A 144,179-nucleotide genomic window follows, 5' to 3' on the forward strand; every position below is an offset into this window, starting at 1 on the left:
CCTGTTCATGCCTTCAAAAAGGAACAGATCTTGTGGTCTTGTGGTAATTCTTTAAAATTAGTAAGATGTTCTACTCAAGAATACAAGCTGAGATTTTCCAAGACAGGAGCCAGAGTGGCAAAATGCCTTTACATATATCAACACAAGGAAATGAGCCAATTATAGCAAAACTAACCCAACAGACATTAGGAATTCTAGATGGAAATCCGGAAGATACTGTCCTTTCCTCCACCTGCTTTGGCCAAACTCATGAGGACACAAAGGGCCAACAAAGTCATCATCCCTATGACAAGTGTCAGGGAGACCTGCAGCTACTGCCATGGTCACATTAAGTCTCCATTAATGTCTGTGAGTTTTGCTGTAATTGCTTATTCAATTTAATGAAATCCCCTTGCTGTCTCACTAAAAGTGTCCACCACTTTTTAAAATAGGGGTAGAACTATTGGTGTATCATAAAACTGCATTTTATGCCATTAACTACATTGCTAGTAAAAGAAACATAAACTCAATGAATGTTACAATTTTCTGTTTCTGTCATGTTGTATGCTAACTCCTGTTGTACAGAGCTTAGACTTTCTGTTGAAATGAAGTGCACTTTTGTAGTTGTGTTACACCAACCATCCTATGTCAAGGAAGAGGTAAGAAAGGAACTTCCTATCCTTCTCATTTTGAAGGCATTCCTTATGAGTTAGGTTGGAAAGGCAAAGCAAAAAATAACCCTGCTGTCCTTTCTATTCTCTGGATAAACAGAAAATTCAAAGCTACCTGAAACCTATCTGCAAGTTTTCAGCGTGTACATTCACATGCCAGAGATGCGCATACAGAAGAGGAAGAAGCCTACAATTCTTTTAAAATCAACAGGATCAGAGCATTATCTTCCCAAATTCATCAGATGTAGGTATTTTTAAAACTTCTAGTGCTATGGTGTTACTTGCTACCTTGAATTTCTTATAAAGGAGTTCCTGAGCTTAAATAATTTTTTGTGAGACTGAAACCAACACTGTACATGTTCATCATTCTTGGTTGATGCCTGCAACTGCCTACCAGCGCCTTGCCTTGTAGGACACCAGGGCTTCTGGCAGTGAGAAGGATCAGCTCCTTATTTCTGTTCCTGGTGGCTCATAGTTTCTTGCCAGACTGAATGTTTCTGCCCAGCTTCAAATTTCTAAGGGAAAAAATTTTAAGAAGCTGAAATAAAAGCAAAATAGGATGGGAATATGAAAACAACATTTCTGAACCCTGCTGAGTTCCAACAGCAACACAAAACTATTCAGTTTATATATTTAGCTAAATAAATCCTGCCATCATCACTAGTATGTTTCCTCTCATTGTGGGGGTTTCTTTTGACTTGTGTTGGGACATAAATAAGACAAATGAGAATGAGGGACAGATGTCAATTCTGGAAGTGCTAGTGGGAACTGGGAACTCCCTTCATCAGCTGCTTTCAGAGTGTTCAAGCCTGACCAAGGCTATTCATCTGGACCAGGAGTGCTGACAAAGACCAGCTGATGGACCCCCTCTTCAATGCCTTCAAAAAGGAACAGATCAGAAAGGAACCTTCAGTTCCTCATGCCCATCCCAAAGCTGGAATCTGAAATAGCCAGATTAATCCATCCCAGTGCTTCAGGGAGGCTTGGTTACCAGGGTCCCATGCTGCTTGGCACTTCTCCTCAGCCCTCACCTGAACACCATCACTCTTGCTGCAGCAGCCACTGACCTCAGCAAGGCACTGCTGGCTGATTTTGTGCTGTGGAAAGGAAAACACTCCCCATGCCTGCACCCATCCCTCTGGAGATACAGCTAAGCCCACAAACTCACCATGTACCAGCAGCAGCTATGTAGCTGCCCTTCTCCTCTCAGCCAGGGATTATTTCTGCCCGTTGCTTGTCCTTTCCCCCTTCTCTCTCCCTCCTGGCTTTTACATTTCTTCCATCATGATCCATTAGGTATTTACCGGCAGGATAATGTGACTTTTCACACCGGTTCTCTGTGCATTGCCCTGCAGACTGGGCTGGATAAAGCCTCTCCCCAACCCCAGCTGGCTGGACATCTCCCCCCACCTTCCCCTCCCCTTCACACTAGCCAAGCCAAGGATTCCTCTCTCCCTCCCTCTTTCTTTTTCCACCCCTCCCGCCTTCAGTGCAAACCCAAGACGCAGGATCCTGCCGAGGGAAAGTGCTCCTTGAAATCATCACCGCAGACCCCGCTGTGAAAGTGCAGAGGAGGAGAGAGAAAAAGCCTCGGCAGCCAACCTCCTGCGGCTGAGGGCTTTGCAAGCAGGGCAATGGCTCCAGGCTACCAGAGATTCTCTCTCACCTTTCTCCAGGGCGTGGGGTCTGTCTTCTTCATGCTTCAGATCATCTGTGTTCAGGCTGATGGTGAGTCTCCCATTCAGTTTGGGCTGGGTTGCTATGGCTGGAGTGAGAGCTGCATGTTGAAATGTGTTATTGCAAAAAAAAAAAAAAAAAATCCCAAACCAACTTTTTTTTTTTTTTTTTAATAAGAAGCTTAAATACACGCCCCAGTTTGCGTTAGGAAACTTCTGATTCAGAGGTTTTTGAGACTCTACAAATATTCTGGGGTTAAGCAGAGAAAGGAAATAAGATCCCAGAAGGCTAAGATTATTTTATTACAACAAAATGACGGGATAGTGAACTTTTCCAGAGGAAATAAGTATAATGAAACAAAGCCAGAACACGACTAAGAAGACTCAGCTATATTTTAGGAGACCTCTCCTTATAATTCAGAGTACCTTTTCTCCGAAGAACTTTCCCATCTGCCCACTTCAGATACCTCCCCGTGACACTTTATACAGGCAGGTACTTGAGAAAGGGAATCCAAGAAGTGAAAGACTTTGATAACCTCTTCTGTTCAGTGCCAAACATGCTGAAGATGACTGCTCACCTTTCTGCACATGAGCTTCATCTGCACTTCACTGCTGAAGGATGTGATCAGAACATGGATTTGGCTGAAGCACCAGCTACCAGTTACTCTGAAATGGGACTTTTTACTCGCTGATGGTAATCCTGAACGGCTGCATCCCTTGAAAGGTTCCAGTAGCAAACTGCCCTTTTAATGATTCAGCTTGTGATAATGATGACCAACTTGTCTTAACTGAAACACAACTTACTTTTGTAGCAACTATGTCTTTTCTCGGGAGAGCAATGCTGAATGGTCACATTTTTCCACTTTCACAGCTGCGGTAGATTTATGCCCAATCTCAGAATTTTTTAATTTCAATACCCTAATCCTTTACCATTGATGTTTGCTGCATTATTCCAGAGAACAGATCTTAAATATTATAGGGCAATAAAAATCTCTACTTGTTTGTTCTCAGACTATTTTTCCTGCTTAACTTAGATTTCTTTCAGCTGATGGCAAAGTATGGCAAAGGAAAGGGAGAAAATTAATCTTGCCTATATGTTTCTACAGCTTCGAGTAAAATACCATTTATACAACAGAACCCCTTCTTGTGAATTTTAAAGAGAATTACATCTCGTTAAGCATAAAGGAAAAGAAATGTGTCAGACAACTGCACTGTGTTGCAGTAGGCAAAATTGTGATTCCGTTTTAGGATGTACTCCTTCCCTAGCAAAATGCCTTTGAAATGAGGAGAGGGGAGAAAAGCATATCCATGAAAAAGGATTCTTCACAGGACTTAAGGACACAGGACAGGAATAATAATTTCCCTTGCTAAGAATGCTTCACCTGAAGATCCCCTTGTTTTTTCAGGACCACCTTCCAATTTGTATTATTTCCATAAAATTTACTAAACTAACTTCTTGATTCCTAAACAGGCATCTTCTAAAAGAGAAAGGAAAAAAAAATGTTGGAGATCATTTTAAGGCAGAGTTCATGACAGATTTTAATTGTCATTCAACAGTTTGTCAAATTTACTTCACATGTGGTAAAACATTTATAGAATTAAAAGGTAGAATATCTGAAGTACTTTACAATTGTCAAGCATTATTATAAGAATATGGTTTGCAATTTTGTTTAAATTCTATGTAGTATTGAGATAGATGTGTAAGTCTGCTATTAACTTGATCTTCAATAGGTTCTCCTAATAGTAGTATTCAAGCAAACAACAGCAACACTGTCCTATAAACCATCTGGGTTAAAACAGAAGAAAATACTCTATGTCAGCTTTAAAATTTACCACTATGTATTTAAGAAGATCTGAGAGTATGAAACAGGATGAATACTTTCTTTTTGTAGCAGATTCTGCCCTGATCCAGTCAGAAAGCACCTTCTCATTTTTTAAGTTGTAGGTGAAAATACAATTGTGCTAGTTTCTAATAGATGCAAATGTCACTTGAGTGCCAACGGACCATTCTGAGTGACAGATACGTGTTTGTGTATTTGTTATTTTTAACTGAAAGTATTTGACTGTGTTGCAAACTGCTAAAGGGATTTTGAATTTGCCTTATAAAAAACCTGTGAAATTCAGACTGGCCCCTGTTACAGTCAAACCTCTGAAACTGGCTGCAGTATATTTCCCTAAGGAAGACTTTCACTTTATTATCTCACACAAAAGTAGTGACAGAGAGCAGGCAATAAAACTGGTGGCCATCAAGGTCTGGTGAAGGTGTAAAGCTTCAGAGCTTAATTGATCTCTTTTGACCATTATTTACCATGGTACATATTGCTGTAGCACATATAGGTTCCAGAAATGCAGAAATAAAATATAGCTTTGTTTCACTTTGCAGCTTTTTTCCTGATTGTAATGTGCTTGCTCAAAGCTGTTCTGGTCCAGGTCAGATGGACAGAAGGCTCCTCAAGGGCTTGTTCCTGCTCTGATGTACCGTGGTGTGCTACTGCCAGTGCAGTTACAGGAGAATAATATGGGTTATTGTGGCAGTTCTGAATTGTATCAGTGCAAATTCAGGGGGTTTAATTATTTTCCATTTGCACCGGAATAGGAGAACAAGGATGTGACTTCCTGTATCCTGCACAGGAGTTGCCTCTGCTTTTTTTGCCTCCCTGTTTTGTCTTTTCACAGCTCCTAAAATATCCACAAGTATGAACTATTCTTTTCTGCAGAGTACTTGCTCTGAGACAGAGCACGTCAGGAGAGGGTGATGGCAATTCATCTACCATACTGAGACACTCCTGAATTGAAAGAATGTACTGATTCCCAAACTTTACTAATTGTGTCAAAGTGGAGTTGGTCTGTTGGCTAAATTTGGATTATGTGAAGCCCTGTTGGGGGCTGGACACCAGTCATCAGTAGTGACCATGCATAGTGACTGCAGAGGTTGCAAGTGACAGGATCTAGAGTCCAGGAAGCTGGGCTCAAATAGGTGAGGATCTGAGAGACGTGCCTCTAACTAGAAACTGATGATGTCCAAAGTAGGGAAACCCCCCTGCTAGAGTATTTAATTTGGCTTGTTTTGCATCCTTTTTTTAAAGTAAAGGAAAAAAATGTATGTTTTTTTTCTCTTCTGCTCTTTCTATACGCTCACGTTTCAGTAGCAGCTGTCTACAAATTTCAATCTCCCACTTGCAAAATGACACACATTCTTGCATGAACAATTCCAACTATTTGATCCTAAAGTGTGTAGTAAAATCAAAATTTAGGCCCAAACTGAGTTTAGCTGAGGGGGAACTCAGAGGTGACCTCTTGATTTTGCTATTTTTCTGTTGATGTAATATTTTTTTAAATTGAATAAGACATCATTCACTTTTGTTTCTCACAGAAATAAACACCACATTCGTGAACTCTAGGTAGAACTGGTAATTAGCCAGATCTCTGTCTGCATTTGTAGAGTTACTGGATCCTCCACCATTACACTTACAATCAAGTTACATTGTTATACACAGCCATAGAAATGTACAGAAGTGACCTTCCCTTTCTTCTTCTGAGTGTTCTTTTTCTCTTCTCTCTTTTACATCAATTTTAAATTTTTAACATTCAAGTAAAAATGTATTGAACTCCACATTTGCACATCTTTCACCAAATTTATTTTGTTGAAACAGATTAGTTTTTATCCTTTGAAATAGGAAGCATCATGTCTTGAGCTCAGCACACTGGGAATGCCTTTTAAAGTGCTTTCATTTTATATTATTTTTGAGAGACAGTCTTCAAAATATATTTTACCATGCAGTCTTATATTCCTTCTTCAAGTAAAATGCAAATCCTGCTGAAGACATGGAGAAATTTGAACTCATTTCAGTGGGCTTTGAGCTGTGCCTATGTACCTCAGAAGAACTTCTTGTTGTATCTTTTACTGTAAAAGAATAAATTGGCCAAACTCTCTTCTTGGTAACCAGTGGAATTGGGCTAAACCTAGTGACCTTCCACAAAATATGAAGAAGCAGCTTTTGGACTGGTTTTATTTTTGAAGAACTCCTTTTTTTTGCACTTCCATATATCTGATTGTAGAGGTCTCTTAAGTCTTGAAAGCATTAGGAGGATCAGTTTTTAGAAGCTGAGTTTAGCAAAATTTGGAGCTGGAAATAAGGTGGCGTAAGAGTAATGAACCATAGGAACAGTTTGCTATAAAGTGTGCTGTAAACTCTCCATTACTTGAAGGCATTGAATCATGACTGGATGCATGTTGAAAAGACATGCTCTAGTTCAACCATGAATTTTTGGACTTGATGGTGGAATTGCAGGGGGAAATCTACAGTCTAGTTATGCAGGAATTGAACACGGTGATAAATGATCCCTAGAAGGCCTGAGATCTATGCATCTGTGGGTATGTTTTCAATCAGAGTATACTGGGGTACTCTTAAGTAAAAGCTATATGAATCTATTGCAAAAATGAATTAAACTTTATCAATATATCAAAATATAATCAATATTCTGTAATAAGAGTGATCAGATAATGGTAGAGGCTAGCAATATAATATAGGCTAGTTATTAAAGAAGGAATCTCTTTGGTTTCAAGCATGAATTTTTCATGTGAGCTATGAATCCCACTGACAACAATTGAAAGAATGATGTCTTATTATTTATGCCTCATCATTGAAGTTAAAAGCTTTATCACTTGTTTCAAATGGGAATCTAAAAGAACCTTACTGTTACAAGGGTATTTTTTGTTCTGAACCTGCTAAACTCAACATGTTCAGCAAGTGTCCTGAGATATACTACTTTGCATGGATTTTTAGCTTGATCTTTAAATCAAAGGGACTTGCTTTGTTTAGAAAAGCAACAGAAAAGTGTGCAGAGTTTTGGTAACGAATTTTCACCCCTCTGTGGGATGTGAAAGCTTCATGGGAAACAAATGTTACAGGACAGAAATAAAGTGGCAGAGTCGAGAGAGAGCTCAGACACAGTGGCTGCTCAAAGGTACCACAATCAAAGGCATACTACATTCTTCATGCAGACATGATCCTTCATCCTGTGTCTTATGGAAATACAGAACAGTCTCATATTTAAAACAAAATGACAATACCTCTCTTGATACTGCCTCAGAGATAAGACTGATTTCAACCACCCCAATATAAAAAAATGACTGCTATGTCATCAAGTATGGGAGAAAATCCTTTTTTAAGAAACTTTTTAACTAGCACCAATAAAAATGTTACAAATAATTATCCAGGACCCTTAGATTCCCTTGCACCAAAAATGATACCATTTGAGATAAAAAGTGATAAAAATTCTATGCATCAATATCTTGTATACGTTAGCCATGACACTGTAAGGTGCAGAATTCAGTGTTGCAGTCATTTTTGTTTAAGGGGATTTCCTGTTTTGACGTGCTTTTGTGTTTTTCCTATTACCATGCTAGCATATCTCCTGTATTTTTTTCCTGTCAATGCCCCTCAGTAATGTGACACACCTCAGGATATTGAGGATCCAGCTATTCCATTGGTCAAGCATCTGATAAGTGAACCTTACTCGCTATGATATTTTCTAAGTAAGAAATCAGACAAAACCAGAGGGCACATATTGAAAACTGGGCAGGTAGCCACAGAGCTTCTAAAACTTTGAGGAAGATTTGCAGGTTAGTCTGCTAAACAGGTTGGCCTTCTTTACCCACCTCTGGTTAACCAGAATTTCTTATAAAGCAGTTCACTGTAACTTCCCAACCAGTAAGTCTTTCCTAGCTTACCTTATAATTCACTTGTTTATACAATTTGAACAGCCCAGATACCTTTTCAAAGGACAACGCTCTCTTTTGACAGCATCTTCATGGGTTCTAGTAAAAAGTTAGTGTATCTTAAGTACTAACAAACAGCGTAACAGTAGTCAAGGGAAGCTGTCTTGGTGCCTGTCTTGGATATCTAAACTCCCTTAAAAATGTAACTGTTGCTTACTGGTAAAAAAACTAAATAATTAACCTAATTTTTTATAATTATATCTAAAGGGAACTCAATGCCTGCTGATTTTCCTTTCTTTAAGGCTTCTAACTGAAATACTAATAGCTGGAAAATAAGGGTCAAAATAACGTTTACAGTTTAAGTCAGATGCTATGCAAAGTTGCCCTCTATGTCTTGGATGATGCATCTCAATCCCGATGGCCAAATGTTGAAATGTAGAATGCAGACAGGCTTTTAGTTGGGACAAAGCCTCACTAAAGCATTACATTTAATCTCTGTTTTCCTTTAGGAGAGAAAATTGTTTTTCAACTTGAGAATGGTTGTTCAAAACCATCATCTTTCTGCTTATATGGTCTCTCTCCCTAGGCCACGCACACTTCACTGTGTCTGTCGTGGCTTAGGAAACAGGAGGTACATTAGTGTCATGTGCATTATTTGGGACATGTGATAAAGAATCCTGATGTTTGTGTACTGAGGGATGTAGAGGCTTGCTGCTTTCACTACTTTGTGTAAAACCCCCTGTTCTAATTACAGTTAATGGTACTGATTGCAGTGGAGAATCTAAAGACAATGTAATCTAGTGGCTATCACACTGACCAGTGTTTCTGGCTGTATTCCTTGGTCAGCTACTGTTAACTGCCTTAGGAATATCACTCTGGGTACTCTGAATTTCCGTTCCTTCTCATAGCTGCTTGTCCTGCTTATTTAAATTGCCGTCTGCCCAAATCAGGATGACTTCTTGCTGTGCACAGGTAGAATTCCCACCAAAGCAGGAGTCTTCAGTGGGACTTGTCTGCCCTTGCTAGCTAATGTAAACACAAACAACATATTTACTTGAGGGAAACTTTACATTTTTGATGTAAGGACTGTGATTCTTCAAGTGGGTTTAGTTGTGCACAGGTGAGAACAGAAAGCTGTTGTGGGCAGGCCTACCTTGTATAAGTTCCCCATATTTAGGATTAGAATTAGATTTACCAATTTGTTGAAACAGTATGTGGTGAGGGTGGCACTTGGTAGAGAATCAGGCCGAATCAGTCTGAAGGATTCCCGATACTGGTCAATATCTCCTATGAGTGTGAAGCCGGCTATGTAGTGAACACTCAGTATGTGCTGGAAGTTATGCACTCATATAATCACTACCACTAATCCACTTTGGAAATAAGACATAAATAAGTGTTTCCAGGCATTTACTGAATGAACAGTGCTTAATAATTTTCTTCCTGCACCTGCAAGCAATCTCAGTCCTTACCTTTGAAATCTAGAAGGTATTCTGAGGGATGTTATCATCAGAAAAAAGATAGTTACGGCAACTTAATGTCAGCTGCAAACTGTCTCATTGTTTATTTCTTTTTCTGGAGCAGCCAGCTAATATGTTTATTCCATAACCCAGTAACTTCTCAAGCTTCATTGCCAAAACCCCAACTGACCTCTTCCCAGTTGCCAAAACCTCTAACTTTCACCCTTTCAGCTTTCCCAGTACTAGATAAATTAAAGTAAAATAAACTGAACTGAAAATAAAAATAACATTAAAAAATGTTACACTAAATATGTTCTCATGCTCATTCAAAGAAAATAAAAAGCTTCCATTAATAAAAAATTTTGTCTGTCTTTCCAAAAAGGTATGATAACAAAGTGGTCTGCATTTAGACACAAGATGTCATAGAATGACATAATTTTGATTTTAGAGAATAAGTATAAATCTATTTCTGACATGGAAGATGGGGCTGCAATACTGGCTGTTAGGCATGTGCTTGCTTTATAGATGTAGTTGTTATAGAGTAACTGTAAAATGTTTAGCAATGGATTCTGGTGTTAGTAGCCTACAGGAGGTGTTCTTTCTGACTTTGACTTTTTTTGTGCATATGAAAGAGTATCATGTTTTTTCTCTCCAGATCTTAAATACAGACCTAGAGAGGCGAGACAGGCTTCTTCTCTGAGTTAGGAATGACTTGATTTTCTGTTGGTGCACAAAATTAAAAGAAAAGCTAACATGAGGACACTTAGTCTTGATTAAATTACGTCTTCCAAAAAGTAGGTGGCCCATTAAAATAAACTTAGTAAAAGCATGAAGGCTTTATTTTGTGATAATTTGCAATATTTCTGTTGAATATGTATTGAGTACAATTCCATGATGGATGACATGTCCTTTCTTGGTGTTGCAGGGAAAGTGTTTGCACTTGAGTCCAAGAACAACTCTCAGGGTCTGGATTTAGCCGAAGCTGAGAAAGCTTGTGTTGACCTGAGTGCTCGCTTAGCAACTGCAGAAGAACTGAAAAGGGCTGTTCTGGACTGTTCTTTTGCTGGCTGCACCACAGGATGGCTCGCCAGCGGCTCTGCCGGGTAAGGACAACAGCGTAACACTTTCTGGGAAGTAGGAATGATGGTTGACAAGCAAGTTTTCCACCTTGATGAAAATTTACTGAAAAACACTGGCCACAATTCAAGCACCATGACATATAGCTAAATGTGCCACTCCCCCCCCCAGAACTAATTTTTTGCGGCTAATATTGCAGGTACACAAGTATTCACCAGTGTCATGTTACAATTTCACAGATTCGGCGCAATTATCTCTTCTTCTTCTTTCTGAATTACATCGTTGTGGCTCCTGCCCCCCTGGCCTGTAGTGAGGTGCTGAGCCCTAAAGTGCTTTGCAGGCTGAGAACACAGTGCTGGAGTTAGTGTCCATGCTCCTGCTGACTCTGTTGCTCTCCAGTCTTTAAGAAGATCAGCAAACTAAACTTCTCTTGGGAACCACGTGTCTGTCTAACGCACTGACACGTGGCTGAACAGACAATAGCATGTTCGAAAGGGCATAGATGCACTTGGGTATGATAACCCACATGTGGTAGAGAGTTTGTTGAGAAAGCTCACCAGGGATCTGATATTGTCCCTCAATGTGTTTGAGGTAGCTCAGGTGACTCGATGTGGCACTAGGCTGAGCTTTTCCTTGCACAAAGCATTGTTGCCTCTGTAGAGACCAATTTAAAGCAGGAATGTAAATGGAGGAGTTGAGGGAATGTCTGATGTCACTGAAGCTGGGACCATACAGGAATTGCCCAGGAGTATATCTAATCTATTTTCAATGTTCAGTGGTGATAAAGTTTTGTTTTAGGAAAAAAATGTTTCCAAACTTTAATTTATTATTAGATTTTGTGATAGTTACCAGTTTTTAAAGTAAGCATTGGTGTTTCTGTATTTTTAGTGATAAGTTTTCCAAAGGACACAAAATTATGACTATTAATTAAATTTAAATAATTTCAAGCAAAAGCAACTATTTTCTGTGGTTGTATTTTTTCCCAGGTGAAAAATTGTTTGAAAATTTATTTATAGGTACTTCTGGTCCTTAAAAAAAGAAAATTCAGAAATGTCTCAGGATAAAAGACAGTGATCTAAATCCAAAAAATCTTTTTCCCAAGACAGTTGCTGAGATAGCTTGCAGGCTGACAAGACAGGAAAACCATATAACTGTAAGAAGCGCATGGAAAAGTTGTTTTACAGGGTCTTTATACAACCTCTGTATTCCAGAAGTAAGGAATGATGATGGGCAGGAGAAGAAATCATCCCTTTTTTTATCTAAGCAATACCACTAGTTAGTCCAGTGAGATCCTCAATTAATTGCTGCAGGCATTGGAACTGTGGCTATTAATAGAACAGCTGTGGACTGAATATCTTCAATATCAAAATTGTGTAGAGTCATAAAAACACATCATACTGATGGGAAGGAGGGGAAGATTTTGCATCCCTTCCAACCTTCTGTACTCCATTCCTCCAGTAAACCTGTCCTTAGTATGGAAGTCTCTAAACTATTTATCAGAAAGAACTTTGTGGGGGCACACCAGCATGCCATTGCTGTGCAGCCACCAGATCTGACCTTCAGTGGAGAGCTTCACCACAGAAAAAAGTTCTTCAGAGCTGGAATTTTATACTCTGGGGTTATTTTACCCATGGCTGGGCAAGCACCAGAATGTATGTTACTTGGTTCGTTGAACTGGATGTTTTTGGCCCTGGGGAAAAATAGGAATTGTATACAGACTAAAAAGGCTAATCTGCTTCCACTGTAAGTTAATGCAGCTCTGGAGAAAGAAGTGAGCAGTCAAGTGCAAAATGTGCAAATGGGACAAAGTCGTTTAAGTTGAACAAGTTCAGCTTCAATAGAGATTTACAGAGAGATTTAGATTAAAGGGTAAAATGATGCCACAAGGAGTTCAGTGATAATACATGCAGGAGGAACATGCAATCTACTTGAAAATATCTTTACAGGGTTCTGATTTACCTCTGTCAGTCCAGGAAAGATGTGAGGACATCACTATGCACAGCACAAAGGAAACCTCTGTCAGACTGCAGCTGTAGTAAAAACAGACAAACAAACAAACAAGCAAACAAAGAAGTTTCTAGAGTGTTTATGGAATGGGATGGAGAATATGAAAAAATATATACATGTAGGTCAGTGTAATAGCCTGCTTTGGAATACTATACATATTTTTACTGTATCTTGGGAAAGGTACTGAAAGTGTCTCAAAAAAGGGCTTAAGAATAATTAAAGGAATAAAAAAAATAAGAAGGGGCTCAAATTATTTTACTAAATTAGTTATTTATTTTTAAATATTTACCTATACAATACTTTGGGCATTTAGTTGATAAATGGAAACATGACAGCAGGGGTAAAGGATAGCTGGTATACAGAAAAACCTCTCCACGCCAGCTGATTTTACAAAGAGAAGAGAAGAGAAGAGAAGAGAAGAGAAGAGAAGAGAAGAGAAGAGAAGAGAAGAGAAGAGAAGAGAAGAGAAGAGAAGAGAAGAGAAGAGAAGAGAAGAGAAGAGAAGAGAAGAGAAGAGAAGAGAAGAGAAGAGAAGAGAAGAGAAGAGAAGAGAAGAGAAGAGAAGAGAAGAGAAGAGAAGAGAAGAGAAGAGAAGAGAGAAGAAGAGGAGGCTTCACAGCATGCCCACAGGTTAGAGAAGTTTGAAAAATTATTTCCAAAATAAAGGACTCTTTGGTGGGCACACCTTGTGTATGTATCTTGATGAACCTCCACATCTTTGAATGAGAAATGACCTCCCCACATCTGCCAGGTCCAAAACTGTTCAGGACTTTGTAAGTTGGATCTAAAATCTTGGAATCCTCCCAGCAGCTGACTGGAGTCCAATGCAGATTGCAGAGCTTTAATCTAATACTCTCCCATATCCTCTTGGACTGTGTGCCTCAGAAAGGAGATTAATAGGAGGGAGCATGATAAAAGAAGGTCCTAATTTCTGGAAGAATTAGGTTTGGTTTATTTATTTGGTGCCTGGAAAGTACCCCAATCTTTCCCCTGAGAAAAATAGGATAGACATTGGCAGTAGAAGTAAACACAAACAAATGATGTGATTGAAGTAATTATGGTGTTGAAGGTTTTCTGAAATGCTTCAGCCCTCCTTTCATCACTTGGACTTAAAACTGAACAGGAGCTCTAGCAGACCTGTAAGGACTTTTTCACTGCTACATCCATTGTCCAGGTTTTGCACAAGCCTGTGATTTGTTAGTTTCTGGTGACTATTTATGGTCTCAGTGAATAGTTACAATCCCACTCCTAGTAAACATATCAATCACTGTTGATTATTTTTTCTTATTATTATTTTTACAGCCAAATCAGAGCCTGGAAACCTGTGGGAGTGTGTCCTCTTATGGCTGAGGCACATCACTGAGTCAGTGTGAGCAGGTTTATATTGCCTACTCTCTGGGCTGTGCTTCTTCTATGGGCAAAGAGGAGAATTTGGTCTAAAGAGCCAGCCCAGTTTGTGTGACTGTCAAATTTCTGATGACTCTTGTGTAAATGTAGATCATCCATATTTGAGTATGCCCACTTCAGTCCCTGCAAACTGGGCTAGCCCAAGCAGCAGGTCTTGACAAATAAGATTCATTTCAACTGATGCAGAATGGAAATTGCTTAAACAAATAGATCCCTGCCAGCAAATCCAAAGACACAATAAAGTGGGTGCTTTTGTGATTTGAGCAGCCTGAGACATAATCTCTTTCACAGGAATAAGGGGATGTTCTTGTCCTGCTCTTGCAGTTGTTCAGCCCAACTCAATTCAGGGTTCAGGGCTCTTCACACAGACAAGTCCCTGGCAGTCTAGGGGCTTGGGAACTTTTTGAGAAGAGCCACTGACAAGTAGGTAGGGATAACTTCTCCCAGCAAGCCAAAAGTAAGCCGTGTACAAGTCAGTCCTGACATGTGTAACTTATAAAACATTACACATTGTTGCATTTCAGGAAATGAAATGTTGTTAGGCAAGTCTCATTTGTCAGATGAGCCCTAATAGCTATTTATACTAAAAATGACACTCTTATGACTTACTTGCATGTCAGACAAGTGAGTCAGTAAAACCATCAAGTGATCTGCCAGAATATAAATGAAAAAAAGGTGGCAGAGTTCTCTGAAAGGCTCTCACTGCTATCTTTTGAACTCAGATGTCATGCTGGAAAACTTTGTGTCGAGTCTTCCAGCACTGGGCAGCATGTCTTGTAGGGTCTAAACTTCTTTCCTGGGTTTTTGAAATTTGGGAAGTGACTGTAACACAACTGGTCTTAATATCAACCCTGTGCACAAAATGTTAGAAAGCAGCTATTTATTTTAGAAATGGTTAAACATCCTCAACACCTTGTACTAATATACCCATAGCAAATTACTCATTTCCATTGCTTTTGTAGGACAGAAAAGCTGAAGCTGTCCTATTCCCTATCCTGTTCCTTATTTGCCTACAAAGGAATGGAGCCATGTATCTCTTCTATAACAGCTTTGAAGCTCTGCATAAAATTTCTGTTCTATGATAGACCTCCTGCCCCTGCTCCTTTGTCAACGTGCTCCTTTGCATGAAATTGCCCTGGGCTGGTTGTTTCTACCCAGTCCCTGAAGGATTTATTCCAGAGGGGACAAGTCTGCAGTGAGCAAGCAGAGTCAGCTAGAATAAGCTCTGCTGTGAGAGTCAGAAGACAGGGGTTCTTTTCTTGGCTGACCACAGACCAGATGTTTGCTACTAGGAAAATTACTTCATCTCCATTTTTCCTTCCTTTTGTTAGCTCTTTGGGTTTTGCACTGACTGCTTTTGAATGCTGCTACAGTGTCAAACACAACAGGGCCCTCACTGCAGATGACACCAGTGGGAAATGTAATAATAAGACTCAAATATGACATTTCACAAGACTACCTACTTATTTTTCTGCCTACTGCATGGGACTTGCCCAGCACCTGACATACGGTAATAAAAGCACATTTCCTGGGAAAGAAAAAAGCAATATCCAAGGAATGAAATAAAGGGTCAGTTGCTAACCCTTTCCAGTCTTCTCATCTGTATTTGTAAAGACTTAGGCTTGTGGGTCCCTTGAAATTCATCCAGGTGTGCATGCTAAAACAGGTCCACTTGCTCTTTGCAGAGAAGCAGTCCTGGTGATACGTCACTTTGGCAAGCTCTTGGTTTTATTTCAAGGCTATGATCTGCTGACTGATGATAATGCATATGAATTTGCTCCCAGACAGATATTTGAGGCAGGTCAAGTAATTCACTTCAAGAGAAAAATCCAGACGTAACTAACAGGACATGGTCCAATTCAAAATGCTAAAGTTGCTTATGAAATCGTCCGAGGAGGTCTTGGACTCCGAAATGCCTTCATGTCACAAACTCTAGTCCCACAGCTCACAGCTCATATCATGCTCTCCTAGAAGACGACTTTGTCTTCTTGTTGTTTCTTGTCAATCATCTCAGAAAGTCTCATATAAGGTGAAAGCAAAGTAATTGTGTTTCAGGAATAGGGATTTTTACATAAAGCTCAGTCAAGAGACTTGAATTTAGGAAGTGGTCATGGCCAGTTTACTCCCAGGGATGATATCACTGAGCAATGTGGATGTGACCCACTTTCCATCAGCTTTGGGAGGAAAGAAGTAAATCTTTTCTTAGCCCAACCTGGGATGATAGCATGGACAAAGTATGACAGCTGTGTTTCTTGTAAAAGAGACGGCCCAATAATTGAATAACTTTTGAGAAAATGTACTTTTTGAGGAACCACATTGTAGGAAAGAAAATACATATTTTTTTATGTGTTTTCTAAGACAAGCATCCAAACCACCATCTGCTGAAATGTAGCATCACAGTCATCAGAGTTGCCATTTTCTAAGTGAGATATGACTCTCACTTCTAAGTTGTATTTTTACTGGAAGGTTTTTTTAACTAACTCTGAGAGATTTAGCAAAACTTTAGCAAGCTTTGGCACAAAAGGCAGGGGTTTGATAGTAAAACTAATTAATGCCAGAAGGTTAGAAATCATTCCTAAGACCAAGGAAAATCACAATATTGAACAGGAAGGTAAGCCTGACTTCAGAGATGGAGTAATAGAAACAGGGTGCAAGGCAACAGTATCGTATGAAGGCTAATAGGAATTTCTGCCTTAAACCAGCAGTTCAGCTGGAAAGGCAGAGCAGGAGAAAGCTGGATATAGTCACAGAACACAGGGCGGCAGTGGGCCTGTTTTAAAATGAAATACCTCAGGTAAAATTTGTGAGAAAAATAAATGCTATCCTCCTAAAAGATATCCAGCAGCAATTCCAGAGGAAAGAGGGCAGTACTGAGGGACTTGAATGAGGCACCAGTAAGATGCCACCTGCAAGAGTGCAATGTAATTATTGGCATTCAAGCCCAGAAGGTCTGGGCTCAGACTAGGATTAGTCCAAAAAAGCACCTCTTTTATCAAATGGCAGTTAAAGGTGATAATTTATTTAGCTGAGCAAAATGAAGTCAAAAATGGGATATGCTTACTCTTTGCAAATGCACAAGAGGGGCTAATACCAGGATTTTAACTTGTCAGATATCTAATTAAGTTGATTTTCTACTTTCCAAATGAAGTTCACATATTTTGCCTTTTTTTTTTTTAGACTCTCTGTAATGCTTTGTCGTATCTGAAAGCCTGTCCTCTGAGAATGGAGCTGCTTTGTATATCAATAGCATTCAGAAAATATTTTTGTATTTTTTTAAAACCCTTTGGTAACTAATCAGTAACATCTGTTACCAAAGCCATGGATTAAACTGGAACCTGTAAAGTGAAATTGGGTAAAACCAACTTTCTAGTGATGCTTGACGTGCCATCGAGCATCCAGCTAGTCCAGACCAGGAAGCAACATGATTCTTCTTTGCATGCGTTAAGAATGCTCAAATTATATGTTCCTAGTGATATTAGAGTAAAATGACTATATAAAATCTTTCATACTAGGCTACAGTATGGAAGTCTGCATGAATGGGCCATATTTATCTAATGAACAGAGGCCTTACTATTTCAGTAGTCATATGTACAATTTTAAGCACAAAAGGCTGCATTTTGGTGTATATTTTTAAGAATCTAAAGGATATTGGTTCTGCCTTGGTAAGACCTCCTTTTGACATTTCCAGTGGCAGTATTGCTGTTGGAATGTCTTCATGTCACACTTAGCAGCTGCTTTCTTTGGGTCACATCCAGCCAGAATTAGCCTCTATAGTTCCCAGTCAATGGACTTTCCAAAGCCCACCTGTGCTCCCCTTCATGACTTTTCAGGGAAATTTTCTTCCCTTTGGTAATCATGAACATGTCATTTATATTTTATTCCTCATCAGAGCCAGCTTTGTAATTTGCAGTTTCCCAAAATACAGAAGGGAAAGACTAAGAATAAAAATCCCCTGGTTTGGCTCCCAGACTACTGCTGGTTTTTTCTCTTGCCTAGTTACTGAAACACAAACAGTAAAGCTGACCCATGAAAAAAATCAGCACAAGATGTTAAAGATTTATCTTGACTAAGAAAAGTGATGAAGTTTTTAGCTTTATAATTAGGGGAAGGTTTCTTATAGTATGCTATGAACCAGACTTCCACAGTGCCTCAGCTAACACGTTGTTGCTGATGCTCTTCTGAGCTGAATATATTGCAAGCTCATACTACTATGAATCAATGTCATAAGACCATTCTGACTCAGTTCAGTGAATTTATTGACTAAGACTACAAAACCTAAAATCAACCGGCAGATAAAGTAGCAGCTACAAAAAAACATCCCACCTACTGTTTTCTGTGCTGATGGATCACGCTTTATCCTATGAACTCAGCTGTCAAATCCATTTGTTTTAACTTGGGCTTACTGAAAAACTTTCAAGTATTATAAAATTGCCTTGCAATTATCTTACAAAGCACAAGTATCAGTGGATATTACTATAAACAAAACTTATAATTTATACAAAAATAGCATGTCTTTATTAAAAATGACTTTATTATACATACATACCATATATGAAATGAACTATAATTACTACAGTTTGAGCATATAATTATCATATATTTATTAATACATATTCTATTATGGCATATTATGGCGTATTGTAAAACAAATATTAGTCATGCCAGATTTTCTTCTATTTCCCTCTTTGAACAGAGGAATTAAGAGAAGAGCAAAATACACCAATTATTCCTTCGTTACATAATACATTAGAAAAAAAATTGAAGCAGCACAAGAGTAAGCTGAAGGCTTCTGGAAAGTCTGGTTTGCACCTGATTGTGCTACATACTAGATTTTCTCCTCGTGTGTGCACATGATATCTGCAATATCTGAGTCATGGCACAGGAAAACAGTGATCAGATGGTCCAGTCTCTGATCTTTTTTTCCAGGTGGGTACAGAAGGACTGTTAATTGTTCTTAGTTGGATGAATCGTATTGTACAGCAGGAGTTAAGCTGAGGTTCAACACAGTGCAGAATCCCTGGTCTCCATTTTCTCTCTTGAGAGGAGAAGAGGCATCATGAAGCAGTTTGTCCTTCCGGGCTGGGTAGCACTAGACTGAGAAGATTCTCAGTAGTTTGTCAAGGAAACAGAGGAGACACCTTTAGGCACCTTCCAATTTTCATCAGAGAGAAGGGGCTGTTGTCGACACAACCAACCACATTTTTATCTTACTGGATAACATGTGGTACTTTCATGGTCTATGGAGATAGTGTTTCTGATTGATTTGTATGCTGAGATTGAGAGTTCATGGCCATGTAAGAGTAATTTTGAGGGATGCATGGATGCTTCAGGCAGATACGTATCACAGACAATTACTATGGGTGATATGCTGTCCAAACTCAGGATGCTTCTTCTGAGCATGTCTGCCTTCATCAGAAATCTCCACAGAAGGAAAAAGAAATCAAATCTGTTTCTTAACTAAAAGGCACAAAACGAAGCATTACACTGCTCTGAGCATCAGATGATATTGTATGCTGAGTAATGAGGTTAACTTCAATTAATGCATGAAAGTATCCATAAACAGAACTAAACGTACATGACTACATTCTTCTGAATAGCTGGGTAGGTGGATGTATCCCTTAAAAAAGTGTAAAGTTTGTGACATTCTCTCAGCCATGATGCATGCCACGGTGCAATAATTCAAAACAGTCAAGAAACAAACCAGGCAGCAACACCTCTCAGCAGGGTGCTGGAAAGAGTAGGACAACTGTACAATTTTTTGTCTCTTATTTTACTATGGCTGTGCTGCTGCTATAGAAATTTCAAGATATGATGAATTCTGAATTGGTAGCCATTTTTCAGTCATGAAAATGGTAACATATTTAAAAGCATCTCACTCTACCTTTTAGAACTGTGACAAAAGTGTACCTGTATATTTAAGTTGAAATTATAGATTAAAAGCTAGCATTTTAGTATTTAGGGGAACCCTCAAGAACTCAGAAAATAGGCTATTAATGTGTATTTTTCATCATACCTGAAATCCTACTGGCTGCAAAGAGACTATTTCTATGCCATGGGCATTGCAGGTCTGATCGACCCACTACTGAGAAGTGCTGAGCACTCTTGAAGCTCCATTCAGCAACAGCAATAACAGCTTACTGAAGATGTTTAAAGCTTGCAGGACTGAGCCTGAGGTGGGAAACTACTGTCAAAGAAGAAGGAATGAAAGTGATTAAATAGATTTTTTTTCTTCCTTCAGCTTTTTAGAGTCATATTTCACATTAAGGTGTGAAAAGACATCTGAGATATTCAAGTCCAATCATTGACCCAGCACTGTGTCTTGTGTACAAGACAAGGTTTCTTTCATTTCAGAAGGATTGCATTAGGATGTTTGCAGTTTTAATCAGATCAATTTTGATGTGACAAAAATCCAAATGGAAGTCCTAAGTAGCAGATACATGTAAATACATGTGAAAAATCTTAATATAATTTAAAGCCTTTCTTTATGTATAATGTTGAAACTTCATGGAAGGTAAACCTTTGTCAGTTTGATCACACTGGATAGCAGCTGAGAAGGTTCTTAAAATGAATTAGCTAATCGATAAAATCTATCAACTACAAACCTGTAGTTTATAGTAAAATATGAAAAAAAAGTGAGGAAAAACTAGCACTTTAAATACATGACCTTACACCTGAGCCAGTTATCCTGTTTTGGTGATGACCTCATTATACCAAGGGTGTGTCACCCACAGATAACTTTGTCGCTTGCTGAAGAACTGATAAAGGAGTTACAGTGCTTTGGGCAGAAGCAAAATACATAAATATAGAAATTGGAATTGGAAATCTCAGAAGATTTCTAGTTAGAAATTAGAAACATAAGATTTTCAAAAGTGGCTTCCAAGTCTCAGGAATTTTAGTCTTTGATGGAACATAGAAATGAGTGTGGCCTGATGTTCAGAGACCAGAATTTTATGATGGTAAGAGTCTTCAAAACTAATTTGTTTCCCTTTGTTGCTTTCTTTTCTTTTTTTCTTTTTTTCTTTTTTTTTGAGAGAGAGAGAGAGAGAGAGCAAGCCTCAAGCCTAAAGTACACAATTACAGATGAAAAGCACATTTTTTTGCAGTCATATCATTATCTGTCCACTCAGTGTTGCAAGACATAACTGATCCAGGGATCTAAGCAAGTGAGTATTTATTGGAAAGATTAAGGTTGATGAGTTAATTTTTGAAGGGAGGCATAAGTGTCTCCTTCTTTTAGACCTTTTAACACCTAGTGGAATAATATGGGAATATTATATACATACAGAAACTTTCTAATTGATATCCTGATCCTCCCAGTCATCTGAACTCATTTTGGCAGATCGAGTGGCTTTTGTCTAAGTGCTTAATTACTGACTTAGAGGATTCAGATTTTAAGTCCATTAAACTCTGAGAGAACTGGATTTAAAACTTGTGTGGACAATATTGTCCTTAAAAAAGGACTTTTTTGAAGGGATTTTTGTCCCTCAAAAAATCAAGTGGAGTTTTCTTTATGAAGGAAACATATTTGGTTTGAAATCATAAAGGGGCTTTCAGCAGGGAATGACATCATGTTGTTTTCCAGAGGAGAAGTGTGGCAGGAGCCATTCTGGTGCACATGTGTGACCACCACCACACGGCTTGTTTCATGTTGCTTTTGTTTGTTTATAATAAAAGAACACTAAAGTTGTGTATTTAGCTACCCGAAAGCTAACACATGCCAGAATGAAAATAGTCTGTACAACCATAATTCAGCTTATTTCTACAAAATAATTGATACATAGTATTTTAAGTGCATGATCAAATACTGGGTTTCCACTGGATCTTTTCCACCCTCAATGAACAGGCATTTTATTTATTTAATCTTATTTATTTTATATTATTGTATTTTATTTTATCTTATTTTATTCCTCAAATTTAGGGGAGGGCTGATGGCACATTAGTTCAACCATTGCACAATACAAAATGATAATTTCCTCCACTGGAAGGATTCGCTCTGTGGAAAGCATTTTTATCTTCCTTTCACTAGAATAGCTGACTGTGCAACACTTCTACAAGCTTGCTGTCCACGAAAATATAAACCCACACCATTAATATCCAGCTGCAAAAATTTGGGCTGAAACAACTTTCCCAGCCTTTGTAACCTCCAATGTAACAGTAAACCCAGTGTTTTCTGCAAGAAACTCTCTTCTATTTGCTAGTTTTAAGCAGCCAGTGCAGCTGAGAAGAGAGATAATTGGTAAACTCTTACTTCATCATCAGCACCTACAGGGTTTTAAAAACCCAGTATAGATCTAATACCTTTCTTCAAGCCTATCAGGGGTGACAGGATGGATTAGGTACTGATGAGTACCAAACCAGGAGAAATGGAGTTTACTCAAAAGTGTGAAATTGCTATTAAAAAAAAAAAGCTGTTTTTCTTCCAATAACCCAAGATGAATTTTCTGAGTTTGTCTGTGTTAGCTTTTGAGCAGTTAAATATGCAACCTTACTGGTTCTTTAATGTAAATGCTAAGATTTATAATCTTTCAGATCAAATCTTGAGTTTCCTATTCATTTCCATCCAGGTGCCATCAATGGGAACATGTATTGCTGAAATGTGAGAGCAAAATATGGCCTTAAATATTTTGGGTATAGGCCCGATATTTAGAAGTATTACAGAATATAGTAAGATTAACATCCTTTGTTGCTCTCTATGCCTTGAACTGATTTACAGCAAACATTTTTCTAATTACTTCTATTTCTCCCTTGGCTTTTTCTCATAGATCTTCCCACGCTATTACTTTATGTGCCAACGCTGAAACAGTTGAGGCTAAAGCCTGACTACTCTGATAAATAAATCTCCAAATTTCACCTGCTTGTACAACTCCAGAAGATTTCTGATTATTTTTTTCTTCTTCTTCTCTATTTTAGGACAATTATATGCAGAAAGACGGGCAGCAAACAGCAGAGCGTGAAAGCCATTGATGTTAAAATTGAAACCGATCCCTTTGTGAATGACCAATATGATGCTTTTTGTGTAAAGGATGAAGGTCAGCACTGATATACTTTTGAAATAATGCAGAATCATCACTGTCTTGCAACATTAAAAGTTTTGCCTTCAATTTTTCTATTGCTGAGAGAGAAAGAGGGAATGTTAAGGGATAAATCTTCATAGTAATAGCCCACTACAAGAGCCAACTGCTGCAAAGACATTGGTTGCAGTAAATAAATTGTGTTATCTTTTGTCTTTGCTGCGGTTTAGTGAGTTCAGACAGCACTACTGATCTGGCAGAACCCATTTTGGTGCTCACAGAACATACTTTATGGAAAGGAATATATCTGGCACCAATCTAATGGAAATGCCTGAAGCATGACCCTTACTCAGCACTGTAGCTGAACATAAGCAAGCTGGCTTCCAGCTGCAACGCACCACACTGTTGCATATCTATCCATATGCAACGTTTGTATGCAAATAACTTCAGTACCTCCATTTTAGTTTAGTTTTGCTTTGCTTTGCTTTGGGTGTTTTTTTAACAAGTGTAGACCAGGCTGCTAGGGCCTCTGATATATCCCAGATGATTCTGAAAACCAAACTGTTTCCAGCGTAGGTTGGTGTTTCAATTTTTCCATATTTAAATTCCAGAACGCACAAGCAAAGATGAATTCTGAGGGTAAAAAGTGAATTGTTACTGATAGGCAGGATTGTGTAAAGAAATTTGGGAACCCCCAAAACAGATTGTTGATGTCCACAGTGAGTTTTTGCATCTGATTTCCAAGAAAAGCAAGGGTAAGCAGATGGCATTTCCTGAGAAACAGTATGTTCACAATGCAGGGGAGCATTCTGATAAACACTCAGTGTCAGCAGCGTGGATGAAAATGTGGTTGAAGTGAAATGTGGCAGAGGTGATGCATATTGATGTGTACCAAATCATTCTTTTTAGAAATACTGATTTTAGCAGAGTTTGACCAACCTCTCAAGTAACCCGTGTGATATTAACTCCAGGCTCAGTGCTGCTTCGAGCAATGCCAGCTCTGTCACTCAGTTGCTAATGTGGTGACACACAAGCACCTTTGTGCTTTCTTCCATGCTGCTCCTCACATATAGAAGCGGCTCCCTGTAAACATCTGCAAAACTCTCTCATTGTCTTCCTTCAAATCTCTTTTGTCATCATCCCCCCCTCCTCGAGAAAAACCTTGCAGTGGGTGGGACAGCTGTGGGGTGCTGAAATCATTGCTCTGGCCACTATTGTTCCATTGTGCCCTTGTGCTCCCCTGTCTGTCCCCACCTGCTCCATCCGAGCTTACGCGTGGATGCTGGATCTCGGAGAAGGAGCTGCATTTACCTTTTGCATTTCATTACTGCTCGTGGTAAAGGGGCAGACAAAAACGTAACCAAACAAGATTATGCTGGAAAGGAGTACTACATAGGACTCAGAAACTGCATAGTTAAAACTTCGGGGAATTTCAGATTATTTGCAAAGAAGGAACAATTAATGAAGAATTTATTTTGTAGAAGGCAGGGAATTTTCTGATGACAGAACAGGATGATCATCCCAATGCATTCATCACGTAGTCCTTACACACAGAAACATTTCTGGATGACTCTAAGCTTCCCTCTTCTTTAAATATGCAAAAAAAAAATTGGGATGCAGAGCCAATATTTGAACAGAAAGACTTAAGTGAAGATGCCTGGCAGAGCCTGGTTTGTAGCTGGTACGAAAAGAGCAAAGTCCAGAAAGGAAGCAGCCTTAACATTACAACAGTAACACACAAGCCAGCACAGAGCTGTTGACTGATGAAAGAACATCCTCAGGGATGTCACTTCCAGTTTTAGCAAATATCCAGTAAGAAGCAGCAAGAGCAAACCCTGCACCACAACCTCACACACAGCATATCTGTTCTGATCTTATGTACATGTGGCTAATAACTACATATCTAAGTTTGGATTAATGAGTTGTTTCTTACTTGAAGCCTCATGAATAATTTTTTTAGTCTTAGAAAAGTGGACATCACTTTTAATTTATACATTTGCAATTATAATATAGTAATGCATTAGAGTTAAGTAAAAAAGGCAAGTTGTTTTTGACCTGCTGAAAGTGATAAATCCCAGGTTTCTTACACGGAGACCTATGTCCCCCTATTAATTTCTTCCAGCCCTTTCATTTCTTTTATATCCATGCAACCAATAATGAGCAGAGAGCAGCTTTCCTTATTTGTCAGACGTGGCTGAGATGAGCCAAAGGCTCAGACAGACTAGTAGGTTGAAAACAGACAGAGGGAACAGTCACATCAACCTCTGCTTCAGAAACCAAGCTGACATTAGTAACTCTTTGCAACTCTACTTTCAGTTCTTAGGTCTGTGCAGAATGCATCTTAAAACACCATGAAAGTTCTAGTACAAACCATCACAAATTAACTTCTTAGCCCTTGATTTACAACTAATATTTACTCAGTTAGCATTTACCATGCAAATGAGTTGAGTCAAATTCCTTAAGCACACACCTCATCTTGCCCCTACACCAGGGCAATAGTCAGATGCTAGCAAGAGCTCTGGGTGTGCTTACAGCATCAGGATTTTACAAATGGAAGTCTTGAAGAGAGAGTTTTTGCATTGTTTCTGGAATGGATTTTGTTCTGTACACACAGAAGAATCACAGCAGTCATTGAGACTAAGAGTTATCTTTTATAAGGGAATTGATTCTAAGGCTTCTCTTTAACAAGGAAAGATGTAGCTGTAACGTTTTATGAATGCTCTGAGTATAGCTGCAGTTTTCACAGTACAGAGGAATGTGTCTTCTCAGCTTCTCATAAACACATGTTTTATGCAGCCATTAGAGTCAGCAAGAGAACTCTGTACCAGCTCAGGATCTGCTGAGATCAGAAAGTTTCCCTCTTAGCCCTGAGTGCCAAAAAATACCTAAAATATATATTAGATTCTGCCAATTCTGAAAATGCAGTATCACACATAAGTTAGATCTGGCACACAGAGCTACTATCTCTATCAAAGTTCATAAGAAAATACCTCAAATTGTAAAGTAGATAAAGCAAGAAAACCAGAAAGCTGGAATTTTTCCTGCCTTATATTTTTGTAATGCCACATACCACTCAATTCCATATATATATATATAAAATCCTCTTGATTTTCTTTCTTATTTTTTTATTGCAGCAAAGGAACGATCTCTTTGTTGATTACCCCAAAGTTTTACTGGTTCTTTCTTTCAGTGACCCACTGATATTTACAGGCAACAAATAAGATCTGTTCCATAAGGCTTTGATTTGCTGCCACCACAGGAAAACTAAACAGGCAGCAACTTGTAGTAGAGTACAGCATAAATGCAAATCAAAATTTTTTAAACATGACTGCTGGCTCCAGATATCCATCAAAGCTTGATGGCTTATGTACATACTTCAGTCAGCCTTTTTCAGCAGTAAGAAAAAAAGAAATTAGTGTGTTCTTTACAGCAAATGTATTAAGTGTGCTTTACAGGAGCAATCAATCTGCAGTTTGCTTTGTGTAATATTTGAACTATTTCTTTGTACTTGTCATGCTTTGCTGTAGATATAATTTTTTTTTTTGTTAGTGCTACAGCTTTCTTTTTCAGAGCTTTGCATATAGCTGACAGTCAATTCCCACTTCTCTGGTGATGTCACTTAAACGAATAAAGTCCTACCAAGCCCTATCGGATGTAAGAGGTTTTGGCATCCTAGCATTGGGAGCTTACAAGCAACATTTACGTTGGCTGTGATTGAGTTTTGGTTCTTTGTACTCAGTACCTTTATCCAAACAGAAAAATTCCATGTACTTTAGGGTTTCTGCAATCAAGAAGAAAAATAAACATCCTCACTCATCTCATTCACAGATCTGACCGTTAAGAGCTGCATTTTCTAATTTTTTAATGACAAGACGGCATCCTAAAAATTCCAGTGGCCTCTCTGGAAAAACTCAACTGATTTGGACAGTTGTAACAGGAGATGTTTTATGTCAAAGCGGGTGTGTCATGTCAGCTTTCAGAGCATGGTACACAGTTAAAGCAGCAATTGTAGATAATCAAATTTCCGTAAATTCCTGGTTCTGCCAGGTGATGTGGAAGCTGAAGTCTGCATCTTTTTCATGTTGATTTTTTTTGCATTGATCTTAGGCTATCCTTTCTGTGGACAGAATTTTATCAAGACATCTCAAAAAAAAATCTTTACAGACTAATGGGATGCTCGTAGTTCAAATAAAGAAGATGCTTCTGCTGTAATCTGGACTGGGGAGGAGAGTCGCTGTGTTCTTAAAATCATATGTGCCAACTCTTTGCCAGAAATCACCTGTCACAAACTCCTTTCCACGCATGTTCTGGGGTTGCTATTTGGAGGAGATATTTTTCCTAAAAGCCAATCAGGACTGAATGTGCTAACTCAATTAACAGGAGGCCTCTTTAGTCCCATGTAAAAAATAGTTACTGAGTCTCAAAGAGGTCTGTAACCAGAGCTGTCACTATCCCTAACATATCTATGCTCAACACCCATATTTTTGCTGTGCCACTTATTCTCATTAATTTACCAGATGCTGACTCTGTTCTGATTTCTGCACATGTATGTTGAGGTCTTTCTTGACTGTAGTGGTGACTTTCACTCCAGGAGACAGTCTGTGCCAACTTACTGCTGACATGAGGATCTCCTGTGAGCTTTAACTAATTTCCTTGTATCTGTGCTGTGCTGTCTTGCACAATCCACCCTCACTTACTGGAGGTCAGTTATTGACGTATGGAGCACTGTTATGTGTTTGACCTCAGTGTCGACATGTAGAAAATTCTGGAAGGGTCAGGGTGTCCAGAAGCCAATTCCAATTTTCCAGATTTAGGATGTGATCCTGGACACAAGCAGGCAGAGCATGGGACCTGCTTGATACTCTGCTGGATGGCCCTTGGCTATCAAGCAGACCCACCCAGATTTTTTACTGAGAAGCATGAACTGGGCTAATTTTTAGCAAGTACTAAGCAAATATGCTGGTTTATGGGAGGATAGATGAGGGAAAAATCAGTGCTCCAGATGGATGGAGGAGCCCAGCTCTAATCTACCAACACCACCACTGCAAGCAACCCCTGTGGTCACCTTAACAAAGAGCACTACTGTTCCTCTACATGACAAGCTGCTGCCAACACACCCTCTGTCACGCTTCATGGCCCAGATCTGCCTCCTCTCTTCCAGCAAGAAAATGGCCTGAATGCCAGCACTGAGCACAGACTGTTGTTCCAAATAAGCCCATGCTCTTCCAGGTCCTGGTACAAAGGCTGCAGACAAAAACCTGAAGGCTGTCCCCAGAAGTGGCTCAGTTTGATGGTTGCTGTGCCAGTGTCACTTCTGTATGTGTGCCAGAAAGAACAGGTTTGGCAAAAGATTGAGCAGGAATTGTCATAGCAACCGAGACTGCAGAAGGACGAGCAGCCATAAGATGCTGTAACCTGGAAAATTCCTGTACATTTTATGCAGGAGAGGACAGCAGCAAAATGGATGTAGGAACTTGGGTTTGTCTTTGCAGTATATCAGCTTTCACTTATGCTTGTCCATCAATGTCACTCAATGTGTTCTGCAGCAAAGGCATGACCTTACAAAGTCTCGTGTGAGATAGTCTAAAGTTCCCCATATAGTGTTGGTCCATGAACATCTTTAAAATCTCTGGTTTTCTTTCTATTCATGCATCAGCCAGGTCTCTCTTTTGGGCTCTCATAATTTTGTTACCATGTCTGTTGTCAAATTTTACTGTAAAGAACCCTTCAGCTTTCTTCTTTCCTGGAAGGTTATAATGTGCTTTTTGAATGTTTGCCATAGTTAACTAATGTGTTGCTTTTCTGTGTACTCTGGCAACAGGATTAAGAAGCAAGGCTTTGTAGATAAGAATACTGTCTGATGTATAATTGTTCCATGCAGCCTTGGGATCAATACGTCCCTCAGAACAGATACACAGCTCCCATTTGCATGGAAGGAAGTAGCTACATAAATAAAGCACATGAAATGCACAGCTCTGTAGCCTTCCTATGAGGCGATAAAATAATTTTTTATACCTTTCATCCACATCAATCTCTATTCATCCGACCAGTTCACAGGAAAGGCATTAGCTGCTAAATGTTCTTTACTTCCTCAGATACCAAACCTCCATAAGACTCTATAAACTGAGCTTTGTGTAGCCTCAAAAGCTTGGTTTTTTTCTGTCAGTGCGTGTGTGCATAACTCCCACTAACTTCTGAAGGTGTTAGACAGTATATATATATATGTGTGTGTGTGTGTGTGTGTGTGTGTGTACCATACAGAGAACAGGCTTCAAAGGTTTGACTTCAGTAGCATGTCCCTTATACTAGTGGCAGATATTTTTCAGCACACCCGGTTGAGAAGTGGTAGTCAGGTCTATCAGACAATTTCCAAAAGCCTGATCCAAAGGAACTTTCACAGAATGTGGGTGTTTATCATAGGATTTTAATTTCACTACAAGGTAAACAACTGGCAAAATAAATACATCATATTTCTAAATAAGCATGTATTTACCTATGCCTGGCTCAGAAGTGGGTAGATGATGGGAAAAGCTGCAGCCTGGGACTCACAAGGATTTTGCAGAATGTCCCTGGGGCAAAAGCAGGAAAGCCTGAGCTTTTTCAGAAGGGGAATTGAAAAAGCTTTTCTGTCAAGCCTGTTGCCCATTGAAAACCCCGAACATGAACTGGTGTTGATCAAACTGTTGCTTGCAAGATCTTGTGGTGATGATGCCCTAAAAGTAGACTCTAGTAAAATAGCAAGAGTGTTCTTTGAAAACGTTTTTCCTTCTGCATGTTTAGGAACCTATTCTTGGAGTCTTTTCAGCTTCCAAACAAAAGTCTTTTCAAGGAACACAATCTTTGCTTTTCCAGCTAAGCAATCAGGTTTTTGTACCAAGGCAAACTATTTCAACAAGAGAGATCAGTGCTAGAACACAGACCTAGCCCTGCGTTTCCCTTATCCTGTATAATTACCAGAACTCATGAGCCTTTTCATTTTGGTTGTTCTGTATCTGGACAAAAGCAGGTATTGGATCTTCAACTACTTCTGCAAGAGGAGCACTTGTTTTTTTTCTAACACAGTCAATGAGGGTTCTAGAACCACTGGAAAAAATTCCCAGATTTGAGAATGAATATAGAAGTGATAATTTGTACCGACACTGCTGACTTTGCCCACTGGGTTTCTTGGAAAATCCATGTTCTTGCATTAAAGTTTTTTTTATTTGTTTTGTTTTTCTGTAACCAAGAGTTACCTACTCCAACAAGGACTGTAAAAAAACATGGAGGAAAGAGGGATGTGGCAAAGCCCTTCTGAAGAGCTCTTTTCAGAGAGGAAGGCCTTTGAGAAGAGAGAATCCACAATGCTTGAAAGTTCTCTAGAAGATATTGGTCTGCCTTTTTAACAATGGCCAAGATCATTCAAACCTGAAAAAGAGAGTTAAAATTCAGTTTACACTGGTGGTGGCAGATGTCAACCTGCCTCCCCTCTACACTTCCTTAATGCAACAAAAACCACAAAACATTTTGTTCTTGTTCATAGGAATTTTTCTTCCTGGCTTTTAATGCTGTCAGCAAAAATACTATCAAACATCTTGTGGAGTTTTATACCCTGGTAAATTTAGCTCTTCAGATTCTCACAGACAGCAGAGCTATGTTACCCCTGGGTGTTCTTAAGTTGACGAGCACAAGTCACTATTTATTTTAGGGTGACTCTAGCCTAAAAAGGGAGATTTGAATATCTGGGAAGACACCTGATGTTGAGAAAGAGTAGAATATTAGAGATAGTCTAAGAACTGACTGGTGTTCACCTGGACCTTTTCTTTCTGTGAATGTGGACTGGTCCATTGCTCAGCATCTGCTGGCTTCCTACAGTGTAGAAGAGATCAAAGTGCCAGTCCTAAACAATTTCACAGCCTTTCTGTGGTTAAGAAAAATGACTGTGCCCAAGCTGTTCCTTTCCAGTCCCAACCTGCTCAAGTCGTTGTTAGCTTTTGTAGAATCAGGCAGGGAAGACAGCTGTGATTTGGCATCCTGACTTGTTTGAAACAAAGCCCTTCTAGATGCATGACTGTGAGACATGAATAACATCATGGTTATCGCATCACAGTCATAGCCCAATTTATACCTTCCCAATTACAGCTGGAAATAACTGTGAAGGGACATAAGGGCATGAAACAGATGAGATGTACAATTTCCGTGGACATGTATAAGTTTATCTTCAGGGAAACTCTTACCACTGCTGTTAGCACTGCATTCAAAGACTGTTGTGAAGTCTTTACAATATCATCTCTTTTCTCCTTTCAGACAAGCCCTGTGGGGACCCGCCGTCCTTCCCCCACACCATCCTGCATGGCCACACTGGCTTTGAGATGGGGGACGAGCTGCTGTACGTTTGTGCCCAGGGGTACGTCATGGGCAACAAGGAGACGGCGTTCACGCTGCTCTGCAACAGCTGCGGCGAGTGGTACGGGCAGGTCCAGGCCTGTGTCAAAGGTGAGCTCACCCAGCACATGGAGCATCCCTCTGGGAGGGAGTGTCTCCCAGCAGCCTACTCACATGGTTCCAGGATTGTAAGGGTGTGCCCCAGGCACCTGCAGTCCCAGTAAAGGTCTTGGTGAATGTCTTAGCTGGCCCAACAGGAATTTTACAATCCCATTGGTAGACATCTCCAAGAAACCACAGGAAAAGACAACTTTCTCACACTTATACAAACATAAATTTTCTCTCTAGGTAGAATCCACTCAATATAAAAACTTTGTCCCCCAGCTTTTTGTAAGAAGTCAGTTTGGCTGATCAGAGCTTTGACTAGGCCTTTCCTTTAGCATTAACATTCTTGCACTTCTGCCCTTACACGTATGATAAATGCTGCTTCCTTTTGTCAGGTTGGGAACATTAAAGACCTATGTTAGTTAAGAGAGCTGTCTGTGCCACTCAAATAAACTGTGACCCAAAAAGTGTATGATTTTTTAATTTGTCCCAATAAAAAGGCAAACAGTTTTTAACTTGTACCATGCCTCCAGGACTTTTGTCTACAAACACAAGAGTAGCTGCCCAGATATTTACTCCATTAAAAAAATAAAAGTGGATTTTCTTACCAAATGGCTTGACTCAAGAAAAGATTTTTCTAAAAACCCCCAAAACCACAAAACCCCCAAGCAAATTGTAAAATGACATTTCCTTAATTTAAACCTCAATAAAATCCACCTTTATGTGTTAGTTAAATTCTGCAGCAGTCTTTTAACTTTCCCCTTGTTTAAACACAGGCTAAACTGTTCCATGAGTTCAGGTGTGGATGTAACCTGAATTCTGCTTTCTCATGTTACCCTGCTCCATGCATAAACCCACCATTTTTTCCGGTATTTAAGAATGGTCATCAGAGAATCTTAGTACTTTTGAGAGGGATATCACATCTTTAAGGTAATATTTCTGGCAAAATAGAAACATTTTAAGCAAAGGAATGGGCAGCTGTTGGGTACCTGAGCTATCTATGTGGGCTAGAGTTACTATGTCCATTTCAGAACCTATATATTCCTTAATGTCCAGAGGCTTGCAAGGAGTTTTTTTACTCATGAATATACCATCAGGCAATGGATAATCATGAGAAAAGGTCAAACTTGTTCTTAGTAGAAATAGGTCATGTCTGTGCACCAGGGAACCAGATTCTCAAACCCATCCAACTGGTATAGATACAAAAAACCTAAAAAATGAAAGCACCAGGGTTTTTCTGAACTCTTTCAGCTTCTAAAACTGTTTTTACAAACAGCAGTTCAGATGATTAAGCAAAGCAATGCAGGGCATAAAGGTGGAATGTGGAGGGAAAAAGGAGAAAAAAGAGTATTTACATCTGATCATAGAATAAAGAATCATAGAAAAGTTTAGGTTGGAAAGAACCTTTAAAAGTCATCTAGTCCAACACCCCTACGATAAGCAGGTACATCTTCAGCAAACCCAGTGGGTCTGAATCTTCTATAATCTGCACCAAACTGATAATTCTTTTTCCTTCACTGGGGTTGGTGGAAACGCTAACTTCATCACACGTAGACATAGAGCTGTTTTACACCAAAGTAAGGAAGGGAAAGAATCAGGCCATTTAAGTTGTGTGTGTTTTACTGTTTTCTCTGGATAAATAGTCTATTTCCCCTGTTTTGCCTGAGCCTTTCACACAGCTGCAGGGGAGAGAAAAATATTTTTAAAAGAAATAGGAAAGTGTGGCTGTAAAATCACAAACATCAACACTGAAACTTGGGAGCAGATGTGATATTGTGGATTATGATTTTTTAAATAATTTAAATGCTGGGGGGCTTCCTCTGATTAATATTTTTCAAATGCTTTAAGGAGATGGGATAAAAAATACAATAATTGTTCAAGTAATAATTATATATTTAATCCTCCTGATCATAATTCTTTAAGAAAGAAGACTTTACAGGATGATTAAAACGTGTGATACTAGGTTTCATTATTTTTAAACAAAGTAAGAATCCAATGAAAAAGAACAACAACAAAAAGGAATTTAATTAAAAGGAACCCGGTTTAGAGTTGACTGATATTTTGGGGTCATAGGAGAGAGAATAACAATTATTAAGTACTCCAGAAGTCAGCACACAGACTGATTTTTAAGTGCTTTGAGGCACAAGAGCACCTTCCCTATTATGAAGGCAGATGATGGGACTTCATAGAGAATTTATATTCCTGTTGGCAGACTGGACCACTTCTGTCCTAACAGGCTGACATTAATGGAAATGTTCATGAAGCCACTTCAGAGAATATTTATGTGCTATGTTTAGAACCTGGTAAGATGATACAGTGCCCTTGCTCTGCATCTGTGCTGGGTGAGCAACTGGGAAATGTGAAGTGGTCCCAATGCTCTTACCCCAACACAAGGAGACCACGGGGACAAAACTCCGGTCAGAGCGTTGAGACCTATAAGGTTCCTACATCTTGCACTCTCTGAGACTAGGGAAAAGTCACTATACTGCTCTCTGCTGCTTACTCCACATCATCTGTGGAAGAGTGATAACATTTATCCAATTTCATAAAGCTTGCTGGGATTTGTGGGTGTTACACCTTGAGTACCATTGTTCTACTTGGTAACTACCCCATTATAATACTCAGCTGTCCAGGCAGAATATCAGACTAAACAGCAGTAATTGCATGTTTTTCTTGTTTGTGTAAAAATGTCAGACTGGCTTTACATTCCCAGTTGCTCACACAGAGCAAATATGGAATCACAGAACTATCATCACAGCAGTGTCTAAATATAGCACTTAAACGTTCTTTGAAGTCTCTTTGTGATCATCTTTCCTCACTGTTTTGATCCAGTAAGAAGAGATACAGTCCATTCTGGCACTTGGGATATAAGTGTGCAGCTATACAGTTGGCAGATTAGCAAATTAAAATTTAAAAAATACAGATATAATCAAATAGACATATAATGAAAAATACCTGGCAAAGCTTGGCTCTGGGCATAACTGAACAAAATAATTTTGGCATTATATTAAGTGGGTTCTGGATACCATAAAGTAGGATGGAAATTAGGAAAGCAGTATGTTACAAATGGCTATAATGTACATTGTGCACACCAGGTAATAGACAGTAATTTTTAATTAAGATGCTTTTAAAGAGAAAAAGTAACTCTGTTTCCTGTAATACTTTGCCATGAAAAGACGCTGTGTTCTAGCTGAAAACACAGGGATATTCAGCCCAACAAAGCAACCTTAAGGAGAGAACAGGGAAACACATGGATTTTGCCATTTATTATATTTTCTTTTTCTGTGGAGCGAATGCATTTGCTTCACAAAATATATCCTGAAGAACATTGTAGTAAGGTCTGAAAGCAGATGCATATGTGCCATGCTGTGTCTGTCCTGCAAGCACAGAAACTAAACTGACAATTGCTAAATGCCATTTGTTTATTTCCCAAAATAAACCATGAGTTCAATAGCAGAAGCATTAATACCAGCACTTCAGTGGCGGGGGTCAGGGTTGGTCTGTATTAGGCTACATTCTTTAGGGTTTGCTTCCTCAAAGAGAAGGCAGATGAGATGGCTGGGAAATCATGCTCCATCTCTGCCCTAAAACTGGCTCAGAAGAATGTCATGTATCTATCCTTCTCCCTGGATTGTTTTGGGGTTTTACAGCTATATGCTTGTGGCAGGAGAGTCTGTATCTTCTACACATCTAAGGAATCTCTCCAGTGACAACACTTGGATACTCATCTAGTGTGTTCCAAGGTAGCCTAACTTTTCAAGGATCATCCTTCTGATGTCAGTTTAAGGAGGAATTGGCTGATTTTGACCACTTAATCTGCAGCTACTAGTCTTTTTGCCTGTCTCAACAATTTGCATTACTTCAAACATTGCTTTCTGAGTTTTCAAGAATTATATTGATTCACATTCATGTGGTCCATAAACATGACTAGTTAGCACAATTTCTTTTTGGTTTTTTATTTTTAATGAGGGCGATCAAACAAAATGTCTCTGGCTTTTGATCTTATTTGAGAATGCTTTTTTTTTTTTTTTTCATTCTGAGAGTGCAAAGGAAGAGTTGTGACAGACAAATATAATCAGCTACAAATATGTCCATGGCCTGTCAAAACAATTGTTATGATAAACTTTGGTTCCCTTTTCAGGCCTGTCACTGGGGGGTTGTATTAGATTAATGTAACGTATCGATCTAGCATGAACTGATTCTGCCAAATGGAATAAGCTAAAAAAATTTTGATGGGTTATTTATTTATATTAGCAGGCTTTCTGCTGGAATAAAAATTATCCTCTTTCTTGTAGCTATTGCAAAAGACTGAAGGCAACACGATTTCTATAAAGCATATTGTGGTTGACTAGAGAAAAGTTTGTGTGCCTGATCCAAACCAAATAGATAATTCTTTGAGATACTGTAGTTCACAAATCTGACTGATCTTAGGCAAATTGGTCCACATGCACTTTTCCTTCCCACCCTTAAAGACAGATGCTGTCTTGTTAATGTTTGCTGTAGCTACTTTGAGATTCTTAGAATAAAGATGTTTTTGTGCAGTACAAATGTTTATAATGATGGTCTACAGAGAATCAAGTTTCAATTTCCTGTACTCTAAAAATACACCCATAAAATATGCAGCGCACTTTATGGTTGTTCAAAATAGCAACACTCAAAATAGAGCTTGGATGCCAATATGCTATCTAGAAGAAAAATTAAACTGATCCTAGAGTGTGGAAAACCAGACTCTTTGTTTCTGCCTGTCTCTATGTTTGGTCACTCTTTTCACATTAGGATCAAAAACTGAAGGACATGAAAGCTCTATAGGACTGGACACTTCCTGGAAAGGATTAATTATGAATTAAAAGGATTTTACCTTTAATTGAGCTTCACATCTTTGGTAGTATGTCACTTCAGCATCTCTTGCTGTAAAGTGTTCATTTCAGACTCAGTAATCCCTCAGACAGGGAATTAAAACTCACTGATCCGTGAGTCTGCCAGACGAGGGTATGGTCAAGATGTAGCAATTATCAAATATAGAAAGATTTTGGTCTTGGATAAATGAACTTCTGTTCTGGCTCTTCTTAAAACCAGACCTGCCTAGGTAGAAAGGAAGATGCAATCACTTTTAAATCAAGTTGTTGGGGTTTTTTTGCTAGTGGTTTTAAAAATGTGTATAAATAATGGTTACAACTTTTTGGATAAGAGGTGGAGCTGAGTCTAGTTTGGTTGTTGCTCATCAGTACCAACACTAAAATTCAGGGAACTGGAGAGTTCAGGAAAGTGCTGAGGAGGTGAGCAAAAAGAAGTGCAGAAGTTGTGCAACCTATTCCTGGAAGTTCACGTTGGACTTAAAAGATTGTCATGGTAACACAGAATCACTAAATACTGACTCCAAGTCCCATTTGGAGGTCTGAGGCCCAGAAGAAAGAATAGAGTATTATTACTGTGTAAGTCAATCCAGGATCATATAAATCAAAGCTTCAGAGTAAGGGGGTCTGCATTTCCTTTGATGGTTAGAGAGCTCAATAGTTGCTTTCATTCTGGCATGCAATAAGCTAACGTTAGTCATGTTGATAGTCTTTCCTATAAACTCTACAAATAGAGGAGATTGAATATGAAAATATGTTAGAGCAGCTTTACAGCTTGGACCACAATCTGATTGTGAGAGGGAACAAGACTCCCTTATGTGGTGACGAGCAGTGCATAATGAGCTCCAATCTCAGGATCTCTTTAGACTACAATGGGCTTTTTCTTCCCTCAGCTTTGCATTAAGAAAACACCAATTCGTTTCTCTACAGGCAGGATCAGGCCCAAAGACAGCAAGGATTGATGGAGACTTGACCAATGGTTCAACAATCCTTTAATATGTTCTGATAGAGTGAGGACTTGCATTTTCTTAGAAGCACATGCTTTTTCCTGTTGTGCCTCCACAGGACCTTCTCCTAGAGGGCTGAAACGACATGCCACGGGAAACACTAAAGGGAAAGAGCTTCAAAATCTATAAAAAGTGTGTTACTACAGTTGTTAAGCATTCTCCAATGATCCACTCATACATAAGGTGCTGGTCAATGAGATGAATACTAGCTACCCATTCATACTGCTAACTAAAAAAGAGCTCTGGAGGAAACAACGCAAGCACATGGATGTAAATTTTGTTCGTGGATGTGTGTGCCTGCTCTAGAACGCCATAACATAAAAATTACTGTTTGAGCCTCAGCTGGATTACTGTAGTGTGAAAAGTAAAGGAGTGGCAAAACCAGAGGTTACAAGAGACACAGAGGTGAAGACAGACTGGTGTGATGATTCAACTCAAAAAAGAAAACAATGACCATAACAACTGGTAAATGGTGACTTCTCACACTATGATGTTCCAGTTCATATCCATGCAAAACACCTATAGGCTGTCCTCAGACACACTGGATTTTGGTGAAGCAAACATGCCAGATATCAGCTTCTAGCAGGAGTCTGGATGATAAGAGGATGAAATAGTTTGAGGCACGATTTCTATGCAAAGAGAGCACCAATCAGGTAGAAAAATTCTGAAGTGAAAGCAAGAGAAGGGACAAAGTGAGACTAGTGTTTGATGGTTAGTAGAAGTGCTACATTGTGATGGATAGTACCATACAGAACTTCATGAATTTGTTGCTAAAGTGCCTTGGTATTCAGAGTTATCCTCCATTCATTTGCAGAAGTCTGAAATACTATTGGAAAAGATTTCAGGATTAATGAGAAAAGTGAGAGTCCTACCAGGAAGCTTTCCACTCTAAGAGTTGTATGCCCCTGACTGTTAAATCATCCTTGCACCAGACAGAAGTTTTTTCCTGCTTTGGAGAGGATAGGGAGGATCTAGAGGATTACATAAGCAGATGAGGACACTGGGGCCAGGAGGGAGAGAAGGTCTGTTGTTGGCACTTCCTGTGAGATGAGAGGACCTGCTAAGAACATCCAGCTCTCCAGCATGATAGCTTTCACAGAGGGATTAACTCTCTGCAGGCTATGTCACACTTTTGGGTTTCCTTAGCATAACTGCTTTGGTTTCTGGTAGACCCAGATGCTATTCCAAGGAAAATACCTCTTGCTAATGCTCATTCTGTTTTGGCACCTGGCTTAAGCTGTTCTGGCAAAAAGTGAGATGGTGTGAGCTGTATCACTGCTAAGTGGTTTTGGTCAGACTGGTTTGACAATATTTCTAATCTTTCTTAAGAGCAGACCCAATATAGCTCTGCCAGAAGTCTGGGAACCAGTCTCCAAGGAGAATGTGACTCAGGCGGAAATTGAGGTGGGCCCCAGATGAAAATGTAATTCAAAATTGGTTGAGTGTAAAAAGGCAAAAAAAGATAAGGCTTTATGAATGCATTCATCTGTAATACAGGTTCTCCTATTAATTTCTTGTTTTCCGTGTCATGCCAGGTCTATTGCTTCACTGTCTTCATGAAAGACTAAACACCCTCTTAAAAAGAAAAAATTCTCACCATGATTCAGTTTGTTTTATTTTCCATATCCCAAGGCACTACTTTTTATGACTTCTAATGCCAGTATAAATCTCAGAAATTACATCAACTTTCTATCGAGTAAAACTTGTGTGAGCTGAAAATCAACCACCCTGTCTAGTTTGGAAAATTTTTCATTGAGCTAAGGCTTTAGAATAGTGGAAGAAATATAAATTACAATGCACTATTCCATTCAAATTCAAACATTTAGCTTCATGCTTTGAGTCAAGTCTATTTTGCTATGAGTGGTAGGTCTTTTGAGTATTTCTAAATCAAACTCAAGCTCTGCAATGAATCTGCCTCTCTGTTGCACTCAGCTTTTTTACTAGTTTGATTTTGTGTTGTTTTTTTTTCTCTTTTCTCCGTGGCAACATTTAATTCTTTAAAATTGGAAGCCTGAGAGTTGATTACCGACAGACAGTATTATCACATTAACTAGGTGTTAGACTTTAAGTGTTGCAGACGGAGTTTTCCAGCCTTGCAGGGTGCATCTTGCTTTCTTCAGATGAAAACAAGCAGAACTCAGTGTCAGCCTTGGTGGTGGAGCCTGCCTCAGTAAGCTCTGAAGAGGTCTTATGGAATAAGAAATACTGTTCTGGCCCCAGCTGTTGTATCACTGTAACACCAAGGTGATTGAAGGAAAGCAGTATAATGATAATAACGTACCTTGATATCTTGAGCATAAGGTACTGAATATAATTCTTTAAAATCATCTGGCTCAAAAGGGTTGCAGTTGTTTCTGTAACACTTCTAGTTTTGTCTGGGTTTGGTTTTTTTAATTATCAATTAATAATTGATAAAATTTTTGCTATACGTTTCTCTCCACACACATTTCTTGCTTGAATAAGATGAAGGTTTTTTCCAAAGTCTGGCAAAGAGTCATACTTGGGAGAGAAAAGCTTTGAGAAAACAATAAGCAATTGAAGAAAGTCTCCTAACTGCAGATAGTGAGTTATTTATATGCATTTTTAAATCTGGAAAGGTAAGACATTAGCAGTTAGCATTGACAAGTATTGTGATTTTTTTTAAAAAACTTGAAACTGAGTAACAGTTCAAGGACCATGCACTTTTCAAATAAACAATAACACAGAATGAAAAATACTGACTAAAAGTCACTTCTCATTGTACCTTTCTTCTTGGCTTCTTGTAATAAATGAGCTCAGTGTTTTTCCAGAGAATTAAATGTTGGCTTATGAGGCTTTTTTTTTATGTTTCTAGATGAAACCGAGGCACACATTGACTATGAAGATAACTTTCCCGATGACAGATCAATACCTATTGTCGAGAATGACCACGGCAATGGCAAAGAGGAAATCGAGCAGGAGCAACTACAGCTTTCCTTCAGTAAAAGTTCAGAGGAAGGAAGAACTGGAAGTACCAAAGGGGTTACTCAACACACAGACATTTCTGAAAAAGGAAGCAGGGCACCAACTGAGTCCCCTGTGTCACTCTTAAGCCAAAAAAACTTGTTTTGGTTTCCATCAGAAACTTTCAGTGAGCCTGAATCAGAGAAAGAGACAGATGATTCCATTAAAGCACAGTTTTCTGAAGGTGATAACCACATTGGAGTGAAGACAGCCTATGATGAACGTGGTGCCAAAATGTTTTATGACAGTGAGGATTTCCCCATTGGACCTATTCTCACAACTAATGATACAGAGACAGCGATGGATGCAGTTGCCATCACTGATGAGTCATGGTTAGATGGATATCCAGTAACACAAGAGGTGGTAGAGGATGATGAAGAGGAGGGGGATAAAGTTGATGGTTCAATGGGAACAGAAGACGACATTGTTCTTACAACTGACCAACCAAATCACGTGGAAGTAAGAAAATCAGGAAATGGCAGCCCAGCTCCAGAGGAAGGTCTAACACAGATTGTGGCGGCAACAACAGGGACAGATGATGAAGGGGCTAAAGAGATGCTGGTACCACTTACATCAGTGAGTGGTCTGGAGAGCTTTACTGTGAGCAGGGGTTATGATGATGCCGCATGGGAACATCTGGCTACATCTCTGGAAACCGTGACTCAGGAGCCCAGTACAACAACGCTGTTTGACATAACCAGCTTAAAAACATCCATGTCAGAAACCTCTGTGACAGTCAGCCCCTCTGATCACACTCCATACGTAGAACCAAGAGACACAACCACCTACCCAGAACAAGTAGCAACCACTGCACCAGTTCCAGACGTCATTACTGACACAGTGTCCCAGGAATTAGCTGAGCAAGAAAATCTCACCCAGGGCCTTGAAGAAAAGCCCATCCCCACTTCTGAGCCATGTGAGGGAGATGATTGTCCCAAGTCCAGTAAAGGAGCTATCATAGCAGTAATAGTGATTCTTCTCTGCTTGTTACTGGTTGCAGCTATACTGGCAGTGTGGTTTTTCAAAAAACGGCAGCAGAAAAATTCTGTCTATAAACTAAATGGAAGGTGTCAGCCCAGACATCACTGTTACCACCACTATCACCACCAGCACATCGAAATGCAGAAAGTCTAACCAGGGGCCTTTCAGCAGAGATCAGAAGAAAAAACCTATTGATGCTAGAAGGATCGCATGACTCATGGATGCCAAAATCCAGCAGTGCAGAAAGCAGAAGAAAAAAAAGAATGCTAAAAGAACATAGAAGACAGAAAAGGTTTCATCCTTTTGAAATTGCAGTTTAGCATATTCGACTTTTCAGAGCTAAAGAATCTGTACATTTTTATCACAAGGGTCTTTTGGAGACACCAGCAGGACACAGCGTGCTCAGTAGTACATCTTCAATTTGTTCCGCTTTTACATTTTGCTCCTATTAATAATAAATTAATTGATTAATTTCTGTGTTACCTGGTTATAATGTAATGGTAGGGCTGGTCAGGCCTCTTTGGTCTGTTCTCAGTGGAAAAGAAGGAGGGAGGAATAGAAGAAGGATGTTTTTGGAGCAACCACACATTTGGTGTTTGTTCCTTTTTTAGAACCTGCCCAAGCTGGTCAGGATAAACCCTCATAACAAATTATTACCTGATGTGTCTTAAAAAGAAAAACTATTTGCTACCAGACTTTAATGGATAGTATTGCAATGATTACTAAGGTAATTTTCTTCAACGTTGTGAATTTAACAAGCCACAAATGTTGGATCATTATGCTACTTTTCTGGAAGGTGTTCTTTTAGCCTTAGTGAAGAAATGTCATTCTTATAACTAATCTTCCTGTAGAAATTATGATGTTTCCCTGGACTTCAGAGAATACTGTAAGTGCCATTCTTCCTTGAGTATCAGCAGGAGAGGAGTCAGAGCACCTTTGAATCCAGGTGTTATGATGAATAGCCTCGTATTACAGAGCCAAACACTGATGAAGCACTTTCCAGGGGAACCCTATATAAAGTTGGCTGCTTTCTGAACACAATGTTAACTGACCAAGATACTGAATTTTAGTTCACAGCCAGTAGTACTTCTGGCAACTGAAGCCATGTGTAATACTTTTGCCATGTGAACTCTGTGAAAGGACTGATTTTTCACCATTCTGCTCTTGCATTGGCTGGAGGGGTGGATGTTGGCTGTGGGAGATGGGCAGCCCCTTTGCATGCTGCTTATTGTGGTTTTAAAGATAAAGCAGACCTGGGAAAGAAAGAAATTGCGTCTAGTTGATAAAATGCACTCAACTTCTAGACTGGGTGTTGGTGTAAAAGCACTGAGGCTTTTCTAACAGCATGTTCCATTTCCAACAGTTCTGAAAATACACAGGAAGAGAGGGGAACCTGTTTTCTAGAATCCCTTAGCATAGTTTGTGTGAGTTTAGTATGACGTCTTCCTTACATTTCTGAATGAACAAGAGGAAGTCTGGCAACTGTGAATAATCTGCAGGTCAGAAATAAATTCATCTGACATTCAGCCTTAGTCAAAGAGTAAGAAAAGGTGCCTGGGTGGAGTTCATGTCATGCTCTGGCTTGAGTCGCAGTGGTAATCATCTGTAACTCCATGGAAGTTAGGCTTTATGAAATGGAGTGCAGAATTGGGCCCATCTTATGTGCAGCCGTCAGTCTCAGGGCTGGTAAGCGAAACAAAGCATTTTTAGACAATGGTTATGTGTTATCTTGGAGAGTTTGACCTCAGAGTGGTAAGAGTTGAATCTTGTTGCCTGGCAAGAGCCGCAGTAAATAAAAAAGGACAGAAACTGTACAGATTTGTAAATACAACTCTGACATACGCATGACTTTATGCTTTTAATGCATTCTACACTATGAAATAACCTAGAATTTCTGTTGTAAACTATTTTTTTTTTTATGCAATTAAAAAAGAAAAAACCAACAATGGATTTCACACTAAGCAAGTTTATGGAGACTGTTAACCCAACTTAAACATACCATCTGTAATCCCATGGAAATATGCTGAAAAATAAACATGGGAACGTCCATTAAAAATACTGCTTAACTGAAAGTTGCAAGTAGGTGTTACAGTTCTGTGTAGCATCACTCAAAATGAAAAGTCAAAACTATTTGGCCCAGGAAACCAAATGAGACTCAAAATATAATTACGAACACAAATTGTACAAGGATCTTATTTGAGACTCAGAAACACTTGTTATTCATGAAGCAGAAGAAAGTGTATATTAACATAATGCTTCGGAGGTATTTAAATAAAACTCAAGTTACAAAAACACCAGGAAAGGAAGTGTGTGCGTGTGTTCTTGTGCAAATCATTCAGTTTGCCCACAAGTTTATGGAGAAAAGACAGGTCTGTTACTTTCATAATTCTTGTAGAAGACACTTTGATATTAAAAATATTAGCTAAAAAGTGTTTATCTTAGACTGCCAGCCCAGTTCTGCTTTAGAACATCTACCCTCATTTGGAGCATGATCTGTTTGTATTCACAGTATTCACTTTACCATAATGATTCAAGGAATTTGGGAAAACTATTAAACAGATGGGGACAAACAGCTCTTTAATGATACATTTGAATTAGACTTCCTTCTGTGTGTGAAACTTGGCTGATCACTGATAATGGGAATGGCAAACAATACATACATTACACGATGAATACAAAATGTGAAGACGATAATATCAAAACACAGTAGGAGATGAATTACTTAGGAATCAAAGCTGAAACTAGCATCTGCATGTTGAAATTAGGAGAAGAAAAAGAAAGGGGGAAGCATTAGAAGCGCTTTTGTGATGGTGACATCCAGCCATTAATGTGTCACTCTGTGATAAAAGTCATGTACTGTTCTATTCTAGGGCTGGTCAGAATCTGCCCACTGGGGTCAAGACTGAGATATGATCTCCCTTTCCTCTATTAACCTATTAACTTGGCCCCCATTTCATACAGATCTTGTGCTGCTGTGTCTGGACAGAGACTGTGCAAATTGGCTTCAGCAGGCTGAGAAGTGACACTGTGGGGTGTAACATCAAAGCTACAGCCAATAGTTTGGGGGTTCAAATCCATGCAACCAAAAGGTGTTTGCTCCCCTTTGTACAGAAACACTGGGTTCATGCATTTTAGGTGTTTTCTAAGCTCTCAGGCTGAAATCCCCTCCATTTCTGTGCTTGTCCTAGCAATATATGGTTATTGTGTTGTACTGCCTTATTGCTTACTGTACCTCAAAAGCTATTATGCTGGAGATTTGTTGCCATGGGCATTGGGCCCAGCATAGATTGATATTTTTTTTCAATGATTTACCATTTTTTTATACCAAATAATTTGTGATGCAAAGATACAACATAATACATAGCTGTGGAAGATCAGAATACGTAGCTATCAATGACCATTTAAAAATTACCCTTAATAAGAAATTACTACAACAATTCTAAGACTTGTCAAACTACAGGATTTCTACCAGCTTAGGATAATATTAAAATGTTTAATTCCTTTTAAGATAAGTGATAGTGAGAATGGGGCAAAGGCAGAAAGCCCGTTTTTTCTTTTCCTTTGAAGTTAACAGTCATATAAAATTACTCCTCTGACTCCCATATTTCCACTTCAAAGTAAGCAAGTTCCATTGCTTTGCAAAAGAATTAATCAGCACATTTGTTACTTCAAAAAAAAGCACATTTGTTACTTCATGATGCTGAAAAGACCTACCCATGAGATATATTAATGGGAAGAAAAAGTTAAAAATAATCAAGGAAAACTTAGAAAGTTTTTCTACAGGAAAGGTTAACATTTATAAACTTCAAAGTTTGAACCCTCTACACAATTTCATTTCCATATAACATCAGTACTTTAAGGAGAGAGAAGAGGGGAAGGAGGAGAGATGGATGCCTAAACCACGGAATATTTCCTTGCCAAAAATAAATAAATAAAAAGGTATCTATTTATTTCAGTGTTTTTTCCTAGGCACTGAAGAGGACTTAAGACACAAACCCCTGATTTGCTGGGGCGTGCAACCCAACTTACTTTGGCTATTTCTTACTTAACTCCTTTTTTGTATAGAGCTTAAACTCTCCACACTAGGTCATTCAAGTCTTGAGTCACCAGGAAAAAGAAGTCACTGTTTAAAGTATGGCAGACGACCAAAAGCTCAGACAGCTGCAATGAAGGATTAGTTGTGGGTTTTTCTCACTGCCTTGCTACAAACTGCATCACAACTCTATGTTCAAACATTATTAAATGGGAATGTTTTCTCTGGCACTGACTACTTCTCCCCACAGTTTAAGTATTGAATTTTTTTAACTGAAGTAGCTTTGGTTTACAGCTCACATTAGAACTTAAAAACATATTTCCATAGTAGCTGGCACATGCAGGCAACTGTTTATTCTCAGTACCAGCCATAATAAACATTTGTACATTTATAATCCAACAAATCTTTGTCTAATCACAACTCCGTTTTCAGAGCTGTAAAATTTGCATGCTATTTAAACCATTTTTCATGAAGGCTCTCTTGAAATGGAAAGGTTTTCCAAGTGTGCCTCCGTTATCAATACAGACTGATAATTCACTGTAAAGGATGTGAAAATATACGGTGGGTATTGATGGCAGCGGTCTACTGAGAAAAACTTTGTAAAGCAGGACATGCTATCAGATTTTCAGGGGGATAGTTTGTCTGGAAAGTATGGAGAAATGATACCTCCTTTGTTGGATGGGATCTTCAGACGAATTAAGAACGGCAACTGACTAACTTTTGGGTTTATATTCTAGCATTCCAAAGCAGTAAAACTCTGGAAAATGGAGAAATTTGAATTTGCTTTTGGCTCATGCCTTGTCAACAGAAATAATGAAGGTCTGCTTGCAGAATTGCTACGGCAAACGAAAGGGCCCAGCAGGACATTTGTACTCCCATTTAATTTGCCAGAACCGATCATTCTAAAAGTATTCGTTTTTCACTGTTGATTTTATTGGCAATTGGAATTGCTGAGGCACAGAAGTATGGAGCCTGAAATGCTCTTTTATGGGAGCAAAATTAAGCTTTGAGGAGAAAAATCACTACCACCCTTCCTCCTTTTTTTAATGGATGTTGCTATTTATGAGGATGAATTAGCAAGGAGCCAGCAATAAAAAGAATTGCTATCAGTAAGAGTAGGCATTAATTTGAAAAAGATTATACTCTTAGCAGAGTCTGTGAAATGCACTGATTTTCAACCTGTGCATGTCCTCCCTTATCCAAGCTTTAGTTCTTGCATGAGAGACTGTCCTGACTGCCAGCAGTTGTATTTTTCACCTAAACAAATATCCACCTCAGTGTGACACTGTTTCTGACTCAGTTTAATCTTCAGTTTCCAAGAAGTTCTCCATCATGCAGGACCCCATTCAACAAGAAAACAAGCCCAGGACTCACATGCATGCAGCCCCCTGTGCTACAAATCTGCCAGAAGATGGACTTCACCCACCATTCACCTCTAAGTGGTGACCGAACAACATTCAGATGGAACTATTGCGGATGTGCTTGTAAGCAGTGACAGAGCACCAGAGGCCAACAGCAGCCACCAGAACAGCCAGCTTTGGTACTAAAAATGTGAATAATTATTAAAAAGTGTAACTGTACAGCTCTACAGGCAATACTACCACCAAGGTGGACAGACACAGTACCAATACTGCGTTCCAGCCTGTCACACGAACACGGTGTGTTCAACAAGATGATGCTTCCATGAGCATCAGCATCACACGGTAAACCTGGCCACAAAAAGAAATGGAGACAGACGTAAATATCCCATCGGGTTAGGCAGAAGCTGCTAACATCTGAGGGAGACAACTCACAACTGCAGGAATTTGGGATGGCAGAAGGGAGGCAGGAATATTCATACAGCCTCACAAGAAGAGCTGGCAGGATCAGAGAAGTGGAAGAAGAGACACTAAATTATTACAGTCACATGTAAATGTTGGCATCTAACAATAGCAGCAGGAAAAGAAAAATCAGTTAAAAGAACCTGAGAATGCTGAAAAAAGCCACAATAAATACTGAAGGACTGGAAGAGGAGCTATTTCTCATTAGAAAAGAACAAGGGTTTGAGAACTACTTGTACTTATTAAGATGGAACTGGCTTGGGACTATATGTAGCAGAAATTAAGAATGCCAGAAAAAATCCACAGACATTTGAATAAAATGAAAAAGGGATCATGGTGCCATTTCACGAGGCCACAAGGGTATCAGTTGCCTCCTCAAGTTAAACGGATTGGTAAAGGACATCAGACTTACTTTAAGCAGACCTAAGAAAAATAAATCATTGGCTAATGGACATCTTAGTAAATGATGAAATCCCCACCTGAAAAGGCACAATGGCAGGGGATTTTAGCTGCAAGATCAAGAGCTGAGGAAATGAGTGAACATGAGAAAGTATCAGATAAGGAAGCCTTGAAGACAAAATCACAAGCTTGCCAGAAAATTGATAATACCTGAGAGCCTGGCAATAGCCATTGAAAAACTGTTTGATGAATAGGAAAAATCAGGGTTCATAGGCACCAAATGTATCCCCAGTGTAATCTGTTGAAGTTGAATCACAAAACAGGTAACTCTGGTGCTCATTTTTCATTGGTGGAATGAAAATTTGGCAGTATTTTACCATGTACTTTGCTTTTTGAAAAAGATAATAGGAATTTCAGACAATTAGTGCTGGAAAGGGAAATGCAGTTCTTTAACTGGAGAGAAATAATTCTGGGTGGCAAAAAAAGAGGTCCTGGAATTTACTTTCGGTCATCTCGTACCTACTGCAGTCTATGCTACTTGCCTACCAACAGGCAACATCTGCTTGGAAGCTTTATGCCCATGTTATTTCCACATGGGATGTACAGCCATGGAACACCTCGGGCTCAGGAACCTGGATTACAACCATTGCTCTTGGAGCCTTTGAGGCTTTGCACTGCAGTACCTACAGAGAGCACACAAGAGCTAGGGCACCACAGGGCACCAGAGAAACAAACAGCCAGGCAACAGCCAGAGCTTGGCAGGGCTCTGAAGTCAGCTTGGTAAATGGTGATAGCGAAAAAGTGAACTAAAAATGCTGTTAAACAAAGGCAATGTAGATGGATAGAGCCATCTCCAACCAGCTCCACACCCTTTAATGGTGGAATTTCTGGATTTGAGTGCTACGGTATCAAAGATTTATTGGGTATCACAGAATCATATAATCACAGAACCACAGAATATGCTGAGCTGGAAGGGACCCACAAGGATCATGGAGACTAGCTCCTGACCCTGTGCAGGACACCCCAAGAGTCATACCATGTGCCTGAGAACATTGTCCAAACACATCTTGAACTCTGTCAGGCTGGTGCTGTGACCACTTCCCTGGGGAGCTGTTCCAGCACCCCACCACCACCCTCTGGGGGAAGAATCTCTTCTAATATCCAACCCAAACCTCCCCTGACACAAGTTCAGACTATTTCCTTGGGTCCTGTCACTGGTCACCACAGAGATCAGTGCCTGCCCCTCCTCTTCCCCTCACGAGGAAGTTGTAGACTGCAATGAGGTTTCCCCTCATCACCGGTTGAGTTCCTGAGGACAAAATCTGGAGTTGTCCATGCAGGCTGGAAAGCAGAAAGACAAGAGAGGACTCCAGAGCAGTAACCTCTCCTTTGAGCATACACACACCTCCAACAAGAGAAAACTAAGGATAAATTGGAGAAGCTACCCCAGTAGAATATTACATGTATTTCATGGGCTGAAGTGATGGTTTACAATCAACTGCTTGTAAGCAATGTTTAAAAGCAAATTTCAATTCTTACGTAAAATTAAAATGAACGGAGTGCTAATATCGTGTAGAACAAAACCATGAGGAAATGTGATACACCCTCTGTCAGTTCAAGACACACAGCAAACCAGATTCCGGTCTTCTTACCACAAGCTGAGCTGGGCAAATCTCCTAAAGTTAAAAGGCTCTTGATAGATTTTCATTTTGAGATTAAAACAGTCTGCCCATCAACTTCAGTGGAGTAGTTGTGATTTATATTAAAGCAGTTAAAAAAGCTAATCTGATCTTCCAAACATCTTTTACACACAAATTCAAATGCTTCACTGCTGTCATATGCTGAAGGACACTGAAACCTCATCCTATGGATTCTCCTTATTTCCTACAGACACTCAATAGTGTAGACTACTACAGCTTATATAAACTATAGCAGCAACAACTTGGCAAGCTAGTGGGAATCATGTTTTGCCTTTTAAAAAACTCAAAGCAGGTTATGGGTTTGTAATTCACTTCCATTCAGCTGAATTACAGCTCAGTCATAGGAGGTGAACGCTCATCTGACTGCTCATATGCACTGAATGCTCATCTCCCCTTGATGCAAGCAAGATGAAATCACTTGCAGGACTTGATCCTTGAAAACAAAAGAGAAAAGCACAGGATGAAATCCTGTATCCTTCTCTGAGTTCAAGGGGATTTTTCCTATTCAGTAGACTTAGGCATTAATTCATTACTCTTCTCTATCACACTTTTTTTGGTCTGTACCAAGACTTCTGTATCGGACTCTGCCATACAGTTAATAAAAATGATGTGAATTTACAGGTAAATATTTTTCATTATTCCACTGAAAATCACTTCAGTTCCCACCTTACTTACCTTTGGATGAAAACTGTGCAGATAGTCCCACCAGTCTGAAAAAAACATGCAAACTGATTTTTTACAGAAGAGAATACTAAATCCATCAATCATCAGTATTTCATACGAGATTGGCCCCACCTCAACAAGGACCACAGGTTGTTTCAACAGAAAGAGTAAGAACTGGTAGGAAGAAAAAATTGTTTTTATTCTCAGTTTCCCACAGGAGAATTTAATTTAGTTTTTGGGAAAGATCAACACTGCTTTCAGAATTCTTTAAGCAATGTTTACAAGATCGTTAGTTGTGCTTTGTTAATCCCATTATTTCAGCTATTTAAATGTACCTTAATATCTTTCAGGTGCACTGGGATTTGTTATCACTTTATTCACCATCACATAAAAAGACATATATAAATAATACAATTCATAGCTCAGAAAGAGGAACTGTTATGTCTTCCACAGTTCATAATCTGACAAAAGTTCTTGAGAATTTAGCTGTACTGCTACAACTTAGCAGAACAGCACTGAAACGAGGAAACTTAGTGTTATCCCAGAAAACAGAAATAGTCTGTTTTGTTGTGTTTGTGTAGCAGAAAGAAAGCTCAAGGGGGAAACTCATATGCAGCAGTTCTGCACAGTGAAAAGCCATGCTCACAGAAGAGTCAGTGCAGCATGGAAGTGACCTTTCAGGAGTGGATCTTGGGACAAAAGGTACAGCTTAAAGAAGCACCTTTGAGGTATATCTAACTGGAACTACAGGTGATCAAAAATAATAGTAAGAAGCAACGGTGAGCAACTTTGTGGTGGTTTCACTCATCAGGATTCCTTCTTTTCCTCCACTTCTAACAGCTCATCAAGGAATTCCACAACTTCACCCTGGAAATGATTAAATTCAACAGAAAAAAATTAACCCTGTACTGCAAAAGTGGTTGGGAAATTTTTGCTATTTTAATCAAAAATTAAACTGTACTAATAGGCGTCCAAATATTTTTAACACCCTCCATGTAGACACTAGTGCAACAAGCATATAAAATACAGGTATATGGCCCATACAGGGGTAGCACAAGCACTTGCAGTGACACAGACCTTAAAAGAAGAAAATGTTATACACATCACAGTAAATCTTCTCGTACTTTTACAGGTACTTAAATAGACAATGAAATCCTCAAACTCAGAGAGGAATAAATGTTTAAAGCACCTGTTAAATTAGGAAGTTGTTAGAATACCATAAAACATTAAAAAATTTTAGAAAGCTTCAAAATTCAAAACTAAAGCACTTTGTAGAACCATAATTTTGACTTTGTATGTCTGCTCTGACCATTTACGTCCCCTGTCACACCCTTCAACAGACACCTTCTCCCTTTTCAACCACAGATCTTCACATGCCATGCTTCAATGCAGCAAAAATGTGAAGAACCAGAGATACTAGAATGTTTTCCATACTGGAAACAAATACGTTGGGTTTAGATTCAGATCAGAAACTGTTACATTTATAAGCTCCGCTCCGCTAACACCAGTGTCTTGGGGTGACTCCATGATGTTGTATCCCCTATTGCCTGCTTACTGCCCAGACATGAATCCTGTGCCTTTCTGTGCCTTTAAGCTGGGTCTGAGAGAAAGGGGGGAAGCCAAGCGAGTTCTTCAGCGCGGTTTGTGCTCAAGGATGCGCACACTCCCCTGCGTTCTCACCGCTGCGGAGCCGAGGGAGCACCTTCCTGCTTTTCCCCAGCTCTTGGCTCCTTTGCTCAGGAGAGAGATGGAGAGTTACAATTCTTTGCTTTTAGCTAGCCTGTTAGCTGAGGCAAGAACTTTTTCCAGGACTGTGGCTTCTTCTTTTTCTCCTGGAACTGCTCAGTTTGCTCCGGTCTGGAACACCATCACTGGGAGGCCCCACACCGTGGCCCACAGGGGCCCACGCCACACCCCAGCTTCGGAGAGAGCAGAGCCACACCTACAGAAAGGACTCTGAATCTACCAGGTTTTTCTCCACAACGAGCAGGTTTATTATCGAATATTATTCATTTTGTGTTAGAAGCTCAGTGGGACGAGGAGCCCAGGCCCTGGAGGGGGGAGAGAGAAACAGTCCAAACCAATATGGTTGATAAAGCAAACTCCATAAAACTCCGTTTATTAGCAGTCCAAAGGCACTTATATAGTATACCAGCTTGTTAACTCCTAAGTGGCTTAAAGCTTATCAAAACAGATTTCTATTTCTACATAATTGGACTTACATTGGCAAGTTTCCATAGTCTTGTTATGATCAAAAGAAGTCAGTGCTCATCTCCCTCGTTCACTCCTGGATAGTACAGCTGCAAGTTTTCACTCTCTCTCTGTTTCTCAGGCCTGCTTGTTATCTTTCACACAGGGACTTTCCCATGGAAAGTTTTCTCATACACAAGCTTAAAACTTCCAGGCCTATTGCTTGCACAGTTCTTTTATTGATCCCAATAATTCTATTCCCCAACAATTTTGTGCCTGCATGCACCCTGCTTGTTAAATAAACAGCTTTTTTTTCACTTTCTCCCAAGAAATTTCTTTCCGAACTGGGGTGGGGGAGGGGCTGCCGAAACCTGCCTTCTATTAGAGGACACGTTCATTTCAGACTTTTCCTCCCAATTTGTCTCAAACCGAGACACACCGGGCACCAGCACAACACAACAATCCAACTTTCTTTAAACTACTCCTAATGTAGTTCTATGTCCTATGCCATAGAAAGACAGCATATTCCAGACGCTTACATTTTGAGACTGAAAATTTTACAGTTTTCTGTTCTGGTGAGGAAAGGGTATTAAAACCTCTGTCAATGAAAATAATAAGAGGAAATAGAGAAATTTTGTTTATTTTGAATACAATAATGGTATTATGGATATTGTGAGTAAAAAGTATTAACATCATACTTTTAGGAAGTATGACTAGCCAGGAGAGAAATAATGAAACTAAGCAAGCAAAAATAAAAGCAGGAGGAAAGCTGGCTGAAATAACTGCTGTTCTTGTTCCCTGATTCACAGTTCCATCTCAAAAGAACACTGAGTTTTTGCAACTATGAAGTGCTTTTAGCAAGTCCTGAAGGATGGCAATTTGTTGTGCTTTGAATTTGTTCAAAAGATTTAAGCATCCAAATTCATATTATTGTCACACTCATCAGTAAGATAGAATTTTTCAGAAGACACTCAACTTACAGACAAAATTCCAGTTTTTTATTTCTGGTACGTTTTCAAACCCAGAAACATGTAAGAAATGGCAAAGGATAGTTAAATGCAACAATAAAAAAAACCCAAACAAACCTGAAATCTGAAATCTCTAGTGCCTGAAACTAAGCTCTAAAGGAAAGCATTGCAGAAGCTGTTGTGGTCTAATTAGATGTACCAAGGAGTAAGAGAGGTTGAAATATGGCAAAAATATAAAAAACAGTTGCTGAAACAATATACCTACATAAAATATGCTGCAATACAACTGAATAATTGTTGTAATAATTAATAACTGAATTGCCTGGGTGTTGGTTATTTTGGAAAAGGCAAAACCTCCAGATTAAAGACAAACAAAACCCCAGCTAAAATATTTTTGCCTGTGCCTTCACATTCAAAATGTAAAACATTTGCAAGTTGTCACTAGAGTGGCTGGCAGCCCAATGAAAAGGTGATAATGCTGCCTCAGAGGAGGCGATCACAGTGTCACACTGGCAGCTGTGACCAGGCCAGTCACTGTCCTTGTCCCATTAGCACCCACTTGACACCGTACTGGGTATTTAGCATGGCTGAGGTCAGTACATATTCCACAGGTGGTCATTCCAGGGAAAAAGCCTTCTGTCTGCTGATATTTAGTAGCTTTGTTACCGATCTATGCCTGTAAATCTGGAGTCTGAAATGAGTCTTTTATACAATTTACTGCCTCGGTAATTGTATCAGTAAGACAGAGCCCCTCCTGTTACCTGGAGCGCTCTTTGGCTCCTCCCTACCTTTACAGAAAGAGCATCCAATTTTCCATGCAAAGTCGGCTGCAAACCTGTAATTCTTTCCACTGCCAGCTACCCGAGGGCACAACAGCCACCAGCTCCAACACAGGTGACATAAATGCACCGCTCAAGCCCAGTGCTGATGCGAATCATGGTGAGCAATCCATGGCCCAAAGCGTGATGCAGCTGTCTGGCTGCTAGGTAGGAAATTAGGATGTGAAGTCTGACTGAGCTCGGGAAGAGAAGGGCTGGCTTCCAGGCCAGCACATGAGCGATAGTCAGGCAGCCAACAAGTGGAAAGCACACACACGTGCTGCTTGGTCAGCTGCAGGGAAGCAGCTCTTCCATGCCTGGCCCTCAGTCCACAGTCGTGTCTTCCAGGTTTGCCAGCTACAGGTTCAGCAGATCTGTGGCACCCCACAACCTCCCTCCCTGTGCTACCGTGCTCTTCCCTCTCCCAGTCCAGGGATGGTCAGTGGAAAGTGGGACTGACAGACCAAGGATGTATGGGAATAGATGGAACAGGTATAGCCTGAAATATGGGAGGCGTGGTATCGAACAGAAAAAAGGGAATGTTCCCAGACTGGTGTGAGTGGTAGGAGGAATCAGAGAAGCTGATCTGACCAACTGGAACCTCTAATTATCTGTTAGATATGCAAAGTGAGCACTTTTGGCATAGATTAACAACTGAACAGAGGCACAGACAGAAAGAACAAGTTTTGTGCCACAGTAACTAATTCAAGAAGGTTTTACAGAGGGTATGTGAATAGGTGGATTATAATTAAAAATAATTTTAAAACAGAGTTCTTGGTCAATTTTGAATAAACTAACCGAGGCTAGTGAGATTGGGGCACTATAGCTGCTAGAGCATCGGAAAAAAAAAGACCTAAAAAGGAGAAGAATGCAAAACTCCTCACTTCATACCTCAGTGTACTGAGTGTCCAAGACCACAATATACATTGGGCCAGGCCCTTCCTTATGCAATATTAAATGTCACATTCACACTCACAAAACACAACTTTTTAAAAGAAATATCTGTACTTTGGAGACTCCTAGCCAGCTATTAAAATAAAACAGCAAAGAGGAAGAGCTACCAGTACCTGGCTCAGTTACAGCACACTTCAGGCCAATGGTCCAGCACTAACTTTTCTTTTGACAGCATCATTTAAAACCATCAGCAAGCAGCAGTTGCACTGCTCACTGACAGACCCAGACACTTTGCCACTGCTTGCAATGATTGCCTTCCACAAATGTAAACATTAATCATTCATGGATCCTGGCCTCCACCTGCAATCTCTTCTGTCCTTTCTCAGTGCAGACTGGAAAAGTTATGGGAAACAATTAGCCTTCTTGTAATAACCCATACTTTCCAATCAGATCTGCTGATGGCCTTTCAAATAGGTATTCTGTACATACTGCAGTGGGATAGGCTGTTCTTCAGGGAAGCAACAGAGAATATAAAAAAGATAGTGTTCTAGAATGAATTAAGATCTACAAAAAACTATTAATTCTGGACATGCTTTTATGTGTGATTACCAGTGAATGAATAGGAAACAGCTTTTATTCTAACTCCTCCAACAAACCACCTTAAGAGACAACACACAGAACATGAGGAATTGGCTGGATCTTTGTTTCTGTATAATCTATGACCTAGAAGGAAAATACATATCTCAGAAAATGTCCCCCGGTTGTCCTTCAGAGCAAAAATTCAAATTTTGCTAAAGTTCAAAAACCTCAACTGGCCTCTTGTTCAACAGTGAAAGCAACAGATTTGATTCCCTTATGAACTGGGTGTAGATGACCAGGTTGTGGTAGTGGGAAGGGTTGCACAGGTGCCCTCTGTGAGGAGAGGTCAAGGCTGCCCTATAATTAATGAGTAGCTATCCTGTAACTGCCCGAGTAAGTAATGGGAGTAGTCACAAGGATTAAGTTATGAAAACTAGCAGATTTTGTTCAAGAACAAATAATGACCTTGCAAGAGTGAAGACAAAGGTTTGATAGGAATGACTGTGGAGAACATGTGCTCCATGGACCTGGCAGAGCCTGCACATACACACCACACAGCCCACTGGCCAGCAATGTTTTGGAGGGGGAAAACATTATTTCAGGATAACAGTAAGGCATGTGCCAATGAGTGGCTCAGCCTGAAAGGTTTATTCAGCCTTCAACCAAGAGAAAGTTTCTTGATCTAACCTTCAGTTAAAGCCTCAGAGTTCACTGAAACCACCTCAAAGCCCTGCCAGAACCTCCATGAGCTGTACAGTCTGGGCTGGACATTCCTCACATTCTAGCTGTGGAAAAAATAAGAAAATCCCTCAATTCTTTGTGCAGAAAAATTATTTAGCCATTAACTTATTTATTTTTCAGACAGTCCACAGTGTGACCCAGTTGCACATATTTTTTAAGGCTTTTTTTTTCACTATTAAAAGAGCTTAGTTGTTCGTCACATGAACATTAGCTACTTTCTCAAATATTTTTCCACTTCATTTTAACAATATATTCTGAACCTTTAACTGTTCTTTTCCCATATATTACAGGAGATTACAGTACACTGCAGTTATTACAGTAGTGTTTTACAGTAAACCAGTAAATGTGCTTCCCTTTTAACATATTTATAATGCCTATAAAACATGAATCAACCCAATTTCAGAGGAACTTGAACATTGCTCCAACTGCACTGAAAGCAGAAGCCTTCCAGTGGCTTTGTTTCTGAGCTCTACTTATGCTCTCTTGCCTGCTTAATGCTGCATGCAGAAGCTTAAGAGAATCTGGGCAGTAGAAGTTCCTCCTTCACCTTGGGGCCATCCTGCCATTTAAGCACAACCATGCTGGCAGCTTCCCATGCAAAGTGGCTTAAATGGAAGAAGGAACACCTTTGACCAAGACACACATCTAGTGGTGCAGAAGCAAGAGGAGAAAGCAGAAAGACACAGCCATATGGGAAGAATCTCCACTAGGAAATTATGATGGAAAAAAAATATATCTCTTTTTCTTTTTCCTTTAAAAAAAGTATGTTGAACAGGGACCGTAACATTGCCCATTAGCTGGCAACTGCCTCTGAAACAGCTGCCACCAGCTCTTCTGAGGGTAGCAGTGCTACTGGAGCTGTGCTGGTCTGAGGTCACAGGCAGGACAGGGTTTACAGGTCTGCACTTGCAACTTGCTGTTACAAGCACCCTTGTGTAAATCATTTGAACATATGCAAGCAGTGAGTTAATAAAGCTCAAAATACATTGTTAGCAATTCCCACACAGAAAAATAAGCTGAATTCAGATTACTATTTGCTATTAGTACTCCACTGGGCCCTTGTGTTTTGATGCTATTCCATATGTCCTCTTTCCACCAGTCACATTAGTTCAGTACTTATTCTTCTTTGCATCACATGGATGTGATGAAATATGGAGAGTTTTAATTTCAGCCACTACACAAATGAACACACACTATATACAAATAAAAAGAAAGAGATGTCAAAACAGTGGGTCGGAGCTGCCAACAGTTTTTCACCTACTGATTAAGTACTGAAAGAAAAATCACATTGTAGGCCCATCGCCGCCAAATACTTGTGGTCCTTATGTAATTTAGAACAGCTAAGTAGCTATCCCCCCCAAAAAACATTCCATAAGAGCACTGATTTTATGGGCCAAAACCACGTCTCATACAATTAGTGTGGTGCTGAAGTTACATCTACACTAGCTGAGTGTCTGGCTCTTAACAGCATTTCAGTTTGCTACTTAAATCTGTGCAATACCAGGAGCTGTATCCATGATAGCCTTGATGCATTACACACTGAACAGAAATTAAGAAGCTTGCCTACCCATGGCCAACTAAGATGACAACACTGTAATGTTCTTTTAACTTCCCTGTGGAAAACCACGAGGATATTTAAGAATAATTACTTTTTTTTTAAAGTAATTTGTAGCTAGTTGGCGCTAATATTCTCTGTCACCTCTACTGTGTTAAATGCTTGAATCAAGAGTTTTTCATTTCCGTGTGGAAAAACATTAATAAAGTAACACAGGCAGGACAGTATTTCTTATAGTAACATACGAAAAAATCATTACTGCCTGTCCCAGCCTCTGCAATTACTGCTATGTACTCCTGAAGAAGCCACAGCTTTTCACTCACTTTGCTAACGGGATTTAGAAAGACACATGGATGATCTGGGATGTGGGAGCAGTGGGAAGTCTGATTAAAATGAGATTCTCCACTTGAGAATAATGACACTCACATAGGAAGGATCCTCTTGCCACATCAATCCTTTTGCTTCCGTCAAGGAAAAAAGAGGGGTTTTTTTCTGCAGATTATCTTGTGGGCTATCTTACTGGCCCACAAGCAACTTCACAGACTGCAAACATGGACCACAGAAACCCACAGAAGGTATGGCCTTTGGCCCAAGAAGCACATGGTTTAAATAAGCAGAGTGCACTTAGAAGAGAGCTTGCCTCCATCCTTAACACTTTATTAAAAAGTTTTTACTATAGTGCCATATCTGGGGTCTTCATCAGTTTTCAGCATTCCTATGGAGCAAACTTTTCTATCTGTGCCAGGAGAAATATTAAACAAAATAAAAAATTCCAACTTACACTACCAGGTCTTGACCATAGAGCAGAAACTGCAAGGTAGTGGTTTTACCTCTGTGCTATTCCTGCTCTGTCTGCACTCCCTGGAAGTCTCCTGCAGCCAAAGACAAGTTCTGGTAGCCAGGGATTTATGAGTTCACTACCAAAAGCCAGAGCCAAGCCAGAGGCATGGACAGCCTCCATCCCTCCCAGCTTTTTGGGGTCTAGCACAGAAGCCCTTCAGCTTTTCCCCTGGGAAGGAGAATGGTAGCTTTCCTAATACAAAGAGAGTGTGAGGTGGGCATATCTGTGCCATGAGGAGGCCCAGTAATTTTGGTTGTTTAATCCAAACATATAATCAAGTGTAATGTGACTTCCTTGTCAGCCCAAAGTTTAACTGAGGTTTTCACTGTCCCTCCTTCCTGCAGATTACAAGGTCATTTGTAATTGCCCTGGTGAAAGGGGCTGCAGGAATGAATGTCAGCAAATGAATGCTTGTTTATTCTACACACAGTGCTGGAGGATGAAGATTGTTTCTATAACCCCTTCTTCTAACAACATATGGGGAAAGTCCTCAAAATGGACTTCTTCACCCCCTCCTTAATTACTCATCCCTGTGCTTTGAAGCAGCAGATAGGAAAGAAGGAAAAAAGTACAAGTTAGGTTAATGCCTAACATAAGAAAACATTATGGACAAAGCACAAACCAACAAGGGAATATAAAAAGTGCTCAAGTATTTCACACCTTGATGAAAATCCAAATGGACTTGTCCTCATCTAAGCTTAACCTTAAAGCAAGTTTATTAAACTGACCTTCAGGGGATTTTATCACAATGGAAAGTCTTCCTGAAGTCTGGTAACCTTCCAATGGAATTTTACATAGCATTGTTTTCAGATCACAAGAATACTGAAGGCAGCACAGACATTCTCTGCTATAAAATAGTCTCTCTCCCTATGTGTTGGATAACATAAAAATTGCAAAGGTGATTTCATTTGTTAACATAAACCATCTTTGTCTTTTCCAGTTAGAAAAGACCTTGGCAGTGCTCATTACAGGTACCCTTGCCCCATGGAACAACTGAGTACAGCTCTTTCTTTGTCAATGCCAGCAACATTTCATCATTTGAAGATTTTTTTAAACCTCTCAATGAAAGGTCCCAAAAACAAAGCAAAAGGCAATCCAAAAACTCCCATGAATTATACTTTTTCAGCTGCGGAAGAAAAAGAAATGCCTTTTCAACAATTTAACTACTTTTCTTGCACCAAAATAAAAAATCCCTTTTATATATTTTCCAGTGTAAATAGTAGTCATTATATGTTATTTGACCACAAATTCCAAACACTTAAAAAGCATGACTGGGTGACCAAAATGCCACTGAGCAGAAGAAAATAACAGATAACAAGACTTCCTTTGGACAAAAATTACAATTTAGGTGGTTCATTCGGGACAAAATCACAAGGATCTTTAAATCTAATTTAAACAACATTTCAGAAAAAAAAATTTCATCCTCCCCGCCAACCTCCCCAAACACCAAACCAAGAAAAACATTTGGTTTAAATAGATATACACCATTTCTCTGCCCCCTGGTGTTACAACTGGAAAACTGGGTTTTCTTTCTTTTCTGTGCGTTCAGTGCATTATATATTTAACTTTGTGTTAATTCTGTCGATGTTTTTCTGAATGGTACATGATGTTCTTTGTGTTTGTTCTTATATTCCATCTACCAAACAAAAATTTATTAAAAATGGGTCATGGTTACAAGAAGATTTTTCCATATTAGTGAAATCCTGGAATTACAGCTATGCATCATCTTCACTTTAAACGTGATTGCTGCTTTTTTGACCATGATTTCATTTCTAGAAAACTCACCTCATCATCATCCATCAGATGTTCCTTTGCAAATGCATACATTTCCAGCTGGACTGTGGTAATGTTGTGGTATCGAACCGCCTCCTACCAAAAAACCCCAAAATTTCTGTTACTTTAAGGTAGCAAGATAGGGGAGCGTCATCACATGCCACCTGAAACTATCCCAGTGAAGGCAGCTCCAGACCTAGGAAAGGTAGATCCCAGGCAGGATACATACTGTTTGAGAAAGGAACAGCAAAACAGCAAACAGCTTATTCCAAACTCTTCTGTGGATCTTCCCAAGCACAGGCTCCCTCACTGCAAGAACAAAGCACTCTCGTCTTTCTCATGTTTCAAAGCACTGGCAAGTCTGAGAATAAGGAATGAGACTGCCAGGGCTGAGCAGCAGCCTGTGCCTGCATTCCAGTGGGCTTTGGACAGGAGAGAGCCTCTGTCTCCCTGCACGCTGGCGTATGGCACAGGCAGTTCTGGGAAAGAGACACACTAAGCTGTTTTGCATGATAATGACTCACCAGCCCAGCCTAAGCCTGGCCTAGGGAAGCTCTGCAAGGTCACTCACCTGTCCCTCCTCACTTCCTGGCTGTGTGCCTGAACAGCACAGGGTAGCTCAGTCACATACTCTCATATTTGTGAATACCAACTGTAATCTACTGTGATGATTCCAATTAACTCCTTTGGGGGAAGAAAACAGGAGACTCCCTCTTTCACAAGAACATCTAAAGATTAATGCCAGGGCCAAATGTTGCTGTCACCCCATTACCACGTTTTGAAAATAAACCAGAGGCATTATGGTTTTCGTGGCAAGTGACCAGGACAGCAAGCAACTTCTGTTTATAGCTACACAGATCAAAGCACAAGAAAATACAGCTGTGTGCATTTAATATTTTGTATTTAAAAATAAAATTATCTGTAGTTCCCAGCTACAGAAGTTATCAATGAAACATTCAGAGTGCATGTGTAGGGCCCTTGTTCTGCCCTCTCTGCACACGTGTGCCAAATCCGTCTGTGGTCTGCAGTTTCATACTGTTGCCACCCCTCACTCCCACCACCACCAAACATTGTCTCCAATACGGTTATAAAACATGGTTCTGTTCCCAAAAGCAGTGACAAAGGAGCAGTCCCCTTCCTCTGTGAGCTCAGACTTGCTGCTGCTGCTGCTGCTGCCTGAAAGAACCAAATGCATTTTTGCTGCCTTCTGTCTCAGTTGGCCCTGCAGGGCAGGCCTGGGTTCCCACTGTGCCAATAAAGTGTGTGCTCTAAGAGGCATGACTAGAAGGCACTAAATTTAATTTGTGGAACATGTATTGCTAATGACTAACTAGTTGTACAGCCCATATGACTGATGCCTAAGCAGTCACTGAGGTGTCAGAATTCAGCTGCATGACTTAAATCCTGGTAACAAGAAATGCTGGAAAATCCAATTTGATGTCACGGTCCAGGCTGTAGAATTTCCTTGGACATGGAAATTTAAGAACAGCATGGAAACCCATTTTTAAAATAGTTTTCCAAAGCCAGATGATAATTGTTGCTGGATGGACTAGTGCTTCTTTGCAGCAACCATTTTAATTTAGATAATTAGATGCAATACAGTCCTGAGCCTTTTTCCGTCCTCATCCACCCAACTGTGTTCTAAATGGAGTAAGTGGAAAGTCAGTTTAGCTGGAGTTACCATATTCAGACACATTCCAATGCCCACAGAACCTGAAATAACAAGCGAGTGGGCAGCTATGTGTTGGCAAATAATGATTCACAAAAGCCTGAATGTCACTCAGAGATTTCATCATCAGAGACTTCAGGGGCCAGCTGCTTTATTTACAGAGGTACATGGAGACATAAATATGCCTAAGTGACAGAGAAGTACCAGCATGAGCTTACTTCTCTTCATATATTATATCCTATCGTAGTATATTTCAACAGAAAGGGAAGAGCTCTAATGACATTTACTGTTTACATGACACACTACACCTCTGTGTACAACTTTCTGTATGATTTTAATAAAACAGTACATGTTAAACTCCAGAACCAGCAGATATCCCACATTTTCCCAACCTCTGACCCACTGAGTTTCAGAGAAATATTTGAATGTGTCTAGAAGGCATTTTAGGTAATTCACCTACCGATCTGGGCTGAAAATCCTCCTCTTTAAGTCCCCATTTGTCTTTGTGGTACTGGTAATAGACCATGTTCTGTTTCATTACTTCATCTTTCTCATCAAACAGAAGGTAACTAGCAGCACAAGAAGCTGCATTCTTCATGTCATTCACTAATTAATAAACACACACAAAAAAAATCCAGGTAAGGTAAATGAACAAATTCCTACTATTATCGAAACTCTGGAAGATTCAAATGGAAACACAGCCCATACTCTACCTCCTCAGCAGCTGCACAGAGAAAAAAAATTGCTCCCCAGAAAGGATATGCTGTTTTTATGTTCTGAAACATGTAAGGCCATGATTCAAAAATCAACTCATCATCAGCCCCGATGGTTTTCTGTGAAAATCCTAACCAAATTCTCCTCCCAAGTACCCCAGTATCACCCCACAGCTTGGTGATGCACTGGGGCATTTATTTAAAAAACCAAACAAAAAGATATTAAACCCCTGCCCACTTCTTTGTACTATGATTGATAAAGAGGGAAGAGTCAAGGTGTAGTCAAATAACACAAACAAAAGTCATTAATGGATTGATGCTACATGGCTGATGTGTCTTCCCTTTGATATTGGAGCCTGCAGGAACAGCTGTAAGGGCTACATGTGTTCTTTACAGTGCAAGTAGCTCCTCAAGAAACCACAACTTTCACTGAATAATCCACCTATCAAGTAAGTCATCACTGAGCACCAAACACTACAATTTCTGTTAAGTGGTCCCCTCCTTCTTCAAAACCCATTTAGCCTCATTCTAACAGGATTATAAGAATCCACTAGGAAAAAGCAAATAGTATTAAATACTCTGTAGGTTTGTCTGTGGAAGAAATTCTGTCCCATGTCTGTTAACTACAGTGATAACAGGGAGCAAAAGACACCAGGAAACTCAGATTCTCTGTCCCAGAACAGTTTAAAATGCAGATTCTCTAGGCCATTACTTACATTGTAAGCAAAAAATTAGAGGGAAAAGATCCCACATCATCCAACATCAATGTTATTTAAGCACAATAAATCACTACTTACATTTATAATATGCAAACTGCAAGTAATGGTACATGGTGGCCACAAATTTTTCAACAACAAAGCCTCCTATAATGGGTGTCAGATTGCTCTCACACTGCACTTTGCATGCAAGGACTTCGACATAATGATCTGGAAGGAAGAAAACAACAACAGAGCACATGGATAGCACAGAGTGAATTGTTATAATCCCTCCCATCGGCCACCTATTAAAATTTGGCCTTATAATGCTCTCCTGGGTCCTGTGCATCTGGACCTTGCTGCTTGGAAGTACTGAGAATCTACAACTCCATCTGAAGTATGCTTCAAGTGTTGGCACTAGGCCCTTCCGTAAAAATCTGCATTACATCGAAGCTGGAATTCCAGAGAACTGAGCACTTAGGTTTCACTGACACCTACAGGCAGCATGTGGTGGTGGGTTTATAGAGTACTACAGAGCACTGCATTATTTCCTAGCTGTAAACTTAACAGTGCTTTCTTTCCTTTTTTAAATTTTGCAGGCCTTTGCAATTTCGTTGCATTATTGCACAAATAAGGTCCCCATGCTGCTGAGTACAACTGTGTCACAGACAGGTACAGCAGGTGACTGCAAAATAAACCACAGATGGCTGCATTTTGGGCCCACAGCTTGGACATTCTAAGAGAGAAGAAAGAAGAGAATACGGTGTTCACCAGAGAACAACTTCCAGCCAGGAACAGGTAAGTTCACAAGCTCACCCAGTCTAAAAAAGCTTGCTGTCGTGCAATATAGAACTACCTGTGATTTTACCTTCAAGAAAGTATGTTTCAAGAAAACCTTCCAACAAAAAAGTTTCGAGCATTTTCCGTATATATCACATTCATCAACAGCATGGAGAAGAAATATTTTAAAGTCTTAGTTTCCCTAAGTTAGCCACATTTGGCAGGTGAAAGAAGTGAGCTAACCTTGTGCAGCAAATTTCTGACCAAGCCAAAAGAACACTTTTCATTCCTCACAACTCCTGACATGAAGAACACTGAGGTTAACTAAAAATAACTGCTGAGGCTAACTAAAAATAACTGGCCAAATGAAATTACCAGACACATCTTTTACAAGAGCAGTGGAATCTCCAGACACAGTAGTGTTCAATTCCAGCCAGCACTTAAAGCCAGAGATGTGAGCCCCTCAGTGAAGTGATCCCATGCAATGAGGACAGCTGGCTTCCTGACATAACTCACTGCTCAGTGATAAATACATACCTAATGCAAGACCCAAATACTTCTGGTTAACACCTACTGCTACATCTGCTTTCTGCAGACCCTTGGAGGTAGAATATCTCTCCCTGGAACACGAGCACAATTAAGCCCAGGCAGTGCAAATACATTTAAATGTTCTTATCTTGAGAGCAAAATATTGAAATGCACGCACATGGCCATGGTGATGTTACGCAGTAATTCCTACCTTTCCTTACTGCTGGGAATTGTCCTTCCCTTACAAGGAGGAAGAGGAAGGGTGACAGTAAGTGTCAATCACAGCTGAGCATGGACACTACTCTTTACAGTGGCTTGGAGATTGTTCTGATGTCAGGGTTCTGACACACTGGGGAAAAAACTCTGTGTTTCTTGCTTTACCACCTGTGATTTTCCCTTCACTCCTTCTTTGCTGTCCTAGGCACCTGCCTGTTTTGCCCAAGAGCAAGTCGAGGAATAGCCTGCAATAGTTATTCCATGTCAGCTGTACTGGTGGATACCAGCTGCACACTGTGAGAAACTGGAGCTGCGCTTGTATAAACATAGTTCACCAAGTTTCCCCTCACCAAGATATATTATGGCTTTAGGACAAAAAGTTTGAATGTTTTTCCTTAGGGCAACTTAAAAAGATGAAAAATGCAAGAGAATTTCTAAGTTTATTGAGGAAATATGCAGGTGTTCTCCACACAAATATTGTCAACAACACTGAGCTGTCAGAGCACTGGAGAAATCACTTGTTTCTTTCACTGCCAAGGAGCATAGGAAATGTGTATTTGCCATTTTGACAACAATTTTAAAAGTTGATGTCCCTTTTCCTTCGCAAAGCAATGGATTTTTTTTTGGCTACACGCAAAAAATACAGATGTTACCTACTAGTAAAACTCGAATGTAGGAAAGATTAAAAATAGCCAACAGAACCCTGTCATATTTATGAGAAAGGAGATATAGATCACCAGACCTATGCAAACCACAAAGATGATTTCAAAGGCAGGCTAACCACTGAGCCCCAAAGGTGGCCAAGCTGATACTGAAATGATGGTCAAGAGACCTGGCTGGATGACCACTGCTACCCAGACATGGAGCAGTTGTTGTTATTTACACATCTATGTTACTCTGACACAGAAATTCCATGTTAATGTAAGATCTCTGTTCTGATTTCCTGATAGACCTCATTTATGTTACCGAAGAGAGAAAAAAAGTAAACCAGAATTCAAGCAGTTTTCAATGAATCTAATAAACTCCTACTGGCCCAAACTGAGGAACAGGACTTGGGTAACCAATCCCACGAATAAATTGAAATGTACTTTGGGGACATCTTTCCTTCATGTTTCCTAACCACTCACCTGCAATGGAAAGATAGAAGTCTTTAAAATCTGTGATCTCTCGGGAGCCTTCACAGGCTGCTATGCAGTCATCATAGGCTTTGAAGAAATCAGGAAGAGCCAGTTCCATGTCTGAGATGGATGTCCTCCAATTGTCACCATTGTATGCTCTCACAGCCCTGACAAAGAGATTCTGAGAAATTGGCAGGGATGAATCAGCAGTAACTGACCCTGAGAAGTGTTGTGTAAACTCAGATACAGTAAATGATGTCTCCACATTTCTGGACAACTGTATGAGCTGCTCTCCAGGTGATGTGAGGACAATAAATACAGGAGACTAATGGATTTCACCAGATATTTCCTAGAGAGCAGAGTATGTAATTCCATTTCCAATCAAAAGAAAAGCCTGCTGGAGAGAAGTAACAGTGTGAGTCTAAATCACAGGTTGTGACAGAGATTTTCAATGGGATCTTAATGCCAAATGTCTGAGATATTTTAAGCTGTCCCACTACAGCACTCACGAATTTGGATAACTATGCACCTGCTTAGCTCCAGTAGTGATCTGCATGTAGCAGCTTTCAGGTACGCTGTCTGTGATTTGCTGTGATTCATTTATGGAACAATGAAATGCAGGAGAGGTGAGAGTTACTGAATGCATCAAGAAGGCAGAACAAAGATGACTGAGATGACAGAAATAGGGAGATTAAGAACTGAGAACACATAAGCAAGTGAGATCCCTGAACCTCACCCAGTAAGAGGAGTAATAGAACAGTTCCAAAAGAGCAGACTCTTCTGAATAAAAAGCATACCTCATATGGCTTTGTCTCCAAGTCTTTAATATGCTCCTCAGCATCAGGTATGCTCTTATAGTAGGCCATATTTCTTTGCATCATTTCATCATCTGGATGCTTCAGAAGAAATGTGTGAGCTGCTGCAATAGCTTTTGGAAGATTATTAGCCTAAACAGGGATAGGGAAAAGAAGGTGTTAAAAAAGATTAACTGGAGAAGGGAAAAACCAGAACAGTTCAAAGGTTCCCAGTTTTCTCAATGAATTTTCTTGCATTCTCTGTATTCACAAATTTACTTCTACTGAAAGCACAGTCTCAGTAGATACAACGGTACAGTAAAACTGATATAATTCTTCTCAGTTTTACTCCTAACTGCATCACTGTGAACATTTTTTTTAACTTTAGAAGCCTATTCTTTTTTGCAGATAGCATGATGATTGTTGTAAGTCAAAAAAGATTAGTTTTTTTCACTTCCCCCTCCCCTGTTCATAGAGCTGCCAAGGCAAAAGTCTATACCAGAGCTCCTAGAAGGGACTGATCTCAACAGGTACCAATGCTAATCTATGGATACTGGTCAAGAGCCATCACTGTTTATTTGTGTTTATGTCAGTAACTTGCCTAGCAACACAGAGGACATTATCACAATAATGTATCTTCCTGGTGGTATTACAAAGTTAGATCAGACTCCAGAGACTTGGTCAAAAATTGTGTCCTAAAGCAATTTTCTGTGCCCATTTTTAAACTAAATTTAATCCCTGTTAGATATACATTGTGAGGAGTACATTTCTCATTTACAACTGAGTGTACCAGACACATGTACTTCTGTGTACATACAATTTGTGTTTTTTTAATATTTTGTGTATATATACACACATGTATTTTCATAAATTATATAGTATGTATGCACATATTTAGGAAGAGGGAGAAAGCAAAAGTCTGGGGTATTATGAAACGTTAAAACCTTTTTTCTAGGCCAATACCTACATCAGCCTGTTCAGTGTATTGATGTATAGGTGATAGAGAGTTCCACGTCACGTCTGAAACAGCTTCTGGCAGTGCATGTTTGAAACCACGAGCAAGAATCACGGGCACGTGTGCACACTCACCCTTCTGTTTGCAGCCATAAAAGGTGTCCTTTCATTTCAGAAAGGAGCTTCAGAGATGGCTGCACCAAAGCAAGACTTCAACCCATGCCCTGCTGCTGTGCCGCTAGGAGTGTCCCAGCACCCGAACTCTGCCAGCTGCCCTTCCTGGCTTTCCAAAAACTACGTGCTTCCAGTCAGCCCAGACCATGCTAAATGCAAAGGGAAATCTCAGCTGCACTTTCGTCAAATGCCTGGTTTCTTTTGTGCTGTAGCTGTAACCTGCTTCTTTGGCAGGCTGTCAAGTCTCATTTTTACTTAGGTCCATGATTTACTCTTGGTTTCAATTTTCACCTCTTCGAAAAAAATAAAGGAAGGTTTTGTAGAAACACACTCCTAAGTGAACTCAGTGGCTCTGAGAAAGCTCCCTCCAGAGGAGCAAGCAGCAGCGCAGGAACAGCTGCTCCCAGAATCTTACAACGTGGCAAATTTCTCTGTGGATCCCACCTGAATACGCACATGGTCACTCTAAAAAATTACATAAAGCGTTTCCCTCCCACTTCTTCCTATACTATAAACGCTCTTGAGGGGGTGGAGGGGGGGGGGAAGGGACATGCCTTTCGCAGAAACCACCAGCCAGGCAAAAGTCCTTCAGATGCAGCAGTTTGTAGCTCTAGAAGGCCCATTCAGAACTCCCCAAGCAAGAGATAAGGGCTCAGGGCTGGACTACAGATCCAGTATGAAACACACTATAAACAACAGACACTAAGCACAAAACCACCAAACTACACTGCTCAAACTTACTGCAAATGTGATTGAACAAAGAGTTTAAAGGGAGAGGGAGGGGTTCCTCCAACTTCCCTCTCACATTCCTACCTGGCAGTTACTTGAATGTATTTGATATGGTAAGAAGAAATTATTTTTGGTGTTACCCATACATTGCAAACTTCGTATGTACCACAAGGGGGGAATTAATAGCTAAATTAAGATAAGAAGAGGAAACAGTTGTGGTGATGTCATTTTTATCCATATATGGCTTTGAGAATTCGAGGAATTCCTGCCCTCTCAGTCAAAAGAAAAGGCAGAGGCTTTAAGGCATCAAGTTAAATTCTTTTGTATGGTCTTAGGGAAGGCATCAGACACCAGTGTGATACTGTGCATGTGGGCACTGTTCTGGTTTTATGAGAATGCATTTCCTTGCATCTGTTTGGAAAAACTGCTGAGAAAACAGCACTCCTAAAAATAGGACACAGCAACAGTTAAGAAAATGTGTGTTTTCAGGAGGCAGTCTCGAAACAATGCACAAGCATACAACCCTATATAATACATTGGGAGTGAGTCCCTAAAGGAGAAAACAATCTAACCAAAGAGCTCAGATTGTTTCCTCCCCACAAAGATGCCCTGTTTATTTGAAATGCAAATAATTGCAGTATCTGAGGGGATGGCAGGAGGAATGGATCTTGATGTAGAGAACAGAAGATGAGAAGAGAGAAAACAATCAATTAGATCCTGGATGGAAGGATGACAAGAAGCTAGAAAAACAGGGTGAGATCTCCTAAGAGAGGAGTGTGTCCCCAGTCTTGGCTGACCCAAGAGCAAAAGGTAAATACCATTCCAGGCCTAGCATTACAGTGTCCCACTTCAGCAGCCAATTTTTGCTTCATTCCTTCTTGCAGCTGTAACGAAACTGGAGTTTTGCAGGCATGAGGCTATCTGTAAGTCACAGGCTGGGAGCTGCTGCGCTTGAAAGAACTGGACCAGAAACGAGCAAGTGAAGAAGGTGGACGGACACGCTGAAGGAGAAGAAGTAGCGAAGATCATTTGCAATAGCAGAGCTGTGATATGAAGAGTCTGAAAAAGGTTCCAGAAAAGTTTAGAAAGTAAGAGAGATGGAAAGATGAGAGGGGCAGAAATGACACAGCTACAGGACACAGAGGCAGGGTCCAGTGGCTGGATGTCTAGGAGGAACTGGAAGGGCTGACCTAGGGGACATGTTGGATGAGTAGTAAAAAACAGGTGAGAAGCAAGATGGATGGTACGTGGGTAAGCAGGAGGAAAGGCAAGGCACGCACTAATCCCACTGTGGGTTACAGGATGGAAGGAAACGACTGAAAGGCTTGTCAAAGAGATTACAAAGTCTAGGGTTGGCAGCCTAGGGGGGCAAGGACCGACCACAGGGCAGGGAAGAAAGGGAGGTGAGGCGGATGGCAACTGGTGTGGAGGAGGTGATGGGGAATGAGGTTGTGGCCCAGAGTAACCTGCTCTGAGGGCCCGGCGAGAGGCTGGCATAACAGGAGGTTTTTCTAGCATTGGGTGCAGGAGGCACTTGCGTCTGTCGAGACTGTCCTGGCACATGCCACGTGCAGGGACACACCATGCTGTCCCCCTCCACCACGACACTGACCGGCCCGCTTGGCGTGTCTGGAGCGTGGCATTGCACCAGGCGAGACTTTGAGGAGGAGAGACTGTGACGGAGGCGGGGTGGGAGGGGGCGGGGAGGAGGGGGGAGCGGAGGCAGGGCAGAGAGATGGGAGGAGAAAGGAGGAGGCACCAAGGAGAAGGGGGGGGGCTCACCTTGAAGTAGGCGAACTGCAGGTACTTGTAGGGCTCGCGGCGCTGGAACTCCTCGAGCAGGTCGCGGCCGGGCTGCGCCTGTCGGAAGGCGGGCAGCCCCTGCTTGCAGCGCCGCAGGCACTGCGCCCGCCGCAGCACCCCGGACAGGAGGCGCAGCTCCTCCAGCGCCGCGCCCGCGGGGGCCGCGGGGGGCGGCTGCCCGGCGGCGCTGCAGTTGCGGTGGCAGAACGCCTCGCTGTCGCGCAGCAGGCGGTACAGCCGCATGCTCACCTCCAGGTAGCTGACGCTCTCGGGCCAGTTCTCGGTGCTGTACTGGTCCAGCCCGTAGCGATAGGCCGACTCCAGCGGCATCAGCTCGTCCCGCGGGAAGCTGCGGAAGCTGTAGCGCTCGTACTGCGCCCCCGCCGCCGCCAGCAGCGCCGCCAGCGCCGCCACCCACATGGCTGCGCCTCCGCCGCCGCGGCCCGCACAGCACCACGTCGCTGCCGCCGGCGGAGGCGGCTCCGGGGCCGGGCGGAGGGAAGGGAAAAGCGGGTGGGCCGGGGCGAAGGCAGGACGGAGGCGGTGCCGGGGCCCGGGCGGAGGGAGAGGCGGCCCCGGGGAGGGAGCGCGGCCGCGGCGGGGCGGGGCGGGCGGAGCGCAGATCCTTCGGCCGCCCTCGGTGCTGCTGCTCTCCTGGAGCCGCAGCTGGTCCCAGCAGCAGTCGCGTCTGCAAGGAAACTTTTTGTTAATGTGTTTCTGGTGTCTTTTTTATTATTATTTTATTTTTCTTTATGTGTTTTTCCAGTGTCCACGAGAATTGCTTTTTTGCCATCCACAATTTAGGGGTTTTGTTTGGAAAATGTCTATTCTAAATCAATCTCTTGTACCCTTCAATTTGTGTGTGTGTGTGTTTATCTGCAAAACCTGTGACATAGGTTCACACATTCATATTGTGATGAAGAGCAATAAATGCATTGTTGGAATATTCCTAGAATTCTGGGCATTACTTCCCTTGAAACTGGAATTTTAAATATGTTGTTAGAAGGCGTTGCAGAATTGTAAGTACTATTTCTGCCTCTTGTTGCTGTTTGATGTTTGGTTTCCTGAGGAAAAATAATGTGGAAGATCTATAAGGAACGTGGTTTTGCATTTTTTTGAATACTTGCCAGCTAAGTATACTTCGAATGTTATCTGTAGAGCTATAGAATGCCAACAGTGCCTCCTCCACTGGTTCTGTGCAGTGCTTTGGGACATTTTCTGATGTCCAGCTACATTAATTAATTATTAATCATTAGAAAGTGGGAAAAGCTGTGGCTGTAGATCCAAAGAATTTGAAAGTTTCTAATCTAATCGAGCAATTCTTTAGAATTGTTCTTTCAGTCCGACACATAGAGATTACTTGCATGATGACAATATGCAACCTCCCAGATTTCACTATCAGAGTTTGACCAGCTGCTCTCTCTCCACTGCTCTTGCCGGAGTCATGCACTGATCAGTGGTGATCTTGGGGCTGGAGAACCCTCCAGCTTGGAAAAAAACTTCTGTGGAGCCATTCACAAATGCTAGCCTGGTTTCAAAACTAGACACATAGCAAAGCCCCAGATCTTTGTCTATTCTCTTTATTTTTAAACTGAGAAAAGAAGGCACAGGTAATTAAAACAAAATAAATTAAAACAAAAAACCGCACCCCACAAAGTAATAAAAAACCCCAAGCCCCTGACAGTTCCAGTGTTTACCTTCCCTTTAGATGACATTAAACCCTGTGCTTTCCGGATCTAGTAAGAATAGTTCTCTGTCCCTTTGCTTTCTTAGGCTGAGTATCAGTGCTTAGGTAGGTGTGTGACCTAAATGACCAGTCATGAAGAAAATTATTCCTTAGAAACTCTTCATACTTGGTCTGTTCGTCTACATTTCTCAGCAGAGGCAGCCACAGGATGAAGGCTGGTGAACTGCTTGAGAATTCTTCATTGCAGTGGCTGCCTTTGTAGCAGGGGCTCTCGTACATCACCAAGCTGAGCCTGCCCTTCTGAGGCCAAAATTAACTGCAGGCGCAAGTGTTGGAAATGTTGTATCTAAGTAGTTGTTATTATTTCACACTTCAAGCTTGCATGGCTGAGAAACCTGGAACCCCAGATCCTCCTTCCTGTGGGAAGACGAGCATCAAAAGCGAAGACCAAACCAAAATAAAGCATCACAGGGCACTGGTGTGTTGTTCCTCTCCACAGGAGGGCCAAGCACCAACGTTTCCCCAGCCAGGCTTTGAGACTTGGCTTGGCTTGTTGACAGCCTTTTGTGTCAGCTCTGCCGGCCTGGACTCCACATTTTATCTTTGCACGGAATAGGAATGATTATCCTGGTTTTCCTGGCAGATTGCTGTAAGCACTCTGAATTCCATTTTTAAACCTTCTTAGGTAAAAAAGGATGCGGTTAGGAGCTTACGCTCCGTGGGAGCAACACCCAGGAGGAGGAGTCTGCCAGTCTGGTTTGTGTGTGCGTGTGCATGTTGCTCAGTTTGCCATCATTCCTGCTGAATGCCTCTTGTCCTGTTTCCACAGTCTCTCCTGCTCTTACTCATTGACAGTTTCTGGAGTTTTGCTGCAGATTCTCAGAGGCTTGCCAGTATGTTGCCAAAAACGTCTGGATAAATGAAACTATCTAACTCTGTTTTTGTAGTATTAGGGAGTAGGCATTAGTTTATTCCAGGCTGAGGTGCTCCACCTAGATGCACACGACTTTCAAAACTTTTCACTTATTTATACATTTTTAGCAAAGAAATTACTGCCCATTGGTTCTAAATTACATATTTTTTTGCATCAATTATTATTCTATCTTCTATTGGTTATTGATTTCTCACTTCTCATGCTAATTAGTCCACATCTCTTAGCCTTTTTTATTATCTTTTCTCCCAGACAGGGAGTCTCCAGTACATGTTGAATCATCTTTGTTAGTGTCTTCTTTATCTTCTGGTTACTTCAACATGTCCTTGGAGGGCTATAAATTCTGGATTCCAGGTGTCCAGCCTTTAACTCCCCAGGGCTTTGTTCATTGTTACTTGGGGCAGGTGACATCTGGAATGTGGCACATGACTATAAATTTATGACAAAAACAGATAGTAAAGCTCATTAATTTCCCTATTCCATCTCTAAGCCCTGTTAGCCCCAAAATTCTTCTTTAGGTCTTGGCAAAAGACTCTTCCTTGTCCTGCAGGTGATGGCTTCTCACAGAAGTGTTCCTTCCTCTCATTGTGGCAGTCATCCTGGAAGTAAGAAAACAACCCAGGCATTTTAATTCCTTTATTTCTAACTCAATTGGTCAGTTCTACTTTTCTGAATTTCTGTCTAGTTTGGGTGTGACATTTTTTAATTTCAAGATTTAATAAAGGCAAAAAGACCAAACATAACCCCCTAAACTCTTACATTTACTAATCAATAACCCTTGTTAATAAACCAAGTAGAAAAGCAATCTCATGAGTTTCCCTATCAAACTTTTTCTTACCCCTAGTAAAACCAAAAATTAAGCTTTAATCTTGGGGAGACACCCTTCCTCCTCCCACAGGTGATGCTCCTTCCTCTTGTTGTGCCAAACACCCTGGCAGTTAGAGAAAACAAACCTTCATTCTTAATTTCTTTAATTCCATAAATGCTGTTAAACCCAGCAGCATTATTCTGATCTTTATGCATTGTTGCCCACTGTGGGTATGCCAAAGTTTCCTTCTGAAGATTGAGGTTTTGATAGGATGTTTGAGCTGGGAGGGGTGATCCTCCAACTGCCATCAGCATCCCTCAGGTGGCTTTGGAAGTTTAAATCTGTTTTAAGTCAAAAGCAGCAAGTTCCTAGCAGAAAGAGGAACAAACATATGTCATATGTCTCAAACATCCTGCAGAGAAATGAGGGGCATTCTTTGACCTATCTCCCTGTTTTCTTTCCTCGGTGGATGGCAGCTCCTCTTTTGGCTGCCAACAACCTGGAAATCAAAGTCTTTATTAATTTTCCCTTCTTTTCAGAAAGGAGAAGAACTAAAGGAAAACAACAAGCTTGAAATCTCTCAACAGCCCAGGCAATTACACCATCCAGCACAAACATGAATCAGCCCATGCCAACTTTCCAAGCACTGAACAGTTGAGAAAGAATTTGGATTTGGCCACAAGGATGGGCTGTGGACACAGAGCTTGGAAGAAAAACCCTCTAATTTATACTGCACTAAGTGGTCAGATAAACAGATAAGTGTATAGATAATATAGTGTATAACTACTCACCTCCTCCCGCAGCTCTGGCAGCAAGCAGAGGAGTCCCTTGGCTCACCTCCCACAGCTGTGCTCACTGCTGCCATCTCGGACTGACCTGAGAGCGGGGCACAGCCTGCAGCTGACACCCGGGTGGCAGCAGGATCCCACTGGAGCTCTCTCTGGACAGCTGCGTCAGTCGTGGTGGGCACAGAGCTTAGAGAGGCCATGGTTTACTCCCCATCGGGTACTACTGCCCCGTGGACAAGCTGGCAGAGCTTCAGTGCCCTTCCTGCATGCTCTTCTGCATGATCTGATGTGCCACAGCCAGTTTTCCTTCCCTGGATGCTGGTGGTCCCCAGGAGCTTCTTATGGGGCCGGGGGAATGGACACCCGGCCACCATTGCTCCTAAAACATCCAGGTCCCATCAGCCACTGTCATGCCAGCTGCACACTCCTGGCAGCTCTCTCAGCTTCCCCTGGGGATCCCCTGTTCAGGAAACCAGAGCTGCTCACCTCAGCAGCCATCTGAAAAACCAGGCCTGTTGTGCTTTCCAGGAAATCAGGGATGGTTAATTAATATTTAGCTGCCAGACTTCCAGGAGAGCAGCCTCCTCAGCAGTGACATCAGCACTCTGCTCTCTTCAGCACTTCTCTATGCCTGCACAGACTCAAGGTGGCCAATCGCACCAGGCTGTGCAGTTCATTACATGGCCACCATTCCCCTCAGGAGCACCCCACTGCCAGTTTGGCTCTGATATGGCATGAATAGTCTGGTCTCAGGAAGATGCAAGCATCCAGGGCTGGTCTGCTGCTGCTTGCTGCTACAAGCTCCTTCTTCCAGGCTGAGAATGCTGAGGCTGCTCTGTGCTCTGCCAGGGCTCTGCTGGGGCTCAGCACCAGCTGTGGCTGGGCCTGCTCTCACCTCATATTTCCATTGACAGCTTTGCCTCAGATGGGCCCTTTCAGAGTGTACTGACTGATCTTGTTGCTTTTTCATTTGAGTAAGACTCTCATCCAGGCAAAGAGATCAGTTGTACAAATCCAGTGGTTGAGATCTGAAACCCTCCAGAGCTACAGCTGAAAGCCTATATCTCCACATGATATTTTGTGTGCCCCACTCTTCATGTGCATCTGGTTGGAAATGCAAATGTGCTTTCTTCCCCATCTAGGAGTACCATGACTGGGCAAAAACCATCCAGTGAGCTATGTTCCATAGGCAGTGTTGTCTGGAGTTTAGGAATGAAAGAGACCCTTCTCCAATCCCAAACCATACAAAAACCCTCCATAAATAGGACTTTCCATCTTTAAGAAATGAGTGACAATTAAAAGTGAATGTACATCTTAATCACAGGATGAGAAGGAAAGGTATCTTCCAACTGAGGTTTTGAACAGTTTTTATTCTGAGTGCCACCCACTGCTGGCGCTGGATAAAGAAATTCCATCACTGTCATGTCTCCTGTCCTCCCTCAACTGTCTGGCTGCAATGATCAGAGGGGTGAGGCTGGAGAGAGGCTTGGCTGAGAGTAAAAATGGATGCTGTCCAAAGGAAAAGAAAACAAATTAACCATGACTTTCCAAACTAATTTCCCCATGAGTTCCAGCACTATTCCTCGAGATACTAGAAAGACGTAGAAATAAGTCTGAGGAAACTATCTGCACCTTTGTCTTCATGTCCAGTACATTCCTATCCCATGTCCAGTACCTGGAATACTTGGCCCATAATTCTATTAATCTGTTTATCAAGGTGTCTCCAGCTTGATGCAATATTTGCCCTGCCAAGACTCTGGGAATGCTGCTTGAAGTCCAGGAATTTTCCTCTTTCAGGAAACACAAAATACTGACTTAGGGGTCCTCTTTCTCGTAGACATGGGTTATTTTAGTTGTCAAAAAAGATGAGGAGCATAAGCTGTTCTTCAAGAAACTCAAAGACAGCTAAGAAATGTTTATCCCAGTAGGATCTGGGCCCATGTGTTGATCTGAAAACCACTGAGGTTTTCAGCACCAAGACAAGAGCAGGGAAACAAGTAGTGGAGCACTGATGGACTCAGTTCTGGCTTGCAGGGAGAACAGGGTCTACCTTTGCATCCCCTGCACCTCCTGTGTATGCTGGCACCTTCACAGCAGGGACAGCCAAGTGGCACATTCTGCAGCTCCCAGTCTGCCACAAAACCTGGCAGCAACCCTGTAGCAGTTCTCGTCTGCTCAACTGTGCCAGGCAGCAAAAAGGGCTGTGACAAGTCCCACTCAGCTGTCCCTGTTTTGGTGGCAGAAACCTCTAAAAGTGTGTCTTGGTGTCAGAAACCTCCAAGAGTAGGGTAGGAGGGACAAGCTAAGGCCCCTCTGCTCACAGGGAGCCCCCCAACAACTCCCTCCTTCCCACAGCCAGATCTTGGATCACTTGGCTGGGATGGTTTCATTGGGTTCCTTCACCACCAGCGCCATTTCAGGCCTCCACACCTGGGATCATCCTACTGCAGTTCTTTTGCCACCAGGGAAAACTGAACATGCTACCAAAATACAAAACAGGGCCACAGAAATGATCAGAGGACAGAACACTTCTCCTACGAGGAAAGGCTGCAAGACTTGGGATTGGTCAGCCTGGAGAAGGCCCCAGGGAGACCTTATTGAGGTCTTTGAATACTCCAAGGGGGTTCTAAGAAAGATGGAGATGCATTTTTTTAATAGGGTCTGTTAAAAAAAGGAAATGCTTTCAAATCAAAAGAGGATCCATTCAGATTAAGTCTTAAGAAGAAACTGTTCATGAAGAGAGTGGAGAAACACTGCAGCAGGTTATCCAGAGAGGTCCTAGGTGCCCCATCTCTGGAAACATTCAAGGTCAGGTCAGGCTCAGAGTAACCTGATCTGCTTCCAGATGTCCCTGCTCATAATGGGGAAGTTGGACTATGTGACCTTTAAAAGACTGTTCCAACCCAAACTTTTCTATGATTCTACTCAGTTTTCACTTGAAAAGCACCCAGACTGGACATTAATGTGAGGGGAAGGTCCTCTGATGCCTTTGAGTTTAGCTGACAAGAAAACCAATCCATTGGACAGCTGTTTCACTTGCAGCTGCTTCGCATTGTACCTGCAGAAGTTGCTCAGCAGACCATCGAGTATCCTCATCGGTCTGCAAGCAGCAGTTCAGAAAGTCCTGGAACACAGCAGACAGTTGCTCAGCATTCTCCAGCTTCGGTATCCCTCTCTTAGCTATGAGATCCAGGGCCTAGAGGAAAAGGAAGCACGAGACTCCACCTGTTTCTTTCATAACTGTTCACATAGACCATATTTTTTAAGCTCCAGCCTTCAGTGGCACTTTCTTCCCCGGCAGAGGGTTAGAGATGATTTTTCTGCACCAGCAAAAAGACCCCACAAAATAGCAGCCACAGCTATTCTGACATGCCTTGATCTTGCCTTGACAGCTAATTTCATGGGCTGACCAAGTTAGTAGGAACTATATGAGCCAAAAGCACATTTTGCTACTCTGAGGATTGACTTTACAGGCTTTGCAGGCTCTTTTAAAGAGTGAATTTGGTCTAACTGCATTATTTCCAAGCATTGTTACATACAATTCATCTCTGCAGTGCTCACTGGTCTCTAAAGTACAGCTTCCATTAAAAAAAAAGGTTGTCAAATTTTTTGCTGTCTTCCTGATAAAAATGGTAACCAGGATGTCAAAAAGGAAATGCATCCACTTATACCTTGCTTAAAGGAACAGAAACATATGGAAGGAACCCAATCAGACACATTTAGTTACATGCACAAATATTTTATGATGAAAATGTCTACTCAGGCAGACAGGAGCCACTTGCAACTCTGTCTTTCATCAGACTCCAAATTCCCAATCAGCTTCACTTCCATGGTCAAAGAAAAACTTTTAATCATCTAATCAGAAAAAGGAATAATTTCATCTCTATGGTAACTCTCTGCTAATTTTGATACTCAAATAAATGCATTAATGAAGCTAATCTCTGTGCTAAAACATACTTTTAGAAAAGGATTTGGTAATGAATAATTAAGGCATTCCTAGAACCAGAGGCACTTCCTGAAAGGCTCAGGTAAGTAGCTGGCACTGGTGCAAGACTGAAAAGGCTTCTGCGCCTGCATGCATGGTTGAAATGCTTTTCTTCCAAATTCCCCAGCTGGAGAAACTTGCCACTGAAAATTTCTTGTCCTTCTGAGACACAGCTCAAAGAGTTCAAAAAGTGCATGAGAAATTTGAAGCACCACTGAAGGCCAAAATGGGACATTTTTTAACTGGAACATGCCACTCCTCTTCTGAGGTTCTCCCACTGATGTAGCCAAAGCTACACCAGATACTGATGTGCTCCAAGGACAGCTTTTGGTAGATGGGCCTTGGCTGAACTAGTCCAAGCTGAGGTGAATGGGATTTTGTCTCATGGGAGACAAAACAAGGGACAGATTAGAGAGACAGTGGCATCTGCTAGTATTTGCACCTTACCTTGAGAGGAATTTCCTTAGAGTAAGGAGGTTCTCCTTGCAGCATTTCTATCGCCACAATGCCAAGGGACCAAATATCAACTTTGGTCCCATATGTATCCTTATTCACATATTCTGGTGCCATCCAGTGAGCTGTCCCAACTATCGAACTCTGTCGGCTCTGCTCAGAAGTCATCTGAGCACAAAGGCCAAAATCAGCTGAGGAGGAAACCCAGTGTTGTTAAAGCCAGCTTGAATTAAGAAACTAAGCCAAAGCATTTCCCCCTCTGAGAATGTGGTGTTGAATCTAGCTGGACAAGCAGCTGTGCTCTGTTTCCTCAGGGTGGTAACTGAGGAAATATAGAATTGGTCACTTATAGAAACCTCCACATTTCACTCAGTGGCTTTTATTCACTTGAAGCTTTAGATCTCACTTCCTCCCCTCTGGAAGGGTCACACAAAAACCAATGCCACTCTTGACACCTTGTTTCTCTCAAGACCTCTCTGCACATTGCAGCTGTACTCTTAGCTTGCAGCAGTGGTCTGTGCACTTCCACAGGCACTGCTCTTGGGGAACTGGTGGTCAGTCTTAAGCAGCTCCACACCCCACATCCCAGAAATGCTGTGCCTGACCAAGAATACCTACCTAGTTTGACAGATCCATCCATTCCCAGAAGAATGTTTTCACTTTTTATATCTCTATGAATCACAAGGTTGGAATGAAGGGAATTTAGTGCTTGCAGACACTGATAAATAAAAAACAAGCAGGAGGGTAAAAATTAATGACCCAATTTCATCACCCAAGAAATGAAATTGCTCAAAAGGACTTCAGTTCTAGCTGAAAGGTGAGTAGTGGCAGAACATTATGTTGTAAAGACATATTTTTGACAACACCACGCACATGTGTTGCTTCATCAGTAGCAGAGCAGTATCTTTTTAGGTGAAGACACACTACCTCTTGAAAGAGAAATGGCAATTGTTGTTACAGCCTGTCCCTTGCAAACACACAGAATGACTGCTGCTGCGGGGCATGGGCTCTCTCCGTCCAGGTGACAAACAATTGTTTGCTGTTATTTTAAAAGTCTGCTACCAGCATGTTTGCTTTTACAGGCAAGGAGTGCCATACAGACAGGTTCCAGGCAAATGCTCAAAGAGGAGAAGCTGAGAAAAGTAAATAAAATTTTTTAAAAAAGAGACTACCACAACAGTTGTACTGGTAGGCCCTCCACCTAAGACATTCCTGCTTCTCCATATCATCAAAGCAACACAGAAACAAAGCTCTGAACATGAAATCACTCCTATTCTTACCACCTATCCAGAAGTACCAGCCTGCCCAAACAATCAGAAGAACCAGTGGCATCCCTTACCTCTCGGCAGATGGCTGCCATCTCTCCTTCATCCATATGGACTTCTTTAATGACACTGCTTAGAGTTCCTCCATCCATGTATTCCATAATTATCCAGAGTTTATCCCCAACAAGGTAGCTGAAAGAAGGAAACCGTGTCATGGAGATGAATGTGTATAGCTAAATTACCTTAGGAAAAACACTACAATTTATTCCTGTTTCCAGGGCACTTGTAAATGAACAGAGAATAAAAGGAAGAGGCATTCTTCCTAGGTGAAACACTACTTGCAATCTGTGCAGTGAAAATGAGAAAGGCCCATCCATGAAAACTGAGATGTCTTAGAGCAAGAAAGTGAAAAATGCAGGGAAATAATTTCTATGATGAGTTATCAGCACTTATCATAAAACACAGAAAATAGGTTCAACTTAAGAAAAACCTGAACCAAGCTGAACCAACAAAACCACATGGAGGTAATGAACTTAGAGGCTGTTGTTTTAGTCAGATAGGGCTGACCCAGGTGTTTCAAAACAGGCTTCCAACAATGCATGCCAGAAAAGATTAATGCAAACAAAATGCACTCTCCTCCCATATATTGTATACAAATAGATAAATAAAAGTAAAAAGCTCAGTTCTCCAGGAGTGACCAAAGGGGTTTTATTAACCTTTGTCTTGCAGTACATGAACAAATATTCATGTGACAATACCAGAACTACTTACCTGTCTAAATAGTTAACAATATTGGGGTGCTTATTGTTCCTTACAACCAGAAGTTCATTGACAATTAGTTCCTTTTGGGGCTGTTTTCTGAGACTGACTTGCTTTACGGCCACCTAAAATGACATTGAAAACCATTAACCTGAGAAGCCTGTTGCACGAGGTCAGAATGAACACAGAGTGAGCGTTTCTGGAATGAGATCAGAATGAATATGGAGTGAGTGTTTCTGGAGTAATGGAGCCCAACTATGCCAAACTGCCTTGTGATTACCCATCACAGCTTAGCCATTGACGTTACGACAGACCATGTCTCTGGTAGCTCAGGTGCTAGTTAGGACACATGGCCATAGACATTTTGCCTTGTCAGCTTGCTAAAAATATCAACCCCAAAGCTCTAACAACGCTCTCTGCACCTAAATTCTTTGGTGGCCTTAGTTTATCACCACTATTACCATTCACACATGGTTTTCAAGCACAAAGCAGTTTTGTTCCTGTGAAAATATTACAAAATATCTGGGAATCCTTTAGGAATTCTATGGTGTTTGAGAATTCTTTCAAATGCAACTGTTGCTCTTCTTGAAGGCATAACAAAGCAAATACAGACAGACATCACGGGTAAAATGCCATCCTAAAAGGATCATTAAAGTTATCCCCCAAAACCACAATCCTACCACTTCCTAGCTTGTTGAATTTTGATTTTGCAACTCTAAAGAACATTCTTGAACAGTTTAAATTTGCAGTTCTTTCCTGGGTTTAAAAATAAACAATCCACTCCATGACATTTTATGGATATGCCCTGGCTCCCTTGTAGACCTCTAAGCACAGTTACAAAGCGTAGCACTGCATCAGGATGAGAAGCTACCAGGAAGAATCAGATGTATTCACTGTCAGCCAGAAATGAGCTTTCAGAAACCTTAAGATGTAGCCCCAAAGAGCTGTCCCAAATGGATTGGGCAGGCTGATGCTAGTCTGCGCTTTGGAGGAACAGCCTTTACAGGAAAGATCTCCTGGAGACCCAATGCTCCAGCCACAGCTCACACCAGAGGGGAAACTACTCAAGAGCTGCAAAATCTGGGATTATTGACACTTACCTCTCCTCCTGTGGCAGCATCAGTTGCTGTATAGACCGTTCCGAAACCTCTGGAAACAAACCAGCAGCAAAGAAAGGAGAAGCCATTTAGTTCCTTCCTACAAGTGAAAGCCTGCCCAGACAGGTCTCTGCTGCCTGGAGTGTTTATGAAACACCTGGCATCACCTACTCTTCAGCCAAGAGCACAGCAGCCCACCAGCCCTCTGCCATGCAGGGTGTCCAAAAGAAAACTTAGGTGCAACATGAAGGGCTGGTACAAATCTCAGATATACAGACTGGATTCACTTTAGTTCAAAACCTAAGCGGGGGCAGGAGTGGGGCATGGAACGTGTCTGCAAAAACTGGAAAGTAACATCGTTCACTCTTTTTCCATGTTGCCTTGCTGAGCCCTCAGAACTCTTATTGCTCTGTTCTCAGATCTCTTATTTGAACCTACCTAGGGCCCCATTACTTTGAGAAAAAATTATTTCTCCTAAGAAAATAGGTAAAGAGGTGCCAGGCACTGGAGGGACAGGAGATCTTCCAGGTCCTGCTCCTTGCTGAAGGCAAGACACTGACTGTATGAAGTTCTTTGATGACACCTTCTGATCACAGTTATAAATACCAATCAGTACTGAGAGACAGAAGGATCTAAACCCAGTGTCTGAACACGTTTGGAGCTTGCCTGACTTCACACTTGATCTTACACCAGCAAAATACCTAGCCTGTGGTTCTGGAGAAGGTGCTGTGGTCGGACTTACCCTTTGGCAATCTTTTCCAATCCAATGTATTTTGTGACGGGGTCTCCCATAGTCACAATGCTCCCTGAAAAGAACAAAATGAAAGATCACTTCAAAATGGAGATAACACCGTCCAGCAGATCAGAAATGCAGCCCCACTTTTTGGGGCTGTGAGCTGTAGTCACTTTGGTAACAACAACAACCACAGCAACAAGACAGGCAGCTCCGTAGCACAGATGGCCTGCAAAATGACTGGTTTTCTACAGTCCTCTGAAGAGTTACCTTGACAGGAAACCAGGAAAAGGGAGAAACATTCAGAGGAGACAGATAGAGGGAAAGAACAGATACCAAGGCAAGTGTTCGTTGTCTATGAATATTAACACTGCTCTATCAGACAAAAACTGCAGAAGACCTACTCAGTTTCTCTAGACTTTCCTCCTCTATCCTCTTTTGCTCCTGGTAGGTGCTGCTAGACAAACTGCTGGTGCTGGAGTTCTCAGGTGTGGGAATGTCTCTCACAGAAGATACCGATGAGGTGCCAGCTACTATTCCAGAGGATGTGTAGATCTGTGATAAGAAATCAGTGTGTGTCAGAAATGTGGCTAGCAGAGATATTTCTCATCAGTATTTCAAGCTTTAAGAAGTGGCCATTAGGAACCATGTTCCAGCCATACAGAGGCCAACCTTCTCTTGACATATGGCAGGGCTATGCAGGATTCTTCTCACCAAGCTTTGGTCATGTAAAAATTATGGGCATAGTCTAAGCTGTTCATTTATCTACCTCCACAGGACAGTTTCCATAGGTATCCTGCAAGGCTGGGAACTGCACCTTTGGATGATTGGCTGGGCTGATGACAGGCAGCCCGCACTGATACAAAGTAGCTCACTCTTACACAGGTAGCATTTAAAGACACAATACTACCTCTTATCCAATGCTAAGATAAAGTCATGGCCCTTGTCAGAAGGACAGGAAAATTATGACTAAACTTGAAAATTAAGAGCTGATTTTCCAGGTGACAGTGGCTGGCCGTAGGGGAAGCACTTTGTCTCGGTAAGACACCAGCCTTCCAAATTTTCAGCCATGAATGACCGGCAGCAGCCTGATCAGAAACAGGAAGCTCTGAATTACATCAAAGACAATGCTGACAAAAGCTGGCCCTTACTGATTCTGGAAGTTCAGGTTCTGGTCCAAAAACAGGTGGAGCTTGGTTGTCTTCCTCTTCCTCCTCATGTTCTTTAGAAACAGAGGGAGCCCAAGCAGCTTCTGATTCTGGTGTTGCTCTCTGTGAACAGAGAGAAGTGTGAGTGACAGGGAGTTACAAATGATTTACAATCTTATTTATATGCATCAATCTCTCTAGCTGTACTAAGGAGAAATCATAAACTTGGATTGAAATGAGATTCTAAGTTGCTAAAACTAAATTAGAATGGGCTAATTAGACAGCACTGCATTTGTTGTGAACCGTATATTCCACCATGGCTAAAAACAAACAGCAAGCAACCTTCTGTCTGCAAAACCAGACTTTCATCTGCTTAAAAGCTCTTCAAGAGAAAATTACAAAACAGCCAGGGACCCCTTTTTTGCTAATGCAAAGACACTGACATGGACTTTCTTTCAGGCTACAAGGCTGGCACCTATTGCAGCGGGCAAAGTTCATGGCTTGCTCCAAAATCCTGAAATGCTTGGAATGTCAGAGGTTACTTTGTGACTCACCGAAGCACGGGCTTTTCTGTATCCATGTGCGACTTCACCTGTAACGGGCAGGGAAAAATAAAACAGATCTTGTCAGAAAACTGCCTGTTGTGTGGAATCCCACAAAATGAGTCAACCCAAATAAAGAGCATTTTTCGTCCAGTATCGTCACTATCCCTCCAGTAGCGACAATTCTTTTACATAGCAAGCAGGAAAACAGCACAGTACATTAGGCTATTGTTTTTCTAGTCATTGTAATGTCAGACCATCAAATCTTTTAATCATAGAATTTAGAAAATAAGTTGCTTTCCCTCAGTTCTGGAGATAACTGCAGGATCTTTAGACAGACTTCTCAGAAGCTCTGCCAATCTGCATTTGGAAGTCATCTTTGTTGAACCATCAAACTGAGGAAATTACAGACCCTACTGCCACAGGCCAACCCATGCAGGAAAAGAACCTCTTCAGGTTCAATTGCAAAAGCTGCTCAAACCCCATGGAGAGACAGACATCCCCTTTTTGGCTGGAGATGTTGACATGAGCTTTACCAAAGTCCTGGTATCTCAACAGCATTTTGTTTCAAAATCAGCTCAGTTACTAAGGGATTGCATAAAAACACATTGATACAAAAGCCAAATTGGATGCACTTAGAAAAAACCCTCTGCTTACCGGCTAGGTGAGTCACCAACCAGACTTTGTCTGGGCAAGTATAGAAAGAATAGGCCAATGGAAAAACATGGCGAACTGCAGCAGAGATTTGCTTGAACATTTTAGCCACTCTGCGCAGCAATTTTGCAGACTGTGCACTGAAAAGGCAAAAAATGGCACCCCCAGTGCCAAGAGGCAGCCTGTCAGCTGAGAACCCTTGGATCAGGAGTACCCTTTTCGATCAAGAATGTCAGAGAGGTGCTCTGGACAGTCAGGCTGTCCATGCACCACCAACATTCCGTTGACAGCAGCAGGGCCTAGCAACTTCCTGCTGACGTCACAGTAGCAGCCATTCCATGTTGGTTTGCAAATTTATGTGTGGCAAGCAACATAATCTTTTTGGAAAACTAATGAAAAAAAAGGTCCTCACAGTCCATAACCTATTTCTGAAAGGATCCAAAAGTACAACACACCAAACAAGTATGCCCTGTACGCCAATCTGAACACTGAGAAGAAAAAAGGACGTGAAGAAACAAAAGTAAACATTTGGTCACTAATGCTTCCAACTAAGAACACGAATGCTTCTCCCATCTCTGCTAGTCCTAAAAACAAGCAACAAAGGAAAGTCACCTTTTCAGTGACATTTAGGGGACAAAAGGAGAAACAGAATTAATTTCAGGAGTATTCCACAAGGTGGAATGGTTTCAGGTTACTTCTTGTCATATATGAAATCCCTATTTGTGCTTGGTCTTTGCATATTAAGTGCTTTAATTAATTAATTTTGAGTTAAATATTTTTAAATTGAATGTTAAAATTAACCCATCAGCCCAGGTACCAAAAACCAAGTTCCATTAATCACTTGTACACCATAAGAGTTATCCTTCCTGTGTTTACTGTATACTTTTACAAGTGTTTTAAGATGTGTCGGATGTATTTTTTGGTGTTTTTACTTGTACTTTGGCTCCAAGGCAGATTTCAAAACCCCAGTTCCAACAAACAGCCCAGCCCCCATAGCCATTACCCTGTAGGCAAGTACCATAGCAACCTGAATTTTAATGACCCTATCTCAGCTAATACCACCCATCTGACAACGATGAGCCATTGGTGGACAGAGATGATCTGTCAAAGGGAAAGCACCAATCACCTTAAACCGAAGGGGCGGGCTGTGGGCGGGCTGTGGGCAGACTGGGGCGGAGCAAAGGCACTATAAAACAAGGAGCCAGAGAAAGACACGCCCCCTTCTCTCCAGCCTTGCTGAGGTGGAGTTCAGTGCTGGGAAGGCCTACTCCTATTAAGGAGCCTTTAGAAATTTTTTTTACTTTTGGACCAGCCAAAAGCCAGCCCAGCACTGTAAGCCCTTTTTCTATACCTGAGGTCCAGTGCTGTTTCAGCAAGAAGATCTAAAATCCCTGTGCTCCTGGGGCATACCATCTACCGAGCCATAGGATCCCAAATTTTTATATTTTGCTAATTTTTGTAATTTTTTACTTTTCTGTTTTCAATAAATTATTTTAATTTTTAACTAAGAGTTGTCTCATTTCTCACACTTCTTTCCCACTTCAGTGTTGAACTTTGACTGAGTACAGAGCCTGACTTCCCTTTTTTGCAGCAAGATGTACCTCCTGACATAACCCCCCCACGTTTCTGATTGCTAACTGGTTCTTTGGAACCTTAACATTTGAGAACATCCATGATAGCTGGATTCTGCTCCAGTTTTGTTCTGTTGGAGCTCTGTAGCAGCCTGGCCCACTGCCCCTGGAATGCCCTGTAGATGTCAAGCCCAAAGAAAGCAGGTTTAGGATAGTCAAAATCTGCAGCCTCACAGATCTTTACCAAGATCCCATGTTACCTTGTAAGATGAGTTGCAAACATTTTGGTCAGCTGCTTCGTGCCCAGAATGGCTGGAGAGCCACAGCTGTTTCCATGGCAGGCAATGGCCCTGCAGAAAGCAGGAACAGCAAGTAAAGGGAAAGAGAATTCCCCCTTTGATGATTACTACTTAAAAGGCATTGGAGTTCAAATAGTGAGGATTCTTTCAAACCTTCCTATGGTATACAGGGATAAAAGCTATGGAGTCACTTGCCCTTTATCCTGAAAATTCAGTAGAGTAAAAGAGCAGGGCCCAGAATGCTGGTGCTGTTGAAGCCCTTTGAGTGGATGTTTCACAGTTGATGATCTTTATTACCACAGGCCTGGGCCCTAGGGTATATCACCGTGTCTCAAAGCCATAGGGAGGAGGAGGAGAAAAGATCCAGCAGGCAGGAATTGTGCAGCAAGACTGATTTATTTATTTTACAAACTCTTTTATAGACTTTTTTCTTCATAGTCTAATTGGACAAAGGATCAGCCACCCCTTGGGGTGATTGGCTAAAATCCTAAAATATCCATTGTCAAAATATTTTTCTACTATACCATAAACAAGACTTTTCAAGGTTGCAGGTGTTTGATTGTTTACATTCCCTGCTACCTCTTCTGTGAGAGAGAAAAGTCTCTCATGGACTTAGAAAACAGCAAGAAAATCCTTGCTAGCAGCATTTTTGTATCTACAGATCTTGATTAATTGTACTATTGGGAATTACTGTGCTCTTTGGAATAACTGTACTATTTTGAAGGCTGCTGTGATTTCAAGTCATGTCTTACTCTACAGCTGTGAAATGTGAGTGGAAAATGTCTGTTTGAATGGGAAATGAGCTCAGTTTTGTAAAAACAAGGATCAGGAATTAGTGCACTAAGGATTCCTGCGCTGGGCTCTCCCTGGATTGCCTTGTGCTCAAAGAAAGTCAGCATAGTAGCTCTTATTAGAATCATTATTTTATGTAGTGAAGAACCACTTCCAAACTCCCTTAAGAATCATTTGCAAAGGACTTGGAGGACCTCAGACAGCCTATGCTTAGTGATACCTCTCATCCCCTATTTTATGTAATGGTAAACGCTCTCTAATAACTTCATCTCCGTTTTATGTTGTGATGCCCCAAACTGCCCCCAGCACTCGAGGTGAGGCTGCCCCAGTGCAGAGCACAGTGGGACAATCCCCTCCCTTGCCTGGCTGGTGATGTTGTGCCTGATGCCCCCCAGGACACGGCTGGCCCTTGTGGATGCCAGGGCACTGCTGATTCACATTTAACTTGCCATCAACCAAGACCCCCAGGTCCTTTTCCACAGTGCTTCTCTCCAGCCTCTCATTCCCCAATTTGTCCATGCATCCAGGGTTGTCCCATGCCAGAAGTGGAATCTAGCACTTGTCTTTGTTAAACTTCAGACATTTTGTTTTTAAATGTTTTCTTCATTGTTTTGTTTTGATTTGTTTTGTTTTGCTGGGGGGAGAGTTTTGTTGTCTTTTTTATTTGTTTGTTTTTCACAGGAAAGAGGACCTGGTCTTCCAGGTTTCTCAGCCTTTCAAGACTGACACGTGAAATAATAACATCTATTAGCTACAACACTTCCAACACTTTGGTCTTGACTATATTTCAGTTCTGCCATTTACATTCTGCTTTCCCAAACAATCCATACAGATTCACTCAGGACTGCCTGTCAGAGACTCAAATATTACAATTTATGACTTAAACATTTTCTTGAAGGACTTTTAAAACTGTGTTACAAAAGCTGCAGAGAAGACTACCACACCCTGAATGGGGCCCTGACTGAGGCCTTACACCGCTCGATGATGAAGATAAGATAAAGCATCAACTCAGAGCTGGGGACATTCACAGAGCACAGGCTTAGTGCCTCCAAGGTGGAGACCACAGCCCCAGGGCTATCAGCTGCCAGGCTCGAACAGACCCCCTGCACCAAAGGGTGGAGGGAGGAGAGGCTTTGGGTGCGTGTTGGAAACGCCTCTGGTGAGAGGCGCAGTGACCGCCCATCCTCCACTGTGCAGAGGAGCCCAGCTGAGGGGCCCTCACCCAGGGGGAGAAGCTTATCCACAGCAGAAGGGGTGACATGGCCCATCACAGGGGCCCCCCAAAGGGGTCCCCAGACCCTGCACCAGAGATGAGGCAACAGACCCTCAGTGTTGCAAGGGACAGTGTGTCAAGCCAGCCCCTGCAAGAGGAGGCACGTGGGCGTTCCCACCTGGCCCACAGCGTACATTAATCCACGGGATTCTGCACTCTCTGGCGTGTGGTGTGGTGGCGTGTGGCAGCGTGGCCACGGTGGCGACAGGAGACCCTCACCACCAGCAGAGCAGATGGAGGGGAGCAACGAGACATTGTTGGAACCCTCGGATGGGTGATACGCTTCCACCTAACCCCTGTCACTGCCCCTGTTCCCCCACCCCCCATATACACTTCTTTTTTCCATTTCTTTCTTTATTTTCTCTTCCCTTCTCTTTGCCTCTTTTACTATTAAATAAAATACATCCATTTTTTGGCATCAACATCTAACCTCATTTGGTTTTAATCTCGTTTCTGGGAATATTTTGAAACTCCTAAATTCTTTCTGGTTTATGCACAGAGACTTAGCTTTCTTTGCTTTTCTGGGTTTAAACCGGATCATAACACTGCCAGGCAGCACGAATAAAGGTTATTGGACAGTTCCTGTGACTGCAGTTCAGTGCCATGTAGAGCAATCCCTGCATGTCATTTGTAAACCACCTGGGGATCCTTTGAGTTGAAAAGCAGAATGTGAATTGAAAATATTTATTTTTGTTACTAGTACTGTAAACAGACTGGGGTATCCATGGTAACATTCACTCTGTCAACACCTAGACCAGCAGGTATTTTAATATTGTCCCTTTACTTTTCCATGTGTAGAAGACTTTACATGTTTTCAGAAAGTCTGTTTTTATCAAAGACTGCATCAAATTACACCAAATACCCATCCAGTCTGCCACTCTCCAACATACAGGCTAGAGGAAATTGTGAAAGAATAGGCACCTGTAACAACAGACATTGTTGTTGCCTCAGTTCCTAACACAATTAAATTTTACAGGAGCAGAAACGAATTTAGACTTCAGGCACCTGTGTGCTTTTGTAAAACCTGTCACTGAACAAAACTAGGATCTTGAATTCTTATCTTTTCAGAACTGTCTCAGGTGCTCTAAATCAGCTGACAACCTGACTTGGAATATTAAAAACAAAAATACAGCCCTACTGGGTTAGACCAAAGGTTCATTGAACTCTGTGTCCTATATCCAGCTCTGTATTGTATCTCCATCCCCACCCAAAACCAGATGCTAACAAAATGCTAAAGAGGCTAAAAATTATCAAGAAGAAGCTGGGCTGTGGTGATATTAGAGGTCCAGTTAGTCAGGGTATTAAACAGTCTGGTGTTTGGATATACTGTGATACCAGATTCAGATTTGAGGGCTGCCATTAAGCCTCCAAACCCTGCTGCAGCCCACTAGACAGAGAGGTAAGTGGAGACTCAGCTTGATTATCAACCTAATTATCAACCAAACAATGTCACTAATGATCAAAAGAGATCAAACCCTCAAAGAGGGAAACTGGAGATCATAGCCATCTCTTTTGAGGTTCAGCTGAATGTGACCTGAGGTTTGGCTGGGCCCTTGGCTTGGCTTTATTCAGAAAAATTTCCTGTCAATGGAGCAAACTAAAACGAGCAAGATAAGCAAATGAAAAAGCCCCAACAAAACCCAAAGAAAGAACCTGTGGAGTCAGAAACAGTCATGTAAATATTCCAGAGTAACAACAAAAACAAAAGATGTAAATTCCTCACAGAAATGCAGAGGGTCAGAAGATGGACACCGGGTAATATCAAGGATTGACCCACTCCCAGAGACAGTGGGCAGTACCTCATACCTGCATTGGGCTGGTGAGCCCATTAATGCTCAGCCCAGCAGCAGGCTACTCCCAGCCGTCCACTCTGTGGCAGGGAGGATCACTGTCTTAAACATGGCCATAAACTGTGTATGCTCCTGCTTTCCAGTGACTACACATGGTTAAGGATACACATTAAAAGTGACCCGAAGAGCTGAGGTTTCTAAACACAAAGCATTCCTACTCTCACATGTTTTCCACCTTGCAAAGCACACACAGAGCTCATTCCTGTTGATCCTACAAAACCCAGCTAACAGCCTCATTAATTTCCTTGCTGATTCCAAGTAAACCTTCTGCTGCAATGACTCCACGTGACCCGTTTGAAACAGGGCATAAAAAGCTTGCTTTTTACTGTAAAAAAGCACTATTCTCAAACAAGAAAAGTATACTTCTTTTTATTTTCTGGGGTGGTGTGTGTGGGCGTGTGTGAAGGTGGGTGGACAGCGAATGTAACCATTTCATTGCTGCAGGAAATAAAAGGTTGTAATATGAGAGACTCCCAACACTGCCATTACTTGAACTTGCTTCCAGGACACAGGTGGAGCCTTGGATACACTTGAGTCCAAACTCTTTGCATCGTCGAAGCTGGACTTCTGCCCTGGTTCCTCGTCCAGGCTTCTCTTTGTTGAACCGATATCCCAGCTACAAGCACTGCCAACGAGGCTTTCCGACTACCAAAGTTTTACCACCACCCTGCACAGACCTACCGCGGCCACCACCTCACTATAAGCCAACGCAGGGAATTCTTCATCATTCCCCTGCACGCCAAAGACTAAAATCTTTTCTGTTTGCCGGATGCTCCCCGTCCTCCGCCTTCCCGCGGAGCTTCAGCACCGCGGACAGCGGAGGACAGCGAGGGGGTCCCGGTGGGGTCCTGGCGCCCGCCCGCCCCAGGGCGCGCCCCGGCCGGGCCAGGACCCAGCTGGCGAAGCCTGTTAGCAAACTGCAGCCTGATGTCCCATTACTCCTTTGTGTCTGGAAAAAATCCTCTCCTTTCCCAAGCAGTTCTGTTCTTCAGTGCTTACTGCTTTGCTCTCCTCTTGTTCCCTTACAAAGACATCCAGAAGCACTGCAAAGCTGACTTAACAAGCTGTGAATGGGAATTTCCCTCTGCAATTGTTCCAATTCTTTGATGTTGCCTCCGTGGCTCTACCTGTCTTCTTGATTTTCCGTGCAGGAAAGTCAGTTTCAGCACAGAGTAGCAAGTTAGATTGAAAATGCCTCACTCTCCAGGGATGTCGCTTAAACAGGAAGGACCTTCCATAAGCACGAGAAGAAGGGACTGGAAATGAAAAGTATTAGCCTTCCTTGTAGAGCAACCTCGTCTCCCCATTTTCATCATTTTCCATGTGTGGGAAAGTTCTACACAAATATTCATTTGAAAAAAGAGGATATGTAAAATTGAAGGAGTAAAAGTATTAGTGATGCACAGCACTGTAGGATTGAAATTCAGGCACAAAATTTCAAGAAATGCAACGGAATTTGATGGCCCAACACGAAGCCAAATTAGACACAGGCACTGTATTTGCATTTTTATCTGTATGATCCTATGTGTGGTTTTTATTTCCTTATGGCATCAGCAGCAGGCTCAAAATATGGGATTTCCACACAGTCCCTCCAGGCATCTACTGACCCCTCCTACACAGACCCTGTTCAAACAGCCAAAGTATGACATAAAATTTGTTCCCAATCTGGACCATCTCAGACTTTAAGCAGGCACATGACAAATACTCAGTTTGGATGAATCACCAGCTAAAAGCCACCTTACAATCATGAGGCCAATGTAACAGCAGGTAGTGTAATGACAATACTAGCACAGATGATTGACTCTGCCTCCATTCCTGGCTCATCCAACAAAACAATGAGCTTCTCCCAGAGATGCCAGGTGAGGTGAGGCTGGGGCTCCCTAACAGGAGACAGGCAGGATTTTGAAGAAATAACTGTTTTTAACCATAGTCAGAGGGTTAGAAGACCAAAAGAAAGGAGAGGATGTGCTGCAGAACTCTTTCTTGCTTTTCTAAGTGTAAACACCTAACACTTCCAAGCCTGCACGTGACTGATTTTAGATGCTTTCCTTGCTCACCCACAATCCACCTGAGAATATTGACCACAAACCAGAAGCAGCTGCCACCCACAGAATGAGGTGAGAGAACAGTGTGCTTTCTTATGGAAATAAGCACAAAAATGGCTTCATCACCTGTGTTCACATACAGGCAAAGTGTGGCTGAACTCTGTAGAATTACAGAGGGTCGCTCTTACTGCACTGCTCTGCAAGAGGCTCTGAAAAGGGAAATGGAAACCACTGGAGCAACAGTTACAAACGTAGCATACAGTTCTGCAGGTTTGCAGGGGAAAATTCAGACTTGCCTGTATTCCAGTAGCTTCAAGCTGCATGGTGGTGAATCTGAATCAGAACAAATTGCAGAAACCTTTCCAAGGCTTTCACACTGGCAGTTTCTCAACAGCTTTGTCACTGCTGGTGCCCAAAGCAGTGAGCTTGGGTATGCCCATATGGGCTGGAACAGCAGCTCTGGATAGCAGGGAGGGAATTCTCATGGCAATAATGTGACTACTAGTTTGGCAAACTGTACATATATGAGAAAAGTGGGTGTCAGCAAGCCAATGTAATTTTTTAAGATTTCAGGATAACTTATGCCTTGATTTTGTTTGAAAGCAGAAGACCAAGAAGAGGCATCTCTTGGTGTTTTTACTCCTAAAAAAATGCTAGAAGCAACACAGGAATGACATGGCTTTTAAACATATAATCTACAACAAACTGCAAATGCAAGTCTGTGCTTAGGAGAAAAATGCACTAGGTTGAGCCTTTACAGCACAAGAAAGCAAGAGCATCTTGGAAAATAACACAATGATAATTAGAAAATAAATATATCTCACAGTTCAAGGAGTCTAGTTCTGATTTGCTATAAATAGAAGGAAATTTTAATCTATAGTAGCGCATGTTTTGTTACTCAGCTTTAGTCAGTGTTGGAAGAGAGAGAATTAGGACTTCTAATCTTCCTTTGTAACCCTTTTGAAAAGTTTTTCATTTTACTGAGGATCTAACAGAATCTCAAGGAGACCATGTCCTAACTACAGTTCTGGAAAACGATGTTTCAGTAGCAGCCATGAGTTATCCTGACATGTTTTTCGCTCTGGAAAACAGCTGCTTCGTGAAGTTCCTGGAAATCCCAGGGAGGATGGGCCAAAATAATGACATTTTAATCAAATAATTATAAAAGTGGGTTTCCCATGGCCCCACAGGCTCCCCTGCCCTTAATTCCCATGCAGCACAGCCTGAGATGGAAAAGCTGTGCCATCTTGTGCCAGCTATACACAGCAGTTTTTGTAAGGAAGTTTTTCACAGGTGTAATCTGGAACAGATCATAGCAAGCCAGGCCAGTCTTAAACCCCTTGTATCATCCTCCTGGATTAAAAAAATGGGCTCTTTACATGTGACAACCTGGAAGGCCTGTGCTTTTGCATGTCAGCTGAAAGCTGTATGTGAGATATTTACCTTTGCCTAGTGGAATACTGTACCACCCAGAATAGATGTCCAAAGGGCAACAGCCTCCCTCCTAGGCCAGAATCTGTTCCTGCTCCTAATCCTATCTGCTTCCTGCTCTCACCTTGCCTTAGGAAGTTCTCAGCTTTCTGCTGGGTCTTATGCACAAACCAAACGAAAGCCACCCTGCAAAGGGTTGAAAAGACTTCTGACCTGCACGATGGCATCAAGCTCCAACAATCCTGCAACAGTTTCCGCCAGGGGCCAACGCAGCAACTGTTTCCTGACGAATTCCTAGAATAGGGAACTGGGAGATCAACTTCCCAGGCTTTTCACTCCAACTTGCTCTTTGACACTGACACCTTGTGACAAACTGTGCATATGACACCACACCTGCTCTGATGGAGATGGGACCTTCATTTCAAGGGGATGCTCATTCCATGTTATATCCCCTTCTTTTTTTCCTGTAGGATCAGTGGATCTCTTCACAGGCCAAAGGATCAGAGTAAACATAAATTAGGACCAGAGACAAATCCACTCAGCCACTGAAGTGTAAACAGACAATGCTGGGAAATCTGTATTTCCATCTGTTTCCACTAACCCCTCAACCCCAAAATGAAACCAGTGTTTCCAGTGACTGCACAGCACCATTAGCAGAACTGCTCCTCCACACGTCTCTCACCAGCACCTTCGCTGAGAAAAACACAGTTCCTCTTCTCTTCTGCTTGCTTGAGATGCATCCTTCAATACTTGCCTCTAAAAGCCAGCAATTTGAGCCAGCAATGCACTGAACTTCACCACGTTTAATTGTCCTTTACAGGAGGCAGGACGTTCTGTCATCTGAACAAAAAAGCAAAAAATGATTTTTGAAAACGTAAGGTACTTTAGCAGTCACTATTAAGGTTCAGTTACATGCAAGCTATCTGCACTCCATAGGGCTGACACTGGTAAGACTTGGTTTGCACGCAGAAAGTACTAGAATGTGACTTTGCTGAAAGTTCTGAAGTTTATTCCATGTTCATTTACCAATAAACTTCATTAAAGTGTTCTATAGGTATATATTTCATCTGAAGGAAAAAAAATAGATCTAAACTACAGTTTAGATATGAACTCCGCTTACAGAGCTGTATTGGGCTGGTGGACAGCCAAATTTCAGATGTAACTTCACAGACACCTGAAGCAATCTCATTACCCATGGGTTCTTACAATGTAGAATTCTAAGGAAAATATTGTAAGGGTCAGAATTTAGGCCACTTACCTCAGTGAGTACATACTTTCCTACATGTTCTCTGCTATTCTTGGCACCAACTTACAAATCACTGAGCTGCCACACCTATACCAGTAAATGAGGCATGTCTGGGATACTCCTAGGCACTCAGGCCAACCAATGTGGAGATGCTTGCACCTATGCTAATAAATTCACTCATTCTCCAGGCAGGCTGGCTGCACGCAAACAGCTTCCAAGAACGTGCCAGCTCCAGAAGAATGTTCCAAAGTCCTTGGAAGTGCTCTGCTTAGCACAGGCCAGCATTGTGCCAGCCAGCATCTCAGTTTATTGAGAGTAAGTAATCATATTCCTTTGCCTGGGCACTGGTTAACTTACTATCACAAATGCTGCCCAAATCCTCCCAGCAGGGAGTGTCCAAATACACTTGATATGCCAGAAGGACGAGATGCTATCCAGAGGGATCCCCTTACTTTGCTCTGGTAAGGCTTCTCCTAAAATATTGTGTCCAGCTCTGGAATCCTGCTCCTTTCTTGAAGCACAAGAAAGACATGGACCTGTTGCAGCAACTCCAGAGTAGGGCAACAGGAATGATGAGAGGACTAAAATATCTCTCCTCTGAAGAAAGGCTGAGAGAGTTGGAATATTTCAGCCTGGAGAAGTCTCCAGGGACACTTACTGCAGCCTTTTAACATATGAAGGGGTCTTGTAAGAAAGATGGAGAGAGAATTTTTACCAAGGCTGGTAGCGACAGAACAAGGGGCAACAGAGAACCAAGAACTAAGAAGCAGGCCCGTGAAAAAAAAAGAAATGGCAAAAAAATAAGTCATCCAGATAGACACTCAAAATCATTGCAGCAAAACAAGAGAATAATACAGGAATCAATAGTATTTATATTACTGTGACTTACCACATTTCATTAACTTGCAAGAATTTAGTAGCTTTGAAGTGGAACATTTTCATATGGAACTTTCTATGGTCTTCGTACAATGATGACTGAAAGTTATTGAATGGTATTTTAAAACAAGCATCATAATACAGGAATCAACCACTGAGCAAAAAATGATGAGTTCTACAAGTGTACTTGTAGAACTACAAGTACACTCTCTCTACTCTCTTGCTCTAAATTGTTTTTAGATTTAGGTGAAATGCAAATCAGGATGGATATTTTACACATTGTTTTGAGGTTCACTGAAGTGATTTACATGAAGATTATGTGCAAGGCAACACTCATCATGTAAAATTTAGCTATTATGCAAACCCGACTGAGGTTCATAAGAAAACTACCAGAAAAATCATTCAAAACACCTGTGACACTGTGCCATTTCAAACCTTACATTTTTACCTCAATTTACTCTTTGAGTTCTTGCTGTGAGTTTGTCGTTGTCCCAGCTGCCTGCCTGTCAACACACACCATGAAAGGCCAAGTAGGTTCAAATTTAATTTTGAGATTGTAATATGTTTTAATAGCAGAAGTTAGACCCATGTAGCTTAGTCTGACATGCCTAAAAATTTTCAGGATTTTTGTGAACAAACATTGGCTTTTTCTTTTTTGATATTTAGTGCTGAATATGCATCTTCTAAGACCAACAGCTGTACCCCACAGAATGTACAGAATGATGTACACTATTACTAGTGTCTAGGCCACCTTTTGAAGCAGAAAAGTACAGTGTGCTACAAAGAGAGATTTCTACAGTCCACTACTTGATGATGTTGGAGAACACAGGTACAACCTGTGAAGGCTTTAAGGTAGCCATTGGCAACTTAAACCAACAGGAAATACACTTACTGAATGTTCCTGAGAAAAAGGATATTTAAGAGCTAGAATAGTTTGCTTGTTCCTGAGGATGCAGGTCTGCCAATAGTGATGTTAACACCTTATCAGGTTATGAAAACACAGTGTGCACAAAATGCAATCCACTTTCAAATAACCAGAGTGCACTAATACCTGGATTTTTCTGCAGCACAGCAGATGCTATCAGGTAGAAACGCCTTTTACCCAGAAACTGCACCATAGGTGCTCTGTGAGGCCTCATGCTTTCCAGGCCCTCCAGTGTGTCTTGGGATGAGGGATTTGTATGGCCAATTTCTAACAATCAGACAAGCTGCAAGAGACCTGTGCCATTCACTTTTCCATGCATCTAACCCATAGATGACCCTATACTAGGCTGTGTTCCACCTATCTTCTGCCTAGAGACTCTCCTGGCAAAGAGCAGAGTGTTCCTGTTATTAATTTACATAAGGAACGAGCACTTGGCAAAAGGCAGCAGTGCTCTTACCAGTAGTGCTTAGCCTAGAGGATTTTCAGCTTCATATGGTCAGTCCCACAGGTAAGCAGGCCTTCAGAATGCAGGAAGGAATCCTTTGGGAGAGCTGCACAGCTGGCACACTCTTCCAAGTGCGCAGTGTATTTCACAATTGCATGGAGCTTGCACCCCAGCTGGCCTGTGATGAATCACACGTCTGCTTGGTGTGCCATTTGTGACTCCATACTCGCTGTGCCATCCTGTGCAACCCTAATCCAGGAAGACAGGCACAGCCCTGCGGGTTTGAGGACAGACCAGACCATGGTCTTTTGCCAAGGCCCTGTTTGTCTAGTGGGACGTGCCTAAGATCCATCTGGGCTACGTAGCAATGTTGTAACTCCCCACACAATGAACTGACAATTCAGCAAATCTCTCAGTCAGGCTGTCCTTGGCTGAGCAGGGATCACAGGGGCTCTTCCTTCCAGGCTTTTCTCTGCAGTCCAAATAAGTAATAATAAACCCACCTTCCCTATATTTGTACCATTTGCACTTTCTTTCCACTGTCTGGCAGGATGTTGGTACTTGGCACCTTTGATTGCCTAGCAAATTTTCTGATCTCCTTTTTCAATTGGTTAACCTATTTAGACAGAAAACACAATAACCATAAAACTCATCAGGAAAGAAAAAGCATTTAATCCAGTATTTCACACTCCAACAGACAAAAGCAATACTGATACCACTTCCTCATTTTACATGCTCACTTTTTCTGCAAGCTATTTTAACCATTTTTGCAATGGCCTGGACAATGCCATGAAGTATGAGGCCTGACAGTACTCCTCTACCTTGACAGGCCACTGCCAGTTAGAAAATCTCCAATAAATCTGAAAAATATGGATTACAATAGCCACTATCTCTTATAAACTTGGAGGACAAAGACAGTAAATATTTCACACACCAAGATGATATTCAAATCAAGGGTTGTGTTAAAAAGTGAACAAGACTCTAAATAAAAGCCTTCCATACTCTTAATTTTTCCCACTGAGAACATGGAGTGACCAATCTGATTATGTGCTATAATCAAATTACTGAATATCAGTGTTAACCAAACTAATATTTATATCTATACCAAAACCAGGCAGGATCAGGATCACAATTTTGGCAGGATCCAGACAGCTTTAACTTTGTTCAGATCAGGTCTCACTCCATTCTAGTGGTATGCCAAGTAAGTTAAAAAACTGCTCCTGTATCAGCTGCTGTATTTTCAAGGTAACTTGTCCGGCAGCTGAGTGGAGGAAAGGCACTCACTTCCAGGCTATAACTTAAGAACGCAGAACACAGCAGGCCTTTAATGGGGTTTTTGTTCAACCTACAGACCACTTGCAAATGCCAAATGGCAACTGATGGAACAGTAGCCTTTCATAGGACCGCAATGTCTTAAACCTCTAAAATTGTGGAGTTTATATTTTAAGCTTGCATTTCAAAACCTTGAAGATATTTATCATAAGCTGCTGCTACTCTTTTGCAGTGTAACTGCTGCACACTGAATTTGGCAGTGCTTTATACTTACAATTTACCTATTCAAGAGTCAAAAGTTTTGTAAAAACTAAAATAATTGTTCCATGAGCCTACGAGCAGCTGCAATTTGCCCAAGTGTGGCGCCAGACTGGCAATTCTAGCACCAAAAGCCGAGGGTTTGGCACCGTCCAGTTGCATCTTGGACGTTCACACGATAAAGCATCTGGATAACCATCGACAGAAATTGTGCCGTGACACCTTCCCGTGCAATCACGGCGCTACCGAGGGGCTCGCTGCGCCGCACCCTGCCTAGCCCCTGTGGGAGCCCCCAGGCGCAACGGCTCCATCCCACCCTTCCCGCCCGCGGCAATTTACCTAAATCCTACTCTCACAATGTAAGAATTTAAGAGGCCCCAGCGCTGCCCTCACGGCGCCCCCGCCGCCCCCCGCCCCCGCGCGGGGAAAGCCCCGCCCCGCCGCACGCGGCGCGCCCTCACAGGCTGCCGCGAGCCGCCGGCCCCGCCCACCAACGCCGGCCCGCCAATCCCAAAGGGCGATGTGGCTTCACGCGCTCGGGGCGGGGCCGCCGCGTCCCTCCCGCCTCCCGCCCCCGGAGCGGCCGCGCGCTCCACGCGTGGCAGCCCGCGGTTGGCGGCGCCGCGGCGGCCAATGGCGGGGCGGCACCTCAGAGCAGCCGGGCGGTTCTGTGCGCGGCGGTGCTGCCGCTTTTCCCCGCCGCTCCGGCTGGTAGCGCCCGTGTCCCGCCGCGGCGCCGCGGCCGCTGCCGCCGGGGGTCCTCGGGGGCGCCGCGGATTCCGCGAAACCCACGCACCCCGCGCCGGAGGCCCTCGTGACGATTGTTGATTGGCGGCCGCGCCAAGCACGTGTTGGGGCGGCAGCCAATCAGCGGGCGCGGCGTGCCTCGGGGGGCGGGGCGGCGGCCAGAGCGCAGCGCAGGGAGCGGACGGGCCGGGCCGGGCCGGGAGAAGCAGCGCCGTGAGGATGCGCGGGCTGTGGGTGCTGGTGCTGCTGCTGGGGCTGGCTCAGATCGCCCTCCTGGCGCGGGGAGCGGCGGCACATGAGGAGGAGGAGGATGGCGACGGAGGTGAGCGCGGGCAGGGGCCGGGCCGGGCCGGCGGCGCATGCTGGGTCACCCCGCGGGAGGCGGCGGCGCGGCCCCGGCTCTGGGCGCTGCGGGAAGCCCGGGCTGGCGGGGCCCTGCTGGGGCTGGGGTGCTCCTCGCAGGCCTCTGCGCAGGGCGATGAGCCTGCCCCGTGAAGGCGCTGAGGTCTGTGCGAGCCGCTTGTCCCGGCGCTGCTGGTCTGTCCTGCGCCGTGGGGCGGCTCTGCCTCGCCTCTCCCAAGCATGAAGTTAACAGCAAGCTAACAATTAGCCATGTTGGCAATCCCCGGCTTTTAAATCGCCAGGAAATTTGCGATTTCGTTATTCCGACTCATGTCGGACAGATTGCGATTTCGTTATCCGGAGGGGGTCTCTTCATCAGGGACGGTGGTGAAAAGACGAGGAGTAATGGGTACAGATTGAAAGAGGAGAAATTTTAGATTCGATATGAGGAAGAAATTATTTACTGTGAGGGTGGTGAGACACTGAAACAGGTTTCCCACAGAGGTTGTGCGTACCCCAATCCTGGCAGTGTTCAAGACCTTAAGCAGAGGTCTAGTGGGAGGTGTCCCTGCCCATGGCTGGGGAGTCGGGACTATGAGATCTTTAAGGTCCCGTCCAGCCCTTAGCATTCTATGATTCTGTGACTGAGCATTCTTTTACTTACTCCTTTGTTCAGGGAATCTGTGCATTCTTCGTGTTTCAAACTGATTTTTTACTTTTTTTTCACAGAAGGAAGGCCCAGTGTTACCGTCTTCTTGGTGTTTCTTCCCACTGTCTTTGAATTTCACTGATGTGTGTCTCCTCCTTTCCAAAATTAGCTGAAACAAAGCTGCTCAAGCTTATTGAGTTTAGTGCCTTGTATGTAGGAGGCAGACATTTGAAGGTGTTTCTTTTTTTGGTTTTAAGTTTCTTTCATGTGGATTTTGGTAAATTATGCATCTTTCATATTTCCTACATGAACACTGCTGTATTTTAAGTATTAGAGGGCTTTTAGAGAGACTGGATTATGGAAGAACTTCTTCCTTCTGAAGAAGTTCTTTCTGAACTCATGTCCTGCAACTTCTTGCTCACTGAACAGGCACTAAAACTTGCAGAAGTGCATTTAAATCAGTTATCCTATTTGTGTAACTAACTGTATGATCTGTAGGATAAGGATGAAGAGATTTGCTTTAAAGGATATGGCATCTGCAGTAAGGAGATGGAGATAAAGAATCTTCCTTTTCCTCCTTTAGGAGCTCTTTCCTTTTTTTCTGTTGTAAACTGGAATACAATTACTATGCCTCTTCCTCTGCTTTTAGCTAGAACACGATTATGGTTTCTTTGTAACATGTGGCAAAGCCTAGTGCTGATTTCCTCTGCTACCTTCAAAGGATGAAGTAACACCTGTGATGTTACAGTGTTACCTGTGGCTGGCAGCAGTGGCTCAGCGTCTTGTGGCCCAGGCTCTCATCAGTGTTTCCTATGCTTGCTGTTCTTCTCATCTTAGGAGTTCTCAGGATCAAAGGTACACAGTGATGGAAGTATCTCCTGCTGTGTGGAAGCTGAACACTAATCCTTTGCCCAGCTTGAATCGTTTTCCAGGTTCTATTGTGTCTTGAATTTGTATATAGATCATGAACTAGGCTTTACAAAGCCTTTGCCTTAAAAGTGCACATGGTTAGGGATTTCCATTTTTGCCCTTGGAATGCAGACCTGTGTGAAGTGGAATAAATCTACTTTGCAGCAAGGAAGTAATCTTATGCACATTGACTGTTGGGGAGATGAAAAGTTCTGATCAAGCCCAGCTTGTTGCACTGCATGATTTGGGAAGTGAGGTTTTACTAGGGCAGGGATGTGAATATGCTCAAAGTGAGGTTAGCCTGGATCGTGACTGCTATACCCTTAGCATCCTGATGACAGGAAAGGAGGGATCATGTAGAGGATCCACCACAGAAAAGACTGAGTGGTGCTGTTATTGTTGAAAGTCTTTTGAATGCCCTAGCAACAGATGATGAGTCCTGAGTTCTGGGTTTCTGAAAACTGAGCTCATCCAATTAGGGAACAGTGTGGTCCTCAAAAGGAAACTTTCAGGAAGAATCCCCAAGTCACTGATGTCTGGATGCAGCTATTTTGTACAGGATCTGCTTTGTTTAAGAAAATATTACTAGGCCATATTTCTGATAAATACTGAGTATTCATTGAAGTTACTGTAAGAACTAATTTCAGAGTAGCTGTCATCCTGAAGAAGACCTGCCAGCCAGCATCATGTACTTCAAGTCTTAAAATAAGTACCTTTTTGATCATGTTTTTCGACTTTTGTAGTAATCTCTTGAAATTTGTGAAAAATAATTCTTTTTGTTAAAAGGGGATGACCCATATTTTACCAGAGGGCAGGTTTTAGTCACAGCTGTTGATTTGTCCACCAGCTTTGCAAGTCACTTTAAGAAACAGAGACACTTCAGTTTGGGGGCAGTTGTTTTATTTTCATGATCTGACCTATGCAAGTATTTATTAGATACTCCTGCCACTTCAGGTGTCACGGTTAGACTCATTCTGTTCTCTTTAAATTGTAAATCTTTAATGCAGAGGAAAGTGTCTTGGTCTTAATGAAAAAAGTGTCCTGCTTGCTCCTCCCGTGCTTGGTTGGGTCCCTGAAACAGGTCTTTCATTCTCAACAGTAAAGGGGTGTCAGAGGTAGCTATGATAGCCCTAGGTGTTGGTGAAGCTGGAGGCTACAGAAGGTAAGTTTGCACTCTTAAGGACCGATATCTAGGTGTGGTTAACTTTTTTTTTTAATGCACACCCTCCTTAAGCCACTCGGGAAAAGGTGGAGTCCCGCTGTTACAGTGCTATTGTCCTGCCTCCATCTCCAGGGAGGAGGAAGTGGGTGTGTATAATGCCCCTGACAATGTGTCACTGTCAGGGAAGTTTGACGTTGGCAGGCTGCGCAGCCACTCGCAGGAAAAGATACAAAATTATTTCAGTGAGGGATGGTGGATCTAATAGTTACATTTTCCACCCTTGCAGGATGTTTTTGCAGGTGATACCTTGCTCTTGCTTTTCTAAAAAACAGGTGCCACAGTAGCTGCTGTGGTCTTTGTCTCTCTCGGGGGTGGGTAGTGAGCAGAGGGAGCAGGGACAAGAGTCACAAGCTGGTGGATAGTTTGAGGTGCATGAGCAGAACTGGCCAGCTAGTTTTGCTCACATTCCTTTGTGTCAGGAAAAATCATATCTGAAGCAATTTGCCAGGAATGCAATGGCCGGGAATTCAGGCACAGGCCAACCAGGAGTACCCTGCGGTGAAACACAGCCCTCAGAACTGCCAGGCACCCACGTGAGGCAGAAGTTTTGCCTTCTGAAGCCCCCAGAAAACCAGCTGTTCCACCAGGGCAGTCCTGCAGGTATGGGATGGCATAGATTCACTCAAGGGTGAGCAAGTGCTGCAGCACAGGAGGCATTGTCTGCCTGCAAATAGTGCTTTTAGCTGCTTCAAAGATCAGGTGAAACACTAGTACTTGTTAAAGAAACCTGATCCAGCTGACTACTGTTGTGTGATAAATGATCTCCTGGGATCTCTCCCCTCATCAGAAACTTTGTGGTACAGCGAGTTGACCTCTAATTAAAATAAACATATTTTCTTCAAGAGCACATACTGTTTCCTGAGAGCATATAGGCTTGTTTTTGTATACTTTTTTCTAAAAAAAAATAGTTATTACAATTTAATGGCATAATTTTCTCCATGGTGAGATTGCGCTGCTGTTGGTCTGAGAAAAGTGGGATTTGTTTTGTTCTCTTTTTCATACCTGTGTAGCACGTATTTATCATTCTTAACTTTCAAGTTCCTGATGAAATCAGAGTATTTTCAGAGCACTGTTGCAGTAACTCCTCTCAGCTCAGTCAAAAGCCAGTTAAATAGAAAATAATTTTGAGCAAGAAACCTTAATTATTTTTTCCTTTTTAAATTTTTTTTCCATCCTACTCCTGGGACTCCCACTGGTCGAAAGGGACTTACCTTCATTGTTTTACAGTTTTCATTTGGGATGAGATATTTTCATTACTTGTTCTGTAACTGAAATTCCTTTAAAGTCCTTCAGGAAGGTCTGGTTTCCTTGAAAGATAGCAGTTTTTTTTAAAAAAAAAGTTTAAAGGAACATGTGAAAGGTCAGGTATTAAAGAAACCATCTCAAATTCCAAGCCAACAAAGAATGAACCTGTAGAAATGTCCTGGCTTCAGCTTTCGCATGCTAATTTTGCTTCGGTAATTTAACAAGTCTGCTTTCTCCTTGAAAGGCCTGTTCTGGACCAGTGGCCTTAAATCAAAGGCTTCCCCAAAAGTTCTTTGAAAGAAGTTTTCACTCCTCTTTTTTTTTTTTTTTTTTTAAAGAGTACCTGGCATCTGCCAGGTGCACAGGAGTGGGTTTTCATGGGACTCCTGCCATCAGTTACATGATTTTACACTCTCTGCAGCCTGGTGCTGATCCAGAGCAGCGTGATCGATGCTCCTGTGAGCAGAAAGACTCCTCGATGAATAGCAGACCTGAAACATCACTGTAACTGAAAATGAATGGCACAGGTGGATGGAGCAGTCAGCAAAGAAGCACGATCCTCTAAACCACTTGATAGTAGCGAAATTGTAACATTTGTATTTGTCTCAACTGTGTCTGTTAGACCTTCAGACAGGCAGCAAATAGCTATTGTGGTGTTACAGGTGTTATGAGCAGGGGTACAAGGGAAGCATTGGGGACAGATAACACCTGCTTTTTTGGTATAAGACACTGATTTTCCCAACCTCAAGTTGGCTACACTTAAAGGACAGCTGTTCTGCTTAGTGATGAAGGGGTTCTGTTTGAAGTCAGGTATCATCTGTGTGCCCTTCTTGCCTGGCAAAACATGTCTCACTGCCCACATTTCAACAAGATGTCCAGCAAACCTTAGTGGCAACTGTTGCATAGCTCTGTGAGTTTTAATTTTCTTGTGTCTGTTTTGTTAGTTCACCCTGAAATGTGAAATACCTGTTGATACTTTACTGAAATAGTAACAGTGTTAGCTGGTGGAGTGTGGACAAAATTGAAATGGTCAAATATCTGAGTCCAAGCTCTTTGCAAACTGAGATAGCTGTCACTGTATGTGGAGCAGAAACTACATTGTGTGGGTACTTTTCTTAGCCACAGGAGATATCTGAGCCATCTTTAATCTGGTACTGTCACTTCAATGTTAAATTTGACACAATCTAATCTGTATCATATTCTTACTTTTCCAGAATCTGTTACAAAAGAAGTTGATGATGATGGCGATGATGATGACGATGAAGAAGATGACGAAGATGACGATTCTGTAGTTAAAGAAGAAAATGGTGTATTAGTCTTGAATGATGCAAACTTTGACACCTTTACTGCAGACAAGGACACTGTGCTGCTGGAGTTCTATGCACCATGGTGGGTTCACAGCAGCACCTCCTTGGGTGCAGTATCAGAGGGCTTCTCTGCCATCAATGCTCCTAAAACGTGAACTTGGGTTGCCATTTTAAAGATGACATAGCAGTAACTTGGCTGCAGGAGATGCCCTGCACTCTGCTATAGTCCAGGGAAAGAGATGGTTCTGGTGGTGTGGAGGAACCTTTTTTCCCCGCCCCTGTACCATGCAATAACCAACAGCCTGCTCCTGTTCCACAGATGTGGGTCATGCTCAAGGATCCCATACCAAGGGAAGCACAAGACTGATTCTATCCCTGTTTTATGCCTGTCAGGGAACAGAAATGATCCCAGTGAGGCCCAGAAAAGTCATGCACTGTAGTCTTGCAGCCTGCTATCATCCTGTGCCAGTGTTGGACCACTGAGAATGTGTGCACTTGCTCATCTAGATGGAGTAATGAAGGTTTCCCTAGCAGGGGAACTGCTAGAAGGTTTTCCTTTCCAAATTCTCATTTCTGTCCTTGCCAGAAGGGTGTGGTGTGATTAGGGACATAGCTTGCTTGTATTATCAATTTAAGCAGTGCCTCATACATCTACCTGATGATGGCAGTTCTGCTGGCACCCCTAGGTACACAGCACCACTAGTTTGCTCCAGAGAGCTACAATGGACTTACCTGCATATAACCAAGACAAAGGATTTAGGCCAGAATGTGTCTTCTCTTGCATTCTTACGACAAAAATATTAGGGGTGGTTTTTGTTGTAAGAATGCAAGAGAAGACACATTCTCTGCTGGAGGAAAACAAGAGTAGAAGATATTTTCAGTAGTTGCTGAGTTAGTGTTGCAGCCAGAACCTCTTTTCCTTTGTGGTTTAGTGATAAAGAAATGACTTAGTCATTGCTCCTTCTCCAGTCTTTGAATAGAGGGGGAACGTGATCTTGCTTGAGCTGGAGTTGCATTTTAGCTTGTGCCATTCTTGTCATAGAGAATCCCATCCCTGCTTGGCTGTAGGCACTAATTCTGCAGCTGTAGTTTGCCTGCATGAAAACTAAACAAGAAGTTTAATTTATCTGAGCAGAAGGATGTGTGTCATCATAGACTAAACACCTCTCCTATTTTTCTACTCCCCCTCCTGCCAGCTGAGAGGCTAAGGAGCACAGGCTATCTGCCACACGCTTCTTTCTGTTTTTGCACATTTTTCTTGTTTCATCTTTAGCTTGTCAGGCTATATTTAGCATTTCTTATGCTGGTATCCTCTGTCATGCCTGCTTTTGCAGTAGGAGCCTCTGTTCTTCCTAGAGAGTTCTGGTGTGGCCAGAGAGGGAGCAGATGCTGTGTTACCATGGTGGGTGGGAGATTTCATTAGGCCAACTTAACTACTGGTTCATTTTCTCTTTAGTTCAATTTAGGGAGCTAGGGAGAGAGGATGAACCTTGATTAGGGAGAAGCTGCAGTTGAATTGAGACTATTTGCTGGGGAAGGAAGGAAGAGCATAATACAAGGTTTAAAATTTTGTTGTAAAAGCAGTTGAATTTTTTTATAATGGTTTTATAAAGCATATGGCAATACATTCCATGTTGAATATGTTTTGTTTTGATATGAACAAACAGTACATTAGCTACAGTTGCTCTCTATCTCTCTATGATCTGAACATGTAGCAAGGCAAACATTGCTGTGTTGATGATGTGAACATCAGGCAGAAGGCATCCTGGAAATGCAGAGCAGCAGAATACCTCTGTGTGTCTGTTGTGCATTTACGTACCTGCTTGTGTCTTCCTCTGACAGGTGTGGGCACTGCAAGCAGTTTGCTCCTGAGTATGAAAAGATAGCCAAAACTCTGAAGGAAAATGACCCTCCTATTCCTGTAGCCAAAATAGATGCTACTGCAGCCACTTCGCTGTCAAGTCGTTTTGATGTCAGTGGCTACCCAACCATCAAAATCCTGAAAAAAGGCCAAGCTGTTGACTATGATGGGTCTCGGACGGAAGATGGTAAGCACCAGTCCTTTGCAGTTCTCTGTAAGAAAGCAAAGTAGCATATGATCTTGTTTCTTAATATGTGGCTATTTTGAAGGACTCTGATCTCAAGTTAGTTTATCTTAAGCAGAGTAACACTATGAATGCTGAAATTTTCCGTTTTCTCAATAGGCTGCATGTTAGAGGACAATTTTGCAGGTAGTGGGTTGTTCTGTTACTGACAGAAGGTTTCTAGAAATATCACTTGACTAGAAGAAGAGGCAGTCTCGTGTGCTGAAGGATCAGCCAATAAATATTTGGTCTATATATTGACTGTATAGAAACCCACTTGTATTTTGCTTAATTAATATGCCCAACTCCAGTCAGAGGGGGGGAAAAACTACCTTTTCTGTCTGTTTTGAGATGGAATTCAGTGCTGCAAAGTACAGATCTGTGCTGTGCATAAGATGCTCTCCGGGGTGAAGAGAAGACCTTCTTGGCAATTCCAACAAGGAAATAAAGCATAAAGGATCTTGATTAAGAAAGTGTTCTCATGTAAGCTTGATATGTAAGCATTGGTCCAAGATCATGCCTGCCACGCTGATTTCAAATTCTTGATACCATCTGTTGCATTTGACATGCTACTGGTATGATAAAATGCATACTTGCTAATTGGGTTATTGAACTGTATTTCAGCAATTGTGGCCAAAGTCAAGGAGGTTTCTGACCCCAACTGGACCCCTCCACCTGAAGCTACTCTGGTATTGACCCAGGATAATTTTGACGAAGTTGTGAATGGTGCTGACATAATCCTGGTAGAGTTCTATGCTCCATGGTAAGCAAGAAGGCAGTCATGTATTTGTCTAGCACAGATGGCCTGAAAACACTTGGTGAACCTGTATTCTGTTGTTATGCCTCTTTACACACCTTTACCTTGTGCAGGTGTGTGTAGCTCTGGTGTACCTCTGTTACAATCTGCATCCAGGATCACGTTGCAAATCACTTGCAGACTAGACTGGATCTATGTCTCAGCAGGATGGTGTCCAAATCCTCACTGGAGGTTCACAATATTTATTAATTTGGCAACACACTGAGATACTGAAAACCAAAGAGAACTGGTCCTTAGTTTAAAAATGGCCTCTAAAAATGAAGGTCCCTATAGTAGTGTGAGGCCAGGCACAGAGGCCAGCTTCAGGTTGGAGAGACACATTTTCCTAGGCTGAAGTGTCCTCTGTAGATTCAGTGATCCCATTTCTACTTTCTGCATTTTGGAAGACTTAACTCTTCCACTTCAGAGGTGCAAGGTACCTGGCAGGCTTAATGGCTTGTAAAAAATGCCCTCTGCTCTCCCTCCCTAGGTGTGGGCACTGCAAGAGGCTCGCTCCAGAATACGAGAAGGCTGCCCAGGAGCTCAGCAAGCGCACACCTCCCATCCCCCTGGCTAAAGTCGATGCCACAGCTGAAACTGAGCTTGCAAAGAAGTTTGATGTTACTGGCTACCCAACTCTCAAAATCTTCCGCAAGGGCAAACCTTATGACTATAGTGGTCCACGGGAAAAATATGGTACTGCAACTTATGACTTTTCATATTTTCTGGGGGCTTGACCACAAATATTTTGCAGACCTGTTAATGTCATGGCAGTTGGGAAACTTGAAAAATTGTACTCTCATACCTACAGAGGCCAGCAGTTTAAATTTGTCTCTAATCTTTATAACATCTTATGATGGTACTATCAGCTCCTTTCAATATAAAATAAGTTAAATACACATGGTGAAGCAGTGGCAGTATGAGTAAATGGTCAGATTTTAATTGTACTGGAATGCACCATGAGGGCTAGAAAAATACTCATTATTAAGTTTTAATAAGAGGAAGGACTTAAGACTATTCAAGTAGCACTTTGGCTCATAGCAGGTTCAGGAGAAGGGTCTGGTATTTCAGAAAGGGGGGTTGCTTGCAAGATCAACTAATATCCATGGATTGTGTGCTTGGTGACCTCTTCTGAAACCAACCTGAATGGGAATATTCAGAACTGCAGCTTTAAAAACTTGGACTGAGGTCTTGCTGATTTGTTCTTTAAGTTATTTTAGGAGGGCTGCACAGGGGGAAAGGTGTCCATGGGAAATGTGGTATTAAGCAATGTTGAGATGGAATGCCTGAACCTTTCAGTTCAATAAATGTTCTAAGCAACTTTTTGGGGGCGGGTTTGTCTCACAGGTATTGTTGACTACATGATTGAACAGGCTGGTCCTCCATCCAAACAGATTCAGGCTACCAAGCAGGTACAAGAATTCCTGAGGGATGGGGATGATGTCATCATCATTGGTGTCTTTAGTGGAGAGAATGACAAAACCTATCAGCTCTATCAGGAAGCAGGTAAAGAATGTTTCAAAATATTAATTAAATATATGTTCTGTTGGGATTCTGCCTAGTACTTTGGGCATGGAGAGATAATTTATTTCTGCTCCTAGTTCAGTAGGGAAGGTTGGAGAGTAATAAGAAGTAGGAGGAAGAGTGATCTTCTACTTGTACTCAAAACATAAGAGCACACCAGATTTTGAGGCTGTAATTAAGCTGTCAGCCAGTCACTGAATATACCTCTGCTTGGTAATTGTGTCCCTAAAAACATGTGGACTAAAGAGGAGGGAAAATTCCTTCCTGAGGAACAAACCACAATTTCTTGGCTTAAAGCCCAGATATGTTTGCTGTCTGTTACTCTTGTTCCATATCTGGCAGTCCAGAGTCAGTCTTCACAAAATTCTTTTGAGGTGAGAAGCCTGGAGAAAGAACCATCATCCACTTCTGGGTCAGTTTAGCTAGACCATTCCTGGCAACCTGTCTATGTCTGATTCTGGGGCTGCTGTTGTAGTTGGATTAGGAGCTGATTTGCTTGCCTCAGCATGGCAAGATACAGAACTGTTTCCCAGGCTGCCCCAAAGCAAATGTTTGACTAGCTGACCTATTTGGGGGAAAAGCCAAGAGGTAGGAGACTGATAAAAGAATAACTGTTTTGCTGTATATGTTTTGGAAGCTGTTCAAGGTGTTTGAGTGTGTAGAATAACTCCTCAAGTGGATGCGGTGTTGAACAGCTGTCAAGTAGTGCTACTGGAATTGTATGTATATTCACAGGCTTCTCACCCCTGGATGAGAGCTGTTGTCCAAGACTGGGTTGTTCTGTGTCACTTTGGGAACAGGAAGAGAGTTTCCTTGTAGTTATGGTCTCAAGATCTCAGTTGCAGGCTGTCAGTTCATTTCTAATGACTTTTCCTTCACCCTAACCTAAATTTTTCAGCTAACAGTTTGAGAGAAGATTACAAGTTCCATCACACCTTCAGCAATGAGATTGCAAAACTATTGAAAGCATCTCCAGGAAAACTGGTTGTCATGCAGCCAGAAAAATTTCAGTCAAAGCATGAGCCCAAGATGCACGTTCTGAATCTTAAGGTGAGTAGCTGGTACAGAGCTAAAAAGTTTGTGTGTGGGATTGAAGGTTCTCTTTCTCTGTATTTATGATCAGCTGGCATCTTTCTGTTGGAAGTACTCCCCCTAGATATTTGAGTCAATCTGTTTGTCCACTGAAACTGTATTGCTGTGTTCAAGAGAACTTTATGAAATTAGTCCAGATGTTACATTTTCAAATAATAATTTGTCCTTACAATATTCAGTACTCAAAGGTTTGAAGAATGTCATGACAGCCTTGTTTTTATAATGAGCCCTTCCCTCTCTCGCATTCATGTGTGTACCAATATTGGTTTTTTAGTAATGTGTAACAGAAATGCTGCTTAAATCTGTTTGTTTGAACTTTTTTCACGATTTCTTTAAGCAGGACTCTACAGATGGATCTGAGATTAAAGAGCACGTGCTGAAACACGCTTTGCCTCTAGTTGGTCATCGCAAGCCTTCCAATGATGCCAAGAGATACTCCAAGCGTCCTCTAGTGGTTGTCTACTATTCTGTGGACTTCGGTTTTGACTACCGTGTTGGTAAGTTTGCTACTCTTGCCCTTTCTCCACTTTGAGAGGAAGCAGGCACTAAATAACTAGGAATTACCAATCCTGTCCTGTTCTGGTTTTTCAGCTACCCAGTACTGGAGAGGCAAAGTCCTGGAAGTGGCTAAAGACTTCCCTGAATACGTGTTTGCTGTTTCTGATGAGGAAGATTATTCTTCTGAAATAAAAGATTTGGGCCTGCTTGAGAGTGGGGAGGATGTCAACGCTGCCATTCTGGATGAAGGTGGCAAGAAGTATGCCATGGAGCCAGAAGAGTTTGACTCTGATGTACTCAGGCAGTTTGTGCTGGCGTTCAAAAAAGGTACAGTTTCTAAAATAGGATTCTCTAAGCTATTTTGCTTATCCTTCCAAGAGTTCTTTCCTGAGGCAATGGCTCCAGTACACTGAGTCCATTTTACAAGTCTAAAATGTTCCTGTGGTTTTAAGGTGTGAGCTGATAATTCATATTTGGGGCTACTATAATAAATCACAGGTTAGTACTCTGAGGATGGACAGCCATAAAAAGAGGAGAAGGGTTCTAAGGAATTGCAAAACAAACTGTTGCCCATATTTCACGAGGCTATTGGGCCAAAAGGTCACCAGTTAACAATCCTGTGTTTCATACTGAGGCAAGTTCATTTGCTGGTGCAGTGATTTTTCCCTGGCAGGAGGATGTACTTCTGCCCTTTCTTAGGGGAAATTGTAAGGGCTGCTCTTGCCACATTCTAACAGTGTTGTGTTTTGCTTCCTTCTAGGAAAACTGAAGCCAATTGTGAAGTCCCAGCCAGTGCCAAAAAATAACAAAGGGCCTGTGAAAGTGGTAGTGGGTAAAACTTTTGATACCATAGTGATGGATCCAAAGAATGATGTTCTCATAGAGTTCTATGCCCCATGGTGTGGACACTGCAAGAAACTAGAACCAGTGTATAATGAGCTAGGCAAAAAATACAAGAATGAGAAAAATCTAATTATAGCCAAGATGGATGCTACTGCCAATGACGTGACGAATGACCACTACAAAGTGGAGGGATTCCCCACCATCTACTTTGCTCCGAAGGACAAGAAGAACAGCCCTATTAAATTTGAAGGCGGGGACAGAGATTTAGAGCATTTGAGCAAATTTATAGAGGAGCATGCAACAAAACTCTCCAGAACAAAAGAAGAGCTTTAGATAAGATGAGGGTGGTGAAGAGAAATTGTTTGTACAATGTAGTTAAAATCAAGTTACTGACAAAATGTTGTGAGAGAAGAATTAAGCAGTTTTGAGCAAAGAGGGTCTTGAGCAGTAAAGCAATTGCAGTATCTTTTTTTTTTTATATGGCAGACGAGTTTTTTTCTGGACACTGAACTTAATACTCTAATATGAATGTCTTATGTTAGTTATGGTTTTGATCTTTGGAGAAAAATACATCCTTTATTTTTTGTGACTATCTTGAGCTTTATTTTTTGACTCCAATGCAGCTGTTTTTAAGTTAAAAGATACTACCAAAAAGAGAGAAGCAGATCCCTCAGACAAACAGGTTTCTCTTATTTGTTGTTACGGTTACTGGGGGGAGCAGTCTTTTCAGCTAGTCTTTTCTGTTATGTTTCTGTGTACCTATTCATGTGACTCTATCACTGTATTCATAGCTGAGGATAAGAGTGGAGGTTTTCTAAAGTATGGATGGAATATTTGGTCCTACTGAGATAAGACACAGGTACTTGCTAACTAAATATGCTCTAGACCTGTTTTAGCTTTGTGCCTCTCTGTAGAGAGGGTGATGCTAAAATAGCAAGTTTTTCTAATGTACGTCTGTTTATTAGTTCGTATTGACCCATTCGTATCTTAGTCTTCCTGAATATGTTTTGGAGTAATTGGAGTATGGCAGAAAAAGAGCATCTAGTGGGTGGAAATGCTGGGATTCTGGTATCAGATCTATGTGTTACTGTCTCCTTTCCTTTTGCAGAGGGGAAAGTTTGATAGTGATTCTTCTTTGGACAAGCAGACTGAGACCTTCTAATGGCCTTTATTCCTCTAGCAGGTATAAAGGATATTCACATCTCCTCTGTGCTCCCCTTGGGAGTATATGCATTTAAAAGTGGATTTTTATTTTGAATGGCCCAGATTAGATATGTCTGTAGATTTATGGGCCATGTTGAGGTTGCAGACTTAAGTGCTCTAGAAGCACTGTCTGCCTCTTCTCAGAGCTGTGATGCTGCAGCGTGTGCAACTTGAGTGACCCTGAGACAGTTTTGATTCACATTTTGTTTTACAGGTAGTGCTTCTAGAAGCACTGTTTCCTGTCTTGCAAAATATCACCCGTCTTCCTTCAGTAATTGCTTGTTGCATTAGTTTTCAGCTTCTTGGAGGGTGTGCAAATCTAAAACCACTACCCAATCTTTGTTTTTTCTTCTGGGGAGATGCAGTCTCCTGTGTAGCAAGGATAAACCCATGTCCAGGAGGTGGCTGTTCAGGTAGAGTCTGAGGACCCAAAAGGGACTGCAAAGGGGTATGTAGTCCTTATACTTTCCTACTGCACTTGGCATCCCTGTTGAAGGGATGTGTTTCCCTTCTGCCTTAACAGGGGACTGTCCCCCACTGTTAACAACCCACACAGCAAAGCATAACTATCAAATTATTCTTGCGGAGGTGTATGGGACTGCAGGAAGACTTTCCCTTAATTAATGGTTTAGTCAAAGCTAATGAATGAAGCTCACCAGCAGATGATGAATGAGAGGGACAGTATCAAATCTCCTGGAAGTGCTGGGGTGTGCCTGAATGCTATTCACCTCCTGTTGTTTATCAGCAAAGGCTAGGAAATTCTAAGCAACTAAGTGTTAAAGCAGTGTCATCATTTACCTCAGGCCCTGGCATTGTCCATCTCCTCTTTTCACATTAGAGGTCTTTTTTTTCCTATTGTCCTTAAGTGTACAGATGCCTGTTAAGCTTAGGCAGTATTTCTCTTACAAGACTCTTACCAGGTAAAGTGTGTTATGCTCCCATCTACTGCCATTTCTGTTTGCAACTCTTCTGTAGAGCTTTCAAAAGCTAAAATCTTTTCTAAATGTGTTGTGCAGGCAACAGGAGCGAGATCAGACTTAGCTGAGCACCAGAGGTGATTCTTTTCAGCTTTAGAAAATATACATACACGCCAAGGAAGAAGTTCTGTCCTATCTGCCAGTGCTACCAACTCAGTTCTTCAAAGAAGTAGGCACAACCTTTTTAAATCAGTTCTTAAAACATAGGTCAGGTTCTGTCCCTAAGCAAATACCTGACACAATGCTGCGGGGAGCTAAATTGTTCCTCTGTGTTAGTTGCAGACTTAACGGGTTTTATTCCAAAACAGATGCTGCCTAACTAATAGGAGGATATGGATAAATACGGAACATGTAGAAGGGAGGGTGAGGAGTCCCTTACTGGTGGTGAGGGCTACAGTGAGGGATGGAGCACCATTCTCCTTGGGGCAGTAAGGTTAAAGTTGAGCATGAGCGTTTGTCGCCTGTCTTCTGACAGGTGCTAAATTATTAAGTTGTCATTGCCAATGCTGTACTGTTTCTTTAAACTTCTTCCTCCCAGCAGAAGCCAACACCACTCTGGGATGAAACCTCTACAGCCTCCAGGGAGCCCCTGTGGCAATAAAAGACACAAGGCCCAGGGGAGTGTCCTAGATGTGCTTGCTCAGTGCTCCTGCCACCTCTCTCTTCCTTGCCTCCACAGGTGGAGGCAGCCTGGTACATAAACAGTTACTTCAGTACTGTGCTGAAACACCTGAATCTTGTTCTGGAGCAGTAGTGCTTAAGTTAGAGCTGAATAAGGAACAGCAATACAGTAGCTATAGTACTGCTTACAGTTTCTTGACAACTGTGAGCTGCAAGAGCAGGCAGTGTTACCTCAAGTAGGTTATAGGTTTAAGTTATGAGTAGTAGAGGGAATGAGGATTTGTTCCATCCTTACACCAGAATTGCCTGGCCACATTTCCTGTGAGTCCTTGGCTGTGCCACACACCTTGGCATCTGCATGTCGTAATAAATGCATTTATCACTTCCCAGCAAAATGAGGATGCTGTTGCCTCTAACCTTTGGGCAGAGTCACACTGGAAAGCAAACTGCTTCCAGTATCCTATCCTTTGCTGTGTGCACTATCAACATCACATCAACTTTCTGTGAAACTCACTGGGATGGATATATCATGAGGTCTGTTATCTCTGTACAGAAAGTGATATTAATGTGACTGATGCATTCTAAGGAGAACAGGTCATACCATCTTTTGGAATTTGTTAAATGCATTATGCATGCCTGCTTTTCCCTTCCCAACGCATTAGGATGCTTTCCTAAACATCCTCAATTCTTTCATTGAACAGTTACCTAAGTGCTGCTGATGTACCGTGCAGGAGAATAAGGGAGCTCCCCTTACTTGCTCTTAGCCACAGCTGCATGAGCATATGGCATAATTTCTGATTATGGTTCCAGGTGGAAGGGATCCTGCAGTTTATGCTTCAGCACAGGACTGATTTGTGTAATATTCACAGTCCATGGAGCCTGGCCTGGTGTATCTCCCACACATGCATCCTCTCGGAGACAAACTTATTTCTGTAAACTGTAGTACATCTTAAAGTAGTGAGACTTGAGACTTCTTCAGGGCCAGCTCCTTTCCCTGAAGGGTCAAGAACTAAGGTAGGCAGCAACTGTAGCACAGCTGGTGCTCCTTGAGGAATGGATTTGTCTCTACTGTGTCTGGGACAGTAAATATTGGCCTGGGATCTTGATACTTCATTAGGTGCTAGTTTTTGTGGTACTGAAAGAGATTTGTTAACAGTAGAGGGTTTGAAACCAAGGTTGTTGCCTGGTTTCTATTCTCAGCAATTGTCTATGTCCAAACTGCTAATTATGTTAGTGCCTGGGTATGGCCCAGGATTTGGCTGGTGGCAAGCAAGCAAGGCACTGCAGAGCTGGTGCCACAGAGCTTTATCTGCCCTCTTGTACGTGAGGCTATGCATTGAGGAAACAGGCTTCTGGAAATTAGAATATGAATAAATGATGCAGGTTAAAGGCTTCTCAGAAAGCAGCATTTACTGTAGTGATTAGGCTGCTGTCCTTTCTTTTTTGGCAGGCAAGAGAAGCCACTGCAAACTGTTCATGCTCCAAAAGGCCTTTTGCTGACAGCCTGCATTGGTGATGGACACTGCTCAGAGGGTTGAGTGTCGCAGTCTGTATGCTCAGCCCTCAATGTGGGTAGTGAGTAAGTCAGGCCCTGTGCAAACTGTGTAATCTGCTTACTGGTACAGACCCTTGTATTTGTTATGCAATTTAGCTTTGATTTGCTGTGCTTGAGTTGCAAAACTCCCTTTGTCAGTGCAGATCAGGGATCTACGAACAAGCCTAGCCAAATTAAATGCAGTAGCATCTTGGCTCAGTTGCCAGGCATTTCTGAGACTTAGCACAGCTTGAAATGTCACAGGAATCAGTGCACATCACTGCAGTGCATTTGCCAGGGGAGGGCTCTCAGTTGCTGACCATGAAGGGCTCCCCTTTTTCCTTCCTGGTGCAACCATGGGCAGAAGAAATGTTCTTCCACCGTGTACAACCTGTCTTGATATCTGCCCAGAATCCCACTCACAAATAAATTGTTTTCCTTCAAGATCTTTGGAGTTTCCTCTGCACTGGAGCCAGTTCCTCTAGAAACAACTCTGCCAGCTCTCAGGCCACAGACTGATGTCATGTTAACATTAGTGCTGGATTTTCTGTGTCAGGAGCAGCTGGTTTTATGTGAAGCCATTGTGCTGTAATCTGTCTGAACAAGCTCTATATGTACCATGAAAACTAAATTATCATGTCTTTGCTGAGGCTAGATGAGACTGCTTGGGTCTGGAAGGACATGACCACTCTCCAGTTTCATTTTTGCATCTAGAGAGAAAGGGGTCTGATCTATGAAGTTCTCCAAATCCTTACATTAGAAAGGTGGGAGTTTCAGAAATGCTGTTCACTTCTCAAGCTGTGTGTGACTTAACAGAAACATAAAGAAGATTAGCTATATTTAGTCCAACCATGCAAATAAAACTCTTATCACAATCAGTAACTCAATCCTGTGAAAGATTTCCACAGGCTGGGGTTTTGAACAGCCAGTTGTTTCTTCATAGTGAAAGCTGACACTTGTCAGCCTGGCCTGCATTAATACCATCCTAGTTGCCTTTGCCTAAGTTGTAGTGACCTTCCTGAAATCTAGTATGTTTTGCCTTACAACAGGAGAGAATTGTTCTGCAATACAGCCTGGTAAGATGCTGCTCAGGATGATAAAAGCAAAGTAAAAGAAAAATACAGCAAAAGGTGATCTCAGGGGAGGAGAAAAAGGTAAATGATAAATTTCCCTGAAGTTAGAGAAATCAAGGCTAGACAGGGCCATTTACTCAGTTAATCTTGTTGGTTTACATACCGGACCACAAGTTCTCAGCAGTTTGCTTTCCATATTCAGCCTAATAACTTGCATTTAACCTATGGGCCTGTTCCAAACAAAAGTATGCAAGACAAACAACACTCCCCAGCTCTGCTAAGTGCTGCTGCTGCATTGATTTGTGAACCACAGAATACATTCAGGAAATGGGACGTGCCACTAGAAATTGGTACTACTGCTTTGAGTAAGGAAGGCAGTTTTGCATTCACTTGCCATGTGAAATATTTCGTATGTAACTTTTGCTGATGCCTTTGGACAGTGGACTCTAGTGATGTATTTTCATGTGGGGGTTGGCTCTTCTTTTGTGATTTTGAGTTGGTTTTGGTCTTTTTCAGTCTCAAATTGATATAAATACTAAGGGACAGCAAGCAAAACTCCACTAGTTTAATTAGCTGTGGCTTTTCCCAACCAGCAGATCTTCACAGAGGGCCTAGTGACAGGTGAGGTGAGCTGTGTTTAAGCTCCTTTCCCTGAGTCTGAAGGAGCAGTAATAGAGTACCTGACTTCAGCAGGTGCAAATTGAGAGAGCTGTTTAGTGCTGTACTAATGGGTCCATGGAAATGTAAGTGGCCTTACTATAATCTGCCTGCTTCTTTATTTTTCTCAGAGATCACCCTTAATGTTCAATTTGGACAAACTTGCCAATCTTTAAATAGAAAAATCACATTTTAAATAAAAAAAAGGGTCACAGTGGGCTTTGTTTTTTTCATTCTTTCACTTCCAAAGTGCACCATTATGTTAATGATCTCCTTGAAGCATGCTGTTTTCCACAGCCACACAGCAGTGGGTATAAGGGTAATGCTTCTTCATACAGGAAAATGTCCAAAAGAACCGGTAAGGATCAAAAAGTCCTTCTTTGGCCACAGTGCTGTGGTTACAGCTTCTGTGGTAGGACAAAATCAGTGCTTGTTTGGAGTTATTTTCCTAACAGCAGCTCATTTTTCTGAGAATTGTTGGAATGGTCAAATTTCATTGTCGCAAGGCATCCAGTGGTTAAACACTTCAGCCTGAAGAGGAACTGTGGATATGTACGGAGCAAGTCATCCTCTTGTCCGTGAAGCACTGCAGCTTGAAAGGCCAGACCTAAGTCACTGATGGAAAACATACTGCTTGGAAAGGAAAGAGGAAATTAGGACAACGTTGTGAAGATCACTACACGTATGTAAATGAATCACAGGCAGTACCAGGCAATACAGCCAATCACCTGTATTTGCCACTAGTAAATACAGATCAAGAACTATATGAGAGAAAAAAACATGAGAAAACATTTAGCCTGAGACATGCATCAGCTCAGATATAAAATAAGTAGAACTGTACAAAGATGTTCTAGTGGCAACTGTAGATCTTGGCCTACTGTTTGGAGGGGAAAAAAATAACATCCCCACAAAACTGTTTTGGTTTGAAACCTTCCTTGCTTTCATCTTGTGACTGGCTGAAATCAATAACTAATTTAGACCATGCAATTTAATAGTGATAAAAGAATGAATGAACATTTCCTGACTCAACAGTCTAACAGCAAAATTTAGTTTATCAGACACTTTGACTTCAGAGACTCTATCAAAGGCATTCCTAAGTATCCTGCTGTACTCATTTGTTTGCCGCAAGAAAGAAGTGGTTGTTATGTGGGTCTCTGCTGTCTATGACCTTTCCTTTTTCCCAGATCAACTTTTCTTTCTTCTATTAAATTGAATCAGGTGTTAATCTTTTAAATTAAGCAAGATCCATCCAGCGTTATGGAGGCAGCAAAGTTTTCCTCATCCCAAATCATGATTTATTAAATCCAGTAAAAGCTTCATTATCAAAAAATTGGGTGCCTGGCACCTGCACTGGAATGTAAAGCCTGAAGTTTGGTATCTGGGATGCACCTACAGGGGAAAAATCTGCCCGGAGGGGAAGAATGAGACAAGATCCAAAACAAACAGGGGGATGAGTAAAGCCCAGTGAAAGCAGAAAAGGTCCTAAAAGTCACCTCTCTTTCACACTTAGGCAGATTTCTTGAGGTCACAGAAGTGTGCTTGCAGTCTGTTGTGATCATCGGCACAAAATTCGCTCTGGAAAGAAGGTGCCTGACATGCTCCATCAAAGAACTGATCTTTGAGCAGGAGCTGTGACCCTCCATGGTTTTACAACAGTGGTTAGACCTTCTGCTCAAGGTGAAGGAGACTCCTCTCACTTCCTAAAAATGCTCAAATGTGCATCATTTCAGACCATGCTTTAGCTCTCTACCCATCAGAGACAGCTAGGCTGTCCCTTCTGCCACCTGGGTTCTGCTGAACCTATCTGATCAGGTGTAGTTTCAAAAATGAGGTTCCTATACTGCTTCTCAAAAATACTTAGCAACACTTTTAATAGTGCTAAGTGGTATGTATTTATAAATGCATTGGTATTCATAAAAAAGTACGAGTAAATTTTCAATAACAAATTAACTACTTCACATATTTCATTCTTCCTCAGAAATCCTTTGGGGTTTTTTTCCTGAGGAAGAACAGACAGTTCTCTTCCCATTACTTCAAAATTTAAAAAACCAGACCCAAACAAAAAGAAAAATTACATTACAGCTGTAGTTCTTTGCGCTACCTTGCCTTTCTCCAAACCCCCTTAGCTTAGAAATGCCCTGGATTCTTCAGTCTGTGTCTCTCCTGATGTGCCTGTTGTACCTGAGCCCAGGTTTTGGATCATCCATAAACTTTCTCTTCCCACAAAATGCTCACAGCTCCTCCTAACAAATCTGATGCTCTTGCGCTTCCCCTGGAGCTCTAAACCCCTGCATGTTAAATCCTTTACATGCAGTCGAGCCTGATTTGGCATCAGCACTACATGCTCGATTTGCCTCTCTCATTTCCCCACTCGCCACCCTGGGCAAAGGGATGCAAAGGCCAGTGGGTGTTTTGGGTCCTGTACTCCGCCTAAAAGCAGGGCAGTGACTGCAAGAAGTGCACGGGGACTTCATGGCTGAGCACTCTCCATCCTCTCTGTCACCCTGCTCTCCAGAGAGCCAGGAGTGACGCCGGCCCCTGTGCATTGTCCTTGTTCATCCCGACGCATCTGGGAGCTGTAAGGTGCTTCATGGCCCCCCTATGGGCCACCTCTGCTCAGAGCAGCCTGCTGTGCTTTTGGCGTGTCACAAAGTTAATCTAAATTAGCCAGGTTATGTTCAGTGCTTTGAAGGCTGCACGCAGCACCCAGCAAGCTGAACCACCAAGAATTTGGCTGGAAGTGTGGATATTGCGATGGCAGGCGCTGCTATAAACACTTACAAAAGTTTTTTTGGGTTTTTGTGTGTGTGTGCTTTTCCTTGCACTAAAACTGAGGGACTGATGGTGGTGATGAGCAAAAGCTGTGGGAGGGTCTGCTCGTGGTGCAAAAGACTAGTCAAGTGCAGTAGTGGGAAGGGGGGAAAGAGAGAACGAGGAGATCAATCTGTAACTGACTGTGAACAATCAATTGAGATACCCCACTACCTTCGGACCAGCCGAGCTTCTTTCCTCCCCCAGAGGTATTTATAGCTCCCTGAAAAACACACCTCACTGTTATGGCTACCCGCGGACTGGCGTCCCCGTTTTCCGCTCCCCAGGCGTTCGGGTCTCTAATCCCGACAGCGCGGTGAAAGCCCCGGTGGCAAAGACACGCTTTTAAATGCAGGAACAAGCCTTTCCTTCCCGCTGGGAGGCCCCGCCGCATCCTGGGAAAGCAGTATGGAAATCACTAGTCCCGCCCCTGCTGCCAGCGCCACCTCCCATCGCCCCTCCCTGGGAACGATGCAGCTCTTGAGAGTTTCTCCATGAGTCTCCCAAGAGCTGGCTTCCCACCCCCCCCCCCCCCCATCTCTTTACTGTGTTTTCGGAAGAAAATTGAGCTTCCAGTGTATACACACAATTACCGCTTGTTTGCATCTCCCTCCTTCGGCTTGTTTTAATGGCTTTAATCGGTGGAATGGCACAAGTAATTCCATTTCTAACAGGGAAGGAAGGGACGAAGGAAGGAAGGAGCTCTGATACACAAGACTTGTTTAAACACAAGGCTCCTTTAACATGGGAAACATAGAACTCTTTTAACGTAGGTGTTTTAGTATAAAGCACAGATTAATAAAAGTTGGGTGTTGGCTGCTATGCTCCACCGAAACTGCTTTTGCAAGACAAGAAGCCTAGCCCTGGAAAGGGGCTATGATGATAACTGAATAGGAGATGCTATGCCTAATGCTAACTGCTCTTGAAAAAAATAAACCTAGGATGATAAGGGAATGGAATGCAAGCTAATGGGTTTGGCTAACCACTTGTCTGCAGAATAAGAGCCTAGCCCGTGTGGGCTAAGCAGTAAGGGGGAAGACGCATGCTAACTGTTGTTCTAATGGCAAATAGAGGAACTGTCACAAAAGGGTCGAAAAATGTAGTAGGAGAATAGGAATATAATCAACACACAATTATAAATAAAGTATATCTAATTCAGCAACAAAGTGTGCAATAGTAGAATTAAGTGTGTATTAGCAAAAGAGATGTGATAAATGTATTAAGAATAGTCTGCTGTGTTTGCAACCCTAAGATAAGGAAACTGCAAGTCATGTACGACCCCCTAGGACTGTAACTTTAGATAAGTGACCAAAACAAGGGTGGATGACGAACTTGTAAACGTAGAATGACAAATTTGTAAATGTATAAAAAATCTCTGTAAGATGACCATGTCGGACATGCATATGGAGGTGTTAACCCCTGTGTGCTCCCGGCCTGGCCAATAAAGGTGTGCTTTACTTTATAGTACCTTGCTGTGGAGTAGGTTCCTTTGAATCAGCTCCAAGGCACCCCGATGGAGAGGAGCTCTGCAGTTTCCAACGAAGGTGCTTCAAAGAATGGCCTGTGAACAGGCTTCATTGATTCAATGTATTCGTGCTTCGGGCCAATGCTGTAAATTTGTATCAGCTCACTGCGGAAACTTGACGAGCTCTAGACGTAGCCCAAGGGGAGCAGTAGCAGCACACGTTTAGGACAAGTTAGGAAATGGAAGCATCCCCACCTGTCAGAAGCAAGCTCAGCTGCAGAAAGGAACTTCATGTCTGATAATTTCCCTTCAGCCTATTTTTCAGTTTCTTCTGCATGGAATTAATGCAGACATCAATAAGCACTGATTCATCTGATTTCTTTCCCTTTGGGCTTCTCTCTCCTTTCTTTAGAGGGCTGCTTTGGTTATGGGAGTTCATAGTCTCTTCTGCCTAGTGGAACCCTGACCCAGGCACAGTGGCCTTTTCTCCTTACGTAATAAGCAGAAGGAACTGGTAGTTAATCTCTCTGATTGCTACCTTTTTCCTTCCCCAAACGCTTGTCATTACTGAAGGAAGCTAGGTTTTCCTGGACTTGGAGGAATTCTTGGGTTTTCTCTCAAGGCCTGTGGGTACTTGTCTCCATGGCTGTTGGTGTAATTCTTTATTGGAAGTGTTTCCATAATTGACTTTGAGGAATGCTTTACAGCTCAGTCTCTCTTCAAACTCTTGAAAGTTTCCTTGGGTGCCAGCATACATGCTGGGAAAAATCTGTCCTGGTTAAATAATTAGCAGGAGAACTTAGAGTTTTGTCCCCCTAGTCCTGCTCTGGTGAGTGTACAGTGAAATGTAACATCCTCAAGCTGCGTGGGATTTCACTGCTCACCACAGAAGACACAAGTATTTGGTTCTTGAGTTTCCAGTACATATGCAGGAGGAGACTATGTGTCTCTCACCCATTGCTATGTTTCCATCATGTCTCTTCTCTCATAATCCTTCCCAGAGACATGGCAGCAGTTGCTCTTTTCCTTCTGTGGCCTTGCAAACTGCCACTGTAGCTGCCATAGTGTGACCCACGGGGAGGAGCCCCAAAGAGATTGGTGAAGTAGGCTGTGAAAAAACTGGTGGCTCCCTTGGATCTGGAGGACATGTGATTATGAAACCTGAGATAGGTAAAACTGGCTGTAACAGGAAGGAAACTCATTACTCTGTCACAAACACAGCTTTCAGTATGGTTCTGTGTCACATACAGAAATCAGCTAGGTGAACTATCTCAGCAGCAGTAAAATCTGAAATACAGAATACATTAAAGCAGAGAGAAATCCTCCAGGGGCTGCACTTGCTGTATTTTGCATGGAATCATATGATAAGTGTTCCCTGCATTTTCTCCTGGATGTTCATTTTTTGTAATGCTGGAGATACCCATCTGTAAAGAGGAGAGGTAGTGAAGGGGTGGGACTTAACAAAGGATAGGTGCTTAAATGTTTGGGTGGATTGCTGGTAGCAATGTTTTGACTTTTTTTTTTTTTTTTTTTTTTTTTTTTTTTTTTTTTTTTAAGCAGGAACAGCAGCATTATTAGCTGCCCAAAACCTCAAACCTTCATATCTGATATATCTGATCTTTACCTTGCATTTTCAGAGAATGGGTGACAATTAAATATAGTCACAGATGATCAGAGAGATGTTAAGCTCCCACACTTTGATATCAACTTATTCACTCTTCTTTTCTTCTATCAAAGTTTTATTATATGTCACTATTACAAATTGAGTAAATTCTGGTCTGTTTGATTTAGCCTGAGTTTCTTTTTTATTTTTTCTTTAGAAGATCACGAACTCAGGTTTTTATCTGACCAGCTTTCTCTTTTGGAACCAATTACAGAAACACAAGTAAGATCATACTTGTTGCCTAGTCCTCCTTCTTAGGGTGAGGACTGTAGAACAGCAGGAAGTATTGAAAATTATTTGGAAGCCACGGTGCTATTCATTGTGGCTATAGAAATTTCCATGAAAACATAATTGTTTGCAAAATGGTCTATTTTATCCATACTGTTTGGCTTCTCTAAAAATTGGGGATTTTTTTCAAAGGAGCGTTCTACTGTACTGCAGCTGTTCTATTCTAGCTAGCCTGTATGTTAGGTTTCCATTCCATTTTATTTTTATGCTTGCTGATAATTAGGTCCATGCCTTCAGTAAGTGTAAAAGAGTATTTCTTTATTAACATCAATTACTGTTAGCTCTCACTGACATCGAGAGAGCGCCCACACATCTTCACAAAACCAGTTCACCCTCTGACAGATGACGGTACCAACAGCAGGTGAGAGACATTTCCCTGCAAGCTCCTTAAGGCATAGAATTAATGCATTCTGATTTACAGCAGCTACAGTCCTTGGAGTATTCACAGGGCTAGGACAGTGACAGGGAATGATACACACTTATTGCTGCACATTCTGAAAGCATATCTCCTTTAGATGTGTAACCCGATGTTGTTTCAAATTGGTGGGGAACAGCTTCTTAAATTATAGATCTGTGTTTTCAAGACAACAGAGAAAATTATTTCGTGTGACACTGTTAGCAGCTCTTCCTTCTGAGGCCAAGTGAGACGTGGTTTTCCCCTTCTTGGGGTATCAGTCCTAAGAGAGATAACCTGTATCACTGTGAAAGCATTTTGTGTTTTCTGGGGTGGAAAAAAATTGTGAAGCATCTGAAATTACACACCAAGTCTTTTTTTTTTTCTTGCAGAGCTTCCATAAAATTTAGAGCTTGGGAAGACTCTCTCCCCCTTGGGAATTAATTAAAATGACTTTATTTAATCTCTGCAGACTATAGGTATTTGTATATTCAGTCTTCTAACATCCCTCCCTAGGGGTGTTGCCCTAAAGAAACAGCTCAGCTTTTTCAGCAGAGGTAACGACGTTGCACATTTGCAATTATTATTTCCTACACTAAGCATCTAAGCTAATACTTCCAGAAATCAGTTTAAACAACAAAACAAACTTCTAGTGAAAGGATAACTTTGCCTAGAGAAGGTACTTTCTCTAACTGTACTTTGAGCTGTGTTCTCTTCAAAATGTTTGTTTTGCTTTAATGAGAGAGTGTTGTAATCTGTTAGCCTTACAGTACTTTTGTAAAGCTCAGCTAAAAGAAATTGAGCAAATTTCACAAGAAACTTGGTCGTGTTGCAAGGAAGATTATTTTTATCTATTTTCCTTTCTCACGTTTGACTCTTGCAGGTTTATGGTATAGATGTGGCCAAAATGATTGTGTTTGGTGTCTAAAGACTGATGTGGGAGCTGGGAAGGCAACAGTGTTCCTTTTGCAGCTTATTTGGGGACAATCTTCTTCCCTCCTGCAGGGGTGTAGGCAACCTTTTGGCAGAAACACAGCACTGTTTCTGTGACAGACTGTCCAGCAGAAGGTAAAGGTACTGTGCCGGCTGCAGCAGGTGCCACACCTGCGTAGGGGGACAGGGATGCACGGGAAGCATCAGCTGTAGGTCTGAGGACCCCCATCACCCTACACGAGGGCTTCCCCCTGCGAGTTACTGCCCCAGCAGGCAGAGTGGCTCTGCTGCAGTGTGGTGCGACTCCCTGGTGCTGCAGGAGGGAGGATATCTCCTCTTCTCTAGAGGGAAGGAGCTCTCTAGCATGCACCACTGGGACTAATTGCTGATGACTGGATTTTGTCTTCCCCGTGGAAATTGCATTGGTCTTAATTAAGTTACCTTAACCTTTCTTTCTTGGTCTGCTGAACTCCAGGGGCCTGAGATGTGGAAAGACAGTGGCTCCATAAATAAGCTGCTCTGATCATAAAAAGAACTATGAGCTCGGGAGAAATGATTAAAAATTCCTAATGAAAATTCCACTTGGGTGATCAGACCAAGAGCAGATGATTGCTAGCACTGTCACTGACCTTTCTATCACATTCAGTTGTGTGAGACTCAGCTGTTGCAGTTTATATCACAGTAATAAAAAATTCACTAGAATTTGCTTTACAATGTTCTAGTAACTAATATTCTATTAATTGATACCCTGGATGATTAATAAAACCAGCTTATGAAATTCCATTTGAAACCTAGCACCTGAATACAAATTTTGCAGGTTCAAAGTGGTTTGAAGACAAGGAATTTTCTAGAAAAAAATGTCACCACACATATATAAAAGACACCTGATGTAATTTTTACTTCCTTGCATAAGGTACCGTGTTTTAAAACGTATCTTGAGATGACAGTTGTAGGAATTCATCTACTGATCTAGTGATTGCAAAGCCAACCAGGAGACATAATCAGCAGAGCTGGCTGACATATTCTTAGCGGACTTCCAAATACTTCAAGTCAAAAAGTCTGCTGCATCTTGCTTATTTAAAAGGTTTCTTTAAAAATTACGGTGCTTGCCTAGAGGATGCAGCAAGTGATAGGAAGTGGTTAGAGAACAGAATCAAGATTGTGTTTCCAAAGTGGGAAAACCAAGAGAAAATTCCTCATGAAAGCAGAGCAGACTAGGATCCTATACTGTAAAATAGTAGAAAAATATAAATGTGTCTGGATGCAGTGATGAGTAATGCAGGTGACTTTCCTGCAAGACTGTGGGGATGCAGGCAGCACCCCAGCTTGGGACAGGCTCCAGTCATGGCCAAAAGAGTGGCTGAAAGCTGGGATGAGGCAGGGAAGAGAAAATGGCATCGAGGCCTGGCTGCCCGAGGGCAATGGTGGCTGCTAGCAGGACAGGTGGACTGGTGGCACAAGCAGGGAGGAGGCAAAAAAAGCCAATGCCAAAAAACAGATGGATGCTTCCTGCACCTCATAGAGGCCCCTCAGCTCCCAGCTGCCCACACATGGGCCTGGTCATTAGACCACGGCTGCCGACAATGCTGGCTAAAGGAGCGGGACCTGGCGTGAGGGCAAGGAGGGGCTTTCCTCAGGCACTTGCAGCCCTTTCTCCCCTAAAAGGTGCTGTTGAGTTTGGAACCAGCTTCATAATTTGTGCCCGCTTGGCAAAATGCCTTCCAGGACACCTGTTAAGCAAAGGTGGATGTCTCAACACTGAGGGAACAGGCAGGCTCTGTGGGATCCCAGCGGGAATGTGTGATGAATGGCTGGGTGGAGTTAATATGCCTCACATATTAACTCTCATAATTTAACCCGGCTCTCAGCGTTATCCCTGATGTGCATATCCCTTGGGATTTGGAAGGGCCATGTCCCTGTGGCAAGGATGGGAGAGCTCACTCTGTGATTCAGACAGAGCTGAGTGTTTGCAACCACCACATCCACTGAAAGGAAAGGGACCACAATTAGGAAAGGAAAGGGAAAGGGAGCACAATTATTTCCAAGGTGATTAACTGTGTTAAGTTAAATATTAATATATGGCAAAGGAGTGTTATTGGAAGGTTATCTTTAGCCCTCATCAGGAAAAAGCTTCCACACCCTTGGAGAAGGGTTGTAGTAGCATACTTGTAACAGGGAAATTCGGAACTGGTAAAGAAAATCCTGAAGGTGAGAAATAAAAAAAAAGTAGGATTTAAATCTATTACAGCATGCATGTTTCTAGTGGCATATTTGTGTCATTTGGGTTTATGGAGAGGTAGATGGCTCTCGATTTCCAGAGCTGTGCCTGCAGGTCTTGTGGTGCAGTCACGGAGTGTGAGCACAAGAGAGCTGTCACCACCTTTGCGTGTTCTGCCTATGGACACAGTTGGAGGCAGGTTGTGGAGGTGGTGATAGAGGTACACAGTACAACTTTGCCTCTGCAGCTCAGTCCACAAAAGGAGCCTTTTGTTCACAGGCTATGTGTTTGTGGGGCTGCAAGGCATTTGTGCGGTAGCTGTAGCTGAAAGGACAGCTGTGGAAAAAACCCAAAGGGGAATGGAAGAGAAAGGTCAACAAGAACAATAGCATTTTAGGAGGAGGATTTAATAATTAAACAATAAATGCGGATTTCAAAACGATGACAAATGCTGATTAAAGAAACTACAGGAAAATGAATCTCTAGTGGCTGAGGATATATTCCTCTCACCAATTTACTTCTCACAGCTGACTTAAAAAAATCCCTGGCACATTTCCCCCAGTCTAGAAAGAGGGGCCTACGATGGCTCAAGGAAATGAGCTTTGAGCCACCACCTGTAGGAGTGATCATTAAAGAAATGTGTTGGGCTCACAACAACCAAAATTAAATACCTTTCTGCACAAAACAAGGACCTCCACCTTGTTCAGTTGCTGTATTCTCTGGCAATCAAATGGCATGTTGGCCTGAAGGGCCTAGACCAGAAATTCTTGTTTTGTAGGTGAAAGGTTTAGGCAGTCATCATGTGTTTCTGCAATTTATCCTTTTGACTATTACATTAATCTGTGAAAACCGTGCTGTGTATTAGAAATGAAAACCATGTAACTAAAGCAGAATCTCAGGTAAGTGACTCCTCTTTCCTCCTCTGCCCCCAACAGTGAGTAACACTTTCAACTGCTGCTGCATAAATGCCTTTGAAGCACAGTGCCTGTGTTGTTAACAATGGCAAAAATCAAGTAAGTAGTGGGTACTGGCTGTTCCATGAGGGATTAAGATTAAAATATATATGCTTGACTGGATTCTCATTTATTCCAGAAAATCAGACGCTAACAAAAGAGACTATCAGCTTGCAAATTAAAGGGAATATTTAAAAAAGGAGGACCCTCAGCAACAAAAGACCAGTCAAGTGCAGCAGTGGGTGTGGAGAAAGAACAAAGAAATCTGTAACTGACTGTGATCAATTATAAATACCACTGCCATCGGACCAGCCAAGAAAGATTCTGGCAGGATAAGTATTTATAGCTCTGAGAAGGGAACACTTCCTTGCTATGATGGCATTGCTAATACCCCGATCTCGCAAAACCAAACGGTTGTGGGTTTCTCTTTCAAAACCAACACGCGGAATCTCTCCCAAAGTCCCGTGAGTGTTGTATTTCGTGTGGGCATCCTCCTGGCAGCATCCCCGGGCAGCGCTGCATGCTGGGTAAGCGCTATGCAGATGAGCCATGGGCTGGAAGCTGCTGGGGGAGGATGCTGTGCTGCAGCTCTTCCTCCCGGCAGCGGAGCTGACATCGCAGGTCATCTGTGAGACAAGAAAAAAAGCCGGCTCACAGATAATCTTTAACGAGTGAAGCGTGCAGAGTTTACTGTATGAGTTTACTGTGTGGGCGGAGACAAACAAGCCGTCCCACAGATGTATCTGAACGATGATATTCTTCCAGTTGCCTCTGCTGTAGCTCGTAACAAACAGCGCACACCTTCCTCTGTTCGAGAGGGGCTGCCGAACCCTTGGCTCTCTGCTCCACACCACATCAGTGCTGCAGATGAAAAGACGCAGAGGCCAGGAGCAAATGGGCCTGGGTGGGATCCGGATCTCAACAGCTACTAAGAAACTATTGTTGTAAAATAGAATTTTTATATTAGGGGTAAAAAAAAACACCTAAAAAAAAAAAAAAAAAAGTAGTGTTGAGGGGTTTTTTTGTTTGTTTTGGGTTTGCTTTGTTTTGTTTTCCCTTTTCTGACAATATTAGAGCCAAAGGGCATCAGTGGAAAAGCAAATCCAAAAGGTAGCATTTAAGTGAAATGCTCTCCTTGCAAAAAAAATCAGCTACAGAACAGTCTTCCTCTTGCCCCAGGCATTCCCACATCCCCCTGCCCCTCAGCAACTACTTCTGCAGCAGACCCTCACACCCTGGGAGAAAGCAGTCTCAGCTTTGCAAGCCAAAACCCCCATGAAATATGTGGAGGGTCCTGGTTAGTGCAGACCAGCTCAGCCACACAGTTTAAAGTCCAAAGGAGCACAACTGCGAGAGCAATGCACCGCAGCACTGGGTGTAAAGGTTTTGTGTGGGATAGGGTTGATTTTATTCCTAGCAGCTGGTACAGTGCTGTGGTTTGGATTTAGTGTGAGAATAACACTGATAGCACACAGATAGGTTAGTGGTTGCTGAGCAGTGCTTACCCTAAGTCAAGGACATTTCAGTTTTCCATGCTCTGCCAGGGAGCAGGTGCACAAGACAGGACAACTGACCTAAACTGGCCAAAGGGATATTTTTTAGCAGAGAATGTCATTCCCAGTATATAAACTGGGGAGAGTTGGCAGGGAGCCATTGATCACTGCTGGGGGATGGGCTGGGCATAAATCAGTGGTGGGTAAGCAATAATGTGCATCACTTCTTTCTCTTGGGCTTTTTTCCTCTCTCTTCTTCTTCTCATTATTATTAACTTTATTTCAATTATTAAGTGGTTCTTACCTCAACCTGTGTATTTTATTTTTCCCATTCTCCCCATCCCAGAGGGATGAAAGAGTGGGGAGTGAGCAAGCGGTTGCGTGGTACTTAGTTGGCATCTGGGGTTAAACCTCAACACTAGGACAGAAGTTCTTCCACCTTCCAAAACCAGCATCTCACTCATTGCTGTTTAATTGTGCTGCAGTTCTTTTCATGTCCCCTTTCTGGTCACTTTACAAAGGAGACCTATTGAGCAGCTCTACAGCCTCTTCTGCTGACCTACATCTGAGCTCCTGAGGTCACCCCTTTGATTCCTGATTTCCCACCTGCAGTCCACCCTCTCCCTTGTATGGACACATTTAATCTTGGAAAGTGATACAGTGGCAAATAGAGGTTACCAAATGTTACCTTTTCAACCCAAGAGTGCACAGGAGCAGTGAGGAAAAGGAGGAATTGCCCTGGAAAATCTTCAGGAGCCTGATTTTAGATTTTCTTCAAATTGCTGTGTACACAGTAGCTCACTGTCTCAGGAGTAGGTTTAATAAACTAAAGAGAGTAAACATCACTCCTAGTGATTTCGGAGAGACTGGCTTAAAATATTCCAGAGACTCAATTCAGCTTGATGTCTGCGATCTATCAGGATTCTTTGGGCTACAAAAAGTGAAAATACAGTCATTCCTTGCTCCAAAAAGAGAATAGAAAATGGAGTTATTTTTAAGAATTTGGAATAATGTCTGCATTTCAAAATTTGGGCTATTTGGCCTCTGTATTTGTAGCATTAGTTTGGAACCAGAAGAAGAAGTTTTAGGTTGGGGTTTTCTTGTAGAAGAATACTGGTATCCTGATGGCACCATGATTAATGGATGAGTTTCTTCAGAGCAGCGCTGTGCTTTCATTCCAATACCCACTGAGTGCCAGAATTTTTATATTCTGAAACCAGATAAACCAGGAAGTGAAGAGTCGAAGCTTCATCCAATTTGTTCTTTTTGAAGGCATAACATTCTGTTGTGCTTGAGACCCAGCAGGTTCAACCTGGGTCTGAGAAAGCTTAAAATAAAACAAGTAGGGGCACCAAAGCAGTGTCTCTTTCATGGGAAAGTAGTTTCCAGCCAGAAACAGCAGCCAAATCTGTTGTCTTTGGTCTTCCTCCTTAAACTGAAGACATTATTACCTTTCCTGATTTATCAGAAAATTGAAAGTGGTGGGGTTTTGGTTTTTATTTTTTTGTTTGTTTGCTTTTGTTTGTTTGTTTGTTTTTGTTGTTGTTTGGTTGGTTTTTAAGTCCTGCAGAGTTCTCTTTGGGTACATAAATATACTGAGCATAAAGGGAGGCAGGAAAAAAAAGAGAGCATGTCATTGTATAAAATCAGCTAAAATGCAATGCAAGGGATGCACACACAATTTGGAACGATCCCTGAGATTTTTTGCTACGTCTCGTTTTTGTCAAATACTTTAGTAATGCTGCAAATATGTTTGGTTAGGGATTTGTTTATGCAATGCAGCCTGTTTGCACATGTTTTACATCAGTAATATTGTATCCAGGCTTTTTCAAACAAGCTCCTAATCTGACAACAACTTTTTGGACTTTATCACAGTTGGATCCATTTCACTTGCTACTACTTCAAGATTGGTGGGGGTTTCTGTGTGGAATTTATTTTCTCCAAAAAGTTGCAAAATTGGGCCACTCTCAACTGTCTTTCAATGCTTTTGTGCCATTGTTGCAGCAGGCTCCAGCAAGTGAATATGACTGGAAGTTATCTCTTTTCCCCCTTGAGAGGGACTCTATATTTTCCTTGAGTTTTCGTACCCTTTCCTCATGCGTATTGTTTTACAACAGGGCCCTACTTACCTTCACAGATACATCTTTTACCTATTGCAGAGACTTACAAGGGATTAAATCCTTGATTCTAATAATCCCTTATCATAAAAAAACCCCAAAATATTTGTAAACCCTGGCAGAAAATGGGAACCTTAAATCAGCCCAGAGGGTTGTTCTGAAGGTTTTGTCTTTGCTCTCTTTCCAGCCACATCCCCCAGGCCTCAAATTTGGTATTATTTTGTCACACTAATTAGACACCCAGCAGTATGAGCTGGGCTTCAGGGTTAAATTTTGGGGTACGTGTCATCTTCTAGATCACCTTTTTGAACGTACATTTGAAAACACAGGCTGGAGCCCTGCTATGTGTTCCAGAAGAACTCATCTACAGTGGAGACCTGCTCTGAATGTAATAAGACAAGTTTTTCTAATAAGAGCTCAAGAGGATTTCTTTATGTGGCTTGTGTTAATTTGCTTGCATTGAAACACTGCTCTTCTGACTAGCCCTGTTTAATGCTGACTTCTTGTCTCTTGTGACCCACTGTCTCTGTTTAGCTGTATCTTCAGAGACTTAACACACAGTCAAAATATTTGACATGTAAAGTCAGAGGGTTAATGTTGCTACAGGAACCTTTATGAGTACTCATGTAAGGTTACTTTCAATTAATTTTTACAGACTGGAAAAAAGGTGACAAAGATTCTACAATGTGCTTCAAATACAGTGCACCACACAGCACTTAAAAATCCAATGTTAGTGACGGCATTCACTAAAATGATTTCATGTGACATTTCAACACATACTGTAGGCAACATTCCTAAGAGTGTCTGAGGAAAGCAAGAGGACACACTACTCAGTGAGCATCTTCACATCATCTTTACACCTGCCAATATAAAGAATGAGAGGTGTCTCCTTCCACTATGTAGGAAAAGTAACTTACGTTAGTCAAAGCATTTTCCTCATGAAAAGTAAATCCTAGAAAAGAAATGCTTGATGAATTTTGCTGATTTTAGCAAACAATAGTATAGCTAGTATCTCAGAAAGGAATTTTGTTAATCAGGATACTCATTTAAAGCACTGAGAACTAAAACTTCCTTGATTTCCATACAGCTCTAATCTATCAAAAGAAAATAAAGGAAGCCAGTGACCCTGCCAAGGGATTTATGCTGGATTTTTTCCAAGTGAACTAATCTGGCAATAGGGTTGCACTGGGTGGAGAAAAGGTCCCAAAACGATCTCCTTCCTCCTTTACCTTATAATTCCTAAGAGAAACATGGTTTGGTTTGTCAGTGGGGACATTTTTTTGGTTGGTTTTTGTGGGTGTTTTTCCCGCAATGTCCCTGAATTCATAAAGTTTTAAAAAGCAACATAAGTGTAGCCAAGAAGCAGTAGTAAAACCAGTGTGTTTGGTGATTAAAATTTTTCCCACTGATGGCTGAGCTTTCTGGTCAAAATCAACTAAATATTACTGTATGGAATTCATTTTCTTTGAAACAACTTCTTTTTGTTCTCTGTAACATATGCTCTCTAATTCAATGCAGACTTGCAGGTGTCCACTGAAGACAAAGTGATTTACTGAATAACTTAATTTCTTGCTAGCGTATACTGCTTCCGCCTTCTTCCCAGGAGTTTCAGTAAGACCATAACACCATGGAATTATCAGAGGCCATATGTAGCAGCAAAACAACTGCTCTGCTGTTCTGCTTTTGGTTTGTGTCTATAAATGCAGTAGTAAATGGCAGGATATTTCAGAGATTGAAGAAGTGATCAGACAGGGACATGATGAGTTGGGCAGGGAGTCTTTGTTTTTTCACCTAAGGGAAAAGCCTATTAACTGGCATTTATGTTATTGGAAATTTGAATACTACTTTTCAAGCTTTTCCAGACATGGGGGAAAATTATTTCCTGATTTCTCTCTTTCTGTTTAAAAGGTACAGGACAATTTAGTAAGGTGAGTAAATTAAACGTTGCAATTTATTAAGAGTATCTAATGGAGCAACAAGTTTTCTCACCTCTACAGGCAAGAGATCACAAGCAAACATTTAAAGGCTTGTGATGTTCATGGTTATTAGCCACTTGAAAATTATCTTCTCAAGGATTAAACCTAATTTTCTTTGCTTCTGTCCAGACAACTTTAGGAAATGTCACCTGAAAGTTGATTTCTATCCATTTCAAAGAAGAAAATGATTATGCTTTTTATTTTCTTCTGACATCCCTGGCCAAGTCCACTCAGAAATTTTTATTGCAGTTTAAACTGCCTACCAAGAAGTCTCTTGATAGTCTCTGTACTTCATCTTTCTAATCCAACTTGTTCTTCCAAAGCTAAATTGATATTGCAATTTCCTAATTTATGATGTCATGTTGTCTTATTCAAGAACCGACAGATGCTGAAATCTTAATGCAGTAGTAATGTTATGTCCTGTATAAACTGGTACATGAATTACATTTGTCATTTGGAACATCTCAGCTGAATTGGTTTGGATGGGTCTGATCAGGGAATAAAGACTGTTGTGGTGAGAATAGGAATTTAAATATAAAAATATAAATGATTGGCAGGGATGCCAATACAGTAATGTTCCAAAATAGCTCTGTTCCAGCTAATAAAGGTTTAGGGCTGTCCTTGAGAAGTGCTTAGTATATCATGGTTTTAACTTAGTGTTTCAAATAATTTTCACTCTCAGTACTTGGCACTCAGCTGGCTTTCAAGTAAAAAAAAAAATAATGGATGCCTCTTTGCATTTATTGTGTATTTATTTATTTACTGTTTTATATACAGTACATGTTCTTATTAAAGTTGCCACCTTTGACTCTACAGGCAGTTTATGACCGTAGGCAAACAGTTCAATGGCTTATGGCAAAGCATCACTTAATCAAATCTCATTTAGCCACAGTGTCAACTGAAGTCCTGATCCAGCAAAATATTTAAATATTGGCAGTACTGTAAGCATGCAGCTATTCCTTTCAGTTTTGAAAATATTTTGCATTAGCTTAATCCTGAATCAGGGCCTAATAATGTTTCATCTGTGCTGGTTGTCTAGACTCCGTTACAGATGTTTTCCTGCGAAGGCTTTGACATGTTGCATATTTGTGCTACAAGTGGAAGCCAGTCCTCCTCTTGTTGTTTTCACACCATCCCTTCCCAGAGGATTTTTTTCCCTCCCCAGAACCAGAGTGTTAGGAAAGGTCCAGGATTAGAGACACAAGAAAATTAGGATAATTTAGTCCTCAGCAAGCAGATGTTGAGCACTTCCTAATTTTTATATGCCTAAATACCTCTGCAAAAGTGGGTCCAATGAGTTCCTGAGAGGCTGTAATGTAAACAAAACAAAAATAGCTATTATTTCTCCTTTCCTCTTATCTCACCTGCACCTTAGGTTTATTGTTGACAACAAAATTAAGACATCTGGTATTCTAGAAACCTAAATAACAGCTACTTTCTACACTTCAAGAAAGCACTATGGAATATGAAAGCAGTGGATTTTGACAGACTGCAGTGAACTAGCAAGGAAGGATTCAAATTTTAGAAAGATACTACTGTGTTTTTGTATCAGGGGAAAAATAATAATCAGTATGTTACCCTTAAAATAACAGCTTCATTTAAAAAGTTTTTATTCTAAGGAGTCAGTCAAGGCTAATGAGGAAATTTAACATTAGTTGAAGGTCCTTGAGAAAGATAAAGTTATGTGATCCTTGAGAATGTACTTTAATAAGGCATTGAATGGCATTGGGCAAGCACATACACACACATTACTGCATATATTTGAGCACAAGTAATGTTTGTGTTGCTACAACATCCAGGAACGACCTAAGGAGGCCTCATTTGGAGTTTACTTTTTATAGTAATGTAGACTGTTACCCAAGTTTAAGCCAGAGATTCTTATTCTGAAGGTTTTCCTTCCAGACTTTCTTTCCTTGTATTGTAAATATTATTTTTTTTCCGGATCAGTTACATTAAATTAATGAGAAATTGAAGTTCCTTCTGAGTTTCAGGATTGTGATTTCTGCTGTCTTGCACCACTGTTGCAAGGGGAAAAAAGTCCCCAAAACTTTGAGATATTTGATACACTTTAGACTACTAACTACAAAAATTTTCCTTTATGTGTTTGTATTTCATTTCCCCCCCTACCTAGCAAATGCTACCTGATGCTCAACTGCTGTGAGGACAACCAGGTTAATTAAATAATATACTCAGCTCATTCTACTGACATTTGGAAGTTTTCATTAATTTTACATGGTGGTCCCTGGATCTTCCTGACTTCTGGAGAACAATGTAAGGAATTTTTACACTCTTAAATTCTTACAGTTTGAGGAATTATCCAACTAAAAATCACTGGAAAAAAATCAAAATGTGTCTGAGAAAACAAAGATATTGAGAAACAAACAAAGTTTTTCTCAGAGATCTACAGAATATTTATCTGGTATGATAACTCCTAACCCAGGCAAATAAGCTAGAGACCAGTTCCTACAGAGGCAGGCAAGAATCTCTAATCAATAAAAAAATATTTTTTTCCAATCCTCAGCTTTTTGTTGTTGTACTAAAAAAAAAAATCTTCTGTGCAAGATAATTACCCACACAAATGCCTCATCGGTATTGTACCCCTGATTCTACTTCGGTCACAAAGCCAGATTTATCATCTCTATTTTTAGGTACTCTCCTTTATTGACTATTACGGCCCAAGTACCTAGAGTCATGGAGTTATTACTTCTGCCGAAGAACCAAAGAAACTTGGAAATTCAGTGCTCCTTACACCATATGTAGAACTATGATCCATTTTTGTCGCAGAGGCAAATGCACCACACAGTGAATTTTTGTGTTCTGTAAATATCACAGTGGGTAGCGGGACTTGACAGTGGCAGCACAGAGCTCACCTGGGAAGCTACAACCTCACTTTAACTACAGATTGATGGACGTGACCAGCAGCTGTCAACCTGTTAGGAAGAGCAGCTATGTAGAAGGCTTTAAAAAGACCAGTCGAGGTTAGCAGTGAGGTGGAATAGAGATAGGGTAGTTTTACTGACAGTAATAATTTCTGTGTACCCACTACCATCGGACCAGCCGCGGCTAACAGTGCCCTGGCGTTTATATAACTCTCTCAAATCTCTGTTCCACTCTAGTTAGGATGATCTATTCAACTCAATATACAAGCAAAGAAGATGATTAACGGAGAGTATGTACTTTGTGTCACGGGCACCAGCAAACCACGTCCCTGTCCCCTCTGCAATTTCTTTGGCAGTTCAGAGAGCAGAACTCGTTCTTGGCTTGCAACAAATTTGCATGATGGGAAATATAAGCAAATGACTGAGTTGTAAACCCTCCTGTGTGTGCTGTGAAAACATCGTTTGAGTTGGGCGAGTATCGAGAGAGAGGTTTAGTTACCGAATTAAAAAGAACACAGACTGCTTTGAAACTGCTGCGGAGAGATGGATCTGTGGGGCTCGTTCTACTTTCTGAGCTCTTCTGCATATGATTAAGAAAAAACCTCACTCCACGAGCCTGCTGATGAAATGCAGCAGATGGCAGCAATGCACAAAGGAAACATGGCCCTGGGCTTATCTCGGGATCACTCTGAGCGCGCAGACTTCACCCTTCCTCACACCGACTGCCTGGCCCTAAAGCTACTAAATGTCTCCATTTTACTGGTCTGGATTTCAACTCGCTCTAGTCTATTTGTCAGCAAGTGTTTTAAATCAAGAATCAGACAGGAAGGTTCAAAGCTGAATGCCTTTACAAATTCAAAAGAACGTCACTGAGAAGTTATCATTATAAATAAATAACCCGAAAAGGAAGAGCTGCTGACATTAAGACACACCTACTCAGAAAAAGAATGTCATCTTGACTTCATTTTAGTAATATTTTTAAAGCCCCTGTGCCAGCAATTAAAAGGGTGAAGCAGATAAATTCCATTTTATGGCTTTAAAAAACCAGTACCTCATGGATTCATATTTATTTGAAAAAGAGCAGTACAGCTCTCCTCAATGCCATCTGTTACGGAATTTTGTCATATATTTCCTGCAAAAAAGTATAATAATTTTCAGCAAAATAGGGCAAGACTTATAGAGAAACATAAAGTATTATTGACATGTGTTGGGAGATTATTACATAATTTTTAGAAATATTTGACTAAAAATGGAGGGAGAAAAAGAAATCCTCCTTTTGATGCCACTTAGAAGACCTTCAGCAGGTAGGTGTCCGAAGTCATTCCCACTCCCGGTTTCCATGCTGTCCCTGCTCATTCTGTATTCCATCAGATTGATAACTTTGGGCTCCAACGCACAGCTGGAGCAGTGCATGACCCAGCTTTATGCTGCAGACAGATTTAGAAGAACTGGCTGAATGGTGCTGCATCTGATCTTCAGCCAGTGCTGAAATACACATCAAACCTGAGATCAGTGATGCTCTGCGTTTAAATGTTGGGCTGTGACCTGTGACAAGAGGGTTGTGGCCACCCTGGTGATTTGGCTGTGGAGTGGAGAGAGCCAGCACTGCCAGGGGTGATGAGCTGCAAGGTGGCTTTGACATGAGTTGTCAAGAATCATGAATTACGGGCTTGTATCTGCTCAGATTTCAGCCACTCTGTAGCTGCCTTTTCAACTGCCCATGATTTACACCCTGGCAAATCTTACAGCACCACTATGATCTCATTGCACATGGAGGCAATTGCTTTCAGCACAGCAGTGCCTGAATTCCCCATAGAGGGATCCACGTGGACAGTCCCAGAAATAAAACTATCACCAGTCTGTCTCCAAAAAAAGCACAAGCATGGCTTTGAAATCAGGAGCTAGGAAGGAAATGAGTTAAGAGTATATACTGCAGTTTTCTGACCTCTTTGGGCTCCTGATTTTGTCTGTGTTTAGGACAGAAACAAACTGTTGTGAGTTGGCAAAGCCCAGGCAGCACCTAATGGAGGATACTGAAGGTCCCTTGCTTCTCCCCAATAAATCTGCCCTTGATTTTAACCAAGAGGTCAAGAAATGAGGATTAAAAGAAAAGGCAAATGAGGTTCACTGTTAATCACAGCTCTCATTAAAAAGCACCCACGAGGAGTTAATTTCCTCTCCCTGCCTCTCTTCAGTGTTCCTGCGGCCCAACTGCAGGCTTGCTTTGACTTTCCTCTCTCTCGGGAATGCCATCAGTTACCAGTGTTTGAGTAAAGTGCCTTACCACCTGGAAATGAAACCAGTTTTGGTTACTGTATTTCTTGAGATTTTTTTTCCCTTAAGGAACAGTGATTCTTCTTTCTCTTTTTCAGTGGCCAGGAAAGTAAATGAATAGAAAACAAATGAACAGTAAATAAAAGCTTAGTTTCTTTTTCTTTCTAAAATGACATCCAGAATTTTTTTGCCTCAACCAGCCAACTCCACTGCAAAATAGACAAACTAATTAAAATCACTGGATGATAACACTCATCTCCTGCAAGCCAGTGGCAACTAAGATATGACAACAGAAACTGCGCTGGAGGTAAAACTTGGGAGTATAGAGCTGATTTTCATTAGGTCTATCAAACCTAGTAGGTACAATACTTAGAATTAAGTTTAGGCAAAAATATTTTGATAAAAAGAAGCTGATCTGGAATAGTTCTGCAGAATTCAGTCCCTTTCAGAAGGGAATCAAGCAGAGCCCAGTCCCAGAAACTTCAACACAGAAAACCGTGTGTCTTTTCTCTCTGTCTGGCATCAGCTCAACTCACTGATAGTTCAGCTCATTGTGGAGTATGACACTTTCCTTTTCACAATAAAAAAAAAAGGTGTTCTTACAATGAGTCTTACTTTTCATATATCTACATATTGGTTGCAGTTCATCAGAAAAGCAATTTCTGGAACAAACTAGTCAATGAAAATGAAAGTAATTATTTCATGACTCTGACAATAACCTGGAGGCCAGCCTGTTGGCATCCCATCTAATTACTTCATATAACATCTTTTATTCTTCAGGGCTTATTTGCTTAAAAATTTCACTGTAATGTTATTCACACTTAGAGAGAAGCAAAGCTCTAATTTCTGCCACTATTGTGACGGATGTAAAGCAATACTACTGGCTGTGAAATAAATTAATTGAAATTATGTACAACCCTGTCTTGTTCAGATCTGCATTCAGAATGAATATCTAAGCATTTATGTAAAATCATCTACAGGCTTCACATTAAATAAAACAACAACCCTTTAGCCTTTACAAGAAAGATGCTACTATACCACATATATCAAACAGACACAGAGAAGATACGAAGATTACTCACATAACCTCGGCTATCTTGGATATGTCCTTAACATAAAATTTAATCTTCCCATTTTTCCCAGCCAGCAAGGCATATAGAGTATGATCTGCTGCTGCTGGGCAGAATGCTGAGGTACATCTCTGTTAAGAGAAAGTGCTCTTCCCATATTTTGGGGATTTTAATTTCAAGTTATGACTGTCACTTAACCTTAGTGTCCTTTTATGGCCTATTTTTTATTTTTATGAGGAGCATTACACGATGTTTTCTCAAAACCTCAAACCAGTTATATTCAAAGAGGTATCAGACAACTTCATAGTCTAAATACTTTCAATTTTTTTTAAATAAAAAATTCTTAATTTCAGCTTTCCTTTGAATCTGGTAAAGCAGAAAGGATTTGCCAGTGATAAGCCATACTGCAGAGTAGTTTCTCTGGGTCATTCGGTGTGTAAAAAATAAGGCAGTGCTCAATTTCCTCTACAGATGAATCCAGAGATATTAGAAAGGATAATTACAAGAAATGGTGACTCAAAGAGGAAGAATATATTCTCTTAAATACAGCAAAATACCAAAAGAACAATAAAAATCCCCAAACAATGAAACAAAAAATGTCAAGTTAAAAAAAAATAGGATCCTAGAATATATAGTCTTCTCGTATTTAAAATCAATTATTCCTTCTCTGCAGGAAGCAGGGAAAGAAAATAAAAAACAGGAAATGCATTGGCTTGCAAGAGTTTGTTCTGTGGATGTAAAAGGTATGCATCATATGGAAATTCTACCCGCTTATTTTATTACTGTTTTAACTGTTTTACTTTAAATCATAGCATGTACTATTTATACAGGCTTAAACAGAATATTAATTAGAAGTGACGGTTAAGCCTGAATATAAATCAAGATGTTAAGTGAGTAGTCTCAGTGGACATCTATAATTAGCATTCGAATGTATAAGTAGATATTAATTGCAAGCGAAGAACCGTAGATAAATCTATAGTTGTGAGTATGCAGGGGGTTAGATTTTACATGACTGCGTTCACCCACGCAACACATTGGGATAAACATGGATTCTCTCGGCTCTCAGTCTCCCCGAACCCACAGCGAGCAGCTTTTCGTCGTGTTCGTCCAGACAATGACTGGGGTTATTTTCTCAGTCAAGAAAGAATCTGGCTGGGATTCCCTTGACCCGGGGATGCTGGGTGGCCTTTCTACAAGCCCCGCACTGAGCGCAGCTGTGCGTGTGCCAAGTGGCATTGGAGCGACGCGTTTCAGGAGCGCTCAGCTGTGCCTGCGCCCCGAGCAGGACGTGGCACGGGCGCCCGAGCCTCGCCTCGCAGCGTCCCTGTCACCACACGGCCTTGCCTGCTGTGGCCTGACAGTGACGCCGGCACTCTCTCTGCTTCACCTATTGCCGCTGGTAGGGAAGGAATTGGGAATTTAAATGGTTATTTCATTAGGGATTCATAAGTCTCATTAAAGCCCAGCTGACTCTCCATCAGCTCTGCAGCTCTGTAAGTGCTAACAAGTAGTTAAGGGTACAGTTTTGTCAGCAGTACAAGGATGCAAAATTCAGGGAGAGATGAGATACCTCACAAAGCAAAATAACATTTTTTAATATTTTGAAAACAAATACTTAAAATCCTTTATGTTGTCTAAATATCGATACTATAAATACAGTATTCTAAAATTAATGTTTTAGTTATTAATAGAAACATTTAAACTGCATTTTTTGGAAACTATTATTTTTCTAAGTAGAAACCTGCTTCCCAATCAATTTTTTAACACTATGTTTTTGTCTGCACTAACAGAACTCAAACCAGAAAATAACACTATTATTAATTTAATCCCTTGCCATTATTACCACGGCATAACTTGCAGTAATTCACCATATATGTGAAAAATTCTACTTTTTTATAATATAGTATAGAAGGAATAGAATATAATATTCTGCTTAATTTCCCTGCATAAACCAGTAACTGAAATTTATATGAAGCCAGTCTGAGCATTTGCATTCTGACATATATCTAAATTTTACTTTCATTAAAAAGACATTAAAAAAATAGAAAAAACTTAAGTGCAGTGAGCTGTGAATTTTCATCATCATCATTGCTATTACTACTACTACTACTACTACTACTACTACTACTACTACTACTACTACTACTACTACTACTACTACTACTATTTTTGTAGGGAATATTTGTTATTAAAAAATCATGTTGGAAAATTAAAATAATTTTTTTAGCTAATAATTAGGCTAATTTTTAAGCTAATTATATTTCTGATGTTCTGCCAGCCAAGGTTTATGAGGTGTTTTACAAAAGTCTGCATTTCATCTGTATTTTCTGGTAAAAAAATAAACAAAGAGGTGTAAAAACTGAATTTCTCCAAAAGCCAAATATGTCTGGGAAAGTGAAGAACAAACCCAAAGCCTCTTGACTTGCATCCATCTCCTTTGTTGTGTCAGCAATGAAACAGAGCACCAGTGAGAAATGAAAAGGATATGTATGCTTTACACTTCTATGACTGGATTTGAACAGGAGGTAATAGTGAAAGAGTGCTGGAACTTATTTTCTTTATGCTTGGTAGATAACCTGGTAATTTTCCTAAGGCCCATCAGCACAGACATATTATCAACTAGAGAAAATGAGACCAAAAGCAAAGAGAAAATAATCAAGCAGTGCTATACTCCACGCAGTAATCCCCCAAAGACTGAAGTGCTACTAAGATGCTATATTTAGGACAGAAGTCTTCAAGGTATTTT

The 144,179-nt window shown here is 41.6% G+C and overlaps 3 protein-coding genes and 1 pseudogene across 5 annotated transcripts; 2 read left to right on the top strand and 2 right to left on the bottom strand.

The window, feature by feature from the left end:
• Window positions 1–2,277: 2,277 nt before the first annotated feature.
• On the top strand, window positions 2,278–41,733 carry SUSD5 (sushi domain containing 5). The gene is made up of 5 exons (XM_069007725.1): window positions 2,278–2,378; window positions 10,431–10,608; window positions 22,907–23,025; window positions 31,291–31,479; window positions 40,167–41,733. Exons 1-5 carry the CDS (start codon window positions 2,285–2,287, stop codon window positions 41,447–41,449), a joined length of 1,863 nt encoding a protein of 620 aa, XP_068863826.1. The 5' UTR covers window positions 2,278–2,284; the 3' UTR covers window positions 41,450–41,733.
• Window positions 41,734–50,089: 8,356 nt separating this feature from the next.
• CRTAP (cartilage associated protein) lies at window positions 50,090–70,975 on the bottom strand. 3 transcript variants are annotated; one of them, XM_069007728.1, is made up of 8 exons: window positions 70,693–70,973; window positions 70,423–70,500; window positions 66,787–66,936; window positions 65,999–66,170; window positions 63,450–63,578; window positions 62,400–62,545; window positions 60,283–60,366; window positions 56,057–56,145 (listed from the first exon to the last, which is right to left on the bottom strand). In XM_069007728.1, the coding sequence occupies exons 1-8, from the start codon at window positions 70,861–70,863 to the stop codon at window positions 56,083–56,085; spliced, it is 993 nt and encodes a 330-aa protein (XP_068863829.1). In that variant the 5' UTR covers window positions 70,864–70,973; the 3' UTR covers window positions 56,057–56,082. The 3 variants fall into 3 exon arrangements, with proteins under 3 accessions (XP_068863828.1, XP_068863827.1, XP_068863829.1); XM_069007727.1 differs by lacking the exon at window positions 56,057–56,145 and adding an exon at window positions 50,090–50,778 and having other exon boundaries at window positions 70,423–70,972; XM_069007726.1 differs by having other exon boundaries at window positions 56,054–56,145; window positions 70,423–70,975.
• Window positions 70,976–76,025: 5,050 nt separating this feature from the next.
• On the bottom strand, window positions 76,026–89,138 carry LOC138105144 (serine/threonine-protein kinase PAK 3-like; annotated as a pseudogene).
• Window positions 89,139–100,469: 11,331 nt separating this feature from the next.
• Window positions 100,470–113,426, top strand: PDIA4 (protein disulfide isomerase family A member 4). Its single transcript, XM_069007729.1, has 10 exons — window positions 100,470–100,645; window positions 105,905–106,079; window positions 107,840–108,045; window positions 108,706–108,844; window positions 109,368–109,573; window positions 110,225–110,383; window positions 111,300–111,451; window positions 111,834–111,990; window positions 112,085–112,318; window positions 112,752–113,426. Exons 1-10 carry the CDS (start codon window positions 100,543–100,545, stop codon window positions 113,165–113,167), a joined length of 1,947 nt encoding a protein of 648 aa, XP_068863830.1. The 5' UTR covers window positions 100,470–100,542; the 3' UTR covers window positions 113,168–113,426.
• The last annotated feature ends 30,753 nt before the right edge of the window (window positions 113,427–144,179 follow it).

This window comes from Aphelocoma coerulescens, chromosome 2 (genome assembly GCF_041296385.1).
Source record: "Aphelocoma coerulescens isolate FSJ_1873_10779 chromosome 2, UR_Acoe_1.0, whole genome shotgun sequence".
In the NCBI taxonomy this organism is placed as follows: domain Eukaryota; kingdom Metazoa; phylum Chordata; class Aves; order Passeriformes; family Corvidae; genus Aphelocoma; species Aphelocoma coerulescens.

Coding starts and splice junctions, on each gene's coding strand:
- CRTAP (XM_069007726.1), bottom strand. CDS start 70,863: ATGTGGGTGGCGGCGCTGGCGGCGCTGCTGGCGGCGGCGGGGGCGCAG. Junction 66,937..70,422: donor TGCAGTTCGCCTACTTCAAG/GTGAGCCCCCCC, acceptor ATCCCTGTTTAG/GCTAATAATCTTCCAAAAGC. Junction 60,367..62,399: donor AGGATTTTCAGCCCAGATCG/GTAGGTGAATTA, acceptor GTTTTTTGGTAG/GAGGCGGTTCGATACCACAA.
- SUSD5 (XM_069007725.1), top strand. CDS start 2,285: ATGGCTCCAGGCTACCAGAGATTCTCTCTCACCTTTCTCCAGGGCGTG. Junction 10,609..22,906: donor CTCGCCAGCGGCTCTGCCGG/GTAAGGACAACA, acceptor TCTCTATTTTAG/GACAATTATATGCAGAAAGA. Junction 31,480..40,166: donor GGTCCAGGCCTGTGTCAAAG/GTGAGCTCACCC, acceptor TTATGTTTCTAG/ATGAAACCGAGGCACACATT.
- PDIA4 (XM_069007729.1), top strand. CDS start 100,543: ATGCGCGGGCTGTGGGTGCTGGTGCTGCTGCTGGGGCTGGCTCAGATC. Junction 108,046..108,705: donor TGGGTCTCGGACGGAAGATG/GTAAGCACCAGT, acceptor ACTGTATTTCAG/CAATTGTGGCCAAAGTCAAG. Junction 111,991..112,084: donor CGGTTTTGACTACCGTGTTG/GTAAGTTTGCTA, acceptor CTGGTTTTTCAG/CTACCCAGTACTGGAGAGGC.